Here is a 107,782-nt window from a genome sequence, read left to right as displayed (position 1 = left end):
TTTTAGATACACGCGGTCGATATTGAATCGGCACCGCTATACGTTCACAAATTGCCGCGTGAAACTAATTACCTACTTTTGACCAATCGACTCATTTATTCGGTGAACGAGAGCTCGAATGCGTTGTCAATTATTAGCACACAACTTTCAGAATGCCGTTTGGACGGAGATGTCGTAAGTGTTACAAATTTGATTGTTTCAGTCATGTAACGAGCGACTTTTGAGTTTGATCTATTTTTTAAATTCAGATCTAGGACGTTTACAAAAAAAAAATGCGCATGCGCTATGTTGTACTTTATCTGTCACTCAGGCTAAATGTTGTTTGTAAAATTTATACAACAATGGCAGGTACAAATTCTCCTTAAACTTAAAGGCATTAGGTTGTAGGGGTGAACGAGGATCTAATCTTTGCTGCCTAGCTGTCTAGCCAAGATACTTTAACATGGGTAGTTTTAGTTTGGCGGATAGTTTCCCAGCTTATGTTTTTAGGTTTGTCCATTGTGCTACCTTTTCATTAAAATTCTAGAGGTGGGGGGGGGTCAACTTTTTCAGAGAGGCTACCTGTTAAGTTTTCTTGGTGCCAAAATGCCCTTTGCATTTTGCGCGTCAATGCGCGGTCGAGTATTCGAGAGGCTAATTTTCAGAACAGGCGGGGCTGGTCGCTATTTTGGGAGCGATTTTCCTTGACAGCAGGTTTTCTTAGGGACAAGTGTGGAGTGGTCAAGTCCTTTTTAAACAGTATTGAAATATTATGGGGGTGAACTTTCTGTGATCTAATATTGTGAGGGTCAGTATACATTCGTTTATTTGTCTTAGTATCATAAATAAATACAATACAATCCATGCCATGCAATGAATTTCCACAGATCGGTTCCTTTAAGGATATTATGATTACGTTAAATAAGCACTAGCTGCAAATTCTTAAAGATAACTGACCAATGCTTTATACAATTCGAAAAATTAAAGTACCTTACAGATCACTAGAATCGGTGTTTTTCTTTAGATTACGAATACTGCAGCTTTCCCTTGAAAAAGGCTCCCTCCAAGAAAAATTGAAACTGGATCGCTTGGGGGGTGATACAGTTGAACTCTTTTGTGACTTGGTCTTGTACAATTGTCTCTCGTTGTATGAAAGTTTTCACGATAATGAAGCTTGTATTTACCTCGGCCGCATTAAAAACATGCGTCAAATTCTCAATTCTGCAAGGAATAACTGGAGTTGTTTGTGCATGAGAATACAAAGCCAAACTCCATACTATCCTGCAGACGCTAATTTTTCCGTTTAAGATTTGAGTTTGTTCGTGAGCAAAATGCCACTTTAAACACGATTTACGCGCTTTTTCTCCGACGTTTTATCCGCACGTTTATATACGGGTCTAAATATGACCCTACTCCAATTCAGACTCACGATTTTCGTTTGTTCATGGATTTACAAAACTTTGCTCGGAAGAGTTTATATGATTGTTGCTGCGATCTCTCTTAAAATCGCGTGATTTATATGGGCGAGAGTCAATACTAAACGGAAAGCTCGCACTCTATCGCGATCGAGCTTCAGCTGGAGCTCTATCGCTTCTCTAATTTTCTATATGTAGGCGCCCAAGTGCAAAGACGAAACGGAACCAAAGCAAATGTCGCGATCAAGCCCGCCGTAATCGCGGCAACAGCGCACGCTTTTTTAAATACGCTGTCGGGTGTTTACATACATTTTGTAACACTTTTCAGTCTTATGTACTTTCCTTCTCTTTCCCTTTCCTCCCCCTTTGGTCTTGTTTACGCGTTTGATTCATCTCTTATTCATTTTTTGTGGCCGTGCTGCTCTTTTTGTTACTCCCATTGTCGTCTTTTCCTTTTTTTTCTTTCTTTATCATTTATTTTCGCTTGATTTCCGCTACATTTTCACTTTTTCGTGTCAATCTCTTTGTCTCATCCTCTGATGTTTGTTTTTTGCTCCCTTTTTGCGTTTCTTTTTGTCTTTTATTTGTCTTTTTTCAGTCTGTTTTTTGTGTTTGTGTTTTGTTTTTTTTTCTTTTTGACCTCTATCGCATTCTTTTTCCTTGTTCATTCTTTACTCGTGGTTTTTTCTGTTCTCTCTTTGTAATACGTCTTTACTTTTACGCCTTTATGTCTATTTGTGGTCGAATTTCATTTTCATCTCTTTTTCTTCTGTCCCTCTTCGATCCTTTGCATCTGATTTTCTGATTTCACTTCGGTCCTAGAACATGTCTCTTTTTAGCGCATTTCCACAAAAATAAAAAAAATGGGCTATTGTGGTCACTTTGTCCGTCCGTCCGTCCGTCCTCTTGTTTTGCGATGCTACTAGTTCTTTATTTTAAGAGCTATTGTTCTACTTTTTTCGCTATTTGGTTCGTTATGGTGTCGAGTCTTGTACCAAGGAAGGAATTTTTTCTGTACCGCTTACAAAAAAAGTTATTGTAAAAAAAACAAAAAACCGTTTTTTACATGTTCCATAATTTTACACTTTTGCCGTTTATTAACGATCCTAGAGATCGTTTATAATTTTGTATTGCTGTCTGTCTTCTGTCTGTTGGTCTGTCCGTCTGTTTCTTTGTCTGTCTGTCTCTGTATCTGTCCGTGTGAACGATAACTTTGTTTAGAAATGTCCGATCGCTTTTACATCTCCGTTACTTATGAACTGAATTGCATGAAATTCAATATGGGCATAGCTTTAGCCATATAATACGCAATGCCAAAAGTTGAGTCGAATCGATTCAAAATTCACAGTGCCCTTTTCGCATCTCGACCATTTATAAACTGAATTGCAAACTAGCGCCATTACGGTTAAGCCATAAAAAATTTTTAAAAAGTGGAGGGTCTAACTTAGCGTTTTCAAAAGTGATTTCCGGAAGTGCGTCCATTTTGAAAATATTTTACATCGATTCGGCCTTCGGAGTAACTCCTAAATACAACTTTTTAAAAACCTACCTATTTTACTTTCCCAGAATCGTTTAACTAAAGCTCCCAAAAAAACACCCTGTATAGTGTTTCTAAAACACTATAATGGCGCCAAGATTTTTGTTTACGGCGCATTTTAGCGCATGATGAAAGGTACCATTGTAGTAAAAAAACATGTTAAAAAACGTAACTTTTGAAAACGTTAAGTTAGCCCCCCCCACTTTTTAAAATTTTTTTATGGCTTAACCGTAATGGCGCTAGCTTTAATTCAAGTGGCGCAATTGAGCTCATAACCAGATGTATCAAGTGGCACAAATACCGGTAGCAAAATGCGTTATGGGGGATTCCGTTCACTTGCCCCCCCCCCCCAAATATATTTAAGGATATCCAAAAAACAATAATGGCGCAAAGATATCTTTTTACGGCGCATTTCAGCGCATACCTGAGAGTACAATTTCGTATGAAAAGATGTTAAAAAAAAGTAACTTTTAAAAACGTTAAGTTGGCCCCCCCACTTTTTGAAAATTTGTCACGGCTTAACCGTAATGGCGCTAGCTTTAATTCAAGTGGCGCAATTGAGCGCATAACCAAATGTATCAGGTGACCTAGTTACAAGGGACAAAATACGTACGGGGGGGGCTACGTTCACTTGCCCCCCCCCCCAAATGTTTTTTCGGATTTCTAAAAACGATAATGCCGCAAGAGTTATTATCGGTGGCGCATATGAGCGCATAACGAGCGCATTCATTTCAAAATAATACGACTATGAAATCTCTCAGTGGGGGGGGGGGGCCAAGTTAACGGACCCGTGTATTTGTTAGGGTGATGATTTTTTTGGGGGTTAGCAAGAGTTTTTTGTTTCATCACGATTGTTTGTGTTGTGGTTGTGTGTTACAGTGGTGGATGGAATTGTGTTGTGAGCTCTATGGATCATAAAGGTATTTTTAATCTTTCTTTTTCTACTTTCCACCATGACTGTAGATGAATTAATTCTTGTGGCTAACTGCAGGTGACAATATCAAATTCAGTTTTTTTTTGTCGCGTTTGGTGTAGAGTTGCGTCTGCGGTTGGGATTAGAGATCTCCTCGGGGCCAAAGCATAAGTGGGCGTTGTTTTTTTTGGTCTTGCGCCTTTTGTTAGAATAGCAGTTTTAACTCTTTTTTAAAATTAGACCAAGGTATGCCCTAATGAAACTTTGTCCTTTAGGAATTCAACCCGCTTTCGTTACTCGCACAATTTCCCTTCACTAAGACGGACGAGAAAATTTTAAACATTTACAAGCTATCCGATACCAGCTTGTTTAACGAAGGAAAGTGTAAAGAAGCGCCCTCTTCCGTCGATCATCTAAAAATTCGCAAACCAAAGATCGACACCTGCGTTGTAATCACGAGCGCCGGAGTTTACAGAGTTTGCCTAAGGTAGTCCGCCCGCCTCAAAGACCTAAACTAATCCCTCGATTTTTTCAGTTGTTCGCCAATTCAACTCTTCGTTAATCTCATCGTGGAGGAGTTCAATATCGACAGGGCCGAAAAGTTGGCGATAATCTTCGGATTGAATTTACAGGAACTGCTCGAGAATTGCGGGGATCTTTTAATATCGGAAGGGGCCTATCATAGGGGGCTGATCTTGTACAAACAGGCCAAGGTTCACTTACTGAAGCGCGTACTTAAACTCGCGGTGTCCGGCGATAGTCGAGCTCTCTTGAAATTTGTCCAGCTTTGCCTGACGGCGAGCAAGGTTGATATGTCGACGGCTACCAAAATTCACATGGGGAATTTGGCCGTAATGGCTTATACTGAGCTAATTTTGAGGCATAACGGAATCGCGCGTGTTAATACAACTAAGGATTTCATGTGAGTTATTTATTTGATTGATTTTTTTTTAATGGAGTGAGTGTTTAGGAATTTTCTGCGCCTTGAAGAGTTCTATGATCAAGTACTCGCAGTAAACGTTGCGTGTCAGTCCGGCCATTGGAACATTGTAACCCTCTTAGCAAAGACGAGAGGTTTGCAACCGGAATGCGTGGCGGCGATGGCCCAAATACTGCAGTCCACGAACAAAGTGGAAGTTAACAATCACGATTTTCTAATGGCGCTCTCGGAACCAAGTCTAACTCAGAGTTTATTAATCTATACGGCGTGTAGTCGTAAACTCTTCTGTTTCGTCAAGTGTAACGCGCACAAGTTTCCCGTTGATATTTTACAACGATTGGTGATTCAATTGGATCCGAGTCAATCGGTTGCTTATCCGGTTGTAAGGCGTTTATTCCAAAAGAGGAAGTTCTCGACTAGTGTAGATTCCTCGGTTGAGACAAATGAATTTGAAGCGTTTAATAATAACAATGTGCACGTGAAGGAGTTTATTGAGACTTTTATTTGGGTGTTGATCGAGTTGGTTTCACGCACTGACCATGATGAACAGTAAGTATTTTTAATTGCCTAAGTTCGCCAAATGACAGTCTCCTTTCAAGGTATAATATTGAGTTATTAAAGAATGTTGGAGTTCCTAATTGCACGATGCAAGCCGCTTATATTAATAAATTACCAAAATTAGAACCACTTAGCTGCGGATACGAGCATGCGGCTGTTATCCGTAATGGTGCCTTATTTACTATGGGTGTTGCAAACTCGGGTTGCCTAGGCGTGGGACCTGTTTTGTTGCAAAGTAGCCCGCCGAAACTAGTCAACACGCTAGCCGAGTTGAAAGTTAAGGTGCTCAGTGTAAGCTGCGGCCGGAAGCACTGTCTGGCCTTAACGGATTGCGGGGTGTACGCTTGGGGCTCCAACTCCTATGGTCAGTTGGGCGTTGGCCCGCTCACTTGTGAGTCTCCCTATCCCCAGATGGTCGGCGAGCTACACGCGAATGCGATAGTCAAAGTGGCCGCAGGCCAGTACCACAGCATGGCTCTGACCGCACACGGCACTGTTTACACTTGGGGTTGGGGAATACACGGTCAGTTGGGACATGGATGTTCCGCTAACGAGCACTACCCCAAGTTGGTGAAGTTCAACTGTCCGATAGTTCAGATAGCAGCGGGTCATGCCCATAGCCTTATCTTAACCGCCGATGGAAAACTGTACGGTTTCGGCTCCAACGCATTCGGTCAGTTGGAGAACAGTAACATTACCGGCAGTAAAACAACAGTTCCAACTTGGATTACGGTGCTGCCGGATATTTACACGCCCATCAAGAGAATTGCTGCCGCCTATTTTCACAACGTGAGCATATTCGAATTCGTATTCGAATTTCTCTAAAAAAAAAACTATTTCAGATTGCGGTACGTACAGACGAGGGAGTTTACACGTGGGGCGCTAGCCCGCAAGAAGTGCGCTTGTATCAGTCAAAGTACAGCCAGAAACAGAACATCGTCGGTACAAAATCGCACGAACCGTGGAAGAGCAGCTTGAACGTTTTCAGCGGAAACGAGAAGGAGCCCGTTGAGCAGGTCGCCGTCGGATTTAGACATTCGGCCGTCTTGCAAGGCGGAAAGATATTTCTGTGCAAAAACATGGAGGACGAAATGAGTCCGCCGAAACTGAACAATCGTGATTTGGGTATACTAAGTCAACGGTTCTTGCACGTTTCGTGCGGGCTTGATTTCACCATCGCCATGGATCATAGTGGAAAACTTCTGGCTTGGGGGAATAATGCCATGGCTCAGGTAGGAATTTTTCTCTATCAGCTTCTAACATGAAATTTATTTACGAAAGATTTTTAAAGCATTTAATAGTTCAATTTCAACTCACTTAAAATGGTACGCGATGGTTCGCGAAAAGGAATTTATAATAAATCTTTAACGGTAGAAAAATTCACGCACAAACAAACAGTGTACGTGATCCCTTGCTAATTAGCCTTCGAATATACTTTTTAACGCACCTGAATAGTACGTTTTAATTCGCGAACTCAAACAACACGAATTTTTTAACGAATAGTAAACCTGCATTTTTGTCACGTGCTCGGCTTTAAACAGAACCGAGCGACGTAACCGCACTCGCTTGCCGCTATACGTTTCTTATTATCGTCAGACATACATTCGTTCACGTTCGCTATGAAGCGGTACATGTGTAAATTTTCCCATGCTGAACAAAATACAAATTAAAAAAAAAATACACTAGGCTTCTTTGATAAGTCATCTCCAGTAAGTCTAAGCATTTGAGACTCAGGTAAGCACCTGAATGCTATGGTTCAGTATTTTTATGACTGCCAGGGCTCCTTCGACGCTCGCTAGGTCGTTTCCAGAGCATTGTAAGTTTATTATAGAGCCTTCTAGGTCTTGAGAATCTGGTAAGCACCCCAAGGGTTCGGTTACGCAATTTTCATAATTGCCTAGGCGTCTTGGACAGGTTGCTACGTTGTTTCCAGAGCGTCGTAGGTTCATTCTACGGTCTTCTAGGCATTTGAGACCATGATAAGCGCCTGAAGGCTAGGCTTCCGTATTTTCATAGCTGCCTAGGCTTGTTTGACTGCTTGTTATGTCCTTGCTAAGGCGTTGTAAGGGTATTATACAGCCTTCTAGGTATTTGAGAATCTGGTAAGCACCCTGAGGGGATTGGTTACGCAATTTTGTTCAGAGCCCCAGTGCCATGTAATTGGAATTTTTATTCTGTATGGTTTCTGGTTAAATAAATAAATAAATAAAATAAATAAATAAATTTTTATAACTGCCTAGGCTTCTTGGACAGGTTGCTACGTTGTTTCCAGAATGTTGTAGGTTCATTCTATAGCTTTCTAGGCATTTGAGACCCTGGTAAGTGCTTGAAGGCTAGGCTTCCGTATTTTCATAGCTGCCTAGGCTTGTTTGACTGCTTGCTATGTCCTTGCTGAGCGTTGTTAGTGTATTATAGAGCCTTCTAGGTATTTGAGAATCTGGTAAGCACCCCAAGGGGATTGGTTACGCAATTTTTATAACTGCCTAGGTTCTTGGACAGGTTGCTACGTTGTTTCTAGAACGCTGTAAGTTAATTCTACTGCCCTCTAGGCATTTGAGACCCTGGTAAGCACCTGAAGGCTAGGCTTCCGTATTTTCATAGCTGCCTAGGCTTGTTTGACTGCTTGTTATGTCCTTGCTAAGGCGTTGTAAGGGTATTATACAGCCTTCTAGGTATTTGAGAATCTGGTAAGCACCCTGAGGGGATTGGTTACGCAATTTTTATAACTGCCTAGGCTTCTTGGACAGGTTGCTACGTTGTTTCCAGAATGTTGTAGGTTCATTCTATAGCTTTCTAGGCATTTGAGACCCTGGTAAGTGCCTGAAGGCTAGGCTTCCGTATTTTCATAGCTGCCTAGGCTTGTTTGACTGCTTGCTATGGCCTTGCTAGAGCGTTGTTAGTGTATTATAGAGCCTTCTAGGTATTTGAGAATCTGGTAAGCACCCCAAGGGGATTGGTTACGCAATTTTTATAACTGCCTAGGTTCTTGGACAGGTTGCTACGTTGTTTCTAGAACGCTGTAAGTTAATTCTACTGCCCTCTAGGCATTTGAGACCCTGGTAAGCACCTGAAGGCTAGGCTTCCGTATTTTCATAGCTGCCTAGGCTTGTTTGACTGCTTGCTATGTCCTTGCTAGAGCGTTGAAAGTTTATTATAGAGCCTTCTAGGTACTTGAGAATCTGGTAAGCACCCCAAGGGTTTGGTTACGCAATTTTTATAACTGACTAGGCTTCTTGGACAGGTTGCTACGCTGTTTCCAGAGCGTTGTAGGTTCATTCTACAGCCTTCTAGGCATTTGAGACCCTGGTAAGCACCTGAAGGCTAGGCTTCCGTATTTTTATAGCTGCCTAGGCGTGTTTGGCTGCTTGCTATGTCCTTGCTAAAGCGTTGTAAGTTTATTATAGAGCCTTCTAGGTGGTTGTGGCTCTGGTAAGCACCCAAAGGCGGTGGTTCCGTATTTTCATAGCTACCTAGGCTCCTTCGACAGTTTGCTAAGTCGTTTCTAGAGCGTTGTAAGTTTATTCTAGGCATTTGAGATTCTGGTAAGCACCTGAAGGCTATTGTTCAGTATTTTCATAACTGCCTAGGTTTCTTTGACCGCTTACAAGGTCGCTTTTAGAGTGTCGTAAGTTCATTTTAGAGCCTTCTAGGCACTTAAGACTCCGGTGAGTACCTGAAGGCTATTGTTCAGTATTTTCATAACTGCCTAGGCTTTTTTGACAGCTTAGTAGGTCGGTTTTAGAGCATTCTAAGTTCATTCTAGAACCTCCTAAGCAGTTGACACTGGTAAGCTCTCGACGACTATTTCATAACTGCATAGGCTCCTTTGACGGCCTTCTTTGGTTTTTGATGCTATGATTCCATATTTTTGTAACAGCCTTGGGACCGTTTACATTTTTCTAGGTCGTTCCCAGTGCATTCTAAGGTTGTTATAAAATCTTCTAGGCGTTTGAGGCTCTGATACGCACCCGAAAGCTATGGTTCTGTAGTTTTATAACTGCCTAGGCTTGTTTTACAGCTGACTAGGTCATTGCCGGAGCATTGGAAGTTTATTATAGAGCCTTCCAGGCATTTGAGACCTGATGAGCACCCGAAGACTGTGGTTCCGTATTTTCGTAACTGCCTATGCTCCTTTCACAGCTTGCTAAGTCGTTGCCAGTGTATTGTAAGTTTATTATAGAACCTTCTAGGTATTTGAAAACTGGTAAGCACCTCAAGTGTTTGGTTGCGCAATTTTTATAACTGCCTAGGCTTCTTGGACAGGTTGTTTCCAGAGCGTTGTAAGTTCATTCTACAGCCTTCTAGACATTTGAGACCCTAGGAAGCACCTGAAGGCTGACTTCCATATTTTTATAGCTGCCTAGGCTTGTTTGACTGCTTGCTATGCCCTTGCTAGAGCGTTGTAAGTTTATTATAGAGCGTTCGAGGCGTTTGAGGCTCTGGTAAGCACCCAAAGGCGGTGAGTCCGTATTTTCATAGCTTCTTTGACAGTTTGCTAGGTCGTTTCCAGAGCGTTGTAAGTTCATTCTAGGCATTTGAGATTGTGGTAAGCACCTGAATGCTATTGTTCAGTATTTTCATAACTGCCTAGGCTTCTTTGACAGCTTACTAGGTCGTTTTTAGAAGCATTGTAAGTTCATTCTAGAACCTTCTAGGCAGTTGAGACTCTGGTAAGCTCCCGAAGACTATTTCATAGCTGCATAGGCTCCTTTGACAGCCTTCTATGGTCTTTGAGGCTATGATTCCATATTTTTGTAACCGCCTTGGGACCGTTTACAGTTTGCTAGGTCGTTCCCAGTGCATTCTAAGGTTGTTATAAAGTCTTCTAGGCGTTTGAGGCTTTGATACGCACCCAAAAGCTATGGTTCTGTAGTTTTATAACTGCCTAGGCTTGTTTTACGGCTGACTAGGTCATTGCCGGAGCATTGTAAGTTTATTATAGTGTCTTCTAGGCGTTTGAGACTCTGGTAAGCACCCGAAGATTACGGTTCGGTGTTCTCATAATAGCCTAGGTTTCTTCGATAGCTTGATAGTGCCCTTCCAGAGCGTTCTAGGTTCATTACAGAGCTTTCCGGGAATTTCAGACTCTGGTAAACAACCAAAGACTATGCGTCCATGTTTTCATAACTTTCTAGACCTCTTCGACAGCTTGCTTGGTCGTTTCCAGAGCATTGTAAGGTCATTCTAGAACATGCAATGCATTTGAGACTCTAGTGACTACGCAAAGGCTATGGTTCTGTATTTTCGGAACTGCCTAGGTTCCTTTTACAGCTTGCTAAGGTCGTTGCCAGAGCATTGTAAGTTTATTATAGTGCCTTCTAGGCGTTTGAGACTCTGGTAAGCACCCGAAGATTATGGTTCGGTGTTTTCATAATAGCCTAGGTTTCTTCGATAGTTTGATAGTGCCCTTCCAGAGCGTTCTAGGTTCATTATAGAGCTTTCCGTCAATTTCAGACTCTGGTAAGCACCCAAAGACTATGGCTCCATGTTTTCATAACTTCCTAGACCTCTTCGACAGCTTGCTTGGTCGTTTCCAGAGCATTGTAAGGTCATTCTGGAACATGCAATGCATTTGAGACTCTAGTGCCTACCCAAAGGCTATGGTTCTGTATTTTCGGAACTGCCTAGGCTCCTTTTACAGCTTGCTAGGTCATTGCCAGAGCATTGTAAGTTTATTATAGTGTCTTCTAGGCGTTTGAGACTCTGGTAAGCACCCGAAGGCTATGGTTACTTATTTCCATGACTGCCTATGTTTCTTCGATAGCTTGATAGTGCTCTTCCAGAGCGTGCTAGGTTCATTATAGAGCTTTCCGGGAATTTCAGACTTTGGTAAGCACCCAAAGACGATGGGTCCATGTTTTCATAACTTCCTAGACCTGTTCGACAGCTTGCTTGGTCGTTTCCAGAGCATTGTAAGGTCATTCTAGAACATGCAATGCATTTGAGACTCTAGTGACTACCCAAAGGCTATGGTTCTGTATTTTCGGAACTGCCTAGGCTCCTTTTACAGCTGGCTAGGTCGTTGCCAGAGTATTGTAAGTTTATTATGGTGCCTTCTAGGCGTTTGAGGCTCTGATAAGCACCCGAAGGCTATGGTTCCTTATTTTTATAACGGCCTAGGCGTCTTCGACAGCTTACTAGGTTGTTTCCAAATTGTTGTAAGTCCATTCTAGAGCCTTCTAGGCGTTTGACACTCTGATAAGCACGCTGAGACTATGGTTCCGTGTTTTCATAACTGTTTCTTTGATAGCTTGCTAGGGCCCTTCCAGAGATTACGATAGGAGGGCCGCAAATTCGAGCCCTTTGTACTACCGCTCTAACTAGGGTCGTTCGACCCCTCAACGTCACTCAATCCACCCCCCACTTGATAAGAACGCAGTGCATGTGCTTGTTTAGTGTACAGTGCTTAGAAAGTATGCCCACGGGTAAGATCATTATAGACCTTTCTGGGCATTTGAGGCTCTGGTAAGATCTGAAGGCTATTGTTCTGTGTATTTATAACTGGTAATTCCAGCGCCTTTTACACTCGAAGGCTACGGTATGTCTCTAACTGCATTCCATAGTCTTACGAGTGCTTTCCAGAGCCTTGAAACACTGTGAATTCGATAAAATGTTCAGGCAACGCTGTATAGAGATCTGGAAAGCCCCTTTTCAAATATTCCTGAAAATCGGAGACTTTTCAAGGGAACCTGTACTTCACCTCGGGTAATAAGGGGCAAAGGGGAGATACGGTTTTGTAGAGCTCTAGGAACTGTCTATCAATTCTGCAAAAACGATCCGGAAAGTCGTAGGCAGCTTCGACAGTTTTCTAAATGCTTTCCAGGGCATTGTGTTAATTCTAGAGCCTTCTAGGGATTCTGGTAAGTAAGAATATAAAGGTTATCGAAACCCTTTAAGCGTTTTCTAGTGTTTCCCATGATTTTATAATACTTTGTCAAGTCGTTGCTGCATCTGTCCTACTTGTTTAACCTCTCTCTACATATGTGGGAGTCTTTTCCAGAACATTTCACCCTCTTCTCTGAGTTTCCTTGGTTCTTTCCAATGATACACGTGCTTAAAAAGATCTGAAAATCCTCTTGAAAAATGTCTTAATACCTATTCTTCAAACTGTTCAGATTACTTTCTTGAGCCTTTTGAAGGCACTGCACGAACTTCTATTTTCTATAGCAGTACATAAGGGAACGTCTGTACGTGACCGTTACATGGCGCCCGAGGCAATGCAGACGTTTGTGCCAATGTCACGTGGCGCGTTATTTGCGCTTTAGGATAGGTCACTAGAAGTGTCTTCCCGATTAATTTCAAAGGCCTCTCCCCATCACTTCCTGTACGACTTCATTTAGATACTTTCTTGGGAATTTAACGTAGAATAATTTGGTATGTCATAAATCACACTAATTTTTTTGAACAAGTAGCTCTAGAGTATCTAGATGCCACTAATCCATAGGGATGGCTTATGTTAGTGTACCATCGCCCAACCATACTGATTGGTTGCATCCAAATATTCTTTCAATTTTAATAAGGTCGATTATCACCCCATTTACTAGAGAAATCCAATGAAAATAGTTTGTTGGTTGAATTAATTAAATTATTGAGGGGAGGTTCTTTATAAGGAGACATTCTTATCTGCTCATTTTTCTAGACATTACTTGGAAAATCTCAAGACGAAGAATATAAGCACAAAGACGGTAAAGTGGTCATATTTAAAAACACAAAGCGTGCAATTAAAATTCCACACACCGTCCAAAACGGGACCGATTTATTCCCAATCGAAATTCCCGGACTACCTTCAATGGCGATTACTTACAGCCCATCCGATGGCGACTCGTATCACAACAGAGACCTTTTACCTTCTTCGATACTTTGCGTCGAAAATAATTCCGAGTCTCGTACCGACAAGGTGAAAATTAACGGATCATCTGCTTTAGAGCAAATCAAGCAAACTGCCTCGTACACTTTCGGCCAAAAAACTCTTCACTACGTCCTGGAGAGCTACGCGGGATATTACGATACGGAAGGCGTTCTGTCCAAGTGCCTGAAAGTAAACAATCTGCAAGCGGCGAGCAAGATAGCGATGTTAGAGGAGCACTACAGCGACAGTTTGGGCTTTCAACTTCAGGCGTTTAGAGAATACATCAATCGGCAGAAGTACGACTTTTCGATGCACAGTTGTAAGCTGGACGCCGACATTTACGAGGTCTTTGCGCACGAGAAAACCAACTACTTAAGCAGTAGTTCGTCGCTGGACAGCATACAGCAGTGGAGCGACGACTACGAAGATCAAGGCGGTTGTGAGAGTCCCTGCAGTATATCCGAATCAGGCGACATGCGCCAGACGATGTCGCAGTACGTGCAATCGGTGAAGGCCGACAGCTCACCGATATCCACCGTTTCTAAGCTGATTTCGGACAATCCCTACAGGAATATGAAGAACAAAATGATGGACGACGATGAGTTGCTGTTACAAATTAAAGACCCGAGCGCGCGTGAGATCACCGAGCTCGGGGCGCGTCTCGTCGAGTTTTACATTAAGCAAACCTACTGCTCCGAGAACCACATTTTAATGCAGAATATTCTGTTGAAGGTTGTCGAATTTTGGTTATCTAATAATCTACCTGTGCCTATCTTAGAACATATACTATTGAAAAATATGGATAAGTATTTCTACCCGCTTTCTATTTTGTTATTTTGCAAAAATTACAATGATAATTTAGGCGACGTGATCATTAAGGACGACGTAATAAAACAGAAACCTTCCGGTTTCCTAAAGGAGTTTTCTACAAAGTTTTGCTTACAGTTGTGCTCTATGGTTTTGGAAAATGTGAATAAGGCCTAAGGTTGGGAGCAACGCGTACTTATTTCTAGTCTTTTAGATCTCATAGTTGTGATATTTACGTAGGCTTTTTAAACATGTTTGTTTAGTCTTCCTTGTTTTATTTTGCTGTACAGTGATGTAGGTTGTTACAAAGTTGTGATAGTGTTTAGAAAACTTCGTACTCATTCCAGGCCCCCCAAATTCTTTTAATAGTGTAGTGCCAAAAAAAAATTAATTGTATGTCTACTTGGAGCAGCTTTTATGTTTACCTTTAGAATAGTACTGTACTACTTGTATTTCCAGTAGGTCTTACTCTCTCAAAGATATTAACGTTGAGTCATATTTTTAATTTGTCAATTGTTATCATTATAGTACATTTGTATTTAAATAACTTACGCAGCTGAATTATATTCCTCTTGCAAATATAAATTTTATTCTTTTGTTTTTTTTTGCGATGTTAATTGTTTCTTTTAAATAAACGACAATCACCTTATTCATTCCTGTCTAGAAAGCCCCCTTGTGATTTTTAGATGCGTCCAATCGTACCCAAGCATTGAAAATTTTCCCATTTCAGCGATTTTGATGTTAAATACAGAAATTTGTTGATGCCAGGAGTGTGATCAGTACTAGGATGATCAAGACACCTATGGGAAATTACCATTCGCAAAAAATATTCACGTTTAAATTAATAATAATAATAATATATTTATTTTTCGGTTATATAGCAGAATCCAAAAAAAAATTCGTACATAATGAGACTAAGAAAAATAAATATTGCCAAAATTTATGGTTAATATCAATCATTTACTTCAAGGAGATTGGGTGTCCCTGAAGAATTAAATTGCAAAAAAGCCCTCTTTTGAACATAACCTTAGCTCAATATTTAAAATTTTCTACAAATAAAATACCAAATCGTATAGCGCAACAATGTCAATTACTGGAAGCGCAGTTTAATTTCCGTGGGATTCTGCGTTCCAAATGCCGATAATTGTTTATTGAAGCGTGGCGTGCCCCAAGGTTTCTTTTAAATGTACTGTTACACTGTACAGGTGCCTTTATATTGTTTTATTAGGTATTTATGGATGTATTCACGTGGAAGTATATTATCGGTGTGATGTTGCCCTGTATAACTCGACGCGTTTTTTCCATGGAGGAAGTACGTCATACAGTTCCGATTCTGTAACATGTTGCTTCCTACCCAACAAACACATGAGCAACGTCTGACTTATGCTTAACTGATTGGCGGTAAGGTTGTGACAACAATTTACTGCATCGGGCCTATTGTGGTTAAGCATCTTATTTTTTCCTGCTATTCATACATGGTTTTTAACATTAATTGAATCGGTTGTTTTCGAGATATACGATTTCACAAAGCGCAAATTGTTTGTTTATATTACTTCACTGAATAGCGTTACTATAATAATCATAATATAGAGAGTAGTGATTATGTTCTCGTTCAATAGCAGTTTGAAGTTTTTTTTTAATGTAAAAATCTTAGTAATGCAATAAATGATATGTTCTATTTTGTTTAAGCATTTTATTTGAAATTAATCATTGGTTATAGTTTAAGGATAAAATCTACTGGCTCTGTATGTATGTATTGGCGCATAACGCGTCAGATAGACTTTTGATGTTTTTTATGCACATGCTATTTATCATTTTACGAGTTTTGTTGAAATTGATTGCACCTTTTCCATGTTCATTTATAATGCCCTTGTGTTTTGTAGCATTTATCGATTCTCTGATTTTTATTCTACGATTTGAGACATATTCGATTTGCGTATTTTTCTCAAGCATTTTGCGGTCAGGGTTGATTTATTTCTTGCATTTGTGTGTTATGCCAAGTTTTTTTGTTGCTCTCGTTCTTTTTTCCCTGGTTTTTCGGTGTAGATGTGCTCCTCGGAACCTAGCCTCGTGGTAATATATTTTATTTCATAATTCTTCGGACGCGTTTTATTCAATTCCCTTCCCAAGTGTGTCTTAGGTCTCACGTCCCAACACTTAACAAGAACAGTCAGAGTAGGCATAACACAACGTAGGGGCTCTATATGTACCACTCAGTCCTAGCCGAATGTTACCAAGATTTGAATGTGGTACAAAACCGGCCTATACAGTGTAGTGTACTTAACCCCCAGTTTCTACGCTAACTTCACACTACATGAACGGGTAATAAAGTCAACGCAGCAACGTTTAAAAATGGTCACCCGAATGACTATTCCCTCAAAAACTAAAAAGATCCCGCTTAAATTTGAAAAGGGGCACGTGATCAAACATCTAAGGTAGGGCCCCCTTACGTTAGTTGTAGACACCGCTTTGACCTGAAGCACATTAGGGAAGGAACGTTAAATAAAACACACAAATTGTGAAAAGTTTGTTTAATAATGATCGTAATTATTATGATTGTAAAAGCTCTGAAATTTAAGTCGAAATAAATTACATTGCAAAAATAAACTTTGAAAATGGTAGTTCACCGAATAAAAATAGAAATGGGCTGAAAAAAAAACTTACCAATAAAAAAACCAGCCGTCAAATTAATGTCAAATTGTGTTGTAAAATTAATTGTTTGTAATGATGTGAATGCGTATACCTAACATAAAATTATAACATCACAAAAAATAGCAGGTAAACGTAAAAGATGTGACTCATCTTTGGTGCAATAAAGTTCTTTGGTTAAAAGCAAGATAGAACATTACATGGCCTTGTAGGCAAATTTAACTAAAAACAAGATATGTAGAAATTATTGAATCGCCACTCATTTATCGCACATAGATTCTAAACTGATGAGCTTTGATTAGCGTAATCCCGCTTCTGGAAGATAGGGAACCCGCTCCTGGTTTCGAGCCTACAGTTGAATGTCGAAGACAATCGTGGAATTAGGTGTCGCAACTCAATTTTGCCTACGGTTTATTTCCACCCCCGTGACTGCTTCATTCACGGAGAAAATTGTTAGTAACAAACGACAAGTCAGTACATACATCAAACGAATCGGTAATTGCCACATATTAAAATCAAATGACCAAGACTTACATGAGTGTAACTTCAGGGACAAGACCAAATAATCAACATCAATAAACATAAATTAAGCAAACATTACACCAAAAATGTAAACAATTACAAACAATAGGATAACGGTATTAAACATGTCATTCTGCATGGCGGTTAAACTAAAAAAACAAAGATTGAAACACAAAAAATATAAAATGCGGCATATAAAACACAAATACGATATAAAGAAAGGCAAAAATGACTACCTGCATTAAAAAAACACAAAATAACAAACATTTATGGAGCGACGCGTTCACGACCGCCATTCAAGACAAAATGCCAAACGTAACCCACGTTCGTGCTTTTCTAGATGGCGCAGGCAGCTTTTCCCCAGTAAAGTCCCTAGATTGGTAGAGTACCGCAATTGATTTGTCCACTCCTTTGGAGTTTGGCCGCCGATAACATCTGACGGCATCGCGGCATCGTGTTGATATCATAACCACAGATCATAACCTGCTTTCGTTGATATCACTGTTGATATTCGTCAATTCGTCATCGTGTTTTCGTGTTTGCCAGAGAGAACGTGTTTCGTGTTATTTGGTTTAAAAAACTGAAACAATGCCGGGTTGTTGTGTTCCTGGGTGTAACAATCGAAGCGAACGTGGTTACAGGTTATTTAGGTTACCTTGTGATAAGAATGTCCGTAAAGTAGGTATGTACCTACGAGCAATATTATTTTATTTCTAAACAGCTACTTTTCTATGTTTCAATACTAAAACCAGTTATTTGTTCCCAAACAAGCTTTATATCCACAAAACTCCATACAGCACAGCTTGGTAAAAGCTTTAATTTTTATTTGCAGTTGTCACTTCAGTCTCGGAAGTACGAAAATAAATTTTTGTAGATTTATCTAGATTAAATGTGACGTCTTTTCAAATTTCCCACCAAAGTGTTGGAGTCAAAATGGCGTCAATTGCGGTACTCTACCAATCTAGGGACTTTATTCCCCAGCTAGAAATTGCATGGTTGCCAGCTCTCGCAAGTGTGTGCATCATCGTAAGTTGTATATACAGCGTGGAACCTCTCAACAGATAATTTTTTTTGTAAATGTATACATATGGGCTTTGTATGCTTTAAAAAAAACTTGCTGTGGCTAGCATAGAGATACCACTCGCATGCGCAATTCTGCTCTTTTATGTCTAAGAATATGTGTACCAAATTTGGTTCCAATCGGTTCAGCCGTGAGAGTACAGACGTACCGACAGACTGACATTATCGAGATTTCGTTTGATTCGGATTCTTGATGCGAACGTGTATTTTTGTAAAAAAAGTGGGGTGTCATTTTTTACCCTAATAGCGTGGTCAAAGTACACATATAGCTTCACAAAAAATAAAAACCTCGTGAAATTTCAAATTTGAGTATTCAAAAGGGTTGTGCTTAATATGAAAAGTTCTTTACGAAGATAGGTATGCAATTTTCTGGAAAATTGTCGAGTGAAAAATTTTGTTTTTGTTTTTTCACTCTAATTGTTTAAATATTAAATATACGGAAAAAAGTTTCAATCAAAATTTGTAGCTGATGCATTTATCTACAAAATTTGTCTGAAAAGTTTTTCTGTAAATTGAAAAGTGTACGAGATATAATTGATTTCAGCGGCAGTCGATTCGTGGGTGCGCGCAAACGTCCCGTGAGCCGAATTTATTAAAGGCTTGATTTAAAAATTAATAATTTGAAGGTTGTGATGCACTGAAAAAACTGACAAAGTTAATATATTTCAATGAAACTTTGTCTGTGAATACTTTGAAGTATATACTTTAATTCCTCAGCGTATGCCATTCACGACATCTATAATACATGTACCTACACCTTGTAACGAACATATAGAGGCTTATATAAGCGTCAATCCCCACCACATCTTCAAAGTCATATTTAGAATATAGTGTGATTTAGAATCGGCCGTACACTACCATCGACAAGAACTCTCGACTCAGACGCAAGCCAAATTACTTTAGCTCGGACGCAAACCTCCGATACTTTATCTCGAGCACAAACCTCGACCCCTTGACCTTGACGTTACCACAGGCGCAAACCTCGCTAGCGTAGTTCAGAACCACTCAATCCTAGTGACTTTTCTAGGAGGATTTTTATCTAGTGTGATTTAGAATCGGCCGTACACTACCATCGACAAGAACCCTCAGGTGCAAACCGACTTACTTTAGCTCGGACGCAAACCTCCGATACTTTATCTCGAGCACAAACCTCGACCCCTTGACCTTGACTTTAGCACAGGCGCAAACCTCGCTACCACAGTTCAGAACCACTCAATTCTAGTGACTTTTCTAGGGATTTTCATCTAGTGTGATTTAGAAGCGGCCATATATTACTACTTTCAAGGTATCCCACTTGTTAAGAACTGAGTCAAATGGTATTCCACCTCACCCCTATCCATATTAGTCCATCGTGCGATATTTGGGATTAAGTCCCCGTGATCCCACCTTCGATAGGAAATCCGCGCGCAAATGGCATGTATAATTAGCGGAATCAAAATTAAAGTGTGATTAAAAGAAAAATAAATAAATTGACAAATCTATGGAATTAAATCACACCAGAGGGCGAAAGTAGCGGCTGTCGGCGATACGGACGGACTCGAGCGCCACCAGAAGAAAAAAACTTGTTTCTGGCCAAGGTCGGCGGAATTGAAGAAACGGCTTAGTCCAGAATTCGGCGGGGGGTTACGTCCACGGAAGCACCCAAAACATTATTACAACACACGGACACGGTAGTGATTGTCCTAACGGGAATGCAAGCAAAAAAGCGTAATTAATATAAATATTCCTGGAACAACACTTCAATAATGTATACTAATGACCAAAAATTAATTTATTAACAAAATTGCTTAAGCTTATTATTATATTATCTGTTTTACTCCAAAGTATAAGTTTTGAGTAGTAACGATAGATACGCAATGAGTCTAAATAAACATGTCAAGCCCAATAGGGAAAGGCAAGCTGTTGTCACATCACTCTGGAATCATAAAAATGGTAAAACATACATACGCACTTTACTCAAACCCACCTCTGAAAGGCTGTAGGTGTCCAAGACCATAGTACCATTTTGTGGACAAGCCATGTTCTCCGTGCAATTAATATGATTAACTCCTTCCCATTGATTTACCATTAAACCTTCGAATCCATAACGTATCCACGATAAATAGGAAATCCATCTAAAGTACTTCGGAATTGAGCTGTAAAAAGATTGCCAATTATCTTGGAAATTACCATCTGACTTTGTACTCAAGATTCATAAAGAATCCACCGAAGAGCATTATTGGGATCATCAGTGGACCTGCTAATGACAGGGCCATTGCTATTGAACTGCTTAAACAAGACACCAAGTAACCTAAGGCAATAGTAAGAGGCGAGTTCGTTATAGCTATGCTACTGACCAAAGCTAACTGCCGTATTTGCTATTAAAACTAGAATTCCAGCAGCGATCAGAAATCGGCTCACGTAAGGGTTCAGACCAATAGTGTAATAGCAAATGGCGACTGTAAGTAGTGGAAGTGCAACAAACAAAGGCAACTCTGCCAGTGTTTTACATAAGAAATAGACATCGGTCCTGTACATTCCGTTTTTATGCTCGCGCAAAAACACAGGCAGCTCTTGGCAAAATACCTACAAACCCATTTTTTGTTAATGCCAAAACAGCAGCGGGTGGAGCTACAAACATTAATCACAGGTATCACATTTTGAAAGCTCATATTAAGGATAAGTAGGTAGATCGCACCGTTGATGTTCATCACACCCTCCTCGGTCAGACTCTGACCAAAATAAACAATTGCTACAACAATGGCCAGTACCTAATAGAACACAACTTAGAAACATGATCCGTAAGTTGCAGCAACTTACAAGCGTGTGTATCACTCTCATTTTCATTAGCAAAGGTTCTTTTACAACGGCCAACCAAGATCTCCACAGAACCGCGGAAAATTGGGCACACCACGACGCTTTGTAAGGAGTTCTACGTTTTCCATTAAAAGAATCGCCGGGTTTGTACACTTCTTTTTCCTAATAGATTTACGCTGCATTTGATTTATACCCATAGTTGCTTACTCACGACTGCGCCTGCCTCAGCAGCAAGTTTCATACCGTAACCAGATCCAGCGAATGCATCACACATCATATTCACCACCTGCTTGCAGTCTTCCTCTTGATTCGGTACGATCGCCAAAAGCTGCATGAAGTAATCGGCGGGATTATAATTTTTCGGACAGGGCGCGCCCAGTCTAAAACATAAATTAACACTCTCCATATTTCGTTTCGATCTTACGCGGCGCAGAAGTTTTCGGCTTCTCGCGGCGTGCCGAGAAAGGCCACCCGACCTTCTGCCATTAACAAAATCTTGTCGAACATCTCGTACAATTCCGACGATGGCTGGTGAATTGTGCAAACTACCGTCTTGCCCAACTGAGCGAGTTCCTTCAGTACTTGCACCACGTTCATGGCCATGAAAGAGTCCAAGCCCGACGTGGGTTCATCGCAAAACATCAGCGATGGATTTGTGAGGATCTCCGCGGCGAAGGACAGTCTCTTCATTTCGCCACCTGAAATACCCTTACGCCTGCCCTTAATGCCGATCGTGGTGTTTTCGCACTTGGCGAGGCCCAATGCGACTATAACCTCTTGCACCCTCTCCATTCGCCGCTTGTACGGGATGTGTTTGTCCATACGAACTAGAGCCTAAAATATGCAAGTGAGTACGCCGTTTAGTTAACACCTTCATACTTGGAAGATTAAATGCTCTTTCACCGTTAGCGTACCGATGAACAGATCTTCTTGTTGAACGTAGGCTAGCATGCTCGTAAGCACGTTTGAAGTGATGCGTACGCCGTTGGCACATTGCATTCCAGATACCACCAAGCGAGGAGAGGACCGCCCAGTGAGGACATTCAACAGGGTGGTCTTTCCGGCACCGCTGGAGCCCATTATTGCCAGTAATTCGCCTGGTCGAGCTATTCCGTTAACTTAAAATCAATATTATAATTAATTTCTGTAACGGTAGCCCTAAATTTTTATTTATTTTTGAGATTTTAAGGATGGGTATCAAAATTAGAGGGTCAAATTTTCCAATAAATTGTATAATTGGTGCAATTGTAAAAGTCCGAAAGTAATTGGTGGAATTAGCAATGTTTTGCATATTATCGTTTTCCGAGATTTTTTGAGAGGCATTCGGTCTTGGGCTACAAGATCGGTGAATACGTGGTCCAAGATTTTAGTTTTGTTTCGCGCACAAAACGGGAGATTGATTCGGATCTGGGTTACCAGAGCAAGCAGTACTTACTAAAAAACTAAATTCGTTCTTAAAGAGATTCACGTTCCTAAGCAAATTTATAAATAGAAAGCCTGTCTAACGGAATGTAAACTGAATATGCTCGGGGTTGTGTTAGACCGTATAATAAAAAAAAACCACAACGAAAAAGGTTTAAACTGAAGGAGTAGTCGTAATACAGACGGACAGACACGCGGCGATAGCGTTCATTTTCTGTTTGGAAATTGCGCTAAAAAGAAGAAATTTTCAGTAAGTACCAACCCATGTTAAGAACTAGACGTGGGTCAGTTGCAAAATTTCCCAAAAATGTTTATTTATGAAAAGTCAAGATTGCATTAAATTGATCCCGGAAAATTCGTCTTCAAAAAGATTCACTCGCAAAATATTCACCCACTGAAGATTCGCTCGCAGAATAGTGACCGCGCGGAAAATTTGACTCCCAAGAAAACTCGCCTCTGGAATTTTGCCCCCGGAGTATTAGCTCTCAGAAGATTCGCCTCCGAAAAATTTGCCGGCGGTATCTTCGCCAGGAATTTTACGATATTATCTCACACGTCCAAGAACGACCGTCATTCCACCGATGTCACGCTATCTTTTGTAAAAGCTGCATTGACCCTCGTCAAAAATAGGGACGGAATTTTAATTAGCTAATTTTTTAAACATTTAGATAGTCGTAGAAATTGTTTTCGACATGAATCTTTCGAAGGCGAATATACCTGTGCTGAATTTATCTGCGGGCGTTTTTTTGTAACGAAGCACTCGTTTTCCGCCTTGAAGTACATACCCGAAGTTATGACCACCCGGTATATTTGTGGAGTCGACCAGCTTTGTTGAACACCCGGTATCTAGAAGCGTTTTAAGTTGGGCGCTTCGTTACTAAGAAATTGTAGTTTTTGAATTTGCTTTAGGAGACGAGGAGTGAGCCGTGTGTGTTTTAATTGTTTGTTTAATTGTTTGTCTTATCGCCGATAAGCTCTTTTGCCAGGGAAGAAGAGAGAGAATCAATTTTATTTTTTAGGTCCGTTAATTACCGATTTCAGTTTTCTAATGGTATCCAAAATCCAGGATTAAAATCGGTAAGGTCATGCAGTTTAAGAAAAATATCAACGTGATAATATATTGCGCCGGTTGACCTCACATTCCAACCAACAAAAGGGCACTGATGAATTTGGAGATTTCATTCCGACTATTTGGATAAGTATAATTAAGTCAGATTACAGATAACAACCTCCGATTAAGTGGAGATTACATCCGTTAGGTGCGCTCTTACAAAACTTGAAGTTTGACACCGGTCCCATACTTTTCCAATGTCAGTTTAGTCCAAAAACAGTTTTCATATGTTTGAACGTATGGAAGGTATAACCGTACGAGACGTGAATTTCAGTTTATCCTTACCCGAAATGGACGTTTAGATAAGAAAGCGCATTTCAATAATCGATCTTTTGCCTTTTAGTGGTTAACCGTGCGTGCATCCGTCCGTCTGTTCGTAATTTTTCTTTTAAATTAAATTGCAATTAGTATTCTGGTAACAATTATTTCATTTTAAAACTCACCGAGTGTGGAGATAGTGCCTGACGAAGGAGTAGTGGGGCGGGAGCGAACTTTGGGGAGTAAATATGCCGAATGCAAATATTCCGTGAGCGACTTTAATTGGAACGAGTTTTCGTGGGGGGGGGGGGATTCCGAGATGAATGTGAATGTGGACCACCGATGACTGCTGCTTTAGTGCTCCATTGTGTTTTCTTTAAAAAAATGTTTATTTTACAGAGCTTTCCAAACGCTTTTCAGAGCATTCTGAATTTTCACAACTGTCTAGGTCTTTTCCACATCTTGGCATGTTTTTTACAGAGTAATTCTTGGAGTTTTCTAGGGCCCAATGAGTCTACAAGGGTTTGGAAATGGTCGGAAAGATGGCAGTTGGGAGACCGTGGAAAGCCCCTACTCCTCGGTGGCGTTCGATTGTTCTGGAAAATCGTACAGTGCACTGATTACTTTCCAAATTGTTATAAATACTTTTCAGACATTTGCGACACATTTCCAGAGCATTATTGTTTTGTTGCGGAACTTGCCACAAACTTTTAAAGTTCTCTCCAGAGCGTCTTAAGTCACGGTTTTCCGGATTAGCTTTCAGGTGTACTCCAGAAACACTCGGTCTTTTTTAAAGCTCTCTTGCTCTTTGCAGAGCAAAATTGATTTAGGAAGCCCATGGTAAAGGTTCAGGGCATGGGAAAATGCTGAATTGGTCCTGAAACAGGGACCTCAGGCGGTCAGGAAAGACGCTCGGGAGGCATTGGAAAACGTTTGGAAGGGCCCGGAAAAGGTTCCAAACATTAGAAAGGTTTTACAAAGTCAATTCGAGAGTGTGGCGAACCTAAAAAACACGGAAAGGTTTAGAAAGGCTTGATAAGGCATAGAAATGTACGGAATTGGTCCGGAGAGACCCTAAATAGTTCATAAAACGACCTTAATCGCGCTTGATTTCTTTGAAAAGGCCTTGAAAAGTTTCCATTTTTGAAATGCTCTGGTATGCGTTGCAAAGGCTTTTCGGGGCTCTTTTTTAGGTAATTCTAAATTCGTCTAGCTCTAGAATAGACCTAAAAATTTACACAAAAGGTGTAGAGGTTTCTCTAAAGCTATACAGGGGAACTAAGAAGGCTCTAGATTCTAGAGTGTACTATACAGCTTTTCAACAGCGCTAGATTTTTAAACGCGTTCAAGAGCGTCAATATATCTTAGTCTTTTTCAGAGTTGCCAAGCATTTTTTTTCGACATTTTGATCCATTATTACAGTTTTCTACGTTCTTCCAAAGCTCCGCGAAGTAGTTTCGCAGTTGTCTATGCTTTTGCAGAGTTTCTAGGCATTTTTCAGATCTTTCTAATTTCGTCTTTCCAAAGAAAAAGACATTGAAGTTAAAAGAGTTCTGCAAAATTTATTCTTATATTCTTATTTTAAGAACTTTAGAGATTTAGGGCTTTTGCAAACATTTCTATGCCTTTGTTTATGTCCGGGAAAAGATCTCAAATACCTTGGACCTACGCCGTTCTAAAAACACGCAAGTTGTGTTATACAGGGTGCCCATTATGTATGGAATATAGTAGGTATATATCTCGGTAAATATGGAATGTATACAACATTTTTCTATATGAAAGTTGTTTTTATTTTATTTCCCATAATAAGACAGGATTCAGTTGTTTTTATTTCAGTGTACAAATGAGTAACGAAAAACAATTGAATTTTTTAAAATGGCAGCGCACCTTTTCATTAGGCCCATTTGATACAGATTTTTTCTCTTATTCAAGAAAATTTTTTAAAAAAATTTATTATAATTAGATCAATAACATTATTCCAGATATCCTACATCAAAATAAAACAAATGAACGTGTAGGTACACAACGAAATTAGCAGTAAAATGGTTTTCGTCGCAATGAATCTTCAAAATGTCATTGAAATCATTGAAAAGAGAAAAAAAATCTCTATCAAAGGAGCCTAATGAAAGTGCGTAATGCTATTATAAAAACTTCAATTGTTTTTCGTTATTCATTTATTTTCTGAAATAAAAACAATGGAATGCTGCCCAAAATTTGCGTTTTTTGACTTTTCTTTTAGTAATCTTTAACATATGGAAGGTTGTAACTAACTACTTTACCTAGGCTTTTGGATGCGCCCCATCCGAACGACCTAAAATTCCATTCACTAAGAACTCAGAAAATTCATTTGCAATTGTTGGGCCCAAACAGTACAGATTTCAAATTTATTCGAAAAAAGAATTGCAGATGAAATGTTTTCAAAAGACCAAGCGAAATATTTTGTTTATTTTACAAAGATTTCGTTTTAATCTTCTATATATACTACCAATTTTTTTGCATACTTATATGGATAAATAGTTAGGGCCTTATTACGAAACTGCGTTTTACTGCGCCATTATTGCACAAGCGATCTCGTCCAACAAAAAAACTTGTTAATGAGAAGTTGTCGTTATTTCGTGTAAAAAACAGATAGGTATAATTGGCATCCGTGGCGGATGTACACTATAGATTGTAAATGGGGTTTTGAAAACACTCAGACGGTGACCTCATTTAATTTGTTCGGTGATGCGATTGCCATGGCCACTGCTAAAAGTTGTTTCATGCAAATTGAGGCGCCAACACATAATACTGAAAGGGGAACTACACAACTGAAACGCACTAATTGCATACCGTTTTTTAATATCAGCTTTCCATGCCCACTGGAGGAAGTCCTAGCCATCAGTCCGCAGTCAAGAAATCCCGTGCTCTTCTTAGCCTCTGCTACCGTGGAGACGTTTATCCCACTCCACGTAAAGGTAATCTTCTCCGAATGTTGAAAAGACGTTGGAGCTGCATTTTTCACTTTCTCGTTTCTCTGAAGGAATTGCAATGTTTCAGACACGGTTGAGAGGTACCACTTAAAAAAAAACTTACGCTCGAATTATAGCAACGCTTTCCGCAACCCTCGTCGCAACCCCCAATTAAAGGTTTGGCTTCCACATTCTTGGTCCCCATAACGGTTCGCGACTGCCTTGTTCAACCTACTTAGTAATCCACAAACAAATTTGTTTTTTCAATCTTTTATCTTTGCTGATTAAACGGCTTGTTAACTAATTTTAATTAAAGTAGGCCATTTAAGGCAATTCACGGGCACCAGTATCCAGAAAATAGCAGAGGGAGAAAGGTAATTGAATTTCAAGGAGCAATAATTGGTTGGTAGGAAGAGATGTTATTATAGTAGAAAAGTACAGAAAATAATTGCGATGCAGATTTTAAATGATCAGCGAAGGGAGTAAACGAAGGAAGAAGTACGGCCGAGGATAGTCTCGTCAGAGCTGCTGTAGGGATGGTATCTGTGGAAATGTTCACAAACATTTTGGAAGTTTGAATACTAGTTTCCAGATTTTTTAAATTTAGAAAAAAATGCTCGCGTTCTCTTGAGGCCCTAGACACCGTTGCTTATTTCCCAAGATCCCCTAGGCTAAGACGCCGATGAATTGACAGGAAAGTCGTCAATGGCCCATTCAACAAGGTAAAGTCACAAGTAAATTAGGGTTACTGTATCTAACTTACCTTTTTGCAGGGTGGAACATATAAGTGTGCACAACAGAATTGTATCAAGAGTCCAAAATCAAAAATTCCCAAAAATTTGCGTTCTTTCTTTAGAATATAGATTTTTCCAGCAACCATACCATACAGACAGATGGAAGTAGGTAACGGCTTTATCTTAATTTTTGAGTCCACCCTTTCCGATTTTCCGAGCATAAGGAATTTCAAGAAATGGACACTCTTAGAAGGCGTAGCCCTAAATTTTGATTTAATTTTTTTTTAAAATTTCGTTGTGAGTTAGAAATTTTGAGATTTCTAAGGGCACAGCAGTTTAGGCATTGCATACCATGGAACTTATATGGAATGTCAAAATTTAGAGGGCCAATTTCCATTTAATTTTTTGGTAGTGGAATTGTAAGAATAAATAAGCGAGGATTTGGTGGAATGGAGTTGTCCTTTCTGCGTCGTTTAATTTCTGTAGAGCATTGTTTCATTAATGGAATCCGGATGTATGGGGACGCGAGCGACGTCCGGGATAGGAGGAATAAAACAGCCGTACGTGGTCAAGGACAAACGCGCCATTATATTTTCGTTACGCTTCAATTGCAATAAGCCTACTCTAGGGATGCTTTGGAGAAACATTGTAGATATTCGGGAAAGCACCTACAGGTAAGTGCTCCTCTAAGACGTCTTCTTCCTCTGAATAGAAGCCAGATTAGGAAGATCACCGGTGTCCTTACGGGACACTGGATGGTCAACTATCACCTGCATAACATTGGGCTCGCGGAGGAGTCCACGTGCAGGTTTTGTGGCGAGGCAGATGAAACTACCGAGCATGTGGTCTGTCACTGTGATGCTTTGATCAGGGACAGATATCAACTCCTTGGAGACAGATACCTGGAACCGAGGAGGGTGAAGCAACTTAGGCTAAACAGGGTCCTATCCTTCATTGAGAGGAACGGGCTCTGAACTCAGTTGCGAAGAAAGGGGGTAGGCACAATGGGCCTCTGGTGTGCCTAAGTGCTGCCCGATCGGGCTCCCCTGCGAATAGAATAGAATAGAAGACGTCTTCGGCTTTCGGCTTTTCAGAACCTCAATGGTGGCTTCTACAGCATTCTAGAGCTATGTACAGACCTAGAAACGTTTGTAACATTATGAATAGACCTCTGGAATGTTTTAGAAATCGTTCAGAAAGACTATGTAAAGCTCTCTGCGGAAAAGAGAGTCCAGAATGCCGTGAAAAAAGACCTTTTAAAGAACAGCGTCAGTATCATAAGCTCCAGAAATTATATTAGAACTTAAAACGCTGAGTAAAGGTCCTATACATAAGCTGCAGACACTGGAAAAACCTAAAACACTTTGAAAATGGTTTACAAAACCTTGATAATGCCTAATAACTGATTTTCAGAGTATTTGAAAACAGTTTTCGATCGATTGAATGGCGCACACCGAAAATTCTAACAATGCAATTGTTTGACGCAGATGACAGCGCATTTTTCTTGCCTTGGTTGGTGGGTGTCTATTTTCATCTTTCTTTCTCCTTCGTAAGTGAGGCGTTCGACAACTTTCGAGAAAGAGGCCGTTTGCTATATAAGCAAATCGAATTATGTTTCAATTCAGTTAAAACTTCAACGCCGAAGTAATAAATAGTTCGCGTTGTTATATTGTGTATATATGGGTTAATCTCTATACTTTTCCAAATTATTTTGTAGTATAGTTGAACCAGTTCCAATGAAATGTCGCCACGTACGTAACTACATTCACAAGAACATTTTAATTTATGCACTTAATAGCCACGTCCGACTCAATTTTCCTTAACGGGCAGTTGAAAATGTGCAATTTCATATAGGATTTGTAGAGCAATTGTTCTTATATGATCCAGTATCTGGAATTAACTTTTGTGTATGCAATTGGTACATTTGCGCCATCTCTTTGGTAATCCCTATACTTTTCCAAATTATTTTCTAGTAATAGTTGAACAATTTTTTTGGGGTCTCAAAAAAAGGCAGTGTTTAAACCACAGTATATCCCTTTTTTTACCAAAAATCGACTGCACCAAAATTTCTCGGGAAAACACTTTTTCTTATTAATTTTGGTGCGTAGAATCCAAAACAATTCGTACTTTTTCGATCGGACTTCTCAATCAAATGTTATGGACTAGAAACCAATTTCGAAAGAAAATTCAAAGGGCTGTAACTTTTGAACTAGTAGCCCAATCTTGGAACTGTTTGAAATTGTGTATTCTACAGGCCATATTCTATAAGAAAATCTTTTTTTCCGGTTCCGGCTCTTTGGTAATCTCTTTACTTTTCCAAATTATTTTCTTGTAATAGTTGATCCAGTTCCAATGAGATGTCGCCACGTACGTAACTACATTCACAAGAACATTTTAATTTATGCACTAAATAGCCACTTCCGATTCAATTTCCCTTAAAGGGCAGTTGAAAATGTGCAATTTCATGTAGGATTTGTACAGCAATTGTACTTCAATGATCCAGTATCTATTGTTTGAAAACATTCTAGAAAACTCGGAAGCGTTCGAGATCTTTCGAGAAAGAGGAAGCGTTTACTATACAAGCAAATCGAATTGCGTTTCAGTGAGTTCCAATTTCAACGCCGAAGTAATAAATAGTTCGCGCTGCTATAAATTGTGTACTTGTGAGTGATAAATTTATTGTTAATTAGTTGTAATAAATAAATTACGTAATTAAATTTATTTTTGTAAGTAGCTAGTATTTTAACGAACGGGTGTCTGTGCTAGCAAATTTAGTGTAACACGCAAAGCCATAGATGCCGCCCGTGCTACTGTTTATAATGTAAGGAAATTATGGCCAATGATTGATTAATCGAAATGTTTGATTACACTCGATAGGTCAAAACTGCGGTCAATTAACGCCGGATTACGCGTCGTATGAGGTTTATTATCACAATTTTGAAAAACCAGGTGCAACCAAAACGGAACCGTATGGAGATGGGAGGGTTAGATCTTTCTTTGGAAGAAATCTAAATTTTGTTTGGCCCTACACCATCTTCAATACGTTTAACCCCTCATTCGATATTTCCACTGCGTAAATAGTCCAGCTTTTAAAATCTCATTGTACCGTAAGCCTGGAGCGTCACTGTTAGGTGCCCACTTTTCCAGGAATTTTGAGATATGCAATCAAAGATCAAATTATACCTACTTAATGAATGTCCAATAGTTCAACTTTCCCAGTTAAAGACCGCACAACCTAATCTAATCGGCGGTAATTTTATCAAGCTTACGTAAAACCAAAAACGTCCAGCTCTACTCGTTTAAAGCTAGCGTTCGGAAATGGACACCAAACGAGAGAAACAAGAACTGTTAATCTCCATCGACAAGTACGGGTCTTTCGAGGTGACGACGGTGGCACTTCTCCGGAAGGTTTGCAATCATTGTCATTTTTTAGTCTGCCAATGGAAGTACTCAAACTGAAAGGATCACCTTCACATGGAATAACATTAACGTTTTCGTGACGAAAGGGCCTCGACGTGACACGGGGAGATTTTTCGAATTTATTCGTCGCAGAAACGAAACCGGCATACATCCAGAGGCGAAGCAGATACTTAAAAATGGTACCTAGATCTTTTGTACCTAAACCTTCTCGATCTAGTGTTTTAGTTAACGGGATCGCTCGCCCCGGGGAAGTGTTGGCAATAATGGGTGCGAGTGGAGCAGGTAAAACCACCCTAATGAACGTGCTAACGTCCCAGTCGGCGCCCAACATGTTAATTACGGGAGTGTGCTGCGCCAATGGGGTTCCGATTGATTCAAATCTACGCAGGAAATGCGCATATGTTCAGCAGGAAGACTTATTCATTGGAACTTTGTCGGTTAAGGAACACTTGATTTTCCAAGTATCTCTTCGTACACCCCAGTTTCGCTTTCCTGATTTAACGAATTGCAGGCGCTACTTCGCATGGACCGAAAGATTCCGAACAAAGAACGGATGAAACGAGTCGATGAAGTCATAAGAGCTCTCGGCCTGAGCAAGTGCGAGAATACCAAAATAGGCATTCAAGGAAGGATCAAAGGTATTTCGGGGGGTGAGATGAAGAGGTTGTCGTTCGCCTCCGAGGTTATCACGAATCCGTCTATAATGTTTTGTGATGAGCCGACATCGGGTTTAGACTCGTTTATGGCGTTGAACATAGTGCAGGCGTTAAAGGAGCTCGCTCAGTCTGGCAAGACGATTATTTGCACGATCCATCAACCTTCGTCTGACTTATACGCAATGTTCGACAAACTTATGCTCGTTGCCGAAGGACGTGTTGCCTTTTTGGGTTCGCCGAGGCAAGCCGAATCGTTCTTCGCATCGTAAGTGTTCTCAGGCGATTGTAAAGAAACTGGAACGTTGTTTTAGTTTGGACGTTCCCTGCCCAACAAACTTCAATCCGGCCGACTACTTCCTGGAGCTTCTGGCCATTGCACCGGGACGAGAGCAAGCATGTAGGGACGCTGTTCAGACGATTTGTGACAAATTTGCGCAGTCCGAGCTTGGCACGTCAATTGCCCGTGAGACCGACATAGTGAGTTTAATCGCGTTTGTGGAATTGGAATATCTTTGAAGATTTTAGGAAATTGGGGAGTACACAGTTGAAGATTATCCCAGAGGCGTACGCGAAGAGAGCCCGTACAAATCTTCTTGGTGTACTCAATTGCGCGTGCTCTTGTGGAGGTCTTGGTTGAGCGATATGAGAGACCCTTTGATAATAAGGATGAGAGTGGGTCAAGTTATTGTAAGTTTAGCCAAAGTTACGCCATTTTCTTAATTCATCCACGTGCTTTTTACAGATAACCGAGCTTATAGTTGTACTGGTTTACTACGGACAGTCGTTAACCAAGGATGGCGTGAGAAATATCAATGGCGCCATCTACCTGATATTAATCAACTTAGCGCTCCAGCACTTATTCAACACTCTTTATGTTGGTATTTATGGCTTCCATCCACCACTGCTGCTACCGTCAAAATTCTAAAGAGATATTTATGAAAATGCTTGCAGGTATTTTGCAACCCACTTCCGTTATTTCTACGCGAACACAAGAACGGAATGTACAGGGTGGACACCTTCTTCTTAAGCAAGAACATAACGGACTTGCCCCTTTTTGTTCTTACACCTTTGATTATTATGTTCATTTCCTACTACGCCGTCGGCTTCAACCCGGACGTATCTAAATTGTTCATCGCCGTTGGTATTACTTTTCTAGTGGCAAACGCTTCGGTTAGCCTCGGTAGGTTGTAGAAGATTGCGGTGAGCTTTGTCTACAGCTTCTACTTCAGGTTACATGATTTCCTGCTTGTGCAACACGGGGGCGTCGGCTTTGACTGTAGCTACAACGTTGCAAATACCCGTGCAACTCTTCTCTGGATATTTGATTAATTTCGAGTAGGGTCAAGATCACTGGAAGTTGGTGATACAAAAACCCACGTGCCAGAATGTGAATTAAACATTGAGGGGTGGGGGTGGGGGGTGGGGGAGTTCCCCAGACATCCTGCACAAACACGTGTGAGTTCTGACTTAATGAAATCGGATTTACGCCCCCACCACCGCCAATATAGCTTTTTTGACTTCAGATTTAGGCACTCATGCAGGTTTTTGTATCACCAACGTGCAGACCATATAATTGAGATTTTTCAGTGCAATACCGAGGTATCTCCGATGGTTATCGTATATCTCATGGATGCGCTACAGTTTCGAAAGTATAATGGTGAATCAATGGACCGGGATTAATTACATTAATTGCACCGGAACTCAGGGATGTGCGCATAGCGGCCATGAAGTCTTGCAGAGCTACCATTTGTACGAGGTGAGCGTTTAACCTGTATGTTTTAAAACTGATTTCTCTTTCCAGGAAAATTTGGATTTAGACGTTGGGCTTATTGTCGTTTTACTAGTTGTGTACAGATTAATTGGATATCTTGCGTTGTATACTAAAGCGTCAACCTAAATGTAGCAAATGTATTAATACCCTTTTAGTTATTTCAGGTAAACATATTCTCCATATTAAATAAAGCAATAAAATGCAGTAATTTAAACTAAATTGGTTTTAAAAAATTAACAAATGAAGAACATTTAGGTAAAATTTAATTTAACAGAATAAGGAAATCAATTACAAGAAGAACCAGCTTGCGAAAGCGACGACAGTCGGTGGCAACCTGGATGTGGCGGACGGCGGCACGGTACGGAAATCTCGAGCGCCACCAGGAAGTTTCAACCCCTGCTTTTGCCCAAGCGCGGCGATTTCGGAATGAAACTTCGAAACCCACGGCTGTCGGATGGTACATATCGGCAGTTGGCTTCCTTATCAACGGTTACAGGGCTCTACACATTTTAACATTACTTTTACCGTCTATTTCTCACTCTTAGAAGAAATAAATTTGGAATGTAGGGTGCGTTCATTAAAACTAGTATTAATTCTGTACGAAAAGTTACTTTTACTAAGGGTGCTTAACAGAAATTTGCCACAGTTTGATTACATCATTTACCCTCTCTCTAGAAAAGCTTTGGAAAGGCGCCTAAAGTTTATAAAGCTTATAAGAGCCTCGAACGCGTTTTGGCAAAGTTGTAAAATGTACATGCTTTGTAGCACATTGGAAGATTTTTGCGAACAATGAAATGTTTTCTAGGCCATTTTAGTGTGTTTTCAGAGTGCCGTTAAGGCATTTTTTTTAAAATTTGTAGGTTTCTTCTTGAACCAGAAGATATAAAAAAACTATAAGTACTTTTCATACTTGTTTTTATCTTTCGAAATAATTTTAATCAGGACTGCTTTTCTACAGCTTCCCATGTCCTCTGTGGGTCAACTCATGACCCTCTTAGGTCTTTTTAGAACTTTCGAGATACTGCTAAATCTTTCTCAACAATTTTGAGGTTTTTTCCAAGGCCGTGTTCAGTAGTTTAAAAAAAACGCTCAGAGAGCTGTAAAAATACAAAGTTAAACGCGTCGTAGGGTTATACACCTTGTAGCATATTCTGCTGAGGTCTTTCCAAAGCGACCAGGTGCATTTTTAAGATTTTTTATCGTTTCCGTCCTGAACTTCCTAGGTTCTTCTAAAACACTCCAACCATTTCCGCAACTTTCGGTGTTGTTCTCCAGCTATGTATATTGTATAGACTCTCCTTGCTCTGGAAAGAGCAAATAAATTCATCCGGAACTCTATAAGGTGTCCCTATAGGAAAGCACTTAAATAGCCCCAGAAAGTTGCTTAAACAGTGTTGCAGAGCGATAAAAAACCTTTCGGAATTTCCAAGGGAGCTTTTAGAGTTTTATATGTACAGGGTGGCCAACTAGGAATGCGAGGTACTGTATCTGGGAACCTGTCCATCGTAGAGGCTTGCGATAAAAAGATTTATTACTAAAACGGCCACGAGAAAATCCTGGAAAATATTTTAAAGTTTCTGAAATGACCGCTAGAGGGCGTAACTGCAATCTGGAATCTAAAGAAGTGCTATTTCTGTGAATTCCGCTGTATTAACTTAACAAAAAAATGTCCGGTCTTTGAAGTCGATGATATCTGAACCATTTTTGTTTGAGAATTTTTCCTGTGTCTCTAAAAATGAAGTGTTGGGGGGTATTCAAAAGTTTCCGTAAAGAACACCCTGTTTCTTCGAAACGGTTGAGCCGATTTAAACAAACTCGGGTTAGTTCAAAAGGGCTATTCTTCACCTACAAATATTATAATATTTGAAGTTTTGTTAGTTTCACATATCACCGCTCGAGGGCTTTTTTCGACAGAAATGGTTAATTTTCTCAAAAAAATTAAATGCATTGGTTCGATTTTTTTTCATTAAAAAGTAGCTAAATGATGCCTAAACAAGCTCGCGAAAACAGCATCTCGATATCCGGACATTTTGTTAGGTTAATATAGCGGAATTCACAAGAAAATCACTTTTTTAGATTCCAGATTGCAGTTACGCCCCCTAGCGGCCATCTCAGAAACTTAAAAATATTTTCCAGGTTTTTCTCGTGGCCGTTTTAGTAACAACATTTTTTACCACAAGCCTCTACGATAGACAGGTTCCCAGATACGGTACCTCGCATTCTTATTTGGCCACCTTGTACATCCCTTCTGTCTCTGTACCAGGGTGTTTGTCATTTTCCAGTTTCTTGTGTACCATACGTGGAAAAGGTCCAAAAAGCTGTGCTCTTTCCACAGTTTTACAGGGACGCTTTAAACAGCTGGAAATTTTGGAGTTTAACCGAACACCTTTCGAAGGACTTTTAGCGATTTCTTTCCAGATCGCTATAGACTTGCGTAGTTGAAAATCTATAAAACTTCAAAGCAAACCGAAATCGTTCTGCAAAAGGCCCAAAAGTGTGTAGTTAAAAGTAAAACAACTCAAGAATGCTCTGGAAAATCCTGGAACACCTAATAATTCAATACGCTCTTCTCACGCTTTCTAGAACAACTGAAAGTTTCCTAGGTTCATACAGACTTTTGCCAGAGTGTTTTAGAGCACTTCTAGGGAAGGTTTTCCCATGAAAACCTACTCAGAAAGCTATGGACTCAGCTAGAAGAACTAAGAAGATTAGCAAATTAAAAAAAACGCTACACAGCTCTATTATAAAGGGGCTAAAAAGCTCTAAAAATACTTTACGAAGATGCTATACAGAAAATTTTTGACTACTCCTAAAATGAAGACTTTATTTGTCCTTTTTTCTGAAAAAATAAACTTAGAAAGCGCTGAAAAGCCCTAGAACGTTCTGCTAAGGCCTGGACATGTGTAGAACGGATCGATCAGCTCATAATGCTCTGGGGGACTAATACGATCAATGGATAGCTGTTTAGGGACTATCAATACGTTTAGAAGGCTTTCCGAGAAACTGTTTTCTGGGTTCCTTTTCGAGACCACATGAGTGTAGAGAAATTCAGAAAAGGATTAAAAATGCGCACAGATGGCTGTAAAAAATCTTCCACGCGCATCTGGCGGCTGTACCGAACACTCTAAACCTTTCCAGACCATTTTAGCGTTTTTCTATTCGTGCGCTATCAGGGTTTTCGGGTTTTCTCCAGATATTCACAGATTTGTCCCGACTTGGAAAGAACAATTAACCGAAAGCTCTACTAGAGGGCGCTCAAAGGTTCCTTTCGATAAAGTCACTAGATATAGAAAGTACCGCAATCATCCGCCATTTTTGGGCAAATTTGCTGCCAACTTAAAAATATTGACAAATAAAATCTGAATAGCTGTAATTTTTTATATCATGTTTTATAAAAATATATACAGATATCTCCAAACAGGTGGAACAATCCCTAACATTAAAGTTACTAGAATCTGGTAACTTCCGCCATTTTTGGGCAAAAATCATGCGTGCTCTCTCTAACACACGAGCCCAATGGATTGCGGTACTTTCTATATTTAGTGACTTTACCCTTCGAAAGCATTTGAATAATTTCTGAACAGAATTCCGAGTATTTGGTAGGGCACTAAAAAGTTGTCGTGAATCCCCATGGTAGCACCTAGAGTTCCATATAGCCTTTCTCAAGCACTGCATCGCTCTCCGAGATAGTACCTAAATATATATTTTTGAATTACCATGTATATAGATTAGCAACCAACCGTTACATTGAATAAGTATATTTTTTATTTTGCAATTGAAACTTAAACGAAGTCAGGCACAAGATCCGGTGAGTAAACGTGAAGCAGACAAAGCGAGCGAGGTCTAATTAGTGATGTTTAGTGCAAAAGGTGCTAAATATTGTTTCAAGAGTGCTTTTCCATACACATCAACAAATAGAAACACTTTCCAACGCCAATCGATCAGTTTACCAGAGGTATTTACGTATTTTAAATAAACTGAATTGCGTTTTTCTGAACTGAATTGTTTATATCGTTGCGCGTAACAGTTTGGGGATGCATTATATAGTTGTATTTATTATTAGGATATTTGTTCAATTAAATTAAACAAGTTTTCAGTTAGGAAAATTGCATTGATGATTATTTAGTTCAATTGTAACCAATAACGTTTGCATCATAAATAAAGCAGATGATGCATCATCTGTATTTGATAGTATTTAAAGGTATAATTCAGGTAACGTATCGATTTTGATGACGCTTTATCTGAGCACAACATTCCCAAATTTTATTGTCATAAATCTACCCAAATGAAGTTTAGGATATTTCTGCACCACATTATTTCTTTACTACAAAATACATAACAGGTATTTATATAGTTCATGCAACGAGTTAATAAACTAAGGAGTAATTACAAGTTGACGAGTTAGTATGTAAAATCAACAAACAACAAACAAAATTATATACCTACCATTTCAAGATATTTTTAGGCTAGCTCGCGATTTAGAAAAAACACAATGTCTTGGAAAGTTCTCTGGAGCACTGCCGAAAGCACTTAGATAGACTATTAATAGAATTCGGACATGCAGTTTTTTAAACCTTTCAGAGTTCTTTGTAGGTTACCCCTATACCCTTCCCAGGTCCTTTCAGCAGATTTTTATGCAGTTTGTAGATCATTATAGACTTAAAAAAACCTAGAAAATTCCGAACTGAACCTAAATCATTCTGGAAAATACTTTCTGGACTAATCTTAGAAAAGCTTTGGGTGGACCGAAAATGTTCCGAAAAGAGAGAGAGAAAGGTCCTAAAACATTTCAAATGATTTCCAGAGCCTTGTATGTGTTTTGGAATGCCACCGAAAGCTTTCTCGCTTTGTAGAACCCTTTAGATCTTTTCTTGGTTTCTAGCACTTTGTAGCCAAAATTGTAGCCTTTTCAGGAGTGTACTTGAAAAGCGTCTAGAAAACCCTCATAAAATCCTAAAAGGCATGTAGTGACCTTGCATCATTTAAACTTGAGAAAATGAAAATTGCTAACGCCTTTCGGGAACAGATTATTTCCACAGTTTTGTTTTATAGGTTCTTTTCAGAGCTTTTTAAGCTTTTCCTAGAACTGGTTACACTCCCCTAACCCAACTTTACTGCTTTTTGGGCCTATGTCAGATATCTAATGTAGCCACATTTTCCATTTCGTAGATCTTTATGCTAAAGATCGCTAAAAACTCACTTTGTCTCAATTGATAATCTTACGCCATTGCAACAAATATTTCCGTACATCACTACCCTTTAAGGATATTAATAAATCCTGGAATAAGTTAAATCAATTGAAGCTGCTGAATATCAATATTTCGCGTAAGCTCATTAAGCATAGAGGTTTTTCCAATATTTTAATCAGTTACCTAATAATCACTTCCAATACGTATAATCAAAAGATAAGTGCCATTTTATCAGGAATGTGTGAAAGGGAATTATTTAACGCAGTGTAATTTTATAATTAACTCCATGAAAATCAACTGAAAATGATTTCCAACGATTCGGAAAAGGAACCGTTGATTTCACTTAGGGAGCATCGGAGATACGCCATTGAAGTAAGACGCTTCTTCCAAGTTGCGATTGCTGAAAGACGCTTTCTTCTAGCCAAACAGTAACGGAAACGGTGAGGTAACACCTTTGGCATCATCCGAAAGGATAACGTATTCGTGGAGTAACATTAACGTTTTCGCCCCGTCGTCCGTCGCTCCGAAGGGCGGATTTCTTAATTCGTTATTGGAGGGAACTCGGCCACCGCCATGTGAAGGGAAGCAGATTTTGAAAAATGGTAGGTGGCGTAGTAATTAAATTTTTTATGTTGTTGGATTTGTAGTGGTTGCTAGAATTGTTACTCATTTGCTAGTAAGTTGAGAAAGTGACCCCAGGACGCAACTAACCACAAAGTCGGAAACTGTTCCCTAAATTATCTTTTTTGTCAGAATCGATCAAAATGCTAATTGACTTCCATGTTATTTCTGATGGAAAGTTACATATATATACCTTTTTAAAGGTACTATTTTACCAATGTCCAAATGTATCCATGATAGGAGGAATTACCTACCTTATAGCGAAACTCGCAGCGGATTTTTTTGTTTCTGTGAACAAATGAAATGTCTTTTAGCATTTTACATGTAATAATATAACAATTAGGTAACTGTCAGCAAACCGACATTTTCCAATTCACAATCATTGATAAAATTACGTCTCTTAAAAGTATATCGTATAAATACCGGCATGAATTTGGAGTACCTTGGATACTTAAATGGGAGAACAGTTTCCTTGTTGGATAATTGAAAATTTAAACGTAACCGTAACATCTTAATGGCTCCTTCTTTTAAAATTTAATGGAAACAGGATGAACTATTTAACAGCAAATTGAAATTGTTATGGCACCCTTAAGATACGTAATTCAAGGCGACTAGAAAACAGAACAATAATCAAATGTTTTACGACATGGTCCCCCTGGTCTAGGTTCGTAGTAATATTAAATACAGGAGTGAAAAATGGTCCGCAATATGCAGATGTGCCTTACTGGGTCTGTACGGCTTCAGCTTACCTGATGTCAAGATGTGTCTTTGTCGCTAATGGGCTAATTCTGCAGAGTTTGTTTGCCGCAATCAACACGTAGAATATTTCATTTCGTGCGATATTACCTCTTCTTAGCCTTAGTTTGTCGTCGCTTAAATCTGCAGAAGGTACCCACTCGTATGCCGCTCTTACGAAAATGCAACGATCAGCAATAAATGGTATTCTGCTGTTCCTCTGAGAGCGTTTGCAGTAAGTTAAGTGCATCTCTCCGTAACGACAGCAGCTTTCTCCCTTTCACACCACCCATATGCATTTGCTGCCATTTGCAGTACACAGAACAGCGGCTTTTTGTCTATCTTCTTGTAAATGACTTTTTCTTTCTTTGTTATTAGTAAGTACATTTGGACCTACCATTCGTACTTCCGTTTAGTTTCATCTTCCACCAACCCAAAAATAAATGTTTCACGAAGACGCATAAAAATATACTCAATTCGGTTTCTTTCACTGATAATTCGAGTAAAAAGTAAATCATACGCATTAAATTTAAGCAGTTTTATTTGGATACCTATACGTTTCTGAAGAGTCCACGAAATGTCCGGTTTTTTTTATAAAGATAGTCTAAGTCCTTCTTATTAGTAAACGCGAGCACTAAAAACAAATCGCAAGCGAAAAGAACAAATCACTGCAACTAGAAACCAATTTTGAATGAAAATTCAAAGGGCTGTAACTTTTGATCTAGTAGCCCAATCTTGGAACTGTTTGAAATTATGGATTCTACAGGCCACATTCTACAAGAAAAATTTTTTTCCGGGTCGATCTGAGACAATTTTTTTGAGGGCCTCAAAAAAAAGGAGTGTATAACCTTCCTTTTTTTACCAAAAATCGACTGCACCCAAATTTTTCGAGAAAACACTTTTTCTTATTAATTTTGGTGCGTAGAATCCAAAACAATTCGTACTTTTTCGATCAGACTTCTCAATCAAAAGTTATAGACCAGAAACCAATTTCGAAAGAAAATTCAAAGGGCTGTAACTTTTGAACTAGTAGCCCAATCTTGGAACTGTTTGAAATTATGGATTCTGCAGGCCACATTCTACAAGAACAATTTTTTTCCGGGTCGATCTGAGACAATTTTTTTTGAGGGCCTCAAAAAAAGGCAGTAACCTTTCTTTTTTACCAAAAATCGACTGCACCAAAATTTCTCGGGAAAACACTTTTTCTTATTAATTTTGGTGCGTAGAATCCAAAACAATTCGTTCTTTATCGATCAGACTTCTGATTCAAAAGTTATAGGCTAGAAACCAATTTCGAAAGAAAATTGAAAGGGCTGTAACTTTTGAACTAGTAGCCCAATCTTGGAACTGTTTGAAATTATGGATTCTACAGGCCACATTCTATAAGAAAAATTTTTTTCCGGGTCGATCTGAGACAATTTTTTGAGGGCCTCAAAAAAAGGCAGTGTATAACCTTCCTTTTTTACCAAAAATCGACTGCACCAAAATTTCTCGAGAAAACACTTTTTCTTATTAATTTTGGTGCGTAGAATCCAAAACAATTCGTACTTTTTCGATCAGACTTCTCAATCAAAAATTCTAGACTAGAAACCAATTTCGAAAAAAAATTCAAAGGGCTGTAACTTTTGAACTAGTAGCCCAATCTTGGAACTGTTTGAAATTATGGATTCTACAGGCCCCATTCTATAAGAAAATTTTTTTCCGGGTCGATCTGAGACAATTTTTTTTTCGGGGCTCAAAAAAAGGCAGTGTATAACCTTCCTTTTTTACTAAAAATCGACTGCACCAAAATTTCTCGGGAAAACACTTTTTCTTATTAATTTTGGTGCGTAGAATCCAAAACAATTCGTACTTTTTCGATCAGACTTTTCAATCAAAAGTCAAAATGTACTATGATTTTTGAGGCACTTTTTGTGCTTTACAGGTGAGGTTTTTTTGAGTTCTAAGTTAGGCCGAAGGTACTTTTTTGTTAAATATTGTGACAATTAGCGATTTATTTTAATACAGAAGTTAACCGCACAGAATTGCTTATTTGCCAATTTATTTAAAGTTTTGCGAGATCCCGCAAATACCGGGATCCCGCGGGATTAATATCTAACAATCCCGCAAATACCGGGATTGAGATTTTGCTGCGGGATTGCATTCCCTAACTGCAACTTTGGACAGTCATTAGTGGCTCAATTTGAGTTCCAACGCGCTATCGCGGCGCCGTAATAATATTCTGAAGTAACTAAGAGGAGAAAAAAGGCATTGAAGCTTGAATGATGCAAAAACTTTATTTCCAACACGGTTTAAAATTTTATTAGTGAAATTCCACCACACATAACTTGTCATTGGACAAATTAACTATCTAAATTTTGACACCCTACCATTCCGTCATTTTTCTTCAGAAATTTGAAGTATATTTGGAGAGGTTACTAAGAAGACGTATAACCTCCTTACCTTGCGGAAGTTTGGCTCCTCTTTTTAAAATCCGAAAGTCAACATTTACTGCTCTCGTTTGATTAAATCACAATCAGTTCTAATGTCAGTTTATCTAATCCCGTTTGTTTACTTGAAAAGCGGTCCTCCGACGCGAAAATGTTCCTTCGCGTATATTTTACCACTCGTAAATACACAGCCTTGCTACGAATCAGGCTGCTACAACTCTTTCTAGTAATCGACTGTAATAATTCGTCTATTCGCACACATAAACTGCAGGTAACCCGCAATTTTGTCACAGATTCGAATTTGCTTAAATGTTTCTCCACGACGTACTTAAAATTTAGGTGTTCTCGATACTTAATTTACCCGATTTTTTTCAAATTTTTTACTGCTATATTAGATTCCAATTCCGGTTTCCGAATTTGAACCGCAAATATTTACACATACGTGCTCGCTCTTGAAGTATTTTTTCCAGAGCGACTAAATGCTTTTCAAGCGCCATATTCGAAGGTTTTTCTTTCTCATTTTCTTTGCAATCCCGTATTTTAAAAAGTATTTGTCTGATTGCAAAAGTGTAATAGGGATTTCTATTCAGTTTTGTCCCATATTAAGCCCCCATTGTCGGTGGCCACGAATTTCGTAACACTCTGTATCTACAATACCTTTTTTGGTAATGTTTCTCGGAACTGACGTTTGCTGACGGTTCCATAAGTACCTACCTACTAGGTTTGTTGTACAATGGTAAATTCCTTACGATTATCTCACGTCTGCTGGATTGATTGTGAACCTGTTTTAAAATCACCTTGATATTTGTAGACTTTGGGAAAACTGTATTGCGCACTTCTAGCACCAGAGGCGAAACTTTGCTAATGCTCTGTGGACCTCACTGGTCGCCTTGAATACCAAAACGCAAATCGCCTAGAAGTTCTCCAAAACCAATCCCCTCTTCATTACAACGTAAAAATTTGAACCCTCGCAATAGCGGGTTATTACTCAAAATGGCGTATACATTTTCATTGGTTAGTGTTTTTTTTATTACCAATCCTAAATGGTTGTTAAACATCATGCACGTTTAGCAAATTCCATAGTACGAGTTTACCTCATGGCGAGTTCATTATATCCCCATTAAAAAAGACGAAATTTGAACCTGAACGCCGGTATCTCGACGCTTCAAGCAATTAAGGAACAAAAGCCCATACATAATGAATAATATATGAATAAATAAATGAAAAACCGAAAAGGAACTTAATTGTTGAACGCCATGACGTTCCCTGACCACCAATAGAAAACCCCCATTTCGGCCTTCAAGCTAAAATGAAACCGACTCGTAATTGAGGATCAAAGAGATCGTGGCAACAGCAAGCAGTCCCGAAGACGTTCTCGGAAGGTAAGATCCAGACACCGTTTTGAACTATGTGCTTTTTATCGCTAGACCTACTTATGTTCATGTTTCCTATGAAGCGGTATCTGTTGAAAATCGCTGTTTAACAAAATACAGACTCATTATCACATTTTTTGAAACGGCTAACCGACTCTGTAGAGCAAAGATTCATTAGACTAGTTGCTAATGGTACAGGGTGTTCAAAAAGTCAATAAACCCACAGTTCTCCGACTTTAAAGGTTTTTTGATTTATATTATAAAGAAATTGATTGAAGAGTTATTGACCTTTTTCTTACGATGATACTTTTTGCAGTGAGTGGAATAGCCCGAACCGGTGAGCTGCTCGCAATAATGGGTTCAAGCGGAGCTGGCAAAACGACGCTGATGGACGTGCTAACGTCGCGATCTTCCGCCCGTCTCCAAGTTACCGGACTGCTCTGCGCGAACGGAGTGCCGGTCTCTTCCGACGAACTCATCAGCAAACAGGCGTACGTACAACAGGAGGACCTCTTCATCGGAACCTTAACGGTTAAGGAGCACCTGATCTTCCAGGTGAGTAAGCCTTAGCGGGTGTACAACGTCCAATAAAACACGATTGCAGGCACTACTGCGTATGGACAAGCACGTGACGTTAAATCAAAGAATCGAAAGGGTCAACGCGGTCATAGTCGAACTGGGACTGTCAAAATGCGAAAATACGCAGATAGGTGATAGGTTTCGGATTCGAGGTATATCAGGTGGTGAGATGAAGAGGTTGTCTTTTGCCGCTGAAGTGATTACAAATCCCTCGTTGATGTTTTGCGATGAACCGACGTCAGGTTTGGATTCGCACATGGCTGCAAATATAGTAAACGTTTTAAAGAAACTGGCGAGATTGGGGAAGACGATCGTTTGTACCATACATCAACCGTCTTCGCAATTGTTCTCCCTGTTTGATAAAATCTTGTTGGTTTCCGAAGGTCGGGTTGCGTTTCTAGGTACACGAAGCGACGCAGAATCCTTCTTTGCATCGTAAGGAAATCAACGGGAGGTGTTTAAAGGAATACGCTTGGTTTTAGGATCGATCTCCCGTGCCCGCCAAATTACAATCCCGCTGATCATTACGTGCAAAGCTTGGCAGTAGCCCCAGGCCGGGAGCAATCTTGCAGGGAGGCTATAACTATGATTTGTGACGAGTTTGAAAAGTCCGACCTTGGTGTACAGCTTGCTGCTGACACAGCCGCAACGGTGGGTAATCACCTTGATACTCCAGAATGACGTACTTTTTAGGTGGATGATGCTAGTGTCACTATCACTAGGGGTAGGAAGACAGTACCTTACAAGGTGTCGTGGTGTGCCCAAATGCACGCCGTTATATGGAGGTCCTGGATCACCATTTTCAAAAACCCTTCATACGTTGGACTGAAGATAGGGCAAACCATTCTTATAGCGATTCTTGTTTCACTCATCTATGCTGGGCAAACTCTAACGGAAGAAGGCGTGATGAGTATAAATGGCGTGATGTACATCTTCCTAAGCAACATGACCTTCGAGAACTTATTCTCCGCTGTTCTTGTTCGTATAAACCTTAAAAAAGCTTCTAACACTATCCCAAGTGCTTGTAGGTCTTTTGTACGGAAATGCCACTTTTCATACGTGACCATAGGCGAGGCATGTACAGAAGCGACGTTTATTTCCTAAGCAAGAATATCGTCGATTTGCCCTTGTTCATATTATCTCCGGTGCTCACGATAGCCATTTGCTACTATTGCATCGGTCTCAATCCACTTCCGGACAAATTCTTTACCACTCTGGGAATTACGATTTTGGCCATCAATGCCTCCGTGAGTTTTGGTAAATGAAATAATTTTTAATTCATTTTTTAACGTTTTTGGTGTTTCAGGTTATATGATTTCGTGTCTAAGTGAAAAGGTTGATGTGTCTATTAGTATTGCGGCGGTAATTACGATGCCCGCCATGCTTTTGTCTGGATACTACATTAATTTTGGGTAATATAGTTGTAATTTGAGTGTAGTTCACTTCAGGTGCACGTCATAATTTTGGTCCCACTCTTTAGTGGGACTAAAACCATACTAAATGTATTGAAATGGCAAACGGTCACTAATCCACTCACAAAACACCTTAATTTAAGTCACTCACAAAAACAATTTATAAGAAACAATTAAAATCCTGAGTCGTACCTTGGGCTCACTCTAATACGAACGGTTCTTTTACACACAACACAAATTTATTCGATAATTGCTATAAGAAAAAGTGGAAACAGAGCCAATACACAAAGGACCACGCACATGCGATCGATTGAAACAATAAAATACAGCCTGGATTACCTTTAATGTGTCGATAATCCATTCATAAACTGCGATGTCCAATTCAAAAACTCACAACACAAAATAATAAAACAAAATAATGTCACTAACTTCTTTTAAACTCGAACTCCACTATTCAATTTCTACCGACCTACTCACGATCCCTTAATTCGGCAAGCTTTCTTTATACACTTTACTAACCACAGATTACTTATTCACTTACATCCGAAAACTCCTATGTCGCTGCGCTGGAAAGAGCCCGACTTCCCACAAACGGCCAAAGGCGAAAGGGCTCGATAAAAAATTTCTTCTTCTATTTAACAACTGTGCTTCATGTCCGTGTCGACTTTCTTATTATTTTGTTAAAATACGCACACCTGCTGCGATTTCTAAGTTATTTTTTCGTCATACAATTGCTTATCTATCACATACAGTTCTTCTCCCCCTTCTATTATTAACAATTTGCCTGTTTTTATCTGTTTTCTGTATTAATATCTGTCTGTCCCCTTCATTCGCTTTACTAAAATTTCAAAACCTTCTTCCAAATCCTTACCCCTTTCCTGTACTTGTACCGTACCCTGCTGTTTCGAAATAAACTGCATAAACACTTGCTTATCTTGAAACTAATAAATCATACTTTACGCTACACGATAACAAATGTTCCTATCACAATGACCAGGCGACTAGATGTTCCTACCTTCTTTAACACATAATTTCACTTTTACAATTAAATAAACAAGTCACTATAAACAAATTACAAGACAATGAATTTAAACAAAACAATTCCTTCCACAGCTTTTTGCATAATTTCTGGAGCGATAAAAGTTATTTCCTCAAGGCTTAAAGCGTAAAATGACCTAGAAAGCTTCTGAGGGGAGTAGAAAGGTTCAAGGGGTTAAAAACGGAGACATACTCTGCAACTCTTTCGCATTCGACAGTCTACTAAGTGCTTTCTCGAGCTTTTGAATGCTTTTCTCATAATTATTCGTGAAGTACGCGTTCGGAAGAAATGTAGAAGTCTCTGGGAAACCTTCACTTTTCTCAGAAAGTTTTAGTATGCTTTGAAAATAATCATGGAAGGCTTTAATGGACTTTCCAGGTTTTTCTGGATACCTTTCAAGGATTTCTAGGTCTTCTGAGTGATTTTCAAGCTTTGTAACGCTTTTTCAAAGCCTAGGCTTCTTTCACGGATTGTGCTTTAGAAAGTGTTTTGGTTTCATTCCAGATCTTCTCTAAGGCTAGAAGAACCGATTTGAAAATTGCTTGCTAAGCTTAAGAGAGGAAATCTAGGAGCGGACTAAAAGCTTTTCAGAGGATTTTTAGAGCATCCACCAAAAATTATTATTGGGAAAAGGAGGTGGGACTGAAAAAGGCTTCTCAAAGAACTTCTACAACTTCCTCTGCGCCTTTTTTGGCACCTTTCTAAATCATTTTAGACTCGGATAGTCCTCCAAAGAGCTTCAGAAAACTCTAGAAGGCATTTAAGAAACTCTAGAATGCTCTGGGAAGCGTAACTACGATCTAGATTCTTCATAGAGATTTTAATCGCCTTTGCAGTGCTTATTAGCGTATTTCGCACAAGTTCGCTTTTTTGTCTTTAAGTACTGAAACGGCTCTGGTACGTGCCGAAAAAAGCGATGTTTTTGGTCTCCTCTAGAAAGTAAGATCCTAAAGGACGAAAACGCGTTCAAAGTTCATAGAGGATTTTTAGTTGTCTTTTCAGAGCCGTTTTTTAAATCGTATTAAGTCCATGTTTAAAGCTTCTCCAGTGATTTCTGAGCAGATCCTGCACTTTTTCTAAATTCGTTTGTAGATTTTTTTAATAGCCTCCCAAAGCTTGTTTTTTCGGAAAAATAGAAAACCATTCAAAGCCTCCTATCGCTCCACCCCTCCCCAGTAGCTTTTTTTGTCGATTTTAGACTGTTATATGTCCTATTAGCCTTGAAAAAACCCAAAAAATCACGGAAAGTGCCTAAAACGCTTTGTAAATTGGTCAGAAATTAAAACGGGCCTGTGAAGGATACAATGATTGCTTTCTAGATTCTTTTTTTAAACCATCTCCAGACAGCAAGTAAGAGGCGGCTTTTGAAAGCACTGGAAGGCTATAAAAAGCATCTTTCAAAAAAGCTTTCTAATGCTCATAAAACCCTGAAAAGCTTTTCATGACTACTTTTCAGGAACTTCCAGGTCTTTCAGGTGCATTGCAGAGCGCCGGATTACTGTAACGGCTTAGTTACATTCAGAGGTTGGAAACCACACTCGTAGAAAATGAATTTCTTGTAATATAATAATTAATATCACGGCAATATGGAAATGTCAAAAATTACCCTTATAACTTCGGGTTTTAATATTGAACAAAAGCACGAATTAATTGTCTTTAACCTTTTTACCGGTTGCCGTTTAATGTATAATCTATTAACGCCTCTTAGACACAAGACAGGTGCACAGTTTTGAGTAACAAACACCTTGGACCTCAACGCTTTCGTGGTAACAATTTAATTAAGTACTAGCACACTAATCAAAGCGTTTACCTTAAATAAAGATGACGTGTACCTGAGCCACGTGCGCCACAATTGATTAACCAAAAATCTCTTCCAGTTCAATGCCGAAGTACTTGCGATGGATTTCATATTTCTCTTGGATTCGTTACGGTTATGAGTGCCTAATGACCAACCAGTGGACAGGGATTGACCACATCAATTGCAATGGTACCAGCACCTGCCCAGAAAATGGCCAAATGGTTCTCGACACGTACGCATTTTCTGCTGTAAGTGTGGACACGCGCTTATTTAATTTTCTTATGAGACGGTTGTAGGACCACACCATGGCGAATATTGGAGCCCTTTTAGGTTTACTTTTTGGATTCAGAATATTGGCGTATATATTCTTGTTACTGAAAACTTATACTGTAGACTAAAATTGATTTCGCTGTTATTTGATTATGAATAAAATAAATTCGTTGTCCCAACAGAATTGAACATGCCTAGGATCGTTATGGAAATAACATCGTTCAGAAAATGTGACGTTTCTTAATGCATTCAGCGATGATAGTCTGATTAAAAACTTCACATTTTTAAATTAAGGATTTAAATCAGCGAAAATAGTAAATTTGCGTTAACAAACTTCCATTTTTTAAAAAAGGCATCAAGGAACTGGTAACATTCACGACACATCATTAAATCAATCAAACATTTCTTCCTACTATCCCCTACTTAACTTCATTTAACTAATTAACGCCTACAAAATAGCGAATTCTTAATGTAAACGGTCATTTTTAATCGTTTAATCGTCCCGAACCTATTAAAAAAACAATGCGCTATAGAAATATTGAAAGACTATTTATTCTTACAATTCTACTAGTCAAATAATTTATTGGAAAATCGGTACTTTACATTTTGACACCCATAGAATTTCTATGATATGCCCTACCCATAGAAATGTCAATCTTTAGAGCTACAAATCGAGGATAATATGATGATAATATTTATTCCAAGAAATTTCAATTCTCCTTATGGAGGTAAACGAAGATCGAAACTGCAGAATTATGTACGGGGGGAGGGTGGCGGTTACGCTAAATCTGAAAATTGTGCGAGAGGTTGCGGCCCTCTTATTAGTTCCCTCACCCCTTCCCTCACTCCAACCAGGGGAATTCCAATGAAATTTCAATCCCATAATTTGACCACAAAACTTGAACTAGGAGACAGACAGAGGCGCGAAATTTGGAATCAATTTTCGCAGATCAATCGATTTCTAACAAGTTTTTGTGTAACGCTAAAACCATTTATTTTCTACCTTCATCTTGTCTGGGCACTTACTCGGTTTCTGCATCGATCTTTATATTCATCTGGTCTATCTTTATTGTCTATTGTCGGCTCGGATTCCTTATCCTGTTCTCGTATCTGGCTCTTAATGAAAGATGATGAGAGATGGGATTATTTCATCCGGCCAACTTTGGTATTTCCGTTCAGTGCGAATTAATAGTGAAAGATATTAAACTAGAAACAAGTATATTTTGTTAGTATTTAAAGTACGCTTACTTACTTAAATTTGATTATTTAGATTTGTTTGCTTAAAATAAATCGTTACATCGTTTCCTATGATAGGTTAAATTATCTGGCCAGCAGGAATATTTTTAGTTCAGTTAAGGAATTAGGTTTTGTACGTGTCTTTGATGTCTTTGATATTTTATATGGTTAACTGCATTTGACTTTTTTTTGTGTGCGTAGTATAATTAATTTGTTATTGTTTTTTCTTTCGCACAAAACTGTTGAAGAAAGAAATTGAATTTTGTTTGTTTTTCCAATATCAGGTTAGTTTTTCACTTCACGATTATTATTGTTCTTTTAGTAAGAAACTTATTAATTACATTAGGTTATAGGTCTACGTTCTTTTACTAAAAATTAATTAGTCAGCGAAAATATCAAGAATGGGTTTCCAATTTACCGCAAATGGAGAGAATAAAAGGACGTAAGAAATGGGATACGATGGTGTCAACTTGAAAGAGGTACTCCATCTGCTGAGATTCACACGAACTTGCTCTCAATTTCGTAGATTTTGAGCTATGAACATACAGTTATCTTCAACAAGGAAGGATGCAGAGTTGTTAATCAGAACAACGAGGTGATTGCAACTGGACTTGTTCAAGGTACCTTACTGTGTAGCTCAGTGGTAGAGCATTGGGCTACATAGCCGGGAGGTCGGATGTTCGAGCCTGGGCTGAGGTAAGAATTTTTCATCTGTGGCAGAGATGGGAATTTCCTTATTTCCCATAAGAAATTCTGAGGTCCATTAGGGTCATTTTGGATCACTTCGGTCATGTGCGCATGCGCGTGTTTTGGTCGTTGGTCCCCGTCTCATTGCAAACTTGGGAGTACCTGAGAAGTTCCGTGACCAGCGCGGGGTCCGATGTCGTTGGTCTCCGGCTGTCATTTTGGTTCGCTCATATTTCAGCAGCCGTGGTTCTCTGGTATATTTCAGCAGTCGGGGTGTCGTTGGTCCCAAGGTATAGGAGTCTCTGTATTTTTCCCCAAAGTTTCCAATTGTAATATAGGTTCCGACTGGGGGACCCCTAAGATCAATGAAGAAGGTCGGAAAAATGGAACCTTTGGAAATGTGGGTATGGGGATGGACATTGACATCAATTCGATAGACAGAGAGATGAGGAAGTACTGGAAAGGGTTGGAGAAAGGTGATGGACACCATTAACAACACAAAGAAGAATTGGTCGAGTCACGTGTTGAGGAAAGAAGATTTTCAACTGTCCATTTCAGTTCAGTGTGTTAGTTCTACTACAGTAACTCCTGTCCAAACCAAGATCACGACCCTACCCCACCCTCTTGGATTTTTGAGTGCCCCATATGTAAAACACTATAGTTTCAGTTACTCTATCGGCCACCGTCTGCACGGCCTGCACCCCTAACTTGATCCATTCCAAGCTGGACTACTTCCTTCCTTCCCTCCTCCAACAGATTTGTTATGGGTGCTATGAAATACACTGACAATGGCTTTATTTCTTTATAGCCATAGGCGTCGTACTAAAAAATGCGGTCCAAAGAGAAAAGCACAACAATCGTTAAGTGACGACATCGTTAGCGTCGCCCAATTTGACTTAGACGATGACGCTGTATGTATTGATAGCCGTTGAAACTATTAATATTCCGCATTTATTGATAAAGTTGCATAATTAAGGATAAACTTTATGAGAGCGTAAAAAATAACGACTCGCTCCGCGCTTAAGTTGCATAGCGGTTAGCAAATGGACGACAACCGGAGAAATTGTAATTGAAAACTGGCTGATTTTTTAAATACCATCTAATCGATTTTTGTAACGCGATACCACGTAAAGAGTAAGTGAAGCTGAAATAACCAGATTAAGTAAAACGGGGCGAAATTAATACGTTTCCAGTTGTTTGTTTGAAGGCGGTTCAGTTAACTACGATATCTAGATTATTTGTTAAAAAAAAACTAAGAATTTGTGTAATCACCGCGATAACGTTGATTCAGTTACAGTGTAAATTAATTTAATAACAGTAATGTGTTGTGATCAGATTAGGAGCGTCCTGGTATAATGCATTCGAAGGGTATAGAAACGGAACCCCTAATTTCGCCTAATAACCACCGTTCTTATAACGCAAACGTAAGTGATTTTACATCTTCAATTCTGTTTGCAAAAAATGATTCCTTCTAGACTAATGGCGATGTCGAAAATGCGCTAAAATCACTATCGTATTCCGAAAAGATTACCTTCACATGGAGCGAGGTAAATGTCTTCACGCTCGAAAGCACCAAGCCCAAAAGGGGATTTTTGGGCTGCGGTTTCGGTGACGGCCATATCAATGGGCAAGGGAAACAAATACTCAAAAACGGTATGTTTTGCGACACTTCTTCTTGGCACTGCGAGTGCGCGTCAGTTTAAAGGCGACATTCGCCTTTGATAACCTTTTGGACCTTTACTTTCTATAAATATAGATTATTACCGCTCAATTAATTGGTCAGAATTAATTTGTACGTTATTTTCCGGTTCATGTGTGTAACCCATAATAAAAATTAAAATCACGTGCCTTTGCCACGATTTTCGATCGGAATTCGCGAGATTGGTCCATATGGTAAACTGCTTTTGGATGCTAGGAAACAATAACTTCAAAAATGGCGTCGAGGGTATCGCCCCTTGATCTTTTTTTACCTTAAAAAAACCGGAGCAGCCATTTATTTGGCAGGTCTCTAGCTGAAAGAAAGTATTCGTCGTTCATTTTGTGCACCACAGACAGACCTGATTTCCAATGTCACACAAGTCGATGTCGATGACGAAATCGGGGAAGGTGACGTAATCCATCTTGAAAAGGCTGAAGGAGAGGAAGCTACGGAAGCTGGGATAGCTCAGGAAGTCGAGAAAGCTGAGGAATCGAAACAAGTATAAATTGTGCACAACTCATGTGCCAATAAAGCGCATTTTTTAACCGAAATAGCTTAGTAAATGGTTGGATGTTTACTTTCTTGGTAGATGATTAATGGGGAGGAGGCTCTTTACACATAATTTAAATTTAAAGGCCACCTGACATACATTCAGAATCCTCCGACACTCTATTCTGCAGATATACCCTCTTAAAGCTTTGATATCACCAATGGATATATTTCTTTCAGCTGTTTGTGAGTACCTTTCCTGACATTCCCTTCTGGAGATATAAGGGAATATATACGATTACGATAAGGGGTCGAGGGGGACGACTATTGTTTATAGAAATTGATGATACCAGTCGTTGAGACCTTTCATTAAAGTACCATGAAGGAAAAAAAACCGGTTCCACTACAATCTGATGAAAGATAAAATTAATTTTCAACCCCCCCCCCCCCCCACCTGGTTGCGTCACCCACTTATCTCGAAAAACAATCACGCGGGAAAGTCATAGTTTCTACAAACCAATTTATTTCGATGAAACCTTTCATTAGAGTACCATGAATGCAGAACGTGTGATTACCCCCCCCCCACTCTCCTCAAAAGTTTTACTTGGAACTACTAAATGCATGCGTATTCAAAATCTGAGACTAATTTTGGTTGTCGTATGTAAAAGTTATGCACGTTTTACTTTCAAAAACAGCATCTCAGGAAATAATTCGTGAGGGTGGGGGGGGCCGGCTTTTAGACAGCGAAATTTGATGGCCGTCTGGCACACCTTCAAGGTACCTACTGCAAAAAATTCCAGGACTGTAGGACCATTCCCCTAGAATCAATGCCTAGAAGTAGTTCAAAACGGTAGAAGTGAGTCCGGACATCCGAGCGGACGGACGGACAAAACGCAAACAATAGTTCTTAAAAAAATGCGCTAAAAAACATTGAACTTGCTGAAGGAACAAGGACTAAACGTGCGTTTCAGGTTTTTAAAATGTTTAGGAATAGGGATATGAAAACATTTTGGAAAAGCAATAGTTATTTTCCTAACAGTCGTAACGCTCGTTTTGGTAACATCCTGCTTTCGTTTCGGAATCACCTTCGCGCGCTTGTGAGGAACAACGTTTTTCCTGCAATCGTTTAAGAATTAATCAAATCGCGTGCGCAAAGTGGCCAATTCCCGCACTAGTGCGGAAATGTCAATAGATTGTAGGAAAAAGATATTGCGGAGATATGGAAAAAATTTTGGAAATAGCGGAATTCGTTTGAACTTGAAATTTGGAAAAAAAGGGATGTTTGAGGTATGCCATAAATTTTGATATGTCGGCAGTTTGAGAAACGTGCAAGTTTTGCAAATGCCTACAAAATTTGGAGGATGTGTAATAAATTAAAAAAATTTTTGGAAATGCCGAATAGGCAACAACGGTTTAGAAAGAAATTTGTCACCATTAAGGAAAGTATTGATGGGTTTACCTCAAAAGATTATCCTAGAACTCTCACTCACAGTCACTTTCGCGAGAAGAGTATCGAATCCTCCTTTGCTTGGGGGGAGGGGGGGGGAGTATTCCATACCTCCCAGACCCTCCGATGCTACGCTGTCCCCAAAATACTTCACAACACCTCGCACAGATATGATATTGCCTGGGGGTGTAACCAATCCCCGCAGAAAGGGAATAATGGAAGGTCCCCGTTAAAAAAAAGTATCAATGAGCGGTGAAAGTGCTAGTACAAATTTGGAAAAAAAATTATCGCCGGAGGGGGGGGGGTTGGGAAGCATACTTTAAAACCAGTGTAAAACATTACCCTAGCACCCTTACTCACATTTGGGGGATGTGATCTACCATCGCAAAAAGAGAAAAATGAAAAGGTCCTTTTTAAGAAAAATATCAGAAGTGAAAGTGCTAAACGTTTTGGAAAAAAACTTATCCCCTGACTGACAGTTATGGTCATTTTCGCGAGAGGAGCATCGAATCTTCTTTTGCTGAGGGTTATTCTATACCTCCCACCCCCACCCCCGGCGCTTGGTGTCCCTAAAAATACTTTCGACACTTCACACGGACATGATTATATTACCTGGAGGATGTAACCTACCCTCGCAAAAAGGGAAAATGGAAGGTTAGTATCATGAGAGGTGAATGCGCTAAACGTTTTGGAAAAAAGCTTTATCACCGGGGGGACTGGGTGGTATGGAATAACCCACTAGTAACCAAAGCATTGATGGGCTTGCCTTAAAATATTATCCTAGAACTTTCATTGGCAGTTATGGTCATTTTCGCTCGAGGAACGTCGAATCATCATTTGATAAGGGGTTTTCTATACCTCGCTGCCCTGTCCCTCAAGATACTTCTAACACTTCACGCAGACATGATATTACCTGGGAGATGTAACCTACCCTCGCAGGGAAAAATGGATGGTCTTTTTTTAAAAAAAGAATGAGGTGAAAGTGCTAATCGTTCTGAAAAAAAAATTCTCACCGGGAGGCCTAATACCCCCCAGTAACGAAAGCAATGATGGGCTTATCTGAACAGATTATCCTAGAACTGTCACTCACAGTTATGGTCTCTTTCGCGCGAATAGTATCGAAACCTCCTTTAGGGGGGGTATCTCCCAGACCCCCCGGTGCCACGCTGCCCCCCAAAATATTTTCAGCACTTCACACCGACCTGATAATACCTGGGGAAGTATCTAATCCCCCAGAAATGGAAAATTGAAGACCCTCCTTAAAACAAGGATTATGGGAGGTGAAAGCACTAAACGTTTTAGAAAAAAATGTTTCACAGTGGGGGGGGGGGCTCTTCCTTTTATGTCTAATTATCGAAGAATATGTGTACTCAATTTGGTTCTAATCGGTTCAGGCGTTTAGCCGGACATGAAACATACAGACAGACATACCAATCGACATCATCCAGATTTTGTTTGATTCGGGTTCCTGATGCTTCAAAACGGGTATTTCCGTAAAAAACTATCATTTTTTTACCCTAATGCAATATCTCCCTTACTGCGGGAGATGCAAATCACCAAAATTTTTTGTTTGAGTTCACTTATCATTCATAAAAAATTTGCGTGGTTAGCACAGATATCACCCACATCTGTGCATGTGCGTTCTACGTTCTCTGAGGTCTAATAATATGTGTACCAAATTTAGTTTCAATCTGAAATGAGACTAGGGACAGGCAGACCGACAGACCGATCGACATAATCTAGATTTTGTCTGATTCGGATTCCTGATACTTTAAAACGTTCAAAAATTGTCATTTAGCCCAATGAAATATTTTCTTTACTAATGCGCGAGTGGTAAAAATCTACAAATCGGTTCACGGAATAAACTTCCGTGGGTCGACCTCTTCAGGATTGTTAAATTGACTTTAAGCATAAAATGTTTTTATGTCTTACTAACCTATCATAGCACATTTTATATCTGTGATACGCGGGCGTAAAGTACCACTTTATGCCCTAGGGCATTAAGTATCACCATAGTAACTCATTTATACTTAATGACAAAACAAACAAATATTTGCAGGTCTTTGAAAATTAGAAACGTCAAATATTAATTGTCAATACCTACTAAATCACAAGATTGGCCTTATTTCGTATAGTTTCTGGAACTTCTTGCTCATTCACGATGAATTGAATTATTTAAAATTACGTTTGACGTTTGGATGGTTTCAATCACATTAACAAATTCGAACCAAGCATACTCGATCAAACATAATGAATTATTTTGTAAACGAATTTTGACGAAGAAAACTATTTGTAAAACATAAAATTGTGTATGTACCACGGGCATAAACTCATGTTTATACTCTGGGGCGACTAAAAAGCTCTCGGGCCATAGGCCCTCGAGCTTTTTAACTCGTCGCCCTCGAGAATATAAACATCACTATTGTGCCCTTAATACATAAATAACTATTATACAACATTCCCAAAAACAGTAGACTACTATTCTTATGCAATGCAAAAATTCAATAAATTTACGTTTACCGATGGGTTAAAGTTTTCTCAAATTGACAGTTGGCTCACGGAAAGGCACAGCAATAGCTATTACAGTTTACTTGCACTTTGGCAGCGACTCTGATTGTTCACACATTACATTGCAGAATGCCTGATCTTAAATACCAAGTGTTATGACCATGTGTTTCAGAAACTCGTTTTAGCAGTCCATAAGAGAACCATACTTCATCGACAGGGGTGGTTAATTCTCGTTACATCCAAAAACCCACTAATAAGTGGATTTCGGATTGCGATACGGGTAAAATTAAATTACGTACTGTGTACTTTAACCACAACGCTTTCGTGGCGACAATTCATTCAAACGCAAGTACACTAAGCAAGTAACGTATTCATACTGTATTTTTACATTTGAAAATAAATTGACCCGGCTGTCGAAATACGCCACTTATTACAGGTCTTGCTTGTAATAGCAATGAATTTACAAAGCACCCACGACAATAATTTTGTCGAAATGGGGGCACAGTTTCTTTCGTTATGCCGGCAATTAATTTCAGCTTTCGCAAAAAATATTACGTATGAAGACGCGGCTGATACTTCTTTCGTATACTTCGATTATACGGCCTCCTCTCGAACCTTTAATTGAAAATAAAATTTTATGCGATCTTATTGCTCGAAAAGAATCCGTCTCTCTTACCCAATTTTTAGCGCATTTCCACAAAAAAAAAATGCGCTATTGTGGCCACTTTGTCCGTCCGTCCGTCCGTCCGTCCGCTCGTTTTGCGACGCTACTAGTTCTTTACCTTAAGAGCTATTGTTCTACTTTTTTCGCTATTTGGTTCGTTATGGTGTCGAGTCTTGTACCAAGGAAGGAATTTTTTCTGTACTGCTTACAAAAAGTTATTGTAAAAAAACAAAAAACCGTTTTTTGCATGTTCTATAATTTTACACTTTTGCCGTTTATTAACGATCCTAGAGATCGTTTATAATTTTGCATTGCTATCTGTCGTCTGCCTGTTGGTCTGTCCGTCTGTTCCTTTGTCTGTCTGTCCATCTATCTGTCCGTGTGAAAGATAACTTTGTTTAGAAATGTTCGATCACTTTTACATCTTCGTTAGTTATGAACTGAATTGCATGAAATTCAATATGGGCATAGCTTTAGCCATATAATACGCAATGCCAAAAGTTGAATCGAATCGATTCAACATTCACAGTGCCCTTTTCGCATCTCGACCATTTATAAACCGAATTGCAAATTTTTTTACTTATAAAAGCATTTGAATGAAATTTGATACATAGGCACTTGGAATAAAGGAAAATCAACTGCCAATTTCAAAATTTGGTTTTGCGCATGCGCAGTGCCAACTTTTTTATTTATGGAAGAATTTAAATGAAATTTGATACATAGGCATTTGGAATAAAGGAAAATCTAGCGCCAGTTTCAAAATTTTATTTTGCGCATGCGCAGTTCCAACTTTCTTATTTAGAAAAGCATTGAAATGAAATTCTTCTCATAAACTGACATTGAAGTAGCACGACAAAAATAGATTGCCCATGTGCAACGCTATCTTTCATATTTATGGCCGGATTTTTACGATTTTATAGAAGTTGCATCTTACAAATGGGAAATGAATGCAAGTGGAAATGCGCTTTATGTAAATCGTTTACGATTACTTTTTAACTTGTTACTTATGTAGTCGCCGAGTCCGAAAGTCGAATCGCCCCGACGAAAACCAAGAGTTTTTTAATGCATGTGAAGGTATAGCAGAACAGGCGTCCCTCATGTGACAAGACGGTTTTTAGAACTGGCAACACTGGCACTTTGGCGCTTATCTGTTAGTACTCTCCTTTCGTATCATAACGCGCTTCATTTTTTCGCATATTAGTTCCACCGGCTTTCACTATGAAGCGATACGCGAATTTCCTATATCGGTAATTGTAAATCCAAAACCAAAATTTTCTAAGCTTAAAGTGACCATCCGTTATAAGATGTCCGAAATTTTTTGGAAATACCGAAAACGGTTTTAAGTGCCGAATATTGTAAAGATGGGAAATTTTGAATACTTTGCGAATGTCAAATGGTTTGAAGATCTTGGGCATTTTTAAGGAATTTTAAAAATGTGCAGAAAATTTTGGAGACACGCTGGATATGTCGCAAATAGAAATGTATAAAATGGCAAAACATTTACGATTACGTTTCTTTTTTTTTTAATTGCATAGACGGTTGGATTAACAGTACCAAAATTAGCGTCACAGACAATGACACTCTTTCAAAATAATCCAAGACAGTATCGCTTAATTCTTCCTATTCAAGCAAAAACCCCGTTCACTAACAAATTAACACCTGCATCCTTTATCTCGCACGTGACGTTGCGAAAAATCAATTAATTCTTATCCGATAACAATTTTTTATCAGCACCTGACCAGATAATTACAATCTTCTTCATGACTCTCGTCTCCACTCTCTATAATATTTAATTCATTGGATTCTAAGTCTCCTCAATCCTTAAAGTTGTCAATGAATTCTTGATGATATTAATAATTGAAATCTTTATTTAAGTGAACGGTATAGCTCGGCCCGGCGAACTACTAGCAATACTTGGTTCAAGCGGAGCCGGAAAAACGACTCTCCTGAACGTGCTCACTGCACGATCCGCCTCGCGCATGGTGGTTTCTGGACTGAGATGTGCCAACGGCGTGCCGATCAGCTCAAACGCGCTCACCAGCAAACTGGCATACGTTCAACAAGACGATCTCTTCATCGGAACACTGACTGTGAAAGAGCACTTAATCTTCCAGGTACGGCCCAAATTCGTCGACGCATTGCTAATCGTAACATTTCAGGCGTTAGTTCGCATGGACAGGCACATTCCGTACAAACAGCGAATGGAGAGGGTGAACGAGGTAATAATCGAGCTGGGCTTGTCCAAGTGCGAAAACACGACGATAGGCATCACGGGAAGAATTAAGGGTATTTCTGGAGGGGAAATGAAGAGGCTGTCCTTCGCCGCCGAGGTACTTACGAACCCGTCCCTGATGTTCTGCGACGAGCCCACTTCCGGCTTGGACTCGTTCATGGCAATGAACGTCGTGCAGGTCTTGAAAAGGCTCGCTCAGTTGGGCAAGACGGTAGTTTGCACAATTCACCAGCCTTCCTCGGAATTATATGCAATGTTCGACAAGATTCTGTTGGTGGCCGAAGGTCGCGTTGCCTTCCTCGGCACCCCTAAGGAAGCGGAGCTGTTTTTCGCCTCGTAAGATACAAACGCGCACGGGCCAGGGGCTCTAAACTGATCTTTCAGATTGGACGCGCCTTGTCCGCCGAATTACAATCCAGCTGATTACTTCGTGCAGCTGCTGGCGATAATACCAGGTCGGGAGGAATCCTGCAAGCAGGCCGTGAACATGATTTGTGATGGATTTGCCCGATCTGATTACGGTGTTAAGCTCGCCGTTGAGGCAGCTACAGTTGTGGGTATACAATTGGTCGAGTAAAATGGATGCAGTCTGAATGTTTTAGGAAAAGGAAGAGTACAAATTTGGCGACTATTTTAATGGGAGACGTAAAACGACCCCGTACAAGGCGTCGTGGTGCACTCAATTCGGCGCGGTTCTTTGGAGGTCTTGGTTGAGCGTTATAAAGGAACCCCTATTGATCAAAGTGAGACTGATACAGACATTTGTAAGTTGCGATAATGTACTATGTAGATAGAATGGAGTTTTTCCCTTCCACCTCTTTATACTTATGCAATTTGCTGACAGTGAATTTGAATTGTAAAATTTGCACGGGTTGCGCTTGCGTAAAATGAATTTTACTACCAACAAAGCACTTAAGTGGCATGGGTAATTTTTCTGGGTCTCGCGCATTTTTTAATTGCGGTGATGATGTGATGTAGTCTAAGGATTTTGTTCTACTGCACGTTAAGCTACCCTGGTGAATTTTGTTGATTTTTCAATTGTTGTTTTCCAAATTTGAAAGATATTGCAATAAAAAATATTTACTTATAAAAGCTCAGAAGTCCTGTAAAATTTACTGCTCAATGGAAGACTACCAATGCTTTCTAAGCGTCCTTTCAGATCGTTCCGTACATGCTTACCCATGGAAAAAAACCCCCATCCATGTGTTACCATCTTTTTGTTTTGAACCGTCTGTGTACCTTTCCTAAAGGTAGGCCACCTCTTTTGTACGATCCTCCTCAAGAATTGTTAGGTGTCCTACTAGGTTCCTCGGTTCCCTTGGTTCGGTGCAGTGCTATAACGCTTCCCATTGTTCAGAATTAAGGTGGAGAGCTCTTGTCATATATAACAAGTTAAAAAGTAATCGTAAACGATTTACATAAAGTGCATTTCCACTTGCATTCATTTCCCATTGGTAAGATACAACTTCTGTTAAAATCGTAAAAATCCGACGACAAATAATATGAAAGATAGCGTTGCACATGAGCAATCCATTTTTGACATGCTATTTCAATTTCAGTTTATAAGAAGAATTTCATTTCAATGCTTTTCTAAATAAGAAAGTTATGCGCATGCGAAAGTTGGAACTGAGCATGCGCAAACCTAAATTTTGAAACTGGCGTTAGATTTTCCTTTGTTCCAAGTGCCAAAGTATTAAATTTCATTTAAATGCTTCCATAGATAAAAAAAGTTGGCACTGCGCATGGGCAAAATAAAATTTTTAAACTGGCGCTAGATTTTCCTTTATTCCAAGCACCTATGTATCAAATTTCATTTAAATGCTTCCATAAATAAAAAAAGTTGACACTGCGCATGCGCAAAACCAAATTTTGAAACTGGCGTTAGATTTTCCTTTATTCCAAGTGCCTATGTATCACATTTCATTTAAATTCTTCCATAAATAAAAAAGTTGGCACTGCGCATGCGCAAAACCAAATTTTGAAATTGGCGTTTGATTTTCCTTTATTCCAAGTGCCTATGTATCAAATTTCATTCAAATACTTTTATAAGAAAAAAAGTTTGCAATTCGGTTTATAAGTGGTCGAGATGCGAAAAGGGCACTGTGAATTTTGAATCGATTCGATTCAACTTTTGGCATTGCGTATTATATGGCTGAAGCTATAGTCCAGGAAATAGAGACTGAAAATGGACCATTTCCTGCAAAACGAGAAGTAGTTCCAATTTTTTTGCATGTCATGAAAGAATATCTAGTGGTTAAGAATCCAAGTTTTCGACCTCCCACCCCTTGTGCTTCCCCCGCACCACCCTTAAAACCAAAGAAATTTGGTTGGTTTTTTAGTTTTTCAGTCATATCTTTGTATAGATTCATTTTTCAAAAAAATATTGTTATCAGAAATTGTAGATTATAAAATTCTACACAACTTTGATATACACTACTTTTTTGGAAAATGTTTATTAAAAAAGATATAGAGCTTGAGAGTTGGTTATATTTTGAAGAATTCTGAAATTTCTATGTAGATGTTTTAAACCAAATTTCATACTTTATCTCTATAATGTTTTATGAGAAAATATCTTGAACTTATCGTGATATAAATCCCCCTACGCTGCACCCTTACCAAAGGGGATGCATAATAATTCAACTTTCAACCCTTGCTAGTGGGGATATTTGAATCACTGTGAGATTGTAGGGCTTTCTAATATACCTTTGAAACAAAAAAATTATCTCACTTCAGTTCAGCTTCATCCTTAAAATCCTTCATCCCCCCTCCCACGCCCCCCCATCCGCGGTAGGAATAGATATTTAAAGAGGAATAGAACACATAATATATAATAAGCGTTGTACTCTCTGACTAACTTCACAATCGCCACAAGAGCGTTTAATTATCTATTTCTACCACGCGGGGAGGGGGGAGGGGTGTGAAACTGAACTGAAGTGAAACAATTTTTTAATTTTAAAAGTATATTAGAAAGCGCTACAATCTCGCAGGGATTCAATTATCCCCACTAGCAAGGGTAGAAAGTTGAATTATTATGCATCCCCATTGGTAAGGGTGCAGGGTAGGGGGGTTTATACCACGATAAGTTCAAGATATTTTCTCATAAAACTCTTAATTATAGAGATAAAGTATAAAATTTGGTTAAAACATCTACATAGAAATTTCAGAATTCTTCAAAATATAACCAACTCTCAAGCTCTATATCTTTTTTAATAAACATTTTACAAAAAAAGTAGTGTATATCAAAGTTCTGTAGAATTTTATAGTCTATAATTTCTGATAACAATATTTTTTTCTAAAGTGAACCATTAAAAAGGCATGATTGAAAAACTAAGAAACCAACCAAATTTCAGGGGTTTTGGGGGTGGTACGGGGGAAGCACAAGGAGTGGGAGGTCGAAAACTTAGATTCTTAACCACCAGAAGACTGTCTATGACATGCAAAAGAAATTGGAACTACTTCTCATTTTGCAAGTTAAAACCCTCTATTCCCTGGACTACTATACACATATTGAATTTCATGCAATTCAGTTAATAACTAACGGAGATGTAAAAGCGATCGGACATTTCTAAACAAAGTTATCGTTCACACGGACAGATAGAGGGACAGACAGACAAAGGAACAGACGGACAGACCAACAGACAGACGACAGACAACAATACAAAATTATAAATGATCCCTTACGCTTAATTTAACCACTTGGATTTCTAATGACCACCATCTTAAAAATATATGAATGAAAGTTCACTAGAAATACACCCCAGAAGGTTCGGATTCTTTAATAAAGACAGCACCTTATATCGATCTTTTGGCGTTATTCGACTCTGAGCTTTAAAAAAAAACTTAATGGTTGGACTAGCTATAGGAATTGCTTGTAGGCTTCAGGAATTGAATTGAATTTTAGCCAATTTATTTGTTTGCTGTTCAGCTTTCTTTTTGATTTTCTCTTGGAGGTCCATTCTGAGCTCTCTGATTTCAAAATTTTAAACGACAACTACCGTGGGCGTATCTACAGACACCGTTGGATTTTTGAATATCGCTGACTGTTTCGTCTGTGCAGAGGTAAATGCTGGAGTGTTAAAATTACTTAGCGACAGTCATCTCGAAATACAATTTCAGTCTAAGGTTACCGTATCCAGGACCTTCAGGTACCTTCTGGACTGCAGAAGGTCCCGCTAGTTAACAAAGTATTTCATGTACTTTATGTGAGAGAATTCGGAACGTTATTTTTCACAAATGGGAAATGAGTGAAGTTGCTTTTAAATCTATTTGAGCTAGCTACTTTTGAGAATATTAAATTTCGTATTAAATTAAGGTCAGATTTAAATTATTAACATTCAATCAACCTCAGACTTAATATACTCCTCATAGAAACACCAGTCCGTCAGTTGAGGGACGTTGATTATAATTGACTGTATGCATGGTGCCTTTATCTCGAACCTTACATGCTTACGGTCGAGAGTGAGTTCTGATCTGATATACATGCCAGTTAGTTATGTTTACCCTAATTAGCGGAGTTGACAGAGTAATATCTACACCTCCTGTCTAATTTCGTTAACAAAGGTGCCTTTTTTAGCGCATTTCTACAAAAATAAAAAAAATGCGCTATTGTGGCCACTTTGTCCGTCCGTCCGTTCGTCCGCTCGTTCATTGAGACGCTACTAGTTGTTTATCTTAAGAACTACTGTTCTACTTTTTTCGCTATTTGGTTCATTATGGTGTCGAGGATTGCACCAAGGAAGGAATTTTTCTGCGTTTATTGCTAAAAAAGTTATTGTAAAAAAACCAACAAACCGTTTTTTACATGTTCCATAATTTTACACTTTTGCCGTTTGTTAACGATCCTAGAGATCGTTTCTAATTTCGTATTGCTGTCTGTCGTCTGTCTGTTGGTCTGTCCGTCTGTTCCTTTGTCTGTCTGTCCCTCTATCTGTCCGTGTGAACGATAACTTTGTTTAGAAATGTTCGATCGCTTTTACATCTCCGTTAGTTATGAACTGAATTGCATGAAATTCAATATGTGTATAACTTCAGCCATATAATACGCAATGCCAAAAGTTGAGTCCAATCGATTCAAAATTCACAGTGCCCTTTTAGCGTCTCGACCATTTATAAACCGAATTGCAAACTTTTTTATTTATAAAAGTATTTAAATGAAATTTAATACATAGGCACTTGGAATAAAGGAAAGGAGGAAAGGAAAAAAACTTTTGTTTTTTGAGTTTATATACTCAATCAGCAATTCACCCCTTCGCCCCTCTTGTTTGTGTCTGCACTGTCTTTCATATTCACCTCAGAATGATGTAAATTAGAACTTATTTAAGATTAGAATATAAAAACCGGAAAAACCAAGATATTTCGAAAACTATCAAAGATAGGTATAGGACTTTATTATCAAAAGTTGAACGTTTTTGGAGGATCTAATAGATGACAGAAAAAATACAGGGTGTTTCATTAAACAAACGTGAGATTTTTAATATGAAGTTTTGTAATTTTGGACCTACAATAAAAACCACCCCGTAAACTATTTTTTTAATGTTTTATTGGAGATTTATTTATGTGGCTGTTACTTTACAAAGGACAAAAGATATAGAGCCTGAAATCAAAATTTAAGTAATAATTTTGACTGTAAACAGACAAAAACACAACAAACAACAAGATAATGATCGCGCTGCACAAAATATCGCGTATAGCAATGTAATGTCTGACACTGAGGCTAATCGTATACTGAGAACTGCAATTAATACTTAAAATGACTCAATAGCTCGAATGACAACTTAGCAAAAGTAAAATTTGGTTCGACTACTAATTGCCCTTACATCAGTACCTACGTGAAAGCATAAAAATTACTTTAAATTTTAAGAAAATACTTTAAAAGATACATACAACTAAATTTCTATTTAGTAGCAATGTAAACAAAGTAGTATTAGATCCAAAATTCAGCGTTTCCATTCCGAAATATCGATGTCGAAAACACAATCCGGTAGGTAATAAAGAAGTCAATCGTAAATCAAAAGCAAGAAGTAAGAATAAAAAGAACAAAAGCCTAAAAATGATTATTCATACAAGTGAGTGCGTAATCGTTGTTACATACTGCAAAACGGCCTCAAAACTTGTAAGATAAATCCACAAATAGCGTCAGTGAAGCTTGGAAGTAGAATAAGGAGAGAACCTTCGGTGTCGCAGTTTTTCTCATCTAATTGCTAGGCAACAGATTTTCATTACCTAAACAACCCAAATTTACTCGGTAAAATACAAACCGCTTGTGCAATTATAAGTGATAAAAGCGCAGTAGCACACAATTTACCTAAACAATTTCTCGAGAATGGAATCGTGGTAGCTACCCTCTTATTCACCTTTACGTTTCCGGGCGCTTATCAACCTAAGAGCGACCATGGAGTTTAACATTGTAAGGTTTTTTGATTCTCAAAACTAAAATCTGCAATTGAGTTAGGTAGACTAACGGTAATATCACTTAGAGAATTAACATTCTATTTCAAAGTTCTTGAACTGTAATATAGCTTCAGGTTACAAAAATATAAATTTAAACATCACAACAACGCGTCGATGTAGGAACTGAACTCGAAACACAACTTTTCATCACGGATGACATCTTTAATAGTGCCTCGATATCTATCGAGATTTCTGGATTGTTTGTTACACTGCCTTCTTACATGTTCTGCCAGGTTCATAATTTAAAAAAAAGAGCATTTCATTCGGGAAGAGGACACTTAATTAGCACCTAATTAGCGCCTAATTATGCAATATGTTTGATTGTATTCTGCTGACCTTGCTCTGCAGAGCTTTCAATAGCTCTCCTGTACTACTGAACGCTTTCTAAAAAAGCAACGAGGTTCTTAGCGGCTAATAAAACTGACAACATGTCAGAACTTTAAATGATTCTAAAATTCTCCTTAAATTCTGATTTTAGAAATATAATAGTTGAATGATTAAGGTTCCACTTGTTTTGAACCCAACGGAAAATGTTGACCATCTTTGCTTTAATATCACTTAGCTCCCTCCCCCTCTATTCTCTAAAAGCTACTATTGCATTTATGGATAATTCGCATGTGACTAGGAGAACCTAGCGAGTCCTAGAAACGTTCTACAATACTCTAACGTTACGTGATTTATTTATTTACAATTAATTATTAAATGAACAGTCTTGTACACAGGTTTATACCGTCACATACGAGCAGCTTGCCTATATAACAATCGGAAAGTTTCTTCCAAAATCAGGGAGCGCGTACCATATTTCCGCGTTCATTCCTTATCGTCAGTGATTAATCTTTTATCGACTTCATGGCGTCTGCTGGCGCCCCGATGTCTGAGATACTCGCTACAATACTCTAAAAAATAATTAGTAAGCCTTGAACGGTCTGGTTATAAAGGCAAGAATTCATCAACATTCCAAAGCTCCTTAAGATGTATGCAGACCTTTGCTATAGGCGCTATTTAAAAATGGTTCAAGTAGTACAGAGATATGTTGTAAGAATGAAATTACGCAAAAAAATTGAGTGCGTGGGTTTGCAAGTAACAGCCTAACTAACATGCATTTTAGGGGCTAAAGCGATTCCGATTGTCTGTTAGCGAGAGATGGTTAAATTAATTACGAGATATAATTTTTAGAAATTAAGACATTTTTGGGCATTCGGTTTTGGGCTACAGGATCGTACTATTCAAAATATAGTTTTTTTCTTCGGGAGATTCGGGTTCTGACTAAAAAAGAGTGGAGTAAAAGTGGCCATCAGTCTCTGGAGCAAGCTAACTTTATGAATTCATTACCTAGGCCCGGCAGCTTCCAACTCTTTGAATCCTGGAAAGAGGAGTACCTATCCGAAATAAATCCTCCGACTAGGTCAGATAATCACCACAACTTTACATTCAAAATTTACCGGGTAAATGATTACACGTGCCAGTACTAGAATGCTAGCAAATTCAGATTACCTACACGCAGCGGTAGAAAATGGCGTAGCACATGACGTCACTAAAATGTGGACGGGAAAAATACATCCTATCTACTCTAGCGGAATCTGACACGTGATCTTCCAGATAATGGCGGCCGTTGTCGCGCTTATTTATTTTGGACAAATACTGACAGAAGAAGGCGTAATGAACATCAACGGCGTAATTTACCTGTTCATAACGAACATGACCTTCCAAAACCTGTTCTCAGTAATTCATGTTTGTAATATCACCCTTTGCCAGGACCATTTTTTTTTAACTTTCCTCTTTAGGTATTTTGCGCCGAACTTCCAGTGTTTTTGCGCGAACACAGGAATGGAATGTACAGAACGGATGTGTATTTCCTAAGTAAAACCTTGGCAGACCTGCCCTTGTTTGTTGCAATACCTGTGATCACTATCTGTATTTGTTACTTCAGTATTGGCCTGAATCCCGACGCGTCTCACTTTTTTACAGCTGCTGGAATTCTGGTTTTAGTGGCAAATGCGGCAGTTAGCTTTGGTGAATAGACCAATTTTCTTCCAGCATGTTTCTCATCGTTAATGATTTAGGTTACTTCGTATCTTGTTTGAGCAGCTCTGTTGATATGGCAATGTCACTAGCAGCCCCAATGATGATACCAGTCATGCTTTTTGGAGGGTTCTTTATTAATCTCGAGTATAAACATGGATAAGTACTATTTCCGAATCAATTAACACTATCTTTACAGCTCCATCCCAAAATACTTCCAATGGTTGTCCTACCTATCATGGCTGCGCTATGGGTATGAAGGTCTAATGGTAAATCAATGGAGTGATATTGGTTACATAAACTGCACTGGAAGTGAAACTTGCCCAAAGAACGGAAGCGTAATTTTGGACATCTACCACTTTTCAGTTGTAAGATGATATCACAACGTATCTTTGGAAATGATTAACAAATCTTGTCCTTTCAGGATAACGTGACCGCAGATTGTATTTCGCTATTGGGTTTGATATGTTTCTTTAGAATTATGGCATATCTAGCGTTATTACTCAAAACTTATACTATAGAATAGTACATAGATAATTTCTTTAAACAAATTAACCGTTTTGTTACAATAAATAAATTATACATAGATATACCGCTGTATTAATCACTGTTTATCTGTTTAGTTAGGTAGCAAGATTGGGCTACTAGTTCAAAAGTTACAGCCCTTTGAATTTTCTTTCGAAATTGGTTTCTAGTCTATAACTTTTGATTGAGAAGTCTGATCGAAAAAGTACGAATTGTTTTGGATTCTACGCACCAAAATTAATAAGAAAAAGTGTTTTCCCGAGAAATTTTGGTGCAGTCGATTTTTTGGTAAAAAAGGAAGGTAGGAAAAAAGTATAGAATGTTGGCGTGTAGAACTCCATAATTTCAAACAGTTCCCAAGATTGGCAACCCACCAGCCCGCTACCAATCAAAAGTTACAGCCCTTTTGAATTTTTCTTTCGAAATAGGGTTTTCTAGTTTATAATTTGATTGAGAAGTCTTCGAAAAAATCGAATAGTTTTGGTTTTGGATTCTACGCACCAAAATTAAATAAGAAAAAGTTGTTTCCCGAGAAATTTGGTTTGCAGTCGAATTATTGGTTTAAAAAAGGAAAGTTATACACCTGCCTTTTTTTGAGCCCCGAAAAAAAAATTGTCTCAGATCGACCCGGAAAAAAAATTTTCTTATAGAATGTGGCCTGTAGAATCCATAATTTCAAACAGTTTCGATTTCGAAATTGGTTTCTAGTCTATAACTTTTGATTGGGAAGTTAAGTATTCAAATACTTTGCGAAGTATTCGAATACTAAATATTTGTGAAAGTATTTGAGTTACAAATACAAATACTGCTTCCATAAAAGTATTTAATTACAAAGTATTTGAATACTTTAAAGGATTTGAATACTAAAAAGTATTTACAAAATCGAATACTGCCCAGCTCTGGAGACGGAAAAGATACCAACACAAACAAAAGATAAAAAGAGAAAGAAGCGCAAGAGACGCAACATATGATTGATGAAGAAACAGAAAATAGACGAAGGAAAGCTAAAAAGAGTTGAAGATAATGAAGAAAATAGAAAACAAACTAGGGATGAAAAAAAGAGTAGAAACGGAGACGAATAAGTGATGAGAACAAGAACAAAGAAACGTAAGAATGGAGAACATCAATAGGTTAATGATATAGATGAAAATAACGCCAACAGAGGGACGAAACTTGTAAAACAACCAAAGAAAACGGAGGATAAATGAAAAGGAAATAAAAGCAACAAAAATAGACTTAATAATGCGGAAGGACGACGAATGATGCAAGACAGACGAGAAAAGGGAAGTAAGGGAAGAAAAATTAAAAAAAAAGGAATAGAAGGAAAGGATGAATAAAGATGAAGAGACAATAAGGATGAGAATTAGACATAAATAAGACAAACACTTGACTTAAAAAATATAGAAAAATAGGCAAGATAAGAGAGACAAAAAGCCGTACAGGAAAACCAAAAATAGCTCCGAAAAGGTATCAGAATTTCAGAAACAAGCAAAATGTACTGAAAAGGAACATAAAGAGAAAAATGCAAATGCGAACTGAGCAAGAGTTGAAGAAAGTGAAGAAACAAAAAAGAAACCCAACAAAGACTGAAGATAGACATTAAAGACCTAAAATAAACGGACAGATCGAGGATGAAGAACGTAAAGGAGACAAAAGTGATGGAAAAAAGAATCCATAGGGAGACTAAAAAGTGAAAGCAAAAGACAAGCGACGAAAACAGGCAAAGAAGCATTAAAAAAAAAGAGAAACACAAAACAATCAAAAAAAGAAAATAGACATTATTAAAAAAGTTTAAGAAAATGGCATAAAAAATTAAAAAACAACTAAAGATAGGAAACAAGCAAAATGGGTTAAAGGGAATGAAGAAATAAATCGAAACAAAGAAAACAAAATAGCAAAAAATAGTGATAAAAAGATGATAAAGAAGTTGAAAAGGAAACGAAGAAAAGAGGAAAAGAACCAAACAATAGAAACAAGCGACGAAAACAGATGAAGGGGCGTTAAAAAAAGAAACAAAAAAGAAGGAAATAAACCAATTACTTAAAAAGTCGATGTAATTGAGCGAAAGTCTGTATGGTAAATTGCAAGAAATGACACATACAGGGAATAAAAATAGTAAAAAAAAAGGAAAGGGAACAAGCCTTGGAACAAGCAAAATGGGTTAGACACGAAAGACAGGAAAGTACAATGAAATGGAGAAAAAAAATAACCAAAAAAGAAACAAGAAAGAAAAAAAAAACATGTGAAATGGTCGAAAATAACATAACAGAAAGATAAAAGGGTAAAAATATACGAAAATATGCAGACCAAACTTGACCAAAACTAGCTAAAGGAAAACTAATCTATCATCTCGTTGCAAAAGGAATAAGAAACGATTGAAGAGAAGCAATTAAAGGACGGGAAACAAAAGAGTCCAGAATAAATGGCAAACATTGGAAGATAACGAAGCGAAAGAATAAGAGACCGAATCTGAAAAGATACAAAAAGGGACAAGAAGAGCTGGATGAAACACAAAAAAAAGACCAACACGGGGAAAGAAAAGGAAACGTATATTAGAAGATAAAGCGAACAAATTTACCGTAAAGAAAAGTCATGAAAAAAACATGTGTAATAGACGAAAATAACAAAAACGCCGGACGTAGAAGAAAAATTGATTAAAAAGAAAGACTAGACGAAAAAGTAGAAAAATGAGGAATAATGTGACCGAAAAAAAATCGAAACAAAAGCAAATAAACAAAAAAATCGAAAAACGATAACAGAAGTGCCAAAAAGAGGTGAAAAATAATATGCAAAACAAGAATCAAACAAAATTGGAGACGAAGAAGATGAGTAAGTACCTAAACAGGAACTATAAAGAGACTAGGATGAGATACGAAAAAAAAACAAGAAACAGTTAAAGCAAAATAGGAACCAAAAGAGATTAAAGAAGGGCAGCCTTGGAAAATGATAGTAAAGTTACAAAAAATAGAAACATAGGAACAAAGTTTGTATGAAAAGGAGACAAAAAGGATAGAACAAAAATTGAAAAGAAGACAAAAAAGTGGAAAAGACACGAGAGAAGCGAAGGGGCAAGTGTAAGAAATAAAGATAAAAAGTGGACCAAAAGAAGATAAAATAAGGTAAAAGAAACGAAGGGGACTAAGAAACAGAAACTAGAAATCATGCAAATGGACACAGAATATGCTAAATAGACACGAGGAACACAAAAAGAGACGGAAATTGTCCAAAAGGAACGAAAAACAGAAGAAATATATGACACTAGAGAGGCACGAAAGAAAGACGAAGGGAATTTGCAACATTCACTTTTGGAATAATTCCCTATATATTGTTAACAATTTTCACGTACCTTTTTTAAGTTTTCTTCCCTGAAAAGTTTGCGAAGTTTAGAATAGAAGTTCATGATCATCTCCTTACATTTGGAGCTAAATAACTATGGTCAATTAAAAGAAAATGGCAAGTCAAAGAGAAAAAAAGAAGACCACACCAAAAGTCGAAAAAGGCGAAAGATGTGGAAGAGACCAGAGGGCAATAGACGGACCTGATGGAACGGTTGGACAAGCACAAGAGGAAAAGGGTAAGGAACAAAGAGCGAAAATAGACGAAAAAGGAATCCTACAATGGACGAAAAGACAATAAAGAGGTTAGGAAAGCACGACAAGTGTAACATTGGTCGTCCCTTGAGAACCAGCGTTTATTCGCAAGAATGGAAGCATAGATAAAGAGCTGAAAATATTGGCGACAGTGACTAGTAGGAAGAGAAAAAAAAGAAGACAAAAAGGACCAAAAGACCGAATGCAATGAAAGGCTGTAAATGGACAACAACGACCAAAGGAATAAAAAAGCGAAAGGACGTAAATATATAGAAGATGAATCAGATTTGTTTAAATTCCTATTTTAAAAACCACCCCTAAAGATTAGCGCCCTCAAAAACAGCACACGGGGCTATATCCCAGTTAGCTCACTTACAACAGAGTCCTGAAGGCTCACTAATTCATGACCGCAAAATTCTTCACTGTTAAAATAACAGTTTTATTCAACACACAAAACGACGATATTGATTTCCGTACATAATCGCGCACTCAATCAGAAACGTCTCAATTTACCAAAACGAAAATGATACCCCACTCGTAAAGTTTATACACCTTTCGAACGTGAAAGTCTTTTGACGGGCTTCAGTTGTGCTACACTTATCATGCATACGACAAGCAGATTAGAAATGGTCGATTTGGACAAGGAAACCGTTAGCGAAAGCGAGGTAAAGTGCCAATTTTGTTTTTAATTTTTACTCAGTTTTGTTATTAGAATGGATCGAGCCCAACGCTCAGCCTAAATACGCCCTCCACCCCGAGGCAATACAACAAATGGTCACCGATGGAGGAAGGCATAACGTTGGCTTGGCGCGATCTGAACGTCTACGCGCACTGCAAGTTGAATGGGAAGAAGAGCTACAAGAGGATTATTAACGGGGGTGAGTTTGGAATAGTTGAATTGTACTGAAAGGGTTGGTTACAGCTAGTGGTGCTGTTAAAACGGGTAGTCTAGTGGCGGTAATGGGCGCAAGTGGGAGCGGTAAAAGCACGTTGATGTCGGCCTTGGCCTATCGCAACCCAGGCGCCACCGTGGTCGAAGGAGAAGTTTTGGTAAACGGAAGGCCCATCGGCGACTACATGAGGTCTCTTAGCGGTTTCATGCACCAAGACGAGTTTTTCGTTGGAAGTCTCACTGTGTGGGAGCACCTGAATATTATGGTAAGTCATCCTCGTGGAAAACTCAAAGTTATCTTCTTCGTAGGCGCGATTGAAGTTAGACCGAAGAACGTCCAAAAGCGAAATGAACCTCAAAATTGAGGAGCTGATACGCAACTTGGGTTTGACAAAGTGCAAGTATACGAGGATTGGTGTCGAACACACCGAGAAGGTGCTTTCGGGTGGTGAGAAAAAGCGTTTGGCTTTCGCTACCGAATTGCTGACGGATCCCCAACTGTTGTTCTGTGACGAACCGACGACCGGTTTGGATTCGTATTGTGCTCAGAAAATTGTGGCGATGATGAATTTTATGACATCGAGCGGGAAAACGATCGTGTGCACTATACATCAGCCTTCGTCTGAGGTTTTCGCAATGTTCAGCCAGATGATTCTTTTGGCCGATGGGCGTATAGCATACATGGGGTCCAATTCTAACGCGCTCGACTTTTTCCAAACGTAAGTACTAGTGTCTACGGAGTCGTGGCTATGACGTGCCAAAGGTGGGATCCTTTGGTCATATGTAGAAACAATTGCTCAATGTTCGTCTAATTATATTTGCGGTCTTGACGTCAAATCAAGCCTTAATAGTCCAGCCAAATTAGACGTAAAATGATAAACGGTTGCAAAAGGTCCGGTAGAAGATTTTATTTTTCCGACGTGTTTAAATAGTAGAGAGAGAAAACCAAGTTTGCCAATGCGACTGACATTGGGAAACATTTCTGTGGTCAAAAATCTTTTTTTCGGTTTTTCTAAAATAACTCGCCAACGGCAATACTTAGGTAAAATCATCTATTATTAAAAACTGTAGTGTATAAAGATAACATTCATTTGATATTTTATTTGGCTCCCTAGCATACATAGTTTAGGAGATACACCAATTTAAAGTTCCGTGTTTTCCCATTTTTTGGAAATAATACCATTTTTTGCCCATTTTTAAAAGAAATGTGGTTCTGCAGAAAGGTGGCGTTATAAAGGATAATTATGATTGGCGCTTTACTTGAAAAACCGGAAGAAGGAGATTTATTTTATTATAGAAGTTGTTTTTCATTAAATACTGCAAGTAGGAGGTGCTGCAGCTAGCTGGTTCGCGACGGTTGTAAAGCGTGCTTCTTTACGTTATCTTTTATTTGGACGTTTCACTCGATTTGATTGATTGGGGACGCAATTCGTCATTTTTATAATATTAATATAGAAAAGAAAAAATTGTGAGAAGTTTAACGCGCGTTGTCCGTATCCGAAAAAAGTTTAGTCAAGTTGAAGTAAAGACAGCAGTTTTAGTGAAAGGTGAGGTCTTCCGTTGAGAATCTCTTTTTGTTTAAAAAATTATAAGTTTATACCGTTCGCACACTCACTGATAAGGAAATTCAGAAGCTGTTCGCTTTGTGTGCTTATTTTAACGCAAACTTTGTTATGACCAAAGAAAAAATTGTAAATAATTTTAAGATTTTGTTATTTTATTTATCGCTTTCTGCGTACGGAGTACTATGTAAAAACCAGTTTCGTATACTTCTGTTTATTATGGGAATTTTGTTTCAATTTTCATTTCATGTGTTTTGCAACAAATGTTTATAATTGTCACTTAATTGTGTGTTTATTCGAACCCATTGTGCGACCGTATAGAGTTTTCATGTCAGACTTGTCTGGTCGTGCCCAAGAATTGTATCCCGTTAATGAAAAGTTGTGTCCTTTGGAATTTTCAGAAGTAGTTCGAGGTTACTGAGTCTCCCAATTTTTAATTTAAGTAAATATTAGGGTTTTTCTTTATAGCAGATGCCTAATGCGTGCAAGGGGAAATTAAAAAATTCTTAATTTAAAGAGTATTTTATTTTGGGCTAGCTGGACATGTGTTTTGTGGGTGGTGTAGTTGACCGCATGCCATTGCACACAACAATATAACTATAAGTGATACATCATAATTTAGAAAATTTTGCACTCTTTTCAGAACCTCCAAAACATATAGTAGTGGTTCGTATGAAAAAAATGTTATTTAAGGTGACATAATAAAAACCATGCACTCTGTACAAACATCGCGATGGATTCTATACAAAAAGTGCTCTAAGAAACATTTTACAAAAATCAATTATCGTCAATAATATGTGCAATTAACGAAATCAACTAAATTGGGGAAACGCAGTCAAAAAGTGCCGGATTGTGCTAAGAAGTCTCTTATAACGCAAAAATAAATAGGATAGCGCCAAAAGGGCACTATGTAGCGTCAAAGAGAACCGGATCGCGACGAAAAGATTGTGATCGCGTAAAGAAGGGCCACGTTGGGCCAATAGCCACATTGAACACGGTGGAGATAATAAAATCCAGATATGGTATCCATGAGTTAAATGTGGTCAAGACTCTCTGACGACTCCAAAGAAATCTATGTGGTGTACAGGAATCTCCGATAGTGATAAATTGTCCACAACCTTCTGATGTCATTTAAAAGAGTCGGTGGTATCCAAAAGCTTCTGGTGACGCCGAATTGGTATCAATAGAAATAACGTAGCGCAAAGGAGGATTTGACGGTACCATGAAAAAAGTGGTGGCTTTAGCTCTCTTGGCACCGCCATACTACTTCTGGTGCTACCATTCACTCTCAATAGTCACTCAGAGTATGTCTGTCAGAATATTGTGGTGACTGGTAAAAATTACAATTCATTTTACCCGATGACCGACCTATACTTTATAGAAAAAATTAGAGTAACTTGCAGATATCGATAATATCGGTGTTTTTCTTAGCTTATATCAGTTGAAATAGGCTCCTTCCAAGAAAAATTGAAAACTGGATCGCTTTTGTGGTGATACAGCTGAACCTTTTGTGACTTTCCCTCGTAGGAAATTGCTTCTCTCTTATGGAAACTGCCAGGATAATGAAGCCTGCATTTACCTCGATCGCATTCAAGACTCACGTCAGAATCTATAAGACATCGCTCTAGTTACGGGGATTAGTGCACAACAGAGCTGGGCAGTATTCGATTTTGTAAATACTTTTTAGTATTCAAATCCTTTAAAGTATTCAAATACTTTGTAATTAAATACTTTTTTGCGCGATCGGTCATTTCTGACTATTTACCATGGGTGTTTCCATGACAGTAGGTAGAATTTACCAGTTGCTATGATTACGACGACGTCAAAATTACTTACCGATCTAAAAACAGAACAGCAAAAATACTTACCGACGCCTTTTTAAAAATCAACAGTCTTACATTACATTTAATCTTTAATTATTGTTAGGTACATTAAACGTACAATTTGTGCTGTTGTTTCCTATAGCAAGACGCTCATAAAGTCATAAAGGAAGTTCAAAGCTAGTAAACTACATCAGACACATGCACATTTTTATGAAATTATTATCTTCAATTTTGACAAATAAACTGGTTACCTAGTGATATACACCATACCACTTCGATCATTTCGATTTATTCTGCTCGTTAATTTCTTAGTGCATATTTATATTGGTTGCATAAATTTAATTTCGATCGCGCAAAAAATGTTATAAGCACGTCGAACGTTAAGGGTTACCGTTCTCAGACAATAATTGGAGTCGTCGCTTCGCTCCTCCTCCAAACAATTGTCTTCGAACGGTAAAATCCCTTACCGTTCTCCATACTTAATATACTATTATGGAAGCAGTATTTGTATTTGTAACTCAAATACTTTCACAAATATTTAGTATTCGAATACTTCGCAAAGTATTTGGATACTTCGTAAAGTATTCGAATACTTCGCATAGTATTTGAATACTTAACCTTCCTTTGTAAGGGTTGTAACTTTTGAATTAGTAGTCTAATCTTGGAACTGTTTGAAATTATGGATTCTACAGGCCACATTCTATAAAAAAATTTTTGTTCCGGGTCGATCTGAGACAATTTTTTTTTCGGGCCTCAAAAATAGAACCTTCCTTTTTTACCAAAAATCGACTGCACCGACATTTTTCGGGAAAACACTTTTTCTTATTAACTTTGGTGCGTAGAATCCAAAACAATTCGTACTTTTTCGATCAGACTTCTCAATCAAAAGTTATAGACTAGAAACCAATGTCGAAAAAAATTCAAAGGGCTGTAACTTTTGAACTAGTAGCCCAATATTGGAACTGTTTGAAATTATGGATTCTACAGGCCAAATTCTATAAGAAAATGTTTTTTCCCGGTCGATCTCAGACATTTTTTTTCCGGCCTCAAAAAAAGGCAGTACTTTTAAGTTATTCAAATATTTGAGAACAATTTAGAAATGTTTAGGGAAAGTTTCCATTGTCACAAAATCAAATATAAAAATCCGATACATCTGAATACCGAACTCGATAGTCTACGTAACTTAAAAACAATAGGGACCTTCTTATATCCTTAAAACCATGTGTACCGATTTTCAAAGCGATCGCACGTTTCTAAACAAACTATCATGCACACGGACAAACGAATGGTCAAAAACGGATCTGTTCCAAAATCGCTAGGATTAATTTCAGAAAGGCGTAGGTATCATGTGCACGACGTACGATCGCTTTGAAAACTGGTACACGTATTCTTAAGGATATAAATGGTATAAGAAAGGTCCTGGTAGGTACCTCCTATATAATAATTATAATAATAATAATACGCTTTTACTCCCCTTAAATTTGTATATAACAATAGAAATATAAAAAAAACTAATCCCATACAAAGTATAACTTGATTTTTTAAGTAGTATTAAGACTTTTATCTAGTATACTATTTTAAATTTTTAATGTATTTGAGTGACAAGTATTTGAATACTTTTTACTGTATTCGAATACTTTTCAAAGTATTCGAATACTTTTTATAGTATTCGAATACCTTTGATAGTATTAGAATACATTCTAAAGTATTTGAATATTTATTTTCTAAAGTATTTGAATACTTTTCAATGTATCTGTATCTAGTATTCGCTTGTGCTGGACGTAAAAGTATTTAGTATTCAAATACTTTTTGAAAGTATTCTGCCCAGCTCTGGTGCACAAAGATAAAATATGCCACACCTTGCACACGCGAATTTTTTCGCTGATTATTAGGCAGTACTGAGACTATAATTACACATTTCAGGTTAGGCTACAATTGTCCCAACAATTACAACCCGGCCGACTTCTACATACGAACCCTGGCCGTAACCCCCGGCTCCGAAGAGGCGAGCAAACAGACAATTAGGTACATCTGCGATCACTTTGCAGTCAGCGAGTACATCAAAGAAGTAGAGATGGTGATCCAGTACGAGTTCCACATGGGAAGGTCTCTTCAAGCGCAAACTTTCCGCACTAATTTGTACGTATCCCATCTAGATGCTGCAGTTCAAAACTAAGCCCATTTCAGCAAAGAGCAGCTGTGGTTCGTCAAACTCTTCCTGCTGATCTATCGCGGCCTGCTGGCGTATTGGAGAGACACCTGGTTGCTGGCAATCAGACTAGTCGAGAAGATGGTAAGGTGACCTCGACGCGGTCGTAAACCTAACCGTTGCAATTTAGGCGGTCGCGTTACTCATTGGCCTCTGCTACGTCGGCGCGACCACTCACGATCAGAAGGGAATACAAGCAATTCAAGGCGCCATCTTTATTTTAATCTGCGAGAACACTTTCATCCCGATGTACTCGGTGATGGCAGTCTTTCCTCAGGATAGGCCTCTGTTTCTTAGGGAGTACCGGTCTGGGTTGTACTCCGTCGGGATGTACTACTTTGCAAAGATCGCAGCTATGGTAATTCCCCGATATTGGAGTGAAGGCACTAATTTTCCGTTAGGTTCCAGGTTTGATGCTGGAAACCTTTATATTTAGCCTCATCGCCTATTGGCTCGTGGGCTTAAGAGCGACAAGTGACAGCTTCTGGCTGACTACGTTCGTTATTCTGCTCACCCTAAATGTATCACTAGCCTGTGGTAAGTATAAGTAGTTACCATCTTTCAATTTAAACGTTCACTTTTAGGAATTTTCTTCTCGAACGCTTTCGACTCCATTCCAAGCGCTATGAGTTTCTTGGCGCCCTTTGATTTTTTGCTAATGATCGTTTCTGGATTGTTTCTAAAATTGAGGTGAAATTGTATGTACCTAATCTTGCTTAATTACCGGCTGGTAATTTCAGTTCTTTACCTAACTATATATCATGGACCAAGTATTTATCATGGATCATGTACGCCTCTGAGTCGCTAGCAATCGTCCAGTGGGAAGGTGTGCATAACATAAGTATGTATTATTCTTAGTACGTAAGCTGCTGGGAAATTTTATCACTTCATGAATATGCATTTAAGTTGGTTGTAAAATACATAGTACGGCAAGGCCAAATAGTGCCTTAAATTTTACGTTCTGCAATAAATAGACCTCCGAACTATTCCGATTATAATCAAGACGTTATTATATTCTCTCAGGGCCGCCAGCTTTGGGTTCGGTAAACCGATGCGCATGTAACCACCAGCGTTCCCGTGGACACTCAGTCTCGAGTACTGTCATTTATCGTTCGCTTGTAGTAGACCGAAAACTTAAGCGCTCAGTCATCGAAAAGGGTTACTATAAACTCGACTCTACTTCAGCGTTTACCAGGAAGGAGTTAATTTCCACCAATCCGGTGTATTTGGCCAAAACATGGCGGATCTTTCAACTGTCAATAGGAAATAACACTGTCACAATAGTCTCACTACAGTATTGAAAACTTAATTGGGTTGGTTTCTGAATAAAATAGCGCATTTAAAGTAAATGGAAAATGGTATGCACTTATTAAAAAAAAGCAATATGGCGCGACTTCCGGTATTTAAGGAAACGGCGCCATTTTGAAATTATTTTATTTCAATCCGCAATGGTCGATTATGGTTGTAAACCAAATTTCAAAGTTTCTATTTTAACTGTAAGTTTAAAAACTTCTAACGAACGGGTTACGAGAGTCACCCTGTGTTGGCGTTATATACTCATCGAATTGATTGGCTCTTTCTCTTTTTCTGGTGGCGAGGTCTTTGTAGGCATACATTTTTAGGTGCAAATTTAATAAAAATCGTGACCAGATGGCAGATGTGCCATTTTTTCCCCTAGTAGAATACTGTCATTTTACCCTCGCCGCTTTTTAGTCGCAGATTAATTCTAGGGGTTAATCAAGGCCAGTTTAATTGGTGGAGAACTTCATCGGCCATGTTGGATTTTATTTCCAGAATATAATTCGCGGTTTCGTTCACCTGAGCGAGGGTTTTTCGGTCCCTTATTTGATTATTTCTGGGAATCTTGGATAATTTAATAAAATTTGAACTTTGATTGGATCAATTAATTTATTCCGCGCTTTGATTCGCCGATTTAATTGGATTAAAATCCGTCCATCCGCCCGGACCCATTTCTGCCGTTTTGAATTACTTTTAGTGGAATTGTGTTAGAGTCCTGGAATTTGTTGCAATAAGTAAAACTTTTGAAAATTGAGGGGGGGGGGGTAGTTTCAATTTAAATTTTTGAGACTCACATAGATTCCGCGATGTGTTCATTTAATATTAAACGTTTTACAAGTTCTGAAGAAATGGTACAGGAATTTTCATCCAATTTTTATTTAATTGAAATCTTTTTAGAAACCGGCGAATGGAATCATAAATAAATTAATTTATCCAATTCCACGAAATTATTTATAATTCTCAGAGGCAATATAATAAGTTCCCGAAAACACTCTTGCCTACGTGACCGAAACTGCGCATAAATTTAATTGACCTTGGCCCCATGAATTAAATTAATTCCGCGAATTAATCCGCGAAGTGTCAGGCGTTGATAAATTTTAAAAGCGAAGTATCAACCTTAGCGCTATATACCTTTTGAATCAATGGCTGCATCTCTGTTTCTGGTTCTCAGATCTTGGTAATTTTTTTGAATTGTGCGGTGCAAAATTGATTAGAACCTGTCTCTCTCCCTGGTAGATCTGCTTCAGCTGTCGTCCTTGTAAAATTTAAAGGCAAATGTGTGGTGAACGGGGGTTTGCGCATATCGGTTGCTTGAAAATTAAACGGTAAAATTAATTAGTTGAATCCGAGATCAAATTTAATCTGCAAAGTGAATGAATCAATAGAATTTAATTTAATTCAAACGGTGAAAGCTGCGGTGGCCGGCGAAACGGTATAGTAGTCTCGAGCACCACCACGAGTTGCTTCCTTGCCCTCGGTAAAGGTCGGCGGTTTCGAAACGGTTACCACAAATAAACTATAAAATTCTCGAACATCTTGATAAATTAGCGCGCTTCCAATGACACTGAACGTCGTTTGCTGCCACACATCTAATTAGCTACCAGTAATTATGCTTACTTAATTGGCCGGTTTCAAATTGCAAAATGAAAACATAATTAAGCACAACTAAACTTTAAAACTAAAAGTAAAATTTAATGAAACATTGAAATAAACAGTTGGATGTAATATGCTTGCACCTTTAATTAAGCACAAATTGGTAGAGTACTAAGAGTAAAAGAACTAAAGCACATGCAGGGAATTAGCAAGCGAAAACTCTCCATGTTACTACTTTTTAATATAATTTTGCAGCATGGCGATAGAAACAAGCAGTTTATTTCCAATACAGGAACAATTAAGTTAAGTTCATCGGAGGATGTGCTTCGTTATTGTGAATATAATCAATGTTCTATGTATATCTTTAAAAATGTAGTCTCTGGTTGACAACAGCTCCATTAATCATGCTCAAATATGTCGATATCAGATTTGTTAACAAATTACTTTAAAATTTTTAGATGATTAACATGTCGAGTATTTCGATGTGATTAATGTTTTTCAGGAACAACGTCAAAAAATTGTATCCAATGTAGGGTACAGAATCAATAATGGAAGGGGGTGGAATTTTTTAAGCATTTCAGGATGAAGTTGTGTGACACCGAATGAAAGATAATGTCAGCTTCAGTTTTTATTATAACGCAAATCGGTAGAACATTAGAGAATGAGGCTATATGAACTCTGCACCGCCATCGCCCACCAACCACCGAATACCGGGTGGTGGATGGAGTCACGCAGATATAAATGAGGACGCGGATTTCCTCTTGTGTACGCAAAATTTTTTATATTAGTAAATCGATATTTCCTTAGTACAACGTGAACGCGTTACTTAATAATCCTAACGTAATGGGTGGTACACATCGTTACCCTAGCAACAGGCAAAGACCATTGCTTACTTTTTCCACTAATGTGTTTTCTGTACGATTGTCGATTGATATACCCAGGGTGATCGAAAATAATTGCAGACAGTTTAAATTTGGCCCTATAAGTTTTTAGTGTTTTTTACTTAAGGAATTGGCAAACATGTTGAGAACGTGGTTTATTTATGCATTAATTCTCATCCATTGGCGTCGTTTTTTATGTAAATTTTATTTTTTTATCTTCGTACTGCGATCTATGCGTTTTAAAGCAAACGGTTCTTTTTAAAGGTCCACCACTGCTTTTAAATAAATGACATTTGGTATGTTACCAACTTTATAAATGTTTGTTTTGCGGGAAATTCAAACTGCCGGCACTACTTTCCGATCACCCCATATTAGAGCTTTACTTGCAGTTCGGTTAATTTAACTTTCGATTTGACTCCACCGTTGGGTCATCAAATACCTTTAAACGATTTCTAGGCGAATTATAACTGTGCGAAGTTTCCAATCGAGCATTCTAGACTCTGTGATCCTGATACAGCAAACCTGGTTACTAAGGAGGTGTCTATCCATAATCTTTACCCTCTTGCGTTACTGTTTTTCTGATCTATTGTAAACGTTCTAAAAGGGAGGTTTTATCAGAAGAATAATTATAACAGGTACTTATGGTACCTTCCTGGGCACTTGCAACAATTGTTCAAAGTGAAGTATGTATCAGGAAAACAAAATAAGTGATGTACAACTTTTGTACATTTTCTTGAATTTCTGTTATCCTGACACTAATTTTTATAGTAAATGCAGGTTTGCTAGAACCATAGAATAAATAATGTTACATTGTTCACCATGTTCTTATGCACTATATAAGTTATGCTATTTTTCAGCTTGCGAAACCACTAATGAAGACATCCCCTGTTTAACGGAGGGCTCAGAAGTCATGGAAAGGTACAGTTTTTCTTTCGACAACTTCAACAGGGACCTTTGGAACATGTTTATTATTGGACTAATATTCCATGTGCTGGCCTTTTTGTGTCTTTGTAGAAAAACCAAGAGAAAATAGTGAGCCAGTGTTCACTTAATAAATATAATTTTGTGTAAAGTTGTTTTTATTTAATCAACATTTTGCGTAGTGCAGATTTTTTAGTAAGATCTTTTCCCCCCTCCGTTTTTACAATAATCTATTCTATGATACACTGCTCAAAAGTTGCAAAACTTTCTTCAATGGTGATAGAATGCAATAAAGAAACTATATATGTCCGTTGAGGATGTATGTGAAACTTTCAAACATTCAAATCTACAAAATGGCAGACATCCTAAAAAAAACCCCATCACAAAAATACCCTGTAGATATAACTATCATTATACCCTGTATATTTAAAATGACACAGCCAATCACAGTAAAAAATTCAAATTCCCTACACAAATTCAAATTTACAACAACAAAATGACAGACATCCGCAAATTCAAAAATTGAAATCTCCTGCCCAAATTCAAATTTACCGCCCCAAAATGACACAGCGCGGCACGTGTGACGTCAAAGAAGGCGGAGGAGCAGGCGAACATCTCACTACTAAGTTAAAGACTTTAATCATGCACCATAATTTTATACTTTTACCGTTTATTAACGATCTTCGAGATCGTTTATAATTTTACTGTCTGTCAGTCTGCCCGTCTGTATCCGTCTGTCTGTCCGTCCGTCCGTATGTCCGTGTGCACGATAAGATTTGTACTTGCGCAATCCATTTTTTACTTAAACAACAGCTATTCCTGATGATGAAATTTTAGGGTACCTAGGATTCTTATTGTAAACTAAAATTGGAGTCGAGCGTCAAAAATGGATTGCATATGTGCAACGTTAACTTTCTTATTTGTGACCGGATTTTTGCGAAATTTTAACAGAAGTTGAATCTTACAAATGGAAAATGAGTGTAAGTGGAAATGCGCGTAAATCGTTTGCGATTACTTTTTTAACTTGTTAAAATTATATCTATTAGCTTTCACACAAAGGTAAAGTGCTTTTGATGACATTGTATCGACTAATTTGTTGGCAATTGTATGCCATGATCCTTGCCTTGATGTATGTCTTCCCAAAATCTAAAAGTGTTATCAAGTTTAAAAAATATTATTAAAATTATTACAATTTCTGCAGTACTATCTTACCAACGCTAACAAATTGTCTCCGCTTCAATCTTATAGTACGGTGTTATCAATAACAAACAAATTTGAATATAATAATTGATGAGTATCAAGTTATTGGTGCTTTTTTGAACCGAATCAAATTTTTTTTTGCTTTTTCGGAATATTTCAACGTCACTCAACACAGCCCTAACTACATTCTCACTACAATAAAAAATTAACAAACGGAAAACAATAACAAAGGGCGTATGCTAACAAAACGGCGGTAGTAGAAGTACACGGAATCAGGAAAAAAGGTTTCTTTAGTGGAAAACCTTGTATATTTTACTCTAAAAAGATATCTATGTGATTTTTTAAAACTTTATTACTTTAAACCACAGTAGGCTAAGAAACAATCTTTTATTTCGATCCATAGTTTCTATAATTTTTTAATTTACTTTTTTACTCTAACTATTTTTTTAACTCTATGTATGTTAAAATGTATTATGTATAATTTCTTTCCAGCTACAATGTATTCCTAGGAGATTAGCTTTTGTTTCATAGTATAGTGTGGTTTAACGTAATATACTTTATATAAATCGCACAGAAAACCAATAGCATTTTTGATTATTTATTTTAGTAAAATATTTTTGAAAAAAGAATTGAATATGATGCTATCTCTTTGGATGCATTAGAAAAAATAGGATAGGTCCGTTAACTTGTTTACCCGACTCCTTTAGGTACTTATTCTGCAAACAGAAGATTATTCAACAATCCTTATACAGAAACTTTTGCATAAAACATTTTTTTGTATCTTTTGTAAATAAGAAAATATAGGCTAATTCTGAAATTGACAAATTTTTGATTTTTTCCCGTAGTTTTACCTTTCTATGGGTAAATGGGTTAGATCTGCTAAGAAAAAAAATGGAAAAATTTTAAAACTTATGTCCACAAACGAAGGCGCCCGACTTCTACTACTCGGGTTCAAAATAAAGGCGCTAGAGGGCATTTTCTAAATGTTACACTATGACCACAGATACTTGCAATGATTCTGTTTTTTTTTCTATTAAAAGTAGCCGGAAAGTCAAGTCCAGGAGTTTACCTGACAACTAGTTATTCTTTCTGGTCTGTTTACGGCGTCCAATATTTATTAATTCTATGGTAAAGTTAACATGTATGTGGAGACCTCCCGCAGCACTAGCTATATACCTGGGGCATAATTACCAATATAGCGCCTGGAAAGTCCAAAGACGGTGAAAAAGTCGTTCTTTTTGCCGTCTTTTTACTCCACTGGCCACTCATTCCCATTTTGGTGGCCCATATGCGAATTGCGACTACCAATCCGGATGTTGCACACTTGAAGAACTTAACTGCGGTTGTTAACTATGGAACCAAGAGGCAGAAGTTGGTTTGGCGGCGTAATTTCAGGGCATTGAGTAAGTAAAACTATATGAAAACATAAATGTAATGTAGGACTCCATTATTTAGTTGATGCAGCGACGCAGCGAAAACAAAATAAAACTATGTATATTTAGTTTAAAAAATCTTCTAATTTCTTTATATGAAAACATGCTTCCTAAGCTTTCTTTGATTTTTTAATTAAAACGTAACTCTTGGCAGTCGAAACTGTTTAGAATATTGAACACTAATATTAGGCAAAATGTTATTATGCAAACTGTCAAAATAATAAACGAATGAGAACGTTACAGTTAAACTTTTTAAAACATTGTGACTTCCTCCCACCTATCAGGGAAAACAATAATATTACAAGACGTCGTCCGGGTCGCTATCGCTTTCAAAGTCAGGTAAAATAATGTTACTTTCGCTGCCATTGTTGTAGCAATTTCCACTACAACGGCAGCTCTAAGTGCATGGAAGGGGTTCTCCTCTTCGTCATGTATCCGCATAGTCTTGTTTTGCAGCCCCTCTGGCAGTCATAAGACACGAAGAGGACGCACGCACGAGGGATGGATTCAAGGGACATCAAAACTGGCTTCATTGCATCAACCTGGATTTGCCATCCATACCCCTTTGCAGAAGGAATTGTTCCAAATATCTAACTAACAAGAAGTAGCAATTTCACGCTTTTCTTGGGTCGCGTCATCAATCTGTGTCAAAGCATCGGAGAAAAGCGCAAATTAAGAAAAATTATAAAATAAACTTTTCAATTTAGAAATTCTCAAAAACTAAGAAACTCACAAAAAAACTGTAATAGCCTTTTTTGTAGAGTATTGTATGCCCAATTGGCCAGTGTGTCCAAAACTGATTTTAAATTTTTTTGATTATGGCCCTTTTAAACTGTATGCATGTGGTTCGTTTCTTCTGAACACGATAACTCAAAAACGGCTGAACCGATTTTGATGAAATTTGGAATGTTTATAGGATTGCATGGGGAATCGCCAACGACCTAGTTTGGTTTCGGTTCGTTACCATCTTCAGGGTTTTTGAGGACGTTAAAGGTTTAAAAGGGCCATAACGGCTTAAAAAAGTTTGTAATTTGTTTCGCATACACTGGCTAATGTGGCACAAGAAACTCTACACATTTTTTGTGAGTTTTATAGTTTTTTAGAAATTTTAAATTGAATAATTAAACTGTTCATTTTGTAACTTTTCTAAATCTCCACTTTTCTCAGAAAGTAAGCCTCATAGTGAAACAGGTAAAACCGAGGGTAAAACATACAAAAAGATGGGCTTTGATGAGCTGTAAAAAAAGTCTCATTCATTTTTTGCGTCAGATTCAAAATAGAGGTGCCAGAGGTAAATATAGTCGGAAAATCGGCAATTTGACATATTTGACCACCCTCCTAACCTTAAACCACGGGATCTCGTTGGCACTTTCTACAAAAAATCAGCCATGGTACGATAAGTTTTCCGTAGCCAGCTCTCAGACTATTACGTTTTAATAAAAAAATTAAAGAAAACTTGGGAAGCATGTTTTCATATACTTTTACTTACCCAATGCTCTGAAATTACACCGCCAAACCAACTGCTACCTCTTGGTTCCATAGTTAACGTTTTTAAGAGACGGATCCCCACGTCCGCATTTAAACCCTTCATTCGGATGGTTAACCGCAATGGAATGGGAATGGGAATGGGCCAGTGTAGTAAAAATACGGAAAAAGAACGAGTTTTCACTGTTTTTGGACTTTCCAAGCGCCATATTGGTTTTTATGCCCCAGGCATAGGGCGCTGAGAAAGGTTCCCACATACCTAAATGTTAACTTTACCATAGAAATAAATATTGGACGCCGACAACAGGCCAGAAAGAAAAAAAAACAACGAAAAGTAATGAATTTTGCATATTTGACGTTTTTAAGCGCCATTTTGGCATTTAGGCCTCTGAGTCTACCCGTAAAGTATACTCAAAATGTTCAGCGGCGTGCCTAGTAGGCTCGAAATAACCGAAAAACGGCAATTTCGGCGGCCATCTTGGATTTAAGGACTTAAATACCAAAATCGAGTCTGGCAACACGGCGCATCGTTTTCAGCGAGGTCGAATTAGTCTAGAACAGTCTTTGTTAGTTTGTAGCACAAAACGCCGTTAGACATGCACTTTTCAGAAATGTCTCCCTAACTATAGAGATAAAGTAATATAGCAACATGGATTGTGTAGTAAAATAACCGTGGCCTGCAATCAGCAATGATCGCATATAATACAGTTTTTGTCCTCCATTATTTTTTTTCTAGTTCATCAAAGTCATCAACATTTCCTGAATCGAAAAACCAGTGTAAGTGTACGTTTAAGTGTCAGTGCACTTCCAAAACAATTTCAGTTTGTATTTTTATGTTCTTTAACTTATTTTGTTTACAATTTTTTATGTATTTCGAACGGTTAGTAAAATATGGTAAAAAAAGTGAAAATCGGCCGCCATTTTTTAATATGGCCGCCGTAATATAGCATGCACAAGGGTTGATTTATTATATGTTGTTAAGTAGTAGGTACAACTCATATGCACAGTGTCCCATTTTAGGAAATTATATCTAGGTAATATCCTAATATAAATGGATTATTATTGGAATATATTCAAATCTTTTAAAAATTTGGAAAACTAATGAAAGAAAAAATTAATCTTTATTTAGTAACTTGCATATTTCAAAATTTTTTAGCATCGTAAATAATCAATTTCAATCATTGTCAATTTATAACAAATTATGTACCTATTTATTATAATCAGTATTAGATAGTAGATAAGTATTTATTTCTAAATTAAAATGGTACAATTGTCAGTTTTAGGTCTTGATAAAGATTTATGTAACTATAATAAATCGAGAGTTGACATGTCTGATCTTTAGAAGTAACACATTGCCCAAATTCCAATTATAGTTCGGTATACAAGAAGAGCTGATTAATAATCATAGAAGATTAAACGCCTTTTTACCCTAAAAAGCTAAAGAGGGGCGCTATTTTGTGATTGTTTCCAATTTAACAATAGCACTTAATACAACTTCAAATTTTGAAAACAAAATGAGATTCGAAAGAGCACCACAACGGCTAGGTCCAAAACTGCTGGGATCGGAATGACTGGAACAAAATGGCCCTGTTCCCGAATTTACCAGCACGCGTAATTGAACCGCAATGTTCAAATAGTTTAATGAAATATGATTTTTTTCTTTTAGAGGCTCTTTTTAGAGGGATGGCATAGCGCAAATCGCTTGGGTTTCACGCGTTTGCGAAACCGCGAAAAGAACAAAGACTATGAACAATAATTAATTAATAGATCATATTTTAATGAATTATATCCTTAGGTATGCATTTTGACCTATGTACCTATAGAAAACCATTCGAAATAATGGCACAGCGCGAAAACGAACGTTTAAAAATCGCATCAAAACAGGTGGCGACCTCGGTGCGAAGGCAACGCACTCGCAAATCCAGGAAAACAGACGGATCAATGTAGACCTAACTGGGAATTCCCGGATTTTACACTTTTTATAAGTAAACAAAACCAAACGGCATACACTTAGAGGCTCGTTGGGCTTTTTTCGCGTTAAGGACGTCCGTCGCGGTCCCGTTCCCGCCAAACGCAACGGGCGCGGTTGGTTGATGAAGTGGGTCACTGTAAAATCGATAAAACAGACATATTTCAATTTTTCATAATCCAAACGCGCTCTAATAATTTAAACGGATTAATTGTTTATACTTTTTGCTTGAAGGTGGCTTATTATCATTGAGCAATCATAATCCGGTCGGTCATGCGCACCTTTGACAAAGTGCGAGCCGTCATGGATCCCGTTTTGTAACACGTAGTGTTTGTGTTAGCAAAAATCGCGTTTTTTTAAATGACCTTATCGTAACACATACATCGAATTGTGATTTTTAAAAGTGCTAGTGATTACGGTTACGTAGGAGAAAGTTTTCGTTCAAAAAACGGCGATTGCGGCGTATTCTCCCCGTTAACGTTCAAAGAAGTCTCGCACCCCGGAAATAACCACCGCAGAAACTGAAAGGGTAAGTTGAGCTTCTTTTATTTACTCGCAAAGATAACCTAGCCCAATATAGGAACGAGAAATGGCGATTTTCTGCCCAGGTGAAAGCCGGAGCGCTTTGTCGCAATTGTCGATTTTTGCGTGCCTCGTTATTTAAATCCGCGCAAAGGTAATCGCAAGCATGCGATGGAAAATCGGGAGAAGGGCCGATAACGCATCGTTCTTGACCCCGCACAACATTATGATGATTATTTTTGAATGTTTGGCGCCACTCCCACTCGCCATGTGGTGGTATATTCACCTCCCGCCGCCTCCGCCGCCGCCGATTCACGTTCCGGGCGCATCCAACGGTATTCCTTCGCTCCCCGTTTTGGGAAAACGTTAAAATTGTTGACTTTATGCCGAATAATATCTAATCGATATTCAAACAAAAACAAGGGCGCACTCGAAGTTCATACGCCGCCAACACGAAAATTCCGACCGTTTATTTTAATTTATTAGTGGAATTAAAACGGGCTTTTAAAACCTGCGGGGTCATGATGAAATAATGCAATTTGCGTGCGGATTGGCCGTTTCGGTGTGGAAAAAATGCGAACGCGATTACGAAATGTCCTGATGTCGATTTGACAGTGTGAATATTTTGCCAATAATTTATGCCAGTTACTTAATATCACCAAAATGCACCAAATTCATGTCTTGGCATTGAAATAATGCTCTTGGACTTTTTCCCAACGATCTCGGTGCCAGAATAACGATATTGACATGTTTTGATCAAAATCCACGGTCCCCTAAAATGCATAAAATTTATGCCTTCGGCATTGAGATAATGCTCTTAGTCTTTTCCCTCGTCTTTTCCCAACGATCTTGGTGCATAAATAACGATTTTGGCATGCTTTGATCACAATACATGGGTGTCCCATTAATAATGGTCACAGGCCATATCTATGGAACCGTTAATTGCACCCTCGATTGCACCGCTTCGGGAATAAAATTTTGTTAACAAAAGGGGCCAAGAGAAATCGCTGGAATTATTTTCAAGTTTCTATCTTCGCCCCTAGAGGGCGTACGATTCTAAGTAGAAAAATGACTTTTTTTCTAAAATATACCCAACAAAAATGCATAAAAATACATGCATAGCAATCTCGTATCAATTTTGCATCATTTTGATGCAACACATATTATTATCTAGCTTTTAAAATATGAAAGGTGGGGGAAGGGGAATATCTCTTTAAGGAATCGAATATAACTTCGAATTAGGTTAACTGATTTTCACATAATAGATCTTGTTGGAATGAGCTCTCTTCGTGGAATCATATTTTACACGAATAGACTCTTTTTAGTATATATGATGAATAGTAGAGGGCGCGATGTGATATTAACATAAACTTTGCGTTTTTTTTTGAATAATTATTATATGATATTATCAAATAAAATGTAAAAGTGAGAATATCAGGGAAAACCGCATTTTGATATCTGTTTTCTAAGCAGAGATATGGCGAAAAAATAAAAATATAAAAATATGAAATATGTTCATTTCTATTGTATTCAGCCCACAGTTTTTCCCGAGAGAGTTACAGCGCACACGGACGGACAGAAGGACGGACAACAATACAAAACTATATAATCTCATCTTAAATTACATTTCTTTTTATCATTAATTACAACTGTTTACCATATAATTCTTGTAAGACTTTTTATTTATTTAACCACAGATCTCATCAGGTTATGGGCCCAGTATTGCGCGAAATTATTTTTGTCGGACAGAAGCTCAAATAGTTCTACTGAGGATGCTACCTACTTTGCCGGTAAAAACAAGCCTAACAAATTGTCACGGTAACGGTGGTGGAAATGGCGACAAGATAGTCAAAGAAGTTTGTCCCATAATGTTACAGATGTGGCGATTTGGGCCATTATAAGCGAGACTGTAAGAATTCCAAATCTGTGAAGAGTCATAGAGGGTCTGCATTTGTTAGCCAATCCGATATCATCAAATCTGTGGATTCCCCCAATGTTTGGATTGCAGATTCCGGTACAACGCAGTACATGAATCGTAAACTGAGGTGTTTTTTTCTAGAAAAGTACTTTCAAGATTCAATGGTTGAAGTCGGAAATGGCCAATCAATGAAGGCAAGTTTTTTTTAATTTTGCCCTTATTTTCGAATGTGCGGGGGTTTATGCTTGGCTGCTCTACCAACTCAATTCAGAACATTTACAAATATCCATGCCGGAACCCGGATTCGAACCAGGGACCTTCGAGGACCCTTGGTCCACCTTCAACGGAACTGCGTCACACCGGCCGACATGATAGATCAGAACAAACGTCATATTCTGACCTCCCTGAAGAAAAACTGGATCGACGCCAATGGCATCTTGAAATCAGACCTGCGTGATGCATGTATTAATGGACAAATGCACCGCTTGAACTTCGGAAACCGGAAAGAGGTCCTAACTAGTCCGGTTGACAGGATCAACGGTGTTGTTTGTGTGGGCCAGTCCCTTTTTTTGTCATTTTTAAGGACGAGTTCACTAAGCTCAGTTTTCATACTAAAGTTAGAAGTCAAGGACAAGTTAAAACAGTTTCTTGCGGAAGTGAAGATTCTTTGACACGTCGTGAAAGAGCTTTTGACTGATATATACTGAATTTGTGAACAAGCACGTTCAAAAGATCACAGAAGAGCATAGTTTGCGTCACCGAACATCTAGGCCATATACGCCACAACAAAATGGCGGTGTCGAGCGAGAGAATCAGACGTTGGTAGAAGTTGGAAGCTTCTAGACTCACACATAAATTTCGGGTTGAGGGGGCCGTGGGTGATTAACCGAACAGGACCGTCTCCAGAAACTGTGATTTCGCCATACGAAGTTTGGCACAAGAAGAAGTCTGCGTACCCAAGGAGAAAAGGGGGAAGGGCCAAGAAAGCTCGTCGAGGTTATCTGGTTGGGTACTGTGGGGACAAGAACAGTTATCGCGTACCTGAACACATTTTGCCGTAGGATGTGATCTCCAAGACGGAAAAGCAGTCACCTGCCATCTTGAATACTGTAGCAGTAAAAGCGAGTATGAATGGGATGTCACTAACTCAGAAGGAGATCAAAATTTTACACCAGAACCGGTAGTACCAACAGAACAAACAGCGGAACCACTACCATCAGTAGGACTTGTGGAATCAAGGTCCAGCTTATTGACACCAGGATCAACGTCAGAATTCAAAACGCTAAGGAACGAAATCTCGTCTCGTCTCAGTCGGGACGCAGACCGCGCATATGTTGAGGACCTTTTAACTCACCCGAATTTATGCTATAATCAACAAATCCGCACCTTGACATCAGGGAAGCTGAAACCATATTCTAATATTCATTCATCTACATATTGTGGACCATTGTCAACTTCTGTACTTTACCAAGAATACGAGCTTTGATCTAGAAGAATCAAGTATTCAGACAATTTCTATGGAATCGTGGCAACCTTAGGAAGAAAATTGATTAGAGGTATAGTAAAAAATTCAATTTCTTTATTATGTTTCAATCGCCGAAATTGAATATATTAAGGTTCGTTGGCGGTTGAATAGTCCATTTTGATTTTCATTTACCAATGTAAACAGTGTAATTTGCAAATAATGATATTATTGCCATTTATGGATTCCAACGGTTTCTATGCTATGTATATTTTAATGAATCTAGGAAGCAAGTTCTAAGGCATCTGACATTCTTATTCTTAAGAATGTCGTATGCCTTATTATAGGCTGTCTAAAATTGACGCGAAGTAATAAATTTACTTGTTAGACAGAGACAGAGAAGCACTTCCATACAAAAATACTATTTCTATTTCAGCAATTTATTATTTATTACTTCGCGTCAATTTTAGACAGACTACCTATAGTAATAATCCGAACGCCAATTGTTACTAGTGCAATAACAAGTATTTTTAAAATGGAACAAAAACTTTCTGAATTTCGAGATCTGCGCGCGTGTAATAAAAAGTGAACAAAACAATCCTTCCCTTTTGAAATTTTTGTAATTCTCTCCGAATAAACTATGCACGTTACGCAAATTTAATATTCAATTACGTGTATACACGACGGAATTAAAAACAAAACAGAAAAGCGCAACCATAAATTCGCGGTAGATAAAAAACAACTAAACAATGACCGTGGTCATTACGTTCGCACGCGCGAAAAAAACTACCACGCGGCGGCGGTTATAAAAAGGGCGAAGAAATATGTAACATACACCTAACGAATTACACGACAGTGAAGGTGGTCGAGGAAAAACCACAAAACGCTCCGGCACTCTTCACTAAATTTATGTCATTTAATACAGCCGACCGTTTTCACATGCAAAGTCGGAATTAAATTTATTTATTTAATGAAGAGGGAAAATTTCACAAATTTTCGGCGGTAATAGTTTTTCTAAAAAAATACCCCATCAGCGATACAATTTGAAAAACTCATGCAATATTTATTAGGGGATGTAAATTGGGATCATGAAAAATTCAATGTAAAGTCTAAAAATGAAGACTATATTATTTATTATCCTTCAAAGTGTATTTATGTGTATCTATTTAATAAACTTTTTTTTTCTCCCCGGGAGACTTCCACGTTATTGACACAAATGTTTGTTTCATAACGGAAAAATTATTGATAAGTAATAATGATAAACTGCTCGGAGAAGTATTGAAAAAAAGATTATATCATAATATTGAGCGACGATATAGGCAAGGGAAGGTTCGGTGCAATTTCCCTTAGGGTTTTCCCGACATTTAACCGTCTCTGCTGCTTACATTCGCCTTTCCAAACTATTTACTCTTCAACATGTGGATAAAAATTCGTATGTATGGAAAAAGAAACGTTCAGTTTAAATCTCCATTAAATTCCTTACGTCGCGTCGGAATTTTTAATTTCGCGACGTATAAACTAACCTTTAATTTAAATCAATTCTCAAACTCCAATTTAATAAATATACACTGGGTAAGAAATTAATTAATTTTCATTATTATTTATTATCGTTTTAGACAATAAATCACATATTTTTCCGTTTTCCTACGAAGGGACTACAGCCATTTTTGAAATCTTCCTAAGAAATTTTTTAGAAAGGTTGTTTGGAACATATTTCCAGGCAACCTTTTAGAAGAATTTTCAAGACTATGAAGTTTAGAAATTTAAGAATGTTAAAAATATTTGTGTTAAACTTCCTAGCACCTTTTTTGCAGAAATTTTAGGCAACGGTAGCTGTAAATTTGCCTTTTGTTTCGAAATTTCGTTGTAAAGTTCTGTATGACGTTGAAATTAATCTATAAATTTTTTTGAAGGGAAAGGTATCTATAACAACGTTGAATTTTTGGTGTAGACCCTTCTGAATTAATTTGAAGTAAAGTTAATTAATTTGAATTTATGGGAATTGAATAAAAATGAATGAAAAAACCTTGATTATCTTTACATTAATTTGAATTAACGTGAATTAACATGAATTTAAATGAATTATTTTGAATTAACGTGAATTAATTTGAATTTGAATTGTTAGTGTACACCAAAAATGGTACGGAGTATGGAGAAAAAACTCGTGGCACTAGTCACTCGTTTTCTTGATAAGTTAAACGTTGTCAGTTGCAGAAATTTTTGAGGTTTAGGTAATTTAAACATTCCGTATGATCGAAGTTTACCGGTTGTCAAAATTATTTTCCATATGGATAGTGGTTTACTTAGAATTTGAAAGAATAAATTGGTCAACGGCAGCGCAAGAGACGTGCATTTATTTCTACGTGTTTGTTTTCTATAGGACTTTGTTTCTTAATTGCTTTCGGAAGCCGGTAGAGCCATAAAGTCTGCAGTTTGTATCGTATTTCACCTTTTTAATTGGATGTATTAGTCGTTGATCGTACTATGAGTCTGATAAACCATTTACAAAATCCAAGGGAAAAATCAATCTATTTAATGAATTAATTTCGTCGGAAAGATAAATCATATTTTGAAAAATTCATTTTTAGATCAATTTTGCAAGCAATGAGAGCAACGTTAGCATTTGTTGTAGAGAGATTTCTAGCCACTTACGTTCGTAGAATATTTATTGTAGAACCTTGACATTTTTTTTTGGGAAACCATTCCTTTTAAATTGACAAATTCCAATGTTCGGTTAATTGACCACCCACTGTATTTTTGCGTCCAGACACCTAGACAAACAACATCGAATAAATTATACAGACGAAAGTCTAGGTACAAAGTAATATCTCTAATAATAAACGTAAACAAAATTGAAAATAATTACACGTCTATCCTTTTTCCTCTGGAATGCATGTTGAACACGTTTGGCGACGTTTTATTTTGGCATGGCGTATGTAAATATAAAGTTTATCTGGCACGTTTTCATCTCCATCACATTCTTAGATCGAGAAATTAAAGATCATGCACAATAAGCGCCTATTTTTGCCGAAAATAATGCACGTGAGATTTTTCAAAGAAACGGAGTAGCTCTAAGTGCCTCGATATTAAAAATGCTGGATTAAATTTTATCGAAAATTCAATTACGAAGCCTTTTATGCAAGTTTGTAACGTTAAGCATCCAAAGTGCACCAACGTAGAGCTTTATTTAAAAATATTGTATACGTGAAGAGAGTTAAGGCTTCCAAAGACGTCGCGAACTCCATTTCTATTATACCCCCTGCCTAGTGTAATATGAGAGCTTAACTTTGAATCTTTTAGCGATGAACGGATCAAACATGACGTACATTTCAGTGGAATCTCACATTAATCTTGTTAATCAATGACATCCCTTTTTACTCATCTCATTTATTTACACTCTTATCCTTTATTCGTACAAATTCTAATAAAAATCGACCTGTTATATTTATGTAAAAAATACCATAAGCATAATGCTTCCTTAGCTTTGGGCAATTATCATGAAAAGTTATCCAACCCCTAATCCCAATGTAACAACTTTGCCTAGAATTTAATTTGTGTAGTGTCAATTTTTTTTCCTCATTCATTGGGGAAAATATCACAGAAACTCTCACACCAGATGCGTCCCACTTAAAAATAAAGAATTCAGCTGACGTTATAGTACTTATGCTAGGTAAACTTAATTCCTTGCTTTGCTTAGACCGAAATAAGATTTTTTGTGTTGAAAAATATGCCAAAAGATCGAAATTTTATTTTAAAAACCACAGACATGGACACTGCGACTGGTTCTACAACTAGTGTGACGTAATAAATATGAATTATTTATTTAATGGTGTGCAATTTTTGTTTAAATAATCGCGTGTACCTATGTTTATCTAATTATAAAGAAAAACGTGTGAAAAGATTAAGTTAATTCTTTTCTAAAAATCTTATCTCTGGCCATTGCGATAAGAGCGTTATCGCTGCGTAGGACGAATTAGTTTCAAGATAACATCGCAGATCTTTTTTCTCACATGCGTTTAATTTATTCGAAAACGTAGTTGGAAGTGGAACGGAAAGGGTATTTGTTTTAAATAGAGGATGTTATTGCAATACAGTTCGTCTTGCCAGTTCGAAAGTTTCTGTGGATGAAAATTACTTGAGCGCTCTAAGAAATTTTTAATACGTCGTTGAAAGTGAATGTCCCAGTCGAGTTAAGCTGAGGCGTTCACGAAGAAGTTTAGTAGAACTGTTGTATTTATCGTGCGTTTATCAAAAAGTTAATTTTACATCTGTAATCACAACGAGTGGAGTACAATCAACTAAAGGAGAGGTCGATGAATCGGCATTCCACAACTTTTGTTATTACGCCGATGAAATCCCACTTGCCATAAAAATTGCACATCACCAACAAAGATGGTCACTGAATGTTTGAGGTGACATACTGGGACACCTTCTGCTCCTTACTTCTTCAAGAGGCCCTTACACGACAACCGCTATTTGAGTTGGTGGAACTGCAGCCGCTCGACGAAAAATGGTTTCCCAACACGATGGAGCTTCCGCACACTAGAGCCGTGCTGTTCGGGAATATCTTGATAAAAGATTTCCAGACTCATGGATTGGGCGTGGGGCTCAGGAACCGCCCGGATCGCCACACCTCACTCCCCTTGATTTGTTCCTCTGATGCTACATCAAGAATATGCCGTCTGGCATACATTAAAAATCTACATAATGCTAGAAGAATCATGACCTTGGAGAAATTCTCAGAAATTTAGCATTTTCCTTTTGTTGGTGCCTTCCTCCAACATTTCCGAGCTATTCACATTTAAGTTTTCACATTGCGTTTCGTCTAGAAGGTCTTTTCACCCCTGGAGAGTGCCCTCCTCGGACACTTCGTTCTGCAGATATTTGCACCGAAAGTTTTGACATCACCAGTAGATGTGTCCAGACGTTCTACTTGCCCTTTATGAATACCTTCTTCCGATACTTCAATTTTAATATATTCGCTTCGACTTCACTAATAGATATGTCTCGTCCAGACGATTAATACATTTTGCCTTTGTGAGTACTCCCCTCTGACAAACCATTTTTGAGTTATTAGGTCTATTTTGCCATCACCAATGAATACAGTTCTTCCAGACGTCCCAATCGCCCTCTGTGAGAACCCTCCTCCGCCAATCTGCTCTTAAAATATAAGGTAATCTGATTGGCTGTCGCATGCTTTCAAAATCATCTCAAGAAATAATTCATTGGGGAAGGGGCCTCCTTAAGATAACCAAATATGATGACCGTCTGACACACCTTCAAGGTATAGGCTACCTATTGCACAAAATTCCAGGATTTGAGGACCATTTCCCTAGAAGTAGTTCAAAACCGCATAAGTGGGTCCGGAGGGACGGACAGACGGATAGACGCACAGATGAACAGACGCACATCCGGACAGACGGACAGATGGACAGAGGGCAGATGGACAAAACGCAAATAATAGCACATTTTTTTAATTATAAAGAAAAGCGCTAAAAAAATCTTGCGAGAGTGGAAGAGCTTTTAGTCTATGCCTCAATTCTAAAGTTACACGCCGGCGCGATTTAGTTTCTATTTAAAAAACCATTCGAAAAGCTGTTAAATTTTGAAGCAAAAGAGTTATAACAGAGAAATCGCTAAAGGGTATAAAATCTTACATAAAAAAGTACTGTTCAAGTACTTCCCAAATCTGCAATAAAATTTAGGGTTTTCCATCAGAAAAAAACGCAAGTTTGATACGCCACTGGAATACAGCACGCCCCTGATGGTGATCAAAAATATTTTTAAAACATGGCGACTGCAGTTGTGTACTTTTTATGTTAAAGGGAATTTTGATCCGAGATATATCTTTCCTCTTTCACCATTCTGCTTTTATGTCTACTTCACGGATTCGTCATGGACGGCTCCTTTCTCTTTAATTTTTTCACACAGTCTGCCCTTATATCTCTTTTCTTTTTGTCTACTACAGACCGCCTGCAAACGCCCTTTCTTCACATCTGCTTCTTGCTTCTTCTTTTTTATTTTTTATTGTACCTTCGTGACACCTTCACTCGTTCAGGTCCTACTAAGTTTTCACGTGTCTTCCTTTACATTTACTACTCCCTCGTGGATATTTCGCCTACCCTTTGCTTCGTTCTCTCGGATTTTCTTTTTCTCTAAGCTTCCTTCACGCATATCCCTTTTCCGCCTTTTAGCGCATTTTCCAACGAAGTTGGGTGCGCCATTGCCGACGCTATTGAAGCCACTTTCTCTGTCTGTCCGTCCGAGGCCTTAATTACACCTACAGTTTTCGTTCGTTCGTTCTTTTTGAATTCGATAGCTTATAGCTCTGAATCTTGACGATTAATTTGCGCACGCGTAGGCTGCGCAATATCAACTTTCTTGTTTAGTAATATATTTTGTTGAAATTTTAACCACATATACTTCTAGTAAAGGCAAACATATAGCATATAGTAGCAATCAGAAACGCGCATGCGCAGACTGCGCAATGCCAACTTTCTTACCTATGGAGATATTTCTTTAAAATTTTAACCAAAAATGCTTTCAGTAAAAGCAAACGTATCGCATATTGTAAACATAAGATTAATGTGCGCATGCGCAGGATGTCTTATCTATCGAGATATCCTTGAAATTTTAGCCGTAGATGCTTCTAGTACAGAAAAAATGGCGTTAGCACAATCACATAGTAAAAATCAAATGTGCGCATGCGCGAATTCTTATTTATGGAGATATTTCTTTGAAATTTTAATCATGGATGCTTCTAGTAAAGAAAAACATAGCACACATAGCTGTGGCCTTTTGGGAAAGACTGATAAATGCATGGAAAATGCGCTGCAGTTATTCGCCTCAGGGCGAAAACCTTTTTACCTGTTAGTTTGACACCACTTCCCTTCACGTGCCTTTATTACCTCTGTTTCTTTGGGTTCCGCTTTTCTCGTCTCGACCTCCCTCTATCACGGTCTTTCACCCTATTTCTTTTGCATTATTTTCTTTTACACTTCTCCTTTTTATGATTTTTTTACATTTCCTTCAAACCTTACAAACACTTCCTTCAATGCTTTCCAAATCTGAAATTTAAAGTGCTCCATTCTCCTATGAGGTGGCTTCAACTAATCTATAAAAACCCTAATCTTCAGTCAGTTTCTAATTCTCTTTTTATGCGTGCTTTCTTACCTTGCTTTCCCACTTCCCTCCCCGAATGTATCTCTGCTGTCTTCTATTTTCATATTACTTGCGCTTTTTCACCGTCTCTTTCTTCATGTGCCTATTTAGCCTACTTTAAAGTAATTTTTTCTATACCAAGCCCTCTATCACTTTGTCCTTTTTTTTTACTAACATTTACACCTTTTTTCTTGCTTCCTTTTTAACTTCTTCATACCTCTTTCATTCCTCTTCCAAACTCTTTTTCACGCTTCATTATCGCAGCCCTTTAGGTGACTCTTCCACGTCTCCCTCAATGCCGATTTCTCACGACTATTTCGCGCATTCTTACACATTTTTGATGCCTCCTTCCCGACGTCACTTTTCACGCATTGAGGAGAAATTACAAAAGGGGCAACTCCACCACTTTTTTGTTGTGCAAGGGGATTTTCCGGTGACGGAACTAAGAGTGACCTTGTTTGTGTTGGTCTTTCTGGTAAAAATTTCCGAGTTTAAGGGCGTCGATTTAAATTTGTAGTTGGGGGAGGGGGGGGGGTGGCAGCACTTATATTCAATTTTTGTCATTCTTCTTACAGTATCATTAAATGTCGTACTTGTTATAATGTAACTATTCTGCAAAAGATGGCTCTGTAAAAATTAGATATGTTTCCAATGTTGTAACATTTATATTTATATCTTCCATTGCGAGTTAACACTTATTCCTTGACGTTCTGTTTTACGTGTATAAAAATTCTTGTAAATTTCGTTTGTAATCAGTCATAGAGAAGACGTGAAATAAGACCCGATTACAGTGGGACTTTATACAAGATAATGGCGACAATTTATACACAGCTGTCTTTATACAAACACTGTAGACCTGTTATGTGGTTGATGCATCTATCGACAATTGTGAGTGTAGTACTGAATTAAGTTAAGGGAAACTTTACTTCCATAAGTTAAAAATAATCCGAGTGAAAAGGGCGCGGGAGGGGAGAGTAGAGAAAGATAATATATTCCAAACCTACGCTACTCTTAAAAATGACAAAATATACATTTCAAATTTTACAAAGAAGAAAAAGCAAAGAGTTAAAGCAAAACCAAACAGTTTCTGTACTCACAATTGATGTGGTTTAAAAATTCTGATTTTTGAAAGTTTTCAATTATTCACACGCGAAAAGGATGCACGTAATCGCGTAAATTCTATGATAATACGTTAATGTTAACGCGTCTTTAGACAGCCCAATACTAACAGGAAACAGAAAGTATTTCGGAGCAATTAGGAAACCTTGCAGAACTAAATGGCCTTGTAATTTAATCCCGTTGTGAGGAGTTTCGGGAACTCTCAGAATTTTGAATAATTTCATGGAATGTGAGCTTTGGATTCGATCGATTAATTTATTTTGCGATTGAATTCGCGGTTTTTAATTTGCTTGGCGATTTGATTGATTTTAAAATTGACGAAATTAATTTATTTAGCGTTTTGATTCGCGGTTTTAACTGAATTAATTAATTTTTTTTTTAATTAATAATAAGGGCAGAATTAAAAGGGCTATTTTGTTGTAAAGCATTTTACTTGTACGTGTTTAAATAAGCAGTGTAATATGTACGAATTACTGTAAGAAATCAAAATTACCCAGACAAACCAATTGGCGTTTCATTTAGAGTTGTCGTGAGGGTAATGAATTTGTCTGGGGCGAGTATTTGTAAGCAGTAAACTTTGGTATGACGAATTTTCATAACTGGTTAGTGGAAAAAATAATTGTTTTAATCTGATTATCGGAAGAAGTAAAATCAAAATTGTGCCCACCATTGAAATTTTCAACTATTTTCCTTTAATAAACGCAGCATTTATTTTTCCCAAATCTCCAACAAAAGTTGGTCTAATTCCATTAAAGTGCGAATGACGAAACTTTGATAAAACACAAGAAGATATCCATCTCAACGAACAGCACTACAAAACGGAAACGAAAGCGCTTGTTATTACAGCTGTTTTATTTGCCAAAGGCACGATATAAATCTTTAAACTATAATAAATTTAATACAAAGCGCAAAGAAACAATATATTTAAGGGTTACACCACTTTCATTTCTTTATAGGTCAGATATTTGATGCCTTTTTTTAGTACATTTTTTTCGGGGTTGAAGTGAAAATCGAACTGTTGTAAGTGACGGCGATTTTTTCCCTCCAAAAGTAACTGGCATGTTCTCTTTCGCGGCAGAATTTATGATGACGAGGGTAGCGAAAAAATTACAATAAACTTAAAATATTGTTAACCATGTCAGCGAATTATCGTGGAAAATTTCTCATTTATAAATCATCCCCCGTTTTTTTGTCATAACAAAACTATGCGAAAACGGAAATGGAAAGTCAAATTGTAAGGGTAGCGTCGTATATTATATTAAATGTAAGGTAATAAAAGTAAACAATTAGAATAAACTTATTTATGTCGCTCATTTTAATAAAACATGGAAATTCGATTTAATACGATGAGTAGCAATTTCTATACACGCAAGCCCCATGAAAATATGCAAATAAATCTGCCAAATTCAAAATGCTATCATGTGTTGGTGAGGGTTTAAACATGACAGCAGCCATAATGATGTTAAGCTTTTTATTTATGGCGTAAGTTCAATTTGTACACATCTTTTTTATATACCCACCGATCGGTATCAATCATTTTTATGTCGGTTTCATTATTATTGATAAGCGACGAAACAAGGCGCAACAATCCTCCTTGATTAATGTGTCTTTTGAGACAACTTTTCCACCGCCGCGACCGACGTGGAGAAATTAATGACGCTTGCAATCATTTAAAAAAAACTCTTCGGTCCAACACATGAATTTTTCATTGGTAAACTTAGGCAAGTGTATCATTTGTAGCCCGAACTAATTTATGAATATTGATTGATTTTATTTTTATGGTAGTTTTTCATTTATTAACGGAAGCGTCAGTTTGTAGTTTATTTATAAAGTAAATTATTAATCATCCGCCCTTATTTTCCTTGTGGGAGCCAGCACGTGTCGATGAGCAATTGAAGTTAATTTATAAATATATACATTTTTCTTCGGTGAAGGTTAGTAGTGCCTATGGGTTGTAATTGTAATAATCAGTTTCAAAACCAGTCTCCGTCATATTATGGACACATCGTAAGTAGAAGAGATGCATTTTACCCCCGCTCATTTTTCAAAACGCGGTTTAATCCGCTAATTAATTAAATTTGCGACCTCGTCTACGTGGGCCAGTTATTAGTGGTGGAGGAGTATATTAATTTGATTTTTTTTAGTTTGATTTGTGTTCATCAAATAATCAACTAATTGATTTCGTGGTTGATTAGTTTAATTCGAGGCCCTATTGGATCGCAGTTCCAATTAATTTAATTATTTCCTTTTAGCTGCATTTATTGGCTTATTCTGCTCACTCTGATTGGTTGATTAATTTCGCGGTTCTGCCAATTTAAATGAACTCATTTCATTAAAATTGAATATGTTTCGCGGTATAATTCGCATTAAAATATTCCCTAGACATTCGCAAACAAAATGGCGAATTTGCTGTCTCTCCTGCTCATAAAGCCTAAATCTCTTTCTTCACGGTAAATTTAGACATAAAACCTGCCATTTTTGTCACATTCGCTTACTCATAAACGCTATAAGTAGCTGCAATAGCCTGAAGTAAATTTGTGTGATTTGCAGTTTCAAAATCAAAAAATCTGGATTGAATTTTAACAACTTGAGATTTTTCAAGAGTCTTTTATTACCTTCTAAAGTGTTTAGAGTCTATAGAGATTTGTACAGGCTACTAAAGATCTTTTTAAAATGTTTCGTAGCGTTTGCGGTAGCGGATATATTCCAGCGATTTTCACGGGAGCGTATAACTTAATTTGAAGGGGAAGGGGATGAAGCACTTTAATACAGTGTAACGTTATTTTCTTACCAATTGATACTCTCGATTTAAATTTATTTATTTGCGCTCTTATTTAAATTCTTGCGCCATCTAGTTACCATGTAAATTATTCCTGTAGTAAATTTGTTATTATTCTTATTACAATAGTTTTTTGTTTTGCCGTCCGAGATCGCGCAGAATTCTCTTCATTTCTTTTCGACGCACGCACTTCTTTGTACAAAACGACATTCGACCATTACTTGTAGGCCTCATAGTTGTTACTCGACATTTTTGTCTGCCTTTTTGGGGTTTGTTGTGGCTGACGCTATTTTCGGATGTATTTTACAAGTTCTAAGGCCGTGTTCGGTATGTACCAAAGATTACGCATTACCGTTTGACTTTTAGTAACCATTTAGGCTTCTTACTTGTAATATTTTTGAGATCATTTGTTAAATTACTCTCGATTGTGACGTTTATGTTCTATCCCTATCAAATATTTTATTTATTTAACAAGACTAGAATAAGGGTCTCTTAGTCTGCCTTGTTCCCCCCTTTTTGGTAATTATTCTCTCCTCTCTTTTGAACGTGGCTAAAGACTAAGTGGCGCTTTTTCGGTTTACTATGACTACATTTCCCTTTTTTATTTTTGCTAGTGTACCAGAACCTCGATATTCACCCCTGCTCACCTCTACTTTGCCCTAACTTACTGTGTGCTTATCTCAAGGTAATTTTGTTACATTAGCCCAAAGTAAACGTAACAACAGTATACAGCACAATCGTATAATGAGATTCCATATGACTCACCCCGAAAGGAGAGGCTAGAAACTTTTAACTTCACCTTGACCTCACACCTCAAAATCATCATCACTTCGATAAGCAATGTTTGAATGGTTAGGAAATTGTTGGGCTTTGAACGGCGCGCAAACTTTGAACGGCGGGCAACCTTTGGACTTTTAACTGTGAGGAATGGACTTTGAAAGGCGACCAACCTGTTTTTTTTAACGGCCGGCAACCTTTGAACTTTGAACGGCCGGCTACCTTTGCACTTTGACTTTCAACCTTTAGACTTTTGGACGGTGGTTGTAGTATTAGTATCATGATTGGTCCGACCTTGAATTTGTAAGTGTGCGCATGCGCTGGCACTACCTTGACTAACCGATTGTAGTGGTTTTAAAGACCCTTATCAATTGATTGGGCAAAATTATTATCAGCACAGTGGACATTGGCTTTTTATTCCAGTGCATAATTACGATCTTGCTTATTTAATCCACTTTGTTTTTGCGATTCATACGAACTTATTTCCGTCAAACTTTGCATTAATTACGTAGATCACGTTACCAGGGTGGTGTAAAAAGTTACTGTACCATGAAAGCGATCTGTTTCCATATTTCTAAAGGAAGGGGTATTTTCCCAGAAGAGATCAATGTGTTACTGTAAGCTACTTTAAAGTTTTGATCTGTATAAAGTAGTGGTCGATTATTTTTAAAAATTTGCATAAGTAATTCTGTTCGAAGTAATCTTAATATTCCTAAAGGAATCGACTAGTGAAAATTACGTGCATGAAACAGATTTTGTATTATATTTATTGATAAGAATCGAATCCAAAGAAAGGATTTTTGGTGGGATTCCATTCCTTTGGCTGGATTAAAATTTTGTTTAGCATTCACAGGTGTGTGTATATTTTAAATAGGAGCAATTTATGTATAAAAATGACGGTTTAGATGAGGATCAAATTTAGGATGGACACGTGATCACGAAATATGCATTGTATTTTTTTATACTTCTGTTTATAAACGTGGATAAACAAATTAATTGTCATTAAAATTGTTGCCAGTGCCGTCGAGGTTCATATTTATTTTATGCAAGCGCGGTCTTCAACAATTGAATATTTTCTCTGAGTGGCTTCAATATCAGTATCAATTGTGACCCCCGTTCGCTCCTCTACCTCGATTGAGTGTCCCGTAGTTACTTCCCAGTTTTTTACGTGTAGTTAGATGTAACTAATCTTTACGGATAAGTAAATGATTTTCCGCGGAAAACTTCAATAAAGCCAGAGGATTTAAAACAGTACGTGCATCGTATGACTTCAATTACACTGAGACTCGATGCAGCGGTCCTAAAAACAAAGCACGTTTCATGCATCACATACATAGGAGGTATTAATTTACGATCGCGTTAATAAACCTAATTTTTTCATTGAACAGTAATTCAATTCAAAGTCGAAGTGCGAAGTTTCTAGCGTGAAATCGGACTTACAAGTTAATTACGTAATACACCTCATTTGTGACTTTCTTTGAAAACTTTTTTCCGACGTAAACGCCTGATCAGCTCCAATTTTCTTCGACAAAGAAATCATAATTCGTATTTCTTTTTGTGCCCTAATGAGGTTTATTTCGGTTTCCGGTATAAAAAAAACTAATACAACTCACGCTTTATCGTGTAGTCGTTTCGGCGAATGGAAATAAACAATAATTAATAAATTGCCCGAAAGTTTATCCAAAATTTGTGACACCCTTGTTTTACGGTCCCGCTATTTGTAAGTCCGGAGCCGTGCGTATGACCGACCCGATATTTAGTTATGCTAGAAGCGTAAGCTAGGCGTATACTGAATATTAATGGTTAATTACTAATAAACACGAACATAAAATAATTAACGTCATCAATCATCAGGGCATTTTGTACCTGCCTCTGCTTACATTTCGCCTCGACTCTCGCTCGTTTTGTGTATTTTACTGTTTAATTTATTTGTAGCTACATTAACCAATTTTAATTCTGGGTAGGCTTATATTAATCGTTATCTCTTCGTCCGCCTTATTTGGATACGTCCCTTGGCGTTTATCGTTGCTTTCGCTCGACATTTAAGGGTGTATACCGGTATTTAGCCGAAAATTACTCGATTTATAAGAGTCTGAGGGAGAGACGTTATTTTTTTTGGGTAAAATAGACACTCTCAAGGCTATGTGCAAGCTTTTCATATTTCTAAGTAAAATAAGTGAAATCCCACTTACCAGAAAATGCAATGAGTTGAACTGATTTTTTCCAATTTTGATTTTACTGAAGTAAATTAAAAACATTTTAAAAAAAGGCAGCCTGGCTTATTTCCAATGAGGGAAGGCAAAAGTATTTAGTGCGTTGCAGCTTAAACTGCTAAATCACTATGTCTAATATGAACTCACTATTACTAAGGAAACACCCTATGACTAAATAAACGCCCTATAAAAAGGTCCACTAGT

At 38.0% G+C, this 107,782-nt stretch overlaps 6 protein-coding genes across 7 annotated transcripts in view; 5 read left to right on the top strand and 1 right to left on the bottom strand.

Moving 5' to 3' along the window:
• The window catches only part of LOC116163293, a 19,191-nt gene extending 4,569 nt beyond the window's left edge, over window positions 1-14,622 (top strand). Inside the window, exons 5-11 of the mRNA XM_031477170.1 lie at window positions 7-174; window positions 4,120-4,331; window positions 4,380-4,766; window positions 4,815-5,333; window positions 5,384-6,131; window positions 6,185-6,574; window positions 12,982-14,622. Of these exons, the coding sequence (XP_031333030.1) occupies window positions 7-174; window positions 4,120-4,331; window positions 4,380-4,766; window positions 4,815-5,333; window positions 5,384-6,131; window positions 6,185-6,574; window positions 12,982-14,175 (3,618 nt within the window). The 3' untranslated portion in view covers window positions 14,176-14,622. The remainder of the gene's footprint in view (window positions 1-6; window positions 175-4,119; window positions 4,332-4,379; window positions 4,767-4,814; window positions 5,334-5,383; window positions 6,132-6,184; window positions 6,575-12,981) is intronic.
• A 5,383-nt stretch (window positions 14,623-20,005) lies between these two features.
• LOC116164166 (protein white-like) lies at window positions 20,006-26,718 on the bottom strand. The gene is made up of 10 exons (XM_031478307.1): window positions 26,666-26,718; window positions 21,925-22,163; window positions 21,470-21,879; window positions 21,239-21,425; window positions 21,049-21,207; window positions 20,868-20,999; window positions 20,586-20,814; window positions 20,434-20,539; window positions 20,216-20,384; window positions 20,006-20,164 (listed from the first exon to the last, which is right to left on the bottom strand). The coding sequence occupies exons 1-10, from the start codon at window positions 26,712-26,714 to the stop codon at window positions 20,063-20,065; spliced, it is 1,782 nt and encodes a 593-aa protein (XP_031334167.1). The 5' UTR covers window positions 26,715-26,718; the 3' UTR covers window positions 20,006-20,062.
• A 3,725-nt stretch (window positions 26,719-30,443) lies between these two features.
• Window positions 30,444-33,946, top strand: LOC116162924 (protein white-like). Its single transcript, XM_031476688.1, has 12 exons — window positions 30,444-30,899; window positions 30,952-31,117; window positions 31,164-31,399; window positions 31,450-31,859; window positions 31,906-32,071; window positions 32,120-32,281; window positions 32,337-32,468; window positions 32,546-32,774; window positions 32,824-32,929; window positions 33,182-33,350; window positions 33,396-33,529; window positions 33,640-33,946. Exons 1-11 carry the CDS (start codon window positions 30,837-30,839, stop codon window positions 33,489-33,491), a joined length of 1,935 nt encoding a protein of 644 aa, XP_031332548.1. The 5' UTR covers window positions 30,444-30,836; the 3' UTR covers window positions 33,492-33,529; window positions 33,640-33,946.
• Window positions 33,947-38,825: 4,879 nt separating this feature from the next.
• On the top strand, window positions 38,826-48,952 carry LOC116162922 (protein white-like). Its single transcript, XM_031476686.1, has 10 exons — window positions 38,826-38,926; window positions 38,976-39,156; window positions 44,029-44,267; window positions 44,317-44,726; window positions 44,774-44,942; window positions 44,985-45,269; window positions 45,320-45,548; window positions 45,598-45,703; window positions 48,620-48,788; window positions 48,837-48,952. The coding sequence occupies exons 1-10, from the start codon at window positions 38,858-38,860 to the stop codon at window positions 48,936-48,938; spliced, it is 1,959 nt and encodes a 652-aa protein (XP_031332546.1). The 5' UTR covers window positions 38,826-38,857; the 3' UTR covers window positions 48,939-48,952.
• A 2,781-nt stretch (window positions 48,953-51,733) lies between these two features.
• On the top strand, window positions 51,734-68,835 carry LOC116162921 (protein white-like). Of its 2 annotated transcripts, none has more exons than XM_031476685.1 (11): window positions 51,734-52,157; window positions 52,209-52,386; window positions 59,416-59,654; window positions 59,700-60,109; window positions 60,158-60,326; window positions 60,382-60,537; window positions 67,823-67,954; window positions 68,008-68,236; window positions 68,287-68,392; window positions 68,445-68,613; window positions 68,670-68,835. In XM_031476685.1, exons 1-11 carry the CDS (start codon window positions 52,089-52,091, stop codon window positions 68,769-68,771), a joined length of 1,959 nt encoding a protein of 652 aa, XP_031332545.1. In that variant the 5' UTR covers window positions 51,734-52,088; the 3' UTR covers window positions 68,772-68,835. The 2 variants fall into 2 exon arrangements, with proteins under 2 accessions (XP_031332545.1, XP_031332544.1); XM_031476684.1 differs by having other exon boundaries at window positions 51,735-52,157; window positions 60,376-60,537.
• A 2,691-nt stretch (window positions 68,836-71,526) lies between these two features.
• On the top strand, window positions 71,527-83,652 carry LOC116162923 (protein scarlet-like). The gene is made up of 11 exons (XM_031476687.1): window positions 71,527-73,025; window positions 73,073-73,238; window positions 73,283-73,518; window positions 73,562-73,971; window positions 78,561-78,776; window positions 78,825-78,930; window positions 78,977-79,204; window positions 79,248-79,383; window positions 79,431-79,536; window positions 79,587-79,687; window positions 83,477-83,652. Exons 1-11 carry the CDS (start codon window positions 72,963-72,965, stop codon window positions 83,650-83,652), a joined length of 1,944 nt encoding a protein of 647 aa, XP_031332547.1. The 5' UTR covers window positions 71,527-72,962.
• The last annotated feature ends 24,130 nt before the right edge of the window (window positions 83,653-107,782 follow it).

Source organism: Photinus pyralis, unplaced genomic scaffold (genome assembly GCF_008802855.1).
Source record: "Photinus pyralis isolate 1611_PpyrPB1 unplaced genomic scaffold, Ppyr1.3 Ppyr1.4_LG2, whole genome shotgun sequence".
Taxonomy (NCBI): Eukaryota; Metazoa; Arthropoda; class Insecta; order Coleoptera; family Lampyridae; genus Photinus; species Photinus pyralis.
This window is presented reverse-complemented; position numbering and strand designations above follow the sequence as displayed.

Coding starts and splice junctions, on each gene's coding strand:
- LOC116164166 (XM_031478307.1), bottom strand. CDS start 26,714: ATGGCTAGGACTTCCTCCAGTGGGCATGGAAAGCTGATATTAAAAAAC. Junction 21,208..21,238: donor TCGTGAGTAAGCAACTATGG/GTATAAATCAAA, acceptor TAAATCTATTAG/GAAAAAGAAGTGTACAAACC. Junction 20,540..20,585: donor AAATACGGCAGTTAGCTTTG/GTCAGTAGCATA, acceptor CTATTGCCTTAG/GTTACTTGGTGTCTTGTTTA.
- LOC116162924 (XM_031476688.1), top strand. CDS start 30,837: ATGGACACCAAACGAGAGAAACAAGAACTGTTAATCTCCATCGACAAG. Junction 32,282..32,336: donor TGAGAGTGGGTCAAGTTATT/GTAAGTTTAGCC, acceptor TGCTTTTTACAG/ATAACCGAGCTTATAGTTGT. Junction 33,351..33,395: donor AGAGCTACCATTTGTACGAG/GTGAGCGTTTAA, acceptor TTCTCTTTCCAG/GAAAATTTGGATTTAGACGT.
- LOC116162922 (XM_031476686.1), top strand. CDS start 38,858: ATGATTTCCAACGATTCGGAAAAGGAACCGTTGATTTCACTTAGGGAG. Junction 38,927..38,975: donor ATCGGAGATACGCCATTGAA/GTAAGACGCTTC, acceptor GCTTTCTTCTAG/CCAAACAGTAACGGAAACGG. Junction 44,727..44,773: donor GCAGAATCCTTCTTTGCATC/GTAAGGAAATCA, acceptor GCTTGGTTTTAG/GATCGATCTCCCGTGCCCGC.
- LOC116162921 (XM_031476684.1), top strand. CDS start 52,089: ATGCATTCGAAGGGTATAGAAACGGAACCCCTAATTTCGCCTAATAAC. Junction 60,110..60,157: donor GCGGAGCTGTTTTTCGCCTC/GTAAGATACAAA, acceptor CTGATCTTTCAG/ATTGGACGCGCCTTGTCCGC. Junction 60,327..60,375: donor CCGTTGAGGCAGCTACAGTT/GTGGGTATACAA, acceptor TGAATGTTTTAG/GAAAAGGAAGAGTACAAATT.
- LOC116162923 (XM_031476687.1), top strand. CDS start 72,963: ATGCATACGACAAGCAGATTAGAAATGGTCGATTTGGACAAGGAAACC. Junction 73,026..73,072: donor AAACCGTTAGCGAAAGCGAG/GTAAAGTGCCAA, acceptor TTTTGTTATTAG/AATGGATCGAGCCCAACGCT. Junction 79,537..79,586: donor GGATTGTTTCTAAAATTGAG/GTGAAATTGTAT, acceptor TGGTAATTTCAG/TTCTTTACCTAACTATATAT.